Raw genomic sequence first — 144,179 nt, forward strand, 5'->3', positions numbered from 1 at the left:
TGTGTGCTAGCCATTAAGAGTGAAATCAAACCCATCAAGTAAAAAAATTAACACGCTGAATACATGTCTTTAGTACAACAGCATGCACACATATCTTTAAATTACAAAAAAAAGAGAAAAAAGAAAAGAAAAGAAAAAAGGTGTACCCATTTATCTACCATCAAAATTGTCTTAAAATATAGTGTTCAAACTAAAAATAGCTATTGTGTGAAATAACATTTTTTGACCAAAAATAACTTTTGACGTACAAACATATCTTAAAATAAGACACCTGCCTTCCTCCAATCGTCCAAAATATGAAATACATTAAAGTCAGTAAATTGTGTACCAGGACAAGAACTTATTTTTCCCTGAGAGTCAATTAAAGGGCTCAGTGACCAAACACTCGTGCTCCATCTTGACCCGTTGAAGCTTTATTTGAGGTGCAAATTTGAAGGAGAGCCCAATAATCCAGCACGGAGAGAGGGAAGATATTTGGCTTTGCGATAGAAATGGATTAAACGGCTTACATTAAATGCCACTTTAATTGAAGCAATCAATCGTGATTCTGCCTCAATACGATAACTGATGAAGGGGGCAGATAGCAAAAGTAGGTCACAGATTGGGGGGAATTGCTGGGCTTCCACGGTGGACATTCGGATTCAATATATATATATATATATATAAATGTATGTATAACCACAGCGTTTTGCCGTTACACCATTGCACTAAATCACATATCGATTAGATTTCGGTTAATCACGCAGCCCTAATTCCTAACTTTAATTCTAACCGTGACCCTGAATTGAGTTAGAATGAAATACAATTAAAAAAATACACTTACTGTAAATAGATTTTTTGGCCAATAGGGTCAGATTTTATTTAGTTGTTGTGTATCTTCATTTGTAAATATGTGCTGTGGACATTAAAATCGACTAAAAGCTAAGTAATTCAACTAACAAAAATGGCGACGCTTGGTGGTTTAGTTGCCTCTAATTGGCTTGTAATTTAACTGTGAGCCTCTGAAAAGTACCTCAGCATGCTTCTTATACCATTCATTTACTAGTCTGGCGCCCAAGAGAATGTTTTTCTACCATGTGGTCCACAAGCTAAAATTAGTTTGACACCCCCGACTTAAGACGTCCAAAACTTAAAAAGCCCAAAATTGGACACAATATGTATTAACGTTTAAAACAGTGCTAAAATTTGACACCAAGGCAAACCAAAATCTACAACCTTGGCCAGCAGTAAAAATCTATCCTGGGTGAATATTGGCATCAAGTTTTGAGGTTCAGAATCAAAATATTGTGCAAGGTCCAAGGTCAAAAAGACTGCAGGTTTTTTCTTCCGATCTTTGAGCGCACTCGACTTCCTCGCCGTGCTCGTTGTCGATAGAGCGCTAGCAAACAAGCGCGGTAGCGGTGACCTTTCCATTCAACCTGTTAGCGACGTGAGCTCGTTAAGCGTTCCTGTTTGATTAGCAAGGGGGTCGCAATCAAGGAGGAGTCCGGGACCTCTGCGGGCGGGGACATGGATCAATGGCCATCGGGGAGCTTTTAGCTGCTGCCAGGCATGACTTCTGCGTGCTCCGAATGCAAAAACAGAAAATGTCCCCTCCTGAAACGGGAGTCTGAACAGACGCACATCATAGACAGGGGAGATATACTGTATTTATACGGCAAAGTATACATTCTTACTCCGTGGACAAACAAGATGTCTGATATAAGATGCTATATTTTATTTGGTAATTTATATCTCATTCAATGACAGATTTCTTCAAATGGGAAGAGCCGATGCCAGACATATTTTGCCATTTTGACTCAGGCCGACAGAAAATGTAGTTCTGTAGCTATATAGGTATACCGGACGTCAAATGAAAGCTTGAACCGTCAACTTCAATTAGAAAAAAAGTAAGGTTCTAGCTTTTACCAGTGTTTAGTAAACATGAGTTGAATATTGGAAGGTCTCTTGAAAATACACGTTTCCCCAAAAACATTTGGTAAATGAAGCATTTCAAGCAGAACTTTCACTTTGGCGCTTTTTATTTTCCTTGCATTTTTGATACCTCCAATATCTAAACGATGTTTTTCATAAACTCAAGGGCTCTTTGCTTGCAAAAGACAACCACATTTTATTCCAAAATCACTGAACTTATGCAGGAACTATCCACAAACTTTGCAAGAACCTTTCAGCGCCTGATGTTTCCTGCCATCTAATCATCTCAAGAGGCTTGATACTGTTAGATTTTAGATATGTGTCACTAAGTATATCATAAAAGATAAAAGATTTGTCACGGACAAGAAACGGAGACGGGACCCAATTGCGTTCGTTTACTCAGCTTTATTTAGAAGGAGGAAAGGGCTTGCACCCACGATCCGGTGATTGTCGGTCACGGGTAGCAGATCGCTTGGAATGCGGAAGTGGTACTTCCGTGTGGAGCGAAGGCAATGTCGGGAGCAAGGAAAAAACAGGTCAATGGCCGGGACGGAGGAGCAAAAACGTAAATGGGTTTAGAAAAGAGGTGGATGACGGGAATCAGACGGGAAACAGGGCAGGGTTGAGTCAGGAGTCAAAAAAGGGCTTGCCTAGCGTGTAGCTGAGGTTTGCAGACAAACTGACAATTGTTGACAAGAAGACGGGAGTTTAAAAAGAGGTCAGCAGCCAATCAGCGGGCGTGGTTGTGGGCGCCATGGAGCCGACCCAGGAGCCCCGCATCAGTAATCGTGACAAGATTAGGCATCAATGTTTACAAAGTAGTGCTTGGAGACTGGCCAAGATTACTGAATGGGCTGTTCTTAAATTAAAACGATGTGCATTATTAAACAATTTTAGGTGTACACATAGTTTTTTGACTTTCTTTTCAGGTTACAACATAAAATATTTTAAACATTTCTGCTGATTTGGTGACTTGTTTTTATTGTTTGTTTGTAGTGCACAGCAAAAAAAAAATCTTACCCATTGGCTGTACATATTTCTTATTTTAAATCTAACTTTTCTCGTTTGAAACTTTCAATTTATTTTCAAAACACCACATACAATATCATAAAACAAGCAAAAACTTGTATTGTAATGTATATTACCTAGTGCGTCCTAATGGTAAAAAACTCATTTTGTTCGTTTAAAATTTGAAGATTTGAATAATCATCAAAATACATATAAACAAGTATTTATTTACTTTATTATATTTGAATGTCAAGTACTTCTTTTACATAGCATGAGCCTTACATAGAGGGAACCAACATTATTGTCCAACCTCTTGCTGCTAAGGGTTACCGAAAAAACAAAGCCTTATGTATGCTGGAAAATTCAGACAAGGCTGGGCATGTAAACGAAAAGTAAACTGGTGCTCTTTGGTCACTTTGAGTCTCCCTAGTATTCTTATGTTCGCTTGGTAGCACTCGTTTTTGGTAAAAGTACACAATACAGTGACATTTAATGGTCATATATTACACATTGTTCCTTGAAATCTAGCAACATTTCATGCCAATAGGGTAAGATTTCAATGTCTTGGGTAAAATCTTACTCCATCGGTGGAAAAGGTTGTTTATCCATCCATCCATCCATTATCTGCACCGCTTATTCTCAGTAGTGTAGCAGGGTTGCTGGGGCCCATTCCAGCTATCCTCAGGCAGTGGGCAGGGGACACCCTGAACTGGTTGCCAGCCAGTCGGAGGGCACACTGAGACAGACAACTTGCTCACTCATTCACACCGAGGGACGATTTGAACCGGCCAATTAACCTGATTTAACCCGACTGTCTTTGGAATTCGGGAGGAAACCGGAGTGCCGGGAGGAAAACCACGCAAGCATGAGGAGAACATGGAAACTCTACACAGAAGGATCGATCACATGACCTCAGGACAGTGTTGCACACGTGTTAATATTCAAATAAATGTGACGTGACTACTTAATTTTGATAAAAAAGTAAGAACATTTATACTTGAAATAAGTCAATTGCTTTAACTTGACAAATGGTTCATAATTTTGATTGAAGTGAAAGACAAAAATATTGTTTTGCTTTTATATCTTTTTTGGAGGAGGCAAAATAAAATATTACAAGGAAACATTCTGCCAATGGGGTCAATTTTTTTTTTTTTTAACTTCAGCAAGCAGAAGTGTTGAAGCTGGTTGTAAATGCGCACATTTCAACTTGCCCACAAGCAATCATGCAGAGAAACAAAAGCAAGCAAGAAGCCAACACCCGCTGAGCTCCAAGAGGGAGAAAAAAGCAAGCAAAATAGAGAAAAAAAAATCAGAATGCTCAAGTCTGTTGGTCTATTTTTACAGCAGGAAAGCAAAAGAGCTGCATAATGCATGACGGCTCTGTGGAGCATCCGAGATTTAGTTGGTCTACCACATGCCCAGGCTAAGTAGTTGGACTATCGCGTAACAAAGGAACACATTCCTGGAACACAATTACTTTTCTCTGTAACAACTACTCTAACGCGTAATTAATACGATCTTGTAACTCTACAGACATTTGCACATGATGCGTCAAAACCCTATTTTAGCTGCCTATTTAATTTCATCACAAATTGTTCTCACTGCATTGTTTTTCTACTCCTGAATACTTCTTCATCACTCACCTTCTGCCATACAACCCCTGATCCACTAGCCACGTAATCTGTGGGCGTGTTTACGTTTACCAACAATATAGAACTGAAACAGTTATGGCGGCACCAGCTCAAGCAGTACACGAGTACACGCATGCTGAGCTTCTCCATGTGAGGATATTCTCACTACCAAATACAGTGACCCCTCAATTATCGTGGATAAGTGGAAATACACAAAGTACCGTCTAGTAGCACCTTCTCGAAAGCCACCAAGGGTCAAACTTACAGAGAGTAGACATTCTTACGAAGAATATACAACTGTAAGAAAATAACAACTATAGATCTACAAATAATCAACACATGATTGCAGTTTAAAAATGGTAGTTATTGTCATCTCATTAAAGTACAATGAAATTGAGGGTTTCTTCTTTCAAAGTAAGAAAGCAGTTGGGAGATTGGCTTACTTGCTGCATGCTAGCATCCGGTATCCTCGGATCTGGCCAGGTCCCTGTGATGGTTAAACTACAACTTTCCCAAATGCAATAGTTTCTCACAAGTTGTGTACTTTGGTCATCATTACATGGGTAATGGATCCGGTGCTGATAAGATTCAGGCTCTGCAGCAGTGGCTTAAGTGTTTTTAGCTTAGCTGTAGCAGTAAGACCTACCTGCAGCCCCTCCTGATGCTACCTCAGTTGATTCCCGGGCTTGATAACAAACCACGGAACACCCGCTGGTGTTCACTATCCTCAGAGTTCGACTTCAAAGTAACGATCCGCCAAAACTACGAGCTGTCGCCATGCTCTTTGTTGCGGAGGCCTCATTGACTTGTGCACCTACCCAGCTGTTTGACTGACAGCAGACACCAACCTATCACAGTCGTGCACACAGCAAGTCACGCCCACACAACACACAAAGCCCTCCCCTAACTGCCACCACAATAGCATTTGTTGTGTGTTGTCTTCTCCAAACAAAGTTTACGATAAGTGTTTGTTCTGTCACTGAATATAAAAACCGAGAGACACGTGTTTTACTTAAACAAGTCACCAATTGTTGCTGTGGCTTATAGACTGTTAAGGGTGTGCTACTGTAAAACCACTTATGGTTACTTAATTTAAAAAGTAATACCCCTTGCATTACTGACACCCAGAAATATAGCATTGCTCTGAAAAAAAGTCAAAAACTGTTTAAAATAGCTATACAGTAAAAGAAACAGAAGAAAATGTGTACACCAACCTGTGAAATCAGTGAAGATTTCATCTATCCATCCATCCATTATCTGCACCGCTTATCCTCAGTAGGGTGGTGGGGGTGCTGGAGCCCATCTCAGGTGTCTTCGGGCAGTGGGCTGGACACCCTGAACTGGTTGCCAGCCAGTCGCAGGACACACCGGGACAGGCAACTCGCTCGCTCAGTCACAATATGAATCGGCCAATTAACCATGACATGCACTTTTCTGGAATGTGGGAGGAAACAGGAGTGCCCGGAGAAAACCCACGCAAGCACAGGGAGAACATGCAAACTCCACAAAGGAGATTCCATCTCATGACCTCAGAACTGTGCCGCACACGCGCGAACCACAGCGCCGCCGTGCTGCCCTGAAGACCGGTACCAGTCCGCGATGCAGCAGTTCCCGACCACTGGATCAAGGCATAGCGCTATTTTATTTGGTTTTACGAGCACCTTGACAGTAGTTTGTATACTATTATTTGTAACTACAAACTGCTTTTGGTTGTCAGTATTTTTTCAGTAACATGTCCAACACTGCCCAGGTGGTCTTATTACATTCTACATACACTTTAGCCAAGGGTTGCTCAAACCTTTGACTTTACAAAATAACAGTCAAAATGATCTACCCCACCACAAAAAAAATGGAGAGTCAAGATCAGTCTAACCTTCCAAATAATGCACTCCTATTAGAGAAATCGAATGCTCACAATATTATGCAATATATGCAATCTACTAGTACTACAACAGTGATCTACCAGTAGATCGCAATCCACGTATTGAGCAGCCCTGCTTTAGTCAGTTTGTCCCATTGTTTGAATCAAACCAACTATTCATTTATTCCTCCCACTGCTGCCAGAATTCAGGCCAATTACACCCCAATAAAATTCCAAATTGCATTCAAGGATACTAAATGACATGAAAAGAATCTCGCTCACAACAAATTGCGATTTAGGGTGGCAACATCCCCGAGTGGCGCTCAAAGGCGGATGAGGATGCTTCCCCGCAACCACTAGCGTGATTAGGTTTTAATTACAGAGGGCCACGGTGACACTTTCCCTATAATTGTAACTATCGGATCGCTCGGCTGCTGCTTGCACTAAATCAAAGCGGCATCCCCTAAAACCCCCACCCTGCTAAAACCTCCCAATTGCTGCTTGATGAAATGGCATGTCAGATGTTTCTCTAAAAATACTGCATGCATGCTAATGAAGTAGAAGTTGCATGTGGCGCTCTCACATATATTTGCATTATCGATTTTTGTGATGAAAAATGACCACCAATTTCTGCTCTGTTGTTAGGACATGAACTACATGGATAATCGAAATGATCTCAAGTAAGCAAAATAGCCCGGTAAAACCTGGCCGATGCAATACTGGATTGAGCTGCTTGGAGTGGTCGGTGATCGGGGTTTGCGATACCTAATTTGGCCACTAGAAGAAAGCATACCCCACGAAAGCAGGTGAGGATCGATTTTGGTGGTATATATTGGGGGAACCAAGGTCGCCTGTGTGGGTTAAAGTACAACAATGCATATTTTCAGAGCCAGAAATTTAGGTTTCAGAGCCTATAAGTCACATAAACACACACCAACACAAATCGCGATTTATTAAGTAGTTTAGAAGATATAATATAAAACAATATGGGAGCAGGTAATTAGCCAAGAAATACTTTGGAAGGCCGTACTTAAGAGAACACAGAATACATCTTCAAGATGCGCGCGACGCAACCTCATCCAGACCATAGTTATTCACAGGGCTCATTGGACTAGACAAAGAATATTCAAAATTTTCGAGAATGTTAATTCAAACTGGACACACTGTCATCAATCCCCCAGCCAATCTCACCTACATGTCCTGGTTATGTTCTTCTCTGCATAAGATTTTTCAAACCATTTAAAAACGTGAGAATTTTCAATCAAACCAGATCATATAATAGCTTTATTTGGAACTTCTTCAATCACATTAAAATTACCTAAAGCCGCAAAGGACATCATCGCCTTCATCACGTTACTAGCACGGTGCTTGATCCGAATAAGATGGAACTCATCAGTCCCTTCATCTCACACCATGTGGATCCCTTACCTTACTTCCGTTGAGAAAGAAAATAGATGTACACCATAGGGCTCTGTGAATATGTTCTACTCAAGATTGTCTGTCTTCCCTAACTACAATAGGTCAATAAACTTCGCCGACATCCTAGAATGATTAACCTACCTGATGTAACCACATGTAGCCTGTTCCACCCACACCATCAAACTTGTAACCCTGTCTCGTGTATAATTTACTGCGCAAGGTTATTTATTTATGTATTTATATTTATTTTTCTTTGATGCCAGCAGACCAGCATCTTGACCTGAAGCATTTCAAAGGCTGCACCGACCAGCTGACAGAGATGCGAAGCTGCTTTGTTGTTGTCATGGACTTTTTGGACAATTTTTTACATCTTAGGTTTGTTTTTCTTTTTAACGTTCACTATGTTTTGTATATTGTTACCCAATGCTAAATTTATTGCACACTGGTCATGCTATAAGGGGGATTACCACTTGTGAGGCCCCTTCTCAAGGTTGCTTTTTTTCCTTGTGCTGAGGTTTTTGTCACAAGCCAGAAACAGAGACAGGACCCAGTAGCGTTTGTTTACTCAGTTTTATTGATAAAGAGGGAGAGCAGTGCTTGCTTCCACGATCCGATGATCGCCGGACACGGTTCGCAGGTGGCTGGAACGCAGAAGTGGCGCTTCCGTGTCGAGCGAGGATAATCATAGGTAGCAGGGATACTGGTCACTAGCCGGGACGGGAGAGCAAGGGCGGTATCGAGTTCAGAAAAGAGGTCGGCGACAGGTATCAGGCAGGAAACAGGGCAAAACAGGTCGGTGGCCGGGATGGCAGATTAGGGCAGAAACGGTTCCAGAAACAGGTCGGCAACAGGTATCAGGCAGGAGAAAACAGTGCAGGAAAATGTCGGAAGGTATGAGCGTGCCTTGCTGTGAGCATAGGTTTGTAAACCGTCTGACGGCTTCCTCTTGGAAGCCGGGAGTTTAAAAAGAGTCTCTGAACCAATCAGCGCTCAGGGCTGTTGGCGCCAATTGGGCAGTCACAGGTGCCCTGGATCAGCAATCATGAAAGTTTTGAGTTTTTCCTTGCCCGCATGTTGGCTTAAGATCAGGGGAAGGTGTAATTGTAACATGGGCAGTCCTTTGCGACATCTTCAGAATAAGAGCTATACAAATAAATATGACTTGACTTAATGTGTAGTTGTCTCATGTGTGGGGAGCCACCCACTGCAGTAGACCGATTTACTTTATTCATTCCTTTTGAGTATGCCAAGTTACTTTTTATGTTCTTTTGTTTTGGCCTTGTTGTCTTCGTTCTTTTTTTGTTATTTTATGTTGGTGTGCATATATTAGGTATATTTGTTTTATGTTATACTGTCACTTTGGATGCCGTAACGTTATCGTGTGAACAGAGAAAGTGTTAAATTTGTATCCTAGAATGAAAATTTGAAACTTAAAAAATAAATTAGAATATAGATTTAAATAGATTTAATTCGTCATATTCAAGTATTTTATTTTATTTTAATTTTTGGCTGGGGGGGGCATTTCATTTGTTTCAAAAATAAAAAATTATACCCCCTGTTATTGGGACTTCAACTAAAAAAATATTTGTATCTTGTGTAATGTTGCTCATTTTAAGTATTATTTTTCATTTATAACGATATACAGTTTTTGTCTATAATCATTGTTTATATCCCATTTTCCTTTTTTCGGATAATTATGATATTTTCAGGTAATGTTATCATTATTTATTTATGGGAACTAAATTTTTAATTTTAATTGAAAAATGTGTGCTATGTTATTACCCTAACCCCTTAACCCTAACCCTAACCCCAACCATTACCTGAACCCTAACCCTCACCCTTACTGAATAAAAATACAATTTTATTTTATAATGTTGCTCATTTGAAGCATGTAACAATAATCTATTGTTAAATAATATATTCTATTCTAAATGTCTGATATGGAAAGTAATTTTGATTACTTGAGGATTTATTTCTTTCCTCAACGTAAAAAAATCAAATAAATAAATGATAAGAATATGCCCTGTTTTTAGGCCTCTAATAGAAAACAATATGTTATAAAATGTTGCTCATTTTAACGACTATTTTTCATATTGAACAATTTTTATGAAGGTTTTTTTGTAAAATAATTGCTTTTATTCTTTGCTGAATTTTCAGATACAAAACATTTTTTAATAATTTCTGGTACACTATAGTTATATATAGTTGTTACAATAAAAATAATCATTAACTAAAATAAACTGTTTGGACTGTTATTAGGACTTGAACTCTGTAAAATGAAATTATGCTCAATCCAAGTATTCTTTTTAATATTCAGTAATATTTAATTTTGGATAAAATCCTTTATTTTATTCCTGTCATAAGAATTCTTACATAAACTATAAGTGTGACAATTTTACATAATAGTAGTTACATTTTATTAATCTATTTACTATTTTTTGTACGTACTTTTACTATTGTTTTCTGTTTTATCTTCTCTTCAAGTCAGATTATTTGCAAATATGTAACATGGGACATGGGAACATATACAGGCCAGTTGTAGGTATGGTCCGGTCCGTCACTTTCTATTAAATTTATGAGACGCTTCTTGATGAGGGGCAAAGTTTTAATTACAGATTATTAAATAAAACAAGAGAGGAGGGGCAAAAAGCTCTTCTTTGCCAGACCCAAAGAGAATTAATACACTGCGCAGGACCATTTAGCAGGGAGTAATTACTCCCTAATTAGCCATTACTTATTCGATTAGCCTTTTATCAGCCGGTCATGGTCAAAAAGCAAGAATAGCGCATCCCAGATCCCTTCTTACCTTGTTTGCTAGCACAAGTGATTACTCACAAGCAGGTTTTTTTCTTTGCCTTCCTGGGGATAAAGGAATCACATATCCCCAGACAGTGTCGGAAGTGTTACTGAAAAAGTGAAGTAATTAGTAACATTTACATGTTACGTAGTTTAAAAGGACTAATAAAAAGTATTCGATACAGTTACTTTATACTTTATTTAAAAAAATACCTGACATTCCCCGGATTACTGACACCAAAAAGTACAATTACTCTAAAAGTAACTATCTAGTTAAAAAACGACCATGTATACTCCCTTATAATTTGGCCACATACTGATAGAAATCGAAAAAAATGTGTACAACAACCTGTGGAAGCTGTGAACCCTTCATTTTTCTTGGCTTGTGCAATCTTGAGAATACTTAGAAGAAACACTCCGTACCAATATTGTCTCTGGGCCTCAAACCACGGAAGAGCCCCTTCTTCGTTTTTCGGTAGCATCCAAGTTGTTTTCTTTTTTTCTCCAGCGATGGCAAGTTTACCCAAAAAAATGTGTCATTAAAAAGACCAGTTCATTTTTACCGTAATTTATTTGCTCAAGTTTTCCCCATTGATTTCCAGTTGGAGTGTTGTTCCTGGATAAGCAACTAAATATGGGCATCAAAGCCGTCTGCCTGATTTCGGTATTTTTTATTTTAAATTTGGCTTAGATGCGAGTAACACATTTTCTTCACTGTTATTACCAAGTTGTTACTATGTTATTGCCAGGTTAATTATTGCACATAGGGTTCAATTCACTAACTAAAAAATACTTTTACTTAAAAAAATCACAATGATCAAGCAGTATTTTAACAACAGGTCCGCAGGCACCTAAGCTGTCCTTTGGGCCATCCTGGTACCCGCAATAACCAGCTTGGAGCCCCCTTATAGAATGTAAATTATAATTAGGACATCTGGTTTCAACACAAAACAAACACTTAATATAGTAACCGCAAGAGGGAACCCAAAGACTATTCTATATGTTTCTCAAGGCAGAACAGTTACCGTATGCAGTACAAATTAACGACACTTCTTACAAGAGTACGTCATTTTGGTAATAAAATGTTTGTTAAAGAAAAGTCGTCATTCAAGTAACTTACAATATGTTTAATAATAACAATTATTGTCAAAAAGCTCCAACCACAGATGATAAGCGTTCAAAAATTTGCTCCTGAACTGCATACTGCGCTTCTCTTTTGTGTCTTTTTAGCAGAAAACTATTCATATTTTAACCACACAACGTCACTCGAAGACAGCTCTATATGCTTGTCAAAGGCAGAAGAGTTACCGTGCGCAGTAATATGTAGTTGTAACAATGCATTTCTAATTGTATTTACTGTGTTTTCACTGAATGAAAGCCACTTTCAAATTTCTGGCCAATTTTGGTTTTTGTGCACCAGGAAAGTGCTGTGTATATACAGTAGGGGGAATATCTACATGAGAAGAAATTCACAACCTCCTACTCGGGGCTAGAGATGGTGCTGCCGTAACTGAACTCAGTTGGATTTTTGAGGTAAATATAAAAACTTTTTAGAGTTTGCTACTTGGACAACATAAGTGAAGAGTTTACAATCATAGGATAGTATCATTAATTATCTGCATCTAAAAGTAGACGAATAATGTAGTATTGGACGAGATACAGCGAGTTAAAAAATGTTATTAACAATACGTTACAGTCTGTACCCTACCAAAATAAGTAACTGCATTAAGCCATTATTTTCAACATTTTCACCAGGCATGGAGAGCAAATTTCAATTCGATCACGGTCCTATACAGAGATACCTCCAGAAAACGTGACGGGCATCGAGTGCGTTTTTTCCCTCCAATGCTCAGACCAGCCAAGAAGCAGAACTACTCCATGCCAAACTGCGTCTACCATTTATTACACATAATTACATTCTTAAATTAAAAAAAACAAAAACAGTTCCTTGCATAGAGATATTACAATACCAATTTAAAAAAATGAATTATGAAACAAACCGGTAACAAAAATAAATCTTTCTCATTTGTCCATAATAAAGAACATTATCATACTCGTACGTTGTCATATACAAATGATAAATTTCAAAGACTTTATACAGTGGAAAGAAAGGGAGAAAGACAACTCAGGAAAACGGAAAAGGACGGGTGAGGCGGCGGGTGCGCGGGAGGATGAGTTGAAAGGGTTGATATATTTTAGGGGGAGGGGAGGCAACGAGGGGGAATGCTGGTATAAAAAAGGGGTCTGATTTAAAATTCAGGACATCAGCGATGTTGAGCTGCAGCCTGCACCTCAGACCCACTCAGTATTTGTATTTGTGTGTGTTTTTGTGCGTCTGTGTGTCGGGGTGGACGTGCACGAGTTTGCTTAAATGGATGTGCAAGAATCTGTGTATAAAACAGTCACTGTACAGAGTTTAAGCGGTTGCAATTATATGGAGGAGCCATCCTACCTTAAGTAGAAATAAATGTATAGATACCTACAGATATACGACACAAAAATAAATCAAAGAAAAACCTAAATCAGAGGACTCCAACTTGGTAGCCCCCTCTAAGAACACTGCCTGCGGATATGTTCTTGAAACATCTGACCTGTTTTGGGTCATGGCCATTTTCTAGTAAACTTGATTTTGAACAGACATGATGTTTTAGTGGTTGACTTAACTTCTAATAACTACAACCTGGTAATACAATATTAATAATCTGGTAATGACAAATTGTTACTTCAGAAATGTATATTACAATGGTAGCTCTGCGCCAATCAGGAACAAAATGTTGCTTTCAGCTTCAAAAAGGATGGTGACTGTTGATTTAGATATATTACATACATGCAATTTATTTTAATATTTGTCGTTTTATAATTTATTTTGTCCTTTATTAATTTTGGGATTTATTTTGACATGTATGTTGATGTGTATTTTTTCATTGATTTAATCGTGTATTTTGTCATATTTTTTGTCGTCTATTCTAACGGCATTTGTCATTAATTTTTTTTCGAGTATTTTACGCCGTATTTTGTCATTCATTTAATTTTGTTATGCGTTTTGTTGTGTATTATATCAGGTATTTTGTCATTTATTTATTTCAGTTTTTACTTTTTGGAAAATGTTGTCATTTTAATGTAAGTTGTTGTGTATTTTGTAGTGTATTTTGTGATTTTTTAAATTTTATATGTTGCTATCCATTTGCTCCAGTATTTTGTTTTTTATTTTGTCTTTTGTCGTGTATTTTATTTTGCCGAGTATTTTTGTGTATTTTGTCACAATAAAATGTTATTCAAAGGAGAGGGCGGGTAAAACTGTGCACCTTTCGTTCAGCACTGATCAACCAAAAGGTGAAAAGCAGCAACTGGGCCAGCCCCTAATTTGAAAAACATTTTATGATGACAATAAATAGATTGAATAAAGAACAAAATAAATGAAAATCTACAGGAAACAATACATAAAAAAAGACAAAATGCAAAAATACATGAATACATTGAATTTATGTCACGCAGCAAAGCATGAGTGGTTAGCACGTCCATGGCATCGTTCTGAGGTCATGGGTTCAAAACCAGCTACCAGCTATTTATGCGGAGTTTGCATGTTCTCCCCGTGGTTGCGTGGGTTTCCTCCCACATTCTAAAGACACGCATGTCGGGGTAATTGGCCGGTCCAAATTGTCCCTAGGTGTGAATGAGCGAGCGAGTTGTCTGTCCCTGTGTGCCCTGCGACTGGCTGGCAACCAGTTCAGGGTATTCCCTGCCCACTGCCCGAAGATGGCTGGGATAGGCTCCAGCACCCCTGCGACCCTAGTGAGGATAAGCGATGCAGATACTAGGTGGATGGATGAATTTATATCATATATATTTTTGAGTTATGTGATTTATTAACATGCTCATTTATTTATACGGTATATATTATTTATCCATAGATGTATTTCTACATATGGCAAGATCGGTCCTCCGTAGCTGGGCAGTGTGCACAAGCGGACAAAAAACATCAGATGTGTCAATTTTTTTTTTTCAAACAGAGTGCAAATACAGACCAAAAAAAAAAGAAGAAAAAAACATACATACACAGGCACAGCATAATTGACAATCGTTCAGTAAAAGGACACAGAAGTGAAACACGGAAAAAAGGTATAAAAAAGTAAACATTCACATTTGAACCTTCAAGAGCTCGCTTGGGGAGTGGAGACGTTTCCTGACCAGTTTTGGACTCGGGATTTTTTTTTTGCTCCAGTTAGGCAAAAAAAGAAAATACATTTCAAATAAAAAACAACCTTCATGGAGATTCGAGATTAAGCTGCCATTGGCGGTGCAAACCTTTATTATCGAGATACAGTCTGACAAAACGAAAAAATGAAATATTACCCAACTGGCAGAATATTTGCTAATATTATGAGGCGTCGTTTTTTGAGATGTATTATCTTGTTTCTGAAAAATCTCAAAATAAGCAACATTCTCATACTCAGCAGATGGTAGATAATTTAGGAAATTTGAGGAAATAGTTACAAAAAGTATTTTAAGGGACAGTGTGTATTATTAAACCACAATATGTCACTTTAGTATGTAGTGCAACTAAAAGCTAGTGCTAAAATGGAAAAGAATACAAACTACGGAGAGTCAGAGTGACCAAACCGCACAATTTTTTTCTCCATTCTTTTGTTAAGTTTTTAGCTTTTGAGGATACTTGTAGCAACAGGATGGCGGATTACAGCTACATTTAGATGAGGACCATGTTATGTAAATAAGATAATAGATTATATCAGTGATTTTCAACCACTGTGCCGCGACACACTATCGTCAGGTGTGCCGTGAGAAATTTAATGTCACTTTTTAAAATCTAAAATTTTATAAAATATTTATGAATTATTTTCTGCAAATAATATGTCACTGTCAAGCGTTTGTGCTGTACAAACTGGGGGTATTATAAATTGTATTGTAATTAAACATAATGTTCAGTGTCATTTTTGGTTAGTGGTGTGCTGCAAAGTTTTTCCAATGTAAAAAACATGCCCTGGCTCAAAAAAGGTTGAAAAACACTGGATTACATAACTGAAAATGTGCAAAATAACTCACCCTCAAGTACATAGGACAATTTTGGTAATTTTATGCATAAATTATTTTCGCAAACATTTTCTTAAAATGAGCAAAGTGGTGTGCCAGGTTCAAATTAAGACTTGTTTTGATTATTTTAATATACATATTTTTTTTCACTTTTACAACAAAGAATAAAATCTTATTCCAGTGTGAAAATAAATGCTCATTTCAAGTTTAATTTTTCCGATGTCGAGATATTTTATTGTTTTTATGTCAAAACAATTATTAAAAAAATAAAAAAAAATGAAATAAGCAACATTGTCTTATCTAGCAGTACATCGTTTTGCTTATTTATTTTTCTAAACTCGGTAGAACATTTTATATAAATTGAGTAAAATGTTAAAATGCTAAATAATACCGTTGTATAAAATACGCACAAATATTCATAAAACAAGCTCTATTTTCAGGGGCAAGAATGTTTTTTTGTTTCCTTGTTACTTGAAACAAGGACAGGGCAAAAACTCTAACCCGATTGCCAGACGCAAAAGTGGAAAACATTTTATTTTGAAGTATTTTTATAATTTTGGAATAGTGAAAAAAAAAACATACTTGAACAGGCACAGGGTTGATTTGTTTTTGTCCCTAGGTGAGAATGAGTGAGCGAATTGTCTGTCTCTGTGTGCCACGCGACTGGCTGGCAACCAGTTCAGGGCGTCCCCTGCTCACTGCCCGAAGATAGTTGGGATGGGCTCCAGCAACACCGCAACCCTACTGAGGATAAGAGGTGCAGATAATGGGTATATATATATATATATATATGTACAGTACATATACCAACTAGATAAGATCTGTTCGCTTGTTTTTAATGAACGTTTGAGCATAGCCAAACGAAGATACTCAAAACGGGAGAGAACAATTTTAAAAGGAGCAACATTTTCTGCTTAACGAGGTAACAATGTATTTATTTTTAATTTTTTTTGTAATATTAGGGATATTCTTTTCTTATTTTAAGATATTTTATCTTTTTTCCCCCGAAATAAAATTAGAAATATTTAGCAATAATCTCATAATCTTGCACATTATAAGAAAACTTTTTTTTCAACCAATACTTGTAATGAACTCAACTATTCACAGCTGGAAAATTGAGGTGTGCTTGAGTCAAGAAGACCGTGTGTATTGTTTAACACATCCTAGTGGTAAAAAAAAAATATGCATCGGAAAAGCAAGCATATTTATTCAAATAAGAAGCGAAGATACTTGAACTATTTTATAAACATACTCCTAGGTCGAAAAATGTGTATTTTTTTACACAATGTGAGCCTCACCTAGACGGAGCTGATATTAATACCAGCCATCTTGCAGCTACGGGAAGCCAAAACCTATTGAAAAATTGAGAAAAATATGGTACAAATTGGTCACGTTTAGACTCCGTAGTTTGTATTCTTCCTGGTGCTTTTTACACGACATCTAGTGGTCAAACATTATACAGTGTGTATTTAATTTTTCTATAAATTAATGACATTTTTTTACAATGACGCGGTGGGAAATAATACACACGTACCCTTTAGGTATCACAATTCTTATTTATACTGGAAAAATAAAGTGTCTTAAAATAAGATAAAGGCAAATAAAATAATCAAAATTTTCTGCCAATGGGTTAAACATTTTTTTCCATTGTACTATGTTCATTTGAACCCAAGCCCCCCCCCCCCCCCAAAGATTAAAAGAGACCGGAGTTTGTGTCAAGCTGCGTCAGCAGAAAAGTCTATGCCTCCTGGATCAAAAGGCAGATCTGAAGTCCGAGATTCAGGAGTCAGCACCAAGAAGAACTACCGAACTTGGACTAGGAGTCACGTTGAGGACTCGCTAGGCATTCGGAGCCGAGAGAGCAGTTGACTTTTTACCATTCTCCTCGAAGAAAGCAGAAACCAGTTTAGCGAAGGTGCGGTTTGAAGATGCCATTCACATTTTCAGACATATTCGGGATACATTCGCGTCGATCCGCCAGCGCAATGATTGAAAGAGTTCGTTCCGTCCCGGGAGATGCATAGGGTCCAAGCCATGAACTGAACGTGGTGCCTATCGCTCTCGAGAACCTGGAGATATCACTTCAGGCGTCTGCAGTTTTTAGGATTTCTCTCTTTAAGAGTCTTTCAGATTTCCCGGCCAACATACAAGATCACCTTTCCATATAGAATGTCTGATGTGTGCTGCTTGGACTTGTGCAAGGGGCTCAAGTTCTTCTGGTTTTAAAATTGGGGCTTTTCCTTTGCAAGGAATCAATTGTGCAAAAGTTTCCATGCCGGCCATCAGAAAATCCAGCTCAATGGACATTTTTTCCTTTAAATTGGTACTCTTCATTCAAACTAGATTTGTGTACAGGTCTAGTTTGTAAGCATGACTGTTGAAATGGAAAAACCTTTCGTTAAACTACCGTATTCATTCATGCATAATGTGCACCCCTAATTTGTGAATAAAAATCGCTACAAAAATGTGTTTCAGGGCTAACTTGGCGGTTGGATAAAACAGGAATTAAACCCATGTCGCCGTGGTGAGAGCAAATAACATGGAAAACCGGGGGTTTAGATAACATACAGAAAGGCAGTAGATTTTCCCTAATTATCACACTATTCTTAGTCACTGTACCAGAATTGTGTTGATGTCGTCGTGCGTTTCACATTTTATAATAAATGACCATAAATTTGTCACAATGCTTAAGCATTGTACATTTAGATAACATACAAAAAGGCAGTTTTATATCATTATTACACTATTTTTTAGTCACGGTACCAGATACGAATGTTAATTTTGTTGCGAGTTTCACATGTTACAAGGACAATACATTTGTCATTTACAATGCTTAAGCATTGTACGTTTATATAACATACAAAAAGACAGAAGATTTCATTATTACACTATTTAAAGTCACGGTACTACGTATAAATTATAATTTCCTTTCGCGTCCCACATGTTACAATGACAATAAATTTGACACTTACAATGCTTAAGCATTGTATATTAACATACCAAACGAAAAGGCAGTAGCTTATAGCTCATTATCACACTATTTTAAGTAATGATACCGGAGATGAATGTTAATTTGGTTGTACATTTCACTTGTTATTTACAAAATACAATAACAATAAATGTGTCAATACAATGCTAAGGCATTGTTTGTTCATGCAAATGAGTGACCTGGGTTCAAATCCCATTACAACCGACCAATGTGTGCGCACCCAAACTGAAACTAAAAAATGCACATTATACAAAAATTAATACGGTAACTACACATGTGGGCCATAACCCAAAAAGTATCCCATTCAAGTTTTGGACAGAATCCATTTCAGATCCGTGGTGGTGATATTTTTTTTTGCTGTGGCCCTCTTGGCTCCCTGGCGGCCCCCAGCCCCTTCCGACGTGTCTGGTGCTCCTCAGATGTGCCTCTTCATGTGCAACGCCAAATGATCTGACCGTGAGAAACACCTGCAAAAACAGGGGGGGGGGGGGGTCGCTCTGTTAGTCCTCAAACTCAAGCATCGGCAGGAAAAAGAATTGTTCTGTCGAAGCGGTTAGCTGGCGAGCGCTGAGCCGTGGGTGTTGTCGTAATTAGTACCTTGTAACTAATTCATAATCAGCATTTTCGCCTTGCAGCTTCTAATGATTCATGCCGTGAGTGAACCAAGAAACAATTAGTTACGAAGGCAAAAGGCTCCATGCAATCAGGGTTTAAATCGTTTGAGGCAGTGTTTCTCAACTAGGGGTCGGGATCCAAAAGTAAGTCACGGACCCCTTTTTAGTTGGTCTCGGGACTTTGCCTTGGCAAAATAAAGCTAAGCAAAAACTAAAATAACTGAGGATAAAAATCTTTAACAGTAAATATCGATAATTCCCTGCTAATGCGGGTTCACACTGCAGAAAAAGACAAACAAAGTTTATGTCCTCAGGTTGAGCATAGCCGAATGCACACACAGCAGAGGAATACAGAAAATGTAACCAATAAAGTTGGTTTTGTATAATCGGAATCGACAAAGGGTGTTTCGCCATTTTACGGAAAATGGGACTTTTTAATAGAATTTAGAGAGTGGAACCCAGGCAAATATTTGTAAAGAACGGGGGCGGTAATGCACTAAAGTAATGGGTACCAACCTCCATTAAATTTGAACAACGTAACTTGAATTCAAACTTTTAGACAAAATCTCTAAAACACAGATGACCATAGAACAATCTAAAAAGAATTCAGAGGAAATTAGAAAAGTGATTGAAATCCATCAGTCTGGAAACGGTTATAAAACCATTGTCAAGGCTGTATGCTTCCAGCGAACCTGTCACGAAGCGGAACGGGAAACAGGAAAAAAGGACCCATTCGCGTAGACGTACTCAGAATTTATTGGGGGAAGGATGAGGAGGGTGCGCACACCCGATCCGGGGATCGATGGTTGCGGAGTGGATTAGAAATCCAAACATAAGACAAGTTGTCAAATACAAAAAAACGGATCAGACCAAAAACAAAACATGATCAAATACGGGCAGATTCACAGAATTTGGCATTTAACAGGTTTTAACAGAAGTCTCACGGAGTTTAACCAGGTTTAACAAACGTTCCAGCAACGCACAGTACAAAGGAGCGCGCTTAAGTACTCCAAGAGCAATCAGTCCAATGCGTCTCAGCCGGTGTCAAGGGGCGGGGCCAGCTGGGCGCCATGACAACCGTGCAGGACATGACAGAACCACAAGAGCCATTATCCATACATGGAGACAACTTGGAACAGTGGCAAACCTTCCTGGGAGTGATCAATCAACTAAGATTCATCCAAGAGTGTGACATCTGCTTATAGATAAGGGTTAAAAAATAATCTAGAAAAAAATTCAAAGAACTGCAAGCCTCGCTGGCATCAGTGTTCGTGACTGCAGTAAAAGAATGACACCAGCCAAAAATGGCATCCATGGGATAGTTCCCAGGGCGAAAACCACTGTTGTCACAAAAGAACTTAAAGAGTTGTGTTACATCTACCAGAAAGCATTTTGATTATCCCTGCTAAGACTGTTGGAGAAACATCCTATAGACTGACAAGTGAAAAAAAAGACGTTTTTGAACGTTGAACAGCCTGTCTTTTGGCGTAAAAATGGCACAGCATTTGACAAAAAGAACTTGATGCCAACAGAAAAGCATGACTGTGGCAGTGTGATAGTCTGGGGACAACTTGCTGTTGTTGACGGGCTCCTGAATTCTGGTGTTAGGGTTACCCAAAGATGGTGAAGGAGAACGTCTGTTGGTGCCCTTAAACTCAAGCGCTCTTGGATCATGCAGCAGAACAAGGATCCAAAACACACTAACAAGTCCACCTCTGAATGGCTTGAAAAAAAAAGAAGAAGGAAAAAAAATAAGGTTCTGCAGTGGCCAAGTCAAACTCCGGATTCAAATCCAATTGCAATTTAGTGGTGTGACTTTAAACGGGCAGTTCATGCTAGAAAACGCTCCGATATGAATTTTCAGAGGGGCCAAAATTCTTCCGCAGTGAAAGACTCATTACCAATTATCATAAACGTTTGATTTCTGTTATCGCTGCCGAAGTCGGCCCAACTTACTATTATGTTCAGGGGGCAGTTACTTTAGTGGCCAGTTAGGTTATTATTATTTTTTTGTGCCTTTATAAATAATAAAATAAAATAATAAACATTTCAAAACTGCATTTTTTATTTCATTGTGTTGTCTCAGTTTGATATTAAAATTGGTTTATGATCTGAAACCTTTGTGAGTGATAAATATACAAAAAACACAGAAATCAGGGAGGAGGAAAATACTTTTTCACAATACTGTATACGCGTGTGTGTACTAAACTACTAATTAAAATGAGCAAAAGAACAAAAAAAGATATTCTATTGAGTTTACCTGGAAAACAATAGAAAACATCAGTAACATAAGCAAAATAAATATGATTTGCATTTTTTTTTGCATTTGGTCTGCATTTATATAGCACTTTAAAGTCAATGAAGACCTCCCAAAGCGCTTTACAATGTGCTTCACACTTCTCCCTTTTACAGACTAACTAACCGATAGCAGCATCAGCCATGCAAGGCAACTACCTGCTATCGGGGGCATTAGGGATTCATTGTCTCGCCCAAGGACACTCTGACATATAACACGGAGGGAATTGAACTTGCAACCTCTTGTTCCCGAGACGAGCGCTGTGCCAACTGAGCTAATGAATGAAAAGAAAATGCTCCAGTGGATTTTTATTATTTTATTTTTTTGCAGTGTGACGTGTCTTGTCAACAAGAAATCTACACAATAACAAAGTCAAACATATTTTACATAATAATATTGTGAATTACACTCTAGGTAAGAACATGTATGCATGTTTAACAGTTCACCAGGTAGATTCATTGATGATTCAGTTCTCTCTCTCTATCTTAAAATTTAGTATCATTTATTTCTACACTATTACCTTAACCTTGTTTTAAACTGTGTTTTTTTTTTAGTTTGCAAATTTTGTTGCGACATCAGGACGGCATTTTTTAATGCACGTTTTTCATAATCGAATGACATTAATTTTATTCAACCCTAAATATAATGTAGATATTTGAACGCTATTTATAAAACAAAGCTTTCCATAAACCTCAAGTCGAGTTTAAAAATACAAAAATCTTCAATATCCTTTGAGAAATATTGCATATCATTTTAATTCATAGTTAATTACTGAATGAATAGCTCAATGTAGGCCTAAAAAAAAGTACAGGAAAATAACGGACAAGCGGAAACAAATCCAAATTCAAAATGTCGACGAGACAATGGTGTTTCTTTTCCATTTCCCTTCCCACCGCAATGGCCTTACTTTCAATTTTAATTATGCATGCTCATGTGCATTTGCAGCCATTAGACAAGACTATATGTGTGTACTCAAGTGATGCTACATTCTTTAAAGAGGGGGGAGCTTTTATATAATTGCAAACTGTACGATCTTGGGATTACCGCATTAGGAAATCAGATCAGGAGGCGGAATGTTACACATGCTGAAGACATGATTCTATACACAACATAAACAAAAAAAAAACCTGATAATTATAATTGTAGGAGCAAAGCATTCTCTCGTGGACCAATTTTGTAGAATCAGCTTTTTTAAGTTGTATGATGACACAGTCAAATTTAAAAGACTAAAGAGAATCGAAACATACTAATCTTAAAATGAAGTCTATCTTTAGAATTGTACCAAACAGCATTGGCCCCAATGTCCGTCTTGTTTTCTCGTTTAATTGGATTGCTTAATTTAGCTGTATTCTCCTGATTTTGCAAGGTTTAAAAATATCACATTCCTGTAGAACGGCCAACATTGAAATGAGCCTAGAACATGTCTCCAATTCACAACCACTTCTAAAGTCCCGAAATGCTGTAGGGCGATCTGGATTGGACATATCTGATGATGCATTGTGCTGGCTTGGAATTTTTGCATTGAGGGCACAAATCAAATGGGGAAATCAGAGCAGAAAAGAAAGCAAAAATAGTTAAGTGCTTCAAAAACTGAGGGTTTTGGTAAATGTCCGTTTCTAAAACAATTGTAACTTATTTTGTCAATTGATTTAAGTATTTATTAGGCAATGAAACAAACGTTGGATGGTTAAGGGGGCCGTCCGCAATTTGAAACGTCTCTGCCCCCATCTCTTGCTTTTCAAACAGGCTGTTTTTTATTATTTTTACCATTTTCCTTCTACACAAACAAAAACCCCGGAGACGAGCACGAAATCTTTCATCATTGTTAAAACATGCTTAAGAAAAAGTATTCTACTTTGAACTTTTTAAGTACACCTCAAACAAGTGACTCCAGCTTTTACTACTAATTAATCATGTAGCTAAAAAGTTCCCAGAAAAGAAAAAAAAAACAAATCCATCTGTTCACCCCCCGTTTTTTTTTATTGAACTTTGAGACAGGCATGTCAAACATATGACCCAAGGATCAGGCCGATGAATGAATAAATCCGGCCAGCCATTAATATTTTACTATGTCAAAAAAGAAGCAACTCTATAGGTAATTTCCTTCAATGCTAATCAAATGCTCTCTCCGGCCGCTAGTGGGCAGTAAATGTGTAAAAGTGCTGACATTCAGCAAGTTAGTACCAAGAAAAATACATTAGCACCGTGATGCCACCATCTAAAATTATGCCCATGCAATGCTAAAAGTTTATTTTGTATTTATTTTCTATCTCCTTCAAACTAGAATGACAATTACACAAAAATTATATATTTCATAGCTCCCACTTCAGTCTGTATAGTATTGTGAATCGGTTCAGGGGTAAAACTGTTTATTCAACCGTAAAATAAATGTTTAATGCCAAACATGAAAATATTTTTCCCTTTGTTTGTGGATAAATATCTTGTGTTTAGAAAATATCCCTTGTCATTCGTGATTATAGCATGTGGGGTCGGTTACTAATGTAGGTTGAATGATAAAGAATAATACCTTAGCTCGGCGGAAAATCATGTCAGCTCCCATTTGGTGAGCCTCCTCTTATGGTAAATAAATACACATTTCTCGACCATTCAAACAAATGCATGTGCATATGATAGTTCATATATTTTTGCTTATTCAAATCAATATTCTTTTTTTACAAGAGGAATGCACTTAATAACAAATCAATGTCCCTTTAAAGACAGTCACATTTGTTTGGACGATTTTGCTATATGTCTGTAAACCTGTATAATTTTATATGAATTTTTGCTAAAATGATTTAAATTGAATCTTATACTGAAATGAATATGTTTTTCATTTAACGTTTTTTCCCCCCACCTTAAGTGAAAGTCTTTTTTTTTTTCATTAAATGTCATTGTCTTTGGTGTACGAAACATTGGGATATGTAAGTTCTTGCATCTACCAGAGCATTGGTTTATTTTGTTTTTGTTTCCGATGAACCCTGGAGCTAAATTTGGAGATTGTGATATAAAGTCAGGAATACATCTTGCAAAAGCAGAAAATATATTTAGAAAATGAGCAATGAGTACAAAGACGTAATCTATCAAGGAAAAGACAAGACGTTACTTTTCTGATTTTTGCTTTGAAAATCTGGTAGAAAAAATATAGAAAGAAAATTATAGCATAATAATAATATAATAATACTTACTCTGCCCCTGAGCAAGTTCTAATTAGTGTGACTGTCCAAGGGACGGCGCAAAGATAATCTCTGGCTTTTGCCTTCAAGTTATTTTTCTTTTGGTGTTGTCGATCTTGAATCAATTGAAGCCTTGTATTTGATGAAGGGAGGGACATAAGAAATGTCAATCAATATTCTACATAAATAATGAAAAATATTTTTGAACACCCTTATTGCTGTTCCTATAATAAGTTTTTTTCTCCTTATTTCAAGGAGCAGGATGGAATTTTAAAGTATTTTTTCATCTCCTGGCTTCAGTCAGCTTGTTCATGAAGTCCAAGTATGTGCATTTCTTCTGCGCTCTCAAAATAGGGTCTTCTTATTTCTTCTTTCTAAGGATTTGGGTTAGCTTTTGGAATCTACTTAAAGCAAGCCTTTTTTTGCTTTCACTATTTTCAAACTTATTGCTAATCAATAAGTATCGGCCTTTGGGAATTACTTCTGTATGATAAGTCATCATTAGATGGCGGGAGTAGTTTTGATCTGATATTTGTCAACACATCGAGGCAGGCCCTCGCTTCCTTTTTCTGGCAAATACGTGTGTGTGTCGGCGGCCCCATGCGGCGAGCAGGCGTACTGAAGCAGTGGGGTGAGACTCGCAAGGCGTAGACAAATGAGCAACAGAGCTTTAAGAGAGCTCTCGCTTGTCAAAGAAAGATGACAAAGTTCAATTGTCATCGTCTGGTCAGAGAGAGATTATGTTTTCACCAGGTCAAAAGGAATGTGATCGCCATGGTGACTGAAAACATGTGATTACTTCACCGGAAAAATCGGCCGCTAAAAAGTTTGTGCAAGGTCATGCATATTTCATGCACAAGTTTAATGTTCTTGCAATAAAACGTTATTTTGCAAGCAAAGTGACTGTGTATTTATGAAAAGCATTGTCTATATAGTAGAGGTATAGAAAACGCTAAACAAATTCCCAATTCAATTCTGCTCAAAATGCATCCTTTTAAAAAAAAAGTCATTTTTCTGTTTTCTTGGAAACGAGTATTGTCAAAATGAAATATCCTCATCTTTCACTCATTTTAGCTTTCTTTGATATTACCTCTACGTCTGTATGATCGCAGAAATACATCTTCCGTAGGCCTTAAAAAATCAGTCAAAATGGCAAGATGGCTCTTCCCATTTGGCATTGAATGAGTTAATGAATACCTACAGGATAAAACTATCCCAATTTTTAGGGACATTTCTTTTTAGCTTGACCTGTACACACTAGTCACTCAGGGTTGACAGGTATGTTTTTATCGTCACAGGCCAACAGACAGCATGACAAACTCACGGGGTGCACCAAAAACCCCGGAGACCCTTTTTTATCCGCTGAGGTTCATCAAAACAGATGGTAACGCATGAGTCACAACTCGGGGGCACAGCACCATCTGGCATAGCGCAGATCCCTTACCCCGAACTCCTCCCCAGTCTCTATCCCCAACCTCCTTCATCTCAGCTTGATCTGTGCTAGGCCTGAGGGGTTGGGGCGCCGTGTGACACATGACAGATACAGTCCGGAATTATGAAGCGCGACTGCAGAGTAGGGGGGTAAGGGAGATAGGGAATTGGTTGGGAGGGTTACTGTATTTACAGTGGTCCAGCTGAGGGCCCGACAGATGCTCTGATGGCCTTGAGACTCTCATCAAGCTATCAGGTATCTGGCAAGTAGCCTGCATGGCTCGCTACATGCTGACGCTCATTATGTAGAAGGGCCAATTTTAGCGTCATATTTACAGCATATGCACATCATTCTGTTGACTAGTCACACCTAACAACACATTTACGTTTCAATATAGTTGCTGACGCTGATATACGGGTCGATACGGCTCCATAAAACTATCTTTACGACGCTGCGGATGCTTTACAGCGCTCTCAGATTTATACCATCGGATGCAACAAGATCGCAAAAATGACCTTTTTCATTCCTAGCGAGCGATTTTCTTGGAAGACAAAATTGCTGCGAGATCCCCGAGGTGTCAGCAAGGGTCAGATTGCAGACAGAAGCTTGTAATTAAAACTAAAGATTTTCGTGTCACAGTCAAGCTTGATCTTTATATAGCAAATAACGGCCTCGGAATGCTTGATGGTAGCGCCAGCCGGACTGCAAATTAACATTTTCATTTTTTTTTTTTCATTATTAAACAGGGCCAGCGGTGACTAATTAAGTTAGGGAGCCAAATGGAGGTGACGTCACTTCAATCCAGCTAAGGGTTGTGGGATAGAGCAAGAATACCATTTTAAATTTTGAAAGATAATGAACAAAATCTCGATATTCTATTTTTAATTACTTTAATGATGTCCTTAGGCACATTTGCTCATTGTTGATTGTGTTCGTTAGTATCAAAAACAAATAACATTTTCAACTTTGCTTTTGATAAGTGTATTTTGCTTTAAATATTAGACACCTGCAAAAGAGATTGCATAGGATACAAGTTTGCCGTTATTGTTTTTTATTTTGACTATCATGCTCTGTTTACATCATCGTCCCTATCGGCCAATGATTTTGCTGTTTTTCTGCTTTTTGTACCCGAAGATATTTAACAAAAAGAAGAGCCTCAGGAGAGGGCTTTTAGAACTGGTTGGAATTTCTTATCTGAAGGTTGGGTTCTCACCTGTTTGTTATCCTTGCAAGTTCAAAATCTCCTTACTTTTTGTGTCTAGTGAACTATAAACCTTTAGGCTTTCTAAACTGTTTTGATTTAAATACTATAAAAAAATGATTTTTTAATATTGTCAACATTTAAATAAAACAGAGAATTTGTTATGACTTTTTTTACCAAAATAAAATATCTTAAAATAAGAAAAATATATAATTAAAAGTGGTGTATCCAACTAATATTCTACTTACTGACGCCATATTCTGGCTGAAGTCATCATTGTGAAATTATTGGATGCGCACAAATAAACGCTTCCTTTTTCATCTTTTTGGGGGGTTTGGGTTGTATTTGAAACAGTTCTTTTCTTACTTTCACCATTTTCTTTCGACAATTAAAGAAAACCCCGATCATGCACATTTTATCAATACAGTATGTTTCTCCCCCCAATATAATTTATATTACCACGAGTTTTTACAGCACAGACACTTGACAATGACATAATATTTTTCATTACTGGGTATTATTTTTACCATTTTGCAGTTTGTTGTCCAAGAGGATTTCTTCTTCCATATACATACATATATATATGTTTTTGAAATTTGTTTGTTGTATTTGTTTAACCAATTTTCTGACCTGGAAAATGTTTGTTTTTCAGTTTTAATGTATAATAAAGTGTTTAATTGTAACATAATCTTAGAAACCACTTATTACCAATAAATACAGTATTTAGTTTTCAACGTTTTAAGGACATCTTAAAAATCATTAAGTTTCCAGCTAGTGGTGTTAATACATATTTGTTTGCAGTGTAGCATCTGTAAAACAACTGTGTGCAGCCCCACTAATGCTAGAATGCTACTAGTGCCGAATGCAGGTTAGCAACTCCCTAAGACTCTAAACAAAACAGCCCCTATCTAACTACTTTTTTACCTTAAAGAGAACCCCTCAATATCTTATATCGTCATTTACTCATTCTTAGAAGAACGTATTATGTGTATACAAATACGCATGGATGCAAGAATATAGCTGAGCACTCAATCCATCTGCCAAAAGATTAAATATTTAAACCCTGAAACATCGTGCGGAGCAAACTGCTTAGCTGGTCATTTTTGCTGCGCTGGAAGTCACCTGGGATCAGGGCAGCCGTCACAAAATGTTCTAGGAAGTAAGTGGGTCAGCTAGAATCTTCCCAAACGGATCATGCAAAGTAGCAAGAGTCAAAAGACAAGAAAAAAGTGTAGGTGACGGGCAGGGGGTCAACAGACCTGTCGCAGTGGTTGCACTTGAAAGGTTTGGCGCCGGTGTGTTTGCGGTAATGCCTCGTCAGCTCGTCGCTCCTCGCGAAGCGCCATTCGCAGCCCTCCCATGAGCACTTGTATGGCTTCTCACCTGTATGGGGGGTGGGATATAAACACCTGTTTTGTCAATCATTATACATGGAGAGAAAACAATTCACTGATTGAGTCCCAATGGTGTGCGATCGCAGCTGAAAGCCGAGTCAAACATGCTGAAGAAGGCAAAAAATGCGCTTTAGCACGTGTTTTGGGCGGGGAATAAATAGGATGAATATACGTAACCAGTGTTGAAACAAAAACGTAACATATTCCTGGCATGCAAATACATTTCTCCGTATGTAGTATTTTAACGCGTTATTAATAAGAGATACTACAAAGCAATACTATGGAAATGATACAAAAACACAAAATACTTCTATGGAAATATTTCTAAAACACTTCTATGTAAATACTACAAATGTAAGTGGTCTGCATTTATATAGTGCTTTTCAAGTCAATGAAGACCTCCCAAAACCTTTGAAAACTTCATTTTGAACATGGCAAAAAAAAAAAACACCACTGCAGTAATAGACACAAAAATACTACTACAGATATATTATGATCCCATTACAGAAATATAATACAAAAATACAACCACAGTTATACTAAAAAATATATTCCCCAAAAATATCTTTTGGAAATAATACAAGCATACTGCTGCAGAAATACTACAAATATACCGCAAAAATAAAACCACAGTAATACTACAAAAATAATCTAGAAATACTACAGACATTTCACAAAAATACTACTAAATAAATATATACATATACAAATGATTACCCCATTTTCTTATAGAATAATACAATTCATAGTTAATGGCATACTTACATATTTAAGATAGAAAAAATATTTCTCAAAAAGAGCAAAAAAAACCCTGAACGTAAACAAACAGGCTATCGCTTAAAGCATGCTCTTCGTGTCACAGTTCAGAAGAGGAGTCCCAGTATGTAAGTCTCTGAATTTGTGGAAAGGGGCCGGTCACACAGCCGATTGCGGCTGAATCACGGCCAGAAATTTCTGCCTGTGAGGCGGACGCTATTGGACGCTTTGAGATTGCCATGCAGACGAGATACAGCAGTGCTTAACACGCGGTCGGAAATTCGCGCGCGGGTGGCAGCGCGAAAAAATTTTGAGCTGATCAAAACTTTGAGCACGTTTAACCGCGGGCGGCACACCAGGTAATGACGCGGAAATGACGCGGAACGACGTGCTCTGGCCGCGGCCAGGGCGTGGTTACACATGGGTAGGACGGGAAATTTCTGCGGGTAATCGTGGGTGGAGCATGGTAATAGCATGTTCTGCGCCTGTATCGCGGTGTTATTACGTGAAATTAGCGTGTTACGCGTGTGATGGTCAAACCCCTTTCTCCGCGTATATACAGCGCGATTTGCCGAGCACACGTCAGTTGTGCTCGAGACGTCAAGCGGTGGACACGGATCCCCGTCACCGTAGTGACCTCGTCTTAATCCATTTTTATTTCTTGACATTTGTTTTCATTTCATAACAAGATAATAAAATCAAAATGAAAAACTATTACAATAATAACATATTGGCTTCTTCGGTGCCATAGCTTGAAATCTTGATCTTCACGGGACTGTGTCTTGAGCGGTTATGATTTCTACAGCCCGGTCTTATGCCGAGAAATACATCCCCGCCGATATTTGCATCCCCTCGCTACTACAACCACTTTTACCTCGTTTTATCTCACTTTTATATCACTTTTAGGGAATGTAATGGCGAACATATAACCAAAACCACTTTGTCTTGCATTTGTTGGGAATGTAATACAACTTAAACCATTACGTCTTTGTTTTTGTTGTGAACGTAATCGAACGGTAATGCACACCGTATATAAAATCCTCCCCCCCTCGCGTGAACGCGCATTCTGCTGCGCTTCCAACAACAGCGATCGTATTCTATATAAAACGCTTATTAAAACAATAAAGCGAGCTAATTATAACAATTGGGAGATCCTAGTCTATATTACGCGTTTATTTAAACAATAAAGTGCGATCGTATTCTACAAAATGCGTTTGTTAACGCGGATGAAAAAGTCACCAACGTCAATGCACGCTTCCAACAAAAGCGATCGCAGCAGAATGCGCGTTCACGCGAGGGGGGGTGGGGGGTGTGGGCGGGGGGTGTTGCTTAGGAGTCGGATTTGGGCACAACACCGGCTTGGGAGCTTTTATACCCGTGGTCCACACGAGAAAATGACGCGGAAATGACGCAATGAGGAAGCGGAACAGTCGCCGGCGTCTGTTTTGCGGGCATACCACCGATGAACAGCGGGTTGGCCAATTTTGCGCATTTTCCATCATGGGCAACCACGGGCAAAAAAAACCCGCAAAATTATAGCCGTGATTCAGCCGCAAACGGCTGTGTGACCGGCCCCAAAGGAATCACCCGGGAAAAGGTGTTGAAAAATCAGGCTATGTCTGCTTTGCACTTTTCAGACGGATTGTCAAAAGCAGGCATCATAGCGCATTTACATTCAAAATTTGTCTCTTCTTACCATGTTTTAAGGTTACAAAGCTACTAGTAAAGTCAAGTCAAGTCATATTTGTTTGTAAAGCCCTTAATCACAAAGACTCTCAAATATGTAGAGGTTACACTGTTCTGGAAATTGTTTGACGGCATAGTGGTTAAGAATTTGGTCATCCCTAAATGTATAAAAACTAACAAAACGCATGTCCGCAGGTATTTAAAACGTCACTTTAAATGCTTACTTTGAGATGAGAGAAAGAAAAATGAAAAAAAAAAATCTTGCCAATTAATGGTTTTCAGGTGCATCGGTAAAAAGGGTAGGTTTTCTGGTTGAAAGAAGATTAAAACGTTGTTTTAAAGGCCTAAATTTCACCAACACCCGCTACATCTCACTGACACGGCCCCGCATTTCACATCTCTAACTTTCAAGACGTAGTGTACGAAGCAAGAACATTTACAACAGCAGCTCCGGATCAACCGGCTCGGGTCGATGAAGCCTCGGGAGAGAAGGATGCCAGACTGTTGCCTAGCGATGAGTCCGAAAGAGGCGGAGCGCACGTTCGATGCCGGGCGCATGCAACATGAGGAGGCAGCAGTCGGTGCAGCTGGCTGGATCTGGCAACGGCACTCTGCCGTGCCACCGGCCAATTACCGGGCATGCCGGCAGAGCAGGGAGGCAGTTGCCTAGCAACCGTAACTGTAGAGATGCACCGAGCCACGTGGGGGAGGGGTATTGAGAGGTGGTAGAAGAGGAAGGGGGGCATTAAGAGACCAGTGCCTGCAGCAATAATAACCACTCAGCTACCGAGTCCTCCGACGATATGCTGCCCCCGTTGCCTGGCAACAGAATCCTCCTCCCCCACCTTTCCTTTCTACAGATACCCTCGCAAAAACAGACGAGTCGTCCCGCGTGCTTATGCGCATGCAAATTCAATTCAGACGGACTGAGTGTGACTGTAAAACAGGGATCGGGGATCTAATCTGGAAGATTAGCCCAAACTCGTCAATTTAATCAGATTATACTCTTGTTACTTTTGAAAAACATGTCACGGCTTATGGTGAGGTTATTTTCCTTTGACCAAAATTAATATTAATGCGCCAAGTAGTTACGGGCGCAGCTTAAAAATAAGTTTATACCCCATTAGCAGAAAAGGTTGGTCAATTTAAGTATATTGTTTCTTAAAACAAAAAATTAAAAATCGAACTAAGAATAAGACAGCTAACTAGAAGATGATTTTCATTTTCAGGAATATTTTTTACTACAATTTGAAAAATACAATCTACCATGTTCTCGATTAGAATATTCTGTTTGTTTTAAGTATAAGTTATGTCAGGGGGTGTCTGACAGACCCAAATGCAGGACAACAAGGAGATGGAATGCAAGGGATAACCAAAACCCCAATAGGAGGGCAATTATTAAACAGAAACCAAGTAAACCTTACTAGGGATACAAACTGGAACCAGAGGAAGGATCGTGGATAGAAGAAAATCTTGAAGGGAAAAATGAAATGAAATGAATGAATGATCTGCTTTTATATAGCGCTTTTCAAGTCAATGACTTCCCAAAGCGCTTCACAATGTGCTCCACATTTCCCAATAGCGGCTTTGTATTGCAGCCATGTAAGACGCTAACCTGCTTATTGGGGGTATTAGGGGTTCAGTGTCTTACCCAAGGACACTTCGACATGTAACACGGACAAGCCGGGATTCGAACTGGGATCCCTTGATCCCAAGACGAGCGCTCTACCTCTTGAGCTACTGCCGCCCCGAACACAGAAATACACTTAAGACTGGCTAGAGTGAAAACACTTGGGGAGATGAAGAGAGTGAAAGGAGTTGGAGGTCAAGTAGGAGATAGATTAGAACATTTTGAGGAAAAAAATTGGGAAAACCTTTAAAAATGACTAGAGTGGATGTACTTGGGAACCTGAAGAGGGTGGAAGGAATTTCAGCTAGAAAAGGAGCTGGACGAGAACATCTTGACATGAGACTAACTTCTGGATACAAGGACAATTCAGCAAAGAGGTATGGGAGGCTTGAGTACTTATCGAGCAAGTGGCTGATTGTCTTGATCAAGAACACCTGGCGAAGCAGGAAAGTCATGGGGGTTGGGAAATTTGGCAGTGTTGCCATCTGTTAAAGAAGGACTGCTGGCACCAAACATGACACTTTTTTTCATTTCGCAATTAAAACGAGTTAAAATATTTTCTAACTAGAAAATACAATCAAAACAAACATGTTGTCTGGCAATCAGATAAGATATTTGTGTTTTCTAGGAATATAAGAGAATACTTTTTGTATTTAAAATAAGTAAAATCATTCAGATGGTACATTTTTTGTATTTTTTTCCCTTTTTTTGTCAGAAAAGATCTCTTAAAATGGAGCTCATCTGGGGATCAACAGATCGCAGGTTTGATTCCCGGCTCCTCCGTGTTATACGTTGAAGTGTTCTTGGGCAAGACACTGAATCCCTAACGCCCCCAATAAGCAGGTTGGCGCCTTGCATGGCTGCACGGCCGCTATTGGTGTGTGAGTATGTGTGAATGGGTAAGTGTGAAGCACATTGTAAAGACCTTTGGGAAGTCTTCATTGACTTGTAAAACGCTATATAAATGCAGATCATTTCATCATTTAATTTCATTTCATTTAAGATGAGCAAACTATTCTACCACCAACTTGTAAACATAATTATGTTTATTTTAAGAATGAGTATTCTCTTTTTTTTTTCAAAAAACAAGATCAATATCTTGCACTACAAACATCAAATCTTACCGCCTTTTAGTATAAAAACTGGAGAAAAACAAACAAGTAAACCAAAATGTCTTGTTTTGCAGTTGGTAAATTATTTTGCTATTTTTTAAAAAATATCCAAGACCAGGATAAGAAAATATACATTAAATGAGCAAAACAATAATCTGTTGGATGAGAGAATTGAGCTCATTTTAAGTGTATGTTTTGAGTATGATTTAAAAATGGGGATCAGGGATCTAATCCGAAAGATTAGCCCAAACGTAATCAGATTAAGCTCTTGTTACTTTTGCAAAACGTGTAACGGCTCATGTTCAAGATAATAATTGTTATAAAACCACTGGGTAGTTACAGGCTCAGCTGAAAAGCAAATTCTTACTCTATCAGCCTAACATTTTGCTCATTTGATGTACCGGTATATGCTCTCCTTTTTTGAGCATTTGGTTTCTTAATAAAAAATAAAAACGTACATAGAATAAGCACACTTATCTGATGTGTAGCTCATACAAGAATATTATTCTTATTTTTAGATTTCTTTTTCTACCGCAATTGGAAAAAAAGAGCCAAAAACCAAGAAAACCTTTTACTGTATTTCTAAACTATAAATCAGTTTTTTTCATATTTTGGTCGGGGGTGCGACTTATACTCTGGTTAAATTTCTAAGTGAAATTATTAATATATTATCATATCATGAAGTTTTACATTTTTATTACCGTTACTGTTTATTCCTTGATGCATTCTGCCCTGTTGTGCGTGGGACATATTTCAAAGTGGAGAGAGGAAGCGGCTTATTGCCGACCTCTTGAGTTGGAGGAGTTGTTTACCAGTAGAGGTAACACAGAGCATACATATATCATTGGTTTTGGTGATTTGGAGTAAAGCTGATAATTTGGTCAGCATTACTTTATTCTTTATCTGAATAACTATTAATATGTTAGGTCATTACTGACGTATTCATACGTGTTTAAGATATGCACAGATGTGTAATGGTACTATGTTGGGTTCTCTATTTTATTTTTATTTAAAATTTCTCAAGGACATGTATTTTTTTAGTGTCGGGTTTTATTAAATGCATTTCCCCTAAAAATGTAACTAATACTCCAGGTGTGACTCTTTTTTTCCTCCTTGAATGTGCATTTTTTGGCTGGTGCGACTTATATTCCGGAGCGACTTATAGTCTGGAAAATACAGTGCTTGATCAGACTACTTTGCTTGCATGATTTTATTTTATTTTATTTATTTTGCAATACTTCAAGCTAAAGTCTTTAAACTAGAAAAAATACAATTGAAATGAACATTTTGTTTTCTGGTAATTGAATGAGAATTATCTTGTATTTCTTGTGATATAAGAATAGAAACTACACTTTTTTTCCTAATTTTGACAGAAAACTCTTCTTCAAACGATAAAAATGGTTTAGCCTGTGTTTTTTTTAATGGGGCAATTCTTTTTTTTGCAGTGTAAAGAAACATTGTGTACACTGAAAAATTAAAATATTATATGCTATTTGAAGTATAATTAAGTAAGTTTATGGCCGGAAAAAGAACCCAAAAAAGGCACCTAAAAATAAACAAAATTGACCAATGTAGCAGATGGTAGATTATTTTGTTCATTTTCAGAATCCTTTTGTACGAAGATAAGAAAAAGGAATATGCTATCTCTTGGATAAGAAAATACTGCTTGCTTTAATGATAGAGTTTCTTAATTTTGTTTGTTTGTTTGTGGCTTTTTATCTAGGCACAGCACAAAAAACATCATTCACTAATTAACAAAAGGAAACAAGAAAGTATTTTCTCAAATATCAAGAAAAAACAAGTTTGAATGTATTATAGCTACAAAATATAGTCTGAAATCCATTCACACTGAATTGTGCTCATTTTTCATGTTAAGACATTTAATCTTTTTTTGATGAAGTAAGAAAAAAACATTCCTAAAATAAGCATACTTACCTATCAGATGTCACGATTCTGTCACTTGCCCACTAATTGCACTCACCTGCGCTAACTCTTTTAGCCCCAGCTGCCACTCGTTCCCTAATTAGTCATCCTCCTATTTATGCACGTCATTCTCGTTCACTCCTTGTCAGTCCGTCAGCGAACCTCAGCGCATGCAAGGCAAGCAATTTTGACTATGGCTCCCGTTTTGATTGAGACCTGTTCCAGTATCCTGCCTGATTCCGTCCCCTGTTTCCTGTATTAATTCTTGACCACCCTTCATTTTTCTGTCACGGCTACCCAACTTCTTTCGATCTCCGACCACCATCCGTTCTCCCGTCCCGGCTACCCGACTTGTTCCGATCCACGATCACGCTTCGTTCTCCTGTCCCGCTACTTGACTTGTTCCGATCTCTGACCATGCTTAGTTCTCCTGTCCCGGCTACCCGACTTGCCACCTGTCGGCGGCCGCAAGTGATTCCTGCTCCTTCTGCCCAGCGAGCACCAGATCGCTGTCTTTTTCCTCTCGCTCCGACTTTCCCGATCCCTAATAAAGCATTGTGCGAAACGTTTAACATTTGGGTCCACTGCTTGTTCTGGTCGGGACATCAAATGGAAATCATTTTGCTCCTTTTAAGAAATATTTGCTACACGTTAGTAAAAAACACAATAAGTAACATGATCTACCCAATGCCAAATAAAACCAATTTGCATTTTAAAGCAGTAATTTAGTGTTTTTTTTTTTTTTAAAAACAAGATAAAACATCTTAAATTAAAAAAAAAATATCATTGAAATGAGCAACATTTTGTGGCAATGGAGTAGTATTTGCCATTCGCCAATAAATGTATCTTTTTTTTTGCACATTGTTCTGATGCCCTTACAGAGTTGAAGTAATACCTTGTAAATAATTTATCCTGACATCCTTTTTATCTTGTTTTTCTCTTTTAGGCGGGTATAATGCTTGTACTATGTTTAATGTTGTTTTGAACAATGTGCACAACGTTATCAATGATAATAAAGATCAGTGTTGGAAATAACGTGTTTCAGGAACGCAATTACTTTTCTTTGTAAATATTACTGTTCCTCGCGATTAGAAAAAAACATAGAAACCCATCTGTCGTTATTGTTTTTCTACGTGATTGAGCTTTACATTAAATGCAGATGATGCAGATCATATGCTTTGACACTTTATCAACACTGCATCAATTCCCGTAATCATATTCAATTCTTGATCCATCAGAAACATATGCTGAAGGGTGCCTGTGATTGTATATACATGCAAAGTACAACTGAATACAGTTAAGGTGGCGCTGTCTCAAGCACAGGACAACACTGAATTTGTCCTCATGTAGGTATTCTCCCTTAAATACACATTTGCCAAAATATATATAAAATAAAATACTTAAGTTCTCTAGATTGCATAAGTCAAGATATATGAAGGGATCACTACTTTCACTGTTTGGTGTACACGCTTTCTTCTAATTGTTTGAATATGTAGCTGTTTTAAAGCAGTTTTAGGGGGTTGGCCTCTATGTGAGTATATACGTTAATTTGTAACTAGTGCTACTTTGGGAGTAACACTTTTTGGTATCAGTAATCAAGGGGGAAATTACTTTTGAAGGAAGTAATCAGTAACTGTAACTAATTTCTAATGTTCAGTAATGCACCAAACACGGATAAAGACTATTCAAATTCTAATGACTCATTTTTGGAGTGAAGATATTCATGTCGCATGAACACAAACCCCACACCCACCCATTATCCACTTAGATGATGAAAAAATCCTTCATTCATATTCGTAACCTGGTAAGTGGGTGTTTCCTGAGTTACGGTAATCATATCACATGTCATCTGTTACTTCAGAAACGTTGCCTCAAACGCAAATACAATCACGCTTGCCGCACCGGGACTGCACGGCAGCCATTCGGGTGCCAGTGTCAGCCTTAATTGCGTTTCCTCCATTAACTGGAGCCAGCGCTGGGCATCCGGATCTCTCAGGTCATTAGAGATGCTCTCCGAGAGAGCTTTACGGGCTTCGACGTGCAACCAGCATTTCGGCCTTTCATTTAAGAGCGTGTTGGGGGCTACTGGATGAAAAAGGACGGATAAGGGATATGATATTGGAAATAACCTTGGGGTCATCTCAATTATTCATTTCTATGAAAGGAAAACTTGAAGTCGCTTTGAAACTTTTGATTTGACTTTGATTTCATTTTATTGAGCAGATGAATGTATAAATACCATGATGACATTTAAATTTAAAGCCCCGGTGTGTCACTTGATGCATGTGTATTGCTCTCACCAGCTTGTCCATGTTGTCTACCCCTCATTTTTGTGGTATTGTAATCCATGAAGATCTCTGGTTTAAGATGGTACTGGTCACATATGTTTCCATCCACAGGCAAGTGTACTCATGGGTACCACATCCTTGCCTTTCTCTAGCACATATGATACCAGAGATGTGTCACCTGATATGCAAACTTTGAGGACTTGACAGTCCTGTAGTTATCCATTAGCAGTTGAGGTGGGAGCTCTGACCTGTTTTTCCTGATTGTTCCCAACATGGTCAGCTTCCTTTCAGGAACTCCTGTCCTAGTCTGTGCAAGGTAAAAAAAAATCGACACATGTTGTGTCTACTGATTCCCTGAGACATGTCAAGACAACTCTCAGGCCTGGGTTTTCTCAGGGGCTTCTCTGTCAGGTTGCCCTGTGTAAACTTGTACGTTCCAAGCTTGTCCCACACTGTCCTGGTGGCAGCTAGTTTGTCTCTCTGCCGATAAGCTGATCTGTCATCTTCGTTGTCAAGGCAGATAATCCCGGACATGTTGCGAAAGTTATCCAGATGCATTTTTGCACGGAACGTTTTTCTGCCAGTTTCTGCATCCCATAGGGATGCTGCAGATTCCCCTTTGGACTTGAAAACAACAGCAAGGATGAAAACTCCAAAGTAAGCTTGATATTGGGTTGGGTTCATTTCCTTCCACTTCTTCCCAAAAACATATCTTCCTTCTATTATTGCAATCAAGAAAAATTTCCTGGATCCAATCTGGGATAAAAATCTCAAAAGATTTGATGTCCGGTGTGTGAGTAATTGCCACCAATGTGGTGCCTGGTTCTACCCTTATTACATTGGCACCTTTGCAGGGTGGATCTTTTCTTAGGCGAGAAGACCATTTCATTTCAGAATTTGTGCACATCCATATTTGCTTACTTGTTCCATGCTGACTGTCTTGTTCTGGGCCTATGGCTGACTGTTGACAGCTTGGTCCTGGGATGGCTGCATACTGAATGGTTCTGCGGCTCGTGTCCTTTTTGGAACAGGCTGAAACTCAATCTCATCATTTTCTATAGAGATGATGTCAGAATCCGAATTTTAAAAAATGTGATCCTCAAATTCAGAAGCCTCCTCTTCTGAATCCTGAATCATTATCAGAAACGTCTCTCTCTTCCGAAATCAATTTTAGGCCCCTCTGCGTAGTGTACCATTTGGCTGTCCATCCATCCTTTTCCTGCACCGCTTATCCTCAGTAAGATTGTGGGGGTGCTGGAGCCCATTCCAGCCATCCTCGGGCAGTGGGCAGGGGACACCCTGAACTGGTTGCCAGCCAGTCGCAGGACACACAGGGACAGACTATTCGCTCGCTCATTCACACCTAGGAACAATTTGGACCGGCCAATTAACCTGACATGCATGTTTTTGGAATGTGGGAGGAAACCGGAGTGCCCGGAGGAAACCCACGCAAGCACGGGGAAAACATGCAAACTCCACGCAGGAGATTTGATCTCATGACCTCAGAACTGTGCCGCACATGCGCTAAACACTGCGCCGTCGTGCTGCCCCCTTTTGGCCAACTTGATGATAAAAGCCAGCAAAGCTATAGTTATATGGCCCCGCATCCAATGTGTTGCAAATAAAGTGTGAGAAAATAAACATTCTTGTATGACAGAGGGTCAAATGTGCAAGAACATTGTCGCAACTGGGCAACACGGCGGAACAGTGGTTAGCGCGTGTGAGGCACAGTTCTAAGGTCTTGGGAACCTCCTGTGTGGGTTCAAATCCAGCTACCGGACTTACTGTGCGGAGTTTGTATGTTCTCCCCGTGCTTGCGTGGGTTTCCTGGTTTCCTCCCACATTCCAAAGACATGCATTTCAGTTGGATTGGCTGGTCCAAATTGTGCCTAGGTGTGAATGGGCGAGCGAGTTGTCTGTCCCTGTGTGCCCTGCGATTGGCTGGCAACCAGTTCAGGGTGTCCCCTGCCCACTGCCCGATGATTGCTGGGATGGGCTCCAGCACCGCCGCGACCCTACTGAGGATAAGCGGTGCAGCTAATGAGATGAGATTGTCACAACTGCTCTTCTGTGTTTCTGCACCTGCGGTATCTACACAAGGTCACAAAGTCTTATTTTCTCACACATTTGACCCTTTGATGATCTGTGGACCTAAACTTCGTCCTTCTCCTGTCTAGGCAAGCTTTGTGTGTGTGTGTGTGTGTGTGTGTGTGCGTGTGTTTGTGGTTAATGTCTGCACTGTTATTAGCCCAGGCATCTCTTTTTTATGGTGTGTGATTATTCAATATGTATTCTTATACATGTTTCTAACAGAAAATGGGCCGAACCCAGTTTTAAAAATCAATTAATTGGATCATTTTTCTTTTGGTAGGAAATGAAAACAAGTCCAACAGACCCTCACCCATGAAAAGAGCCACCCCAACCCTATTCTGGGTTGAAAATATTATATAAAAGGAGCAGGACATTGTTCAATAATTTATGTAATTCTACACATATTTACAGTGAACCACTGCTACAAAGTGTTTTTCTTTTCAACATTCCACTACAGCACTGGTTTGCATTGTGCATTGTGTTTTGGATTCTGATTGGCTAGATATGGTATGTCAAACTCTGTTTGGCTCTGGGCCGGATCCAGACTTTCTTTTCTAAGGACATTGGCAATCTGCAACTAGTAAAAGAATGTCAACTCCAACTTTTTAGCTTTGATATTCAGTATTGTGCTTTAGCATTCAACCTACATAACCAATAACCTACTCAACATAGAGTATCATAATCACAGATGACAAGGGATTTTTTTTTAATCACAAAATATTTATTCACAAACAATGGGGGGTAAATGTTTCATGTTTGGCATTGAACAATTGGTTTATTTAAATAGTTAAGTGAATGCAGTTTTACACCTGAACAAACTCACAATGCTATAAAAACTCAATACTGCCCTTCAGCAGCCAGAGAGCATTTGGTATGCATGTATTTTGATTAAAAAAGATAAATTAAAAAAAAGAAGAAAAGAAAAATATACAACATAACCGTTAATCGAAATGACCTAGACTACTGACGACTTTTTTTGACTCAGAAATCTATGGTGGGCCGGATCGAATCCTGCAAGTTGGCCGAATGATTGACATCACTGCGATAAATAGTCTTTCCACTATCAGTTCATATCGATGATTAAAATTTTCATTTCAGTGTACAGGAGTTGGGCAGCTGAGTGGTTAGCGCGCCTGGATCACGGTTCTGAGGTCATGAGATCGAACTTTTCTGCGTTGAGTTCGCATGTTCTCACCATGCTTGCATGGGTTTACTCCGGGCACTCCGGTTTCCTTCTACAGCCCAAACACATGCATGTCAGGTTAATTGGCCATTCCGAATTATCTGTAAGTGTGAATGAGCGGGTGAGTTGTCTTGTTCTGTGTGCCCTGCGACTGGCTGGCAACCAGTTCAGGGTGTCCCCTGCCCACTGCTCGATGATAGCTGGGATGGGCTCCAGCACCCCTGCGACCCTACTGAGGAAAACCGGTGAGGACAACGGATGGATTGATGCAATAGATTATATCGATTGAAGCCATTTTTGCGTACATTCAACGGATATCAAGACGGACAGGGGGCGTCATTGGTAAGTAACGCCGGCTTAATAATTTTCGGGTATCTTGTTTCAGACTGATTGTGATGTTTCTGTGATATCTTAAAATGGTCATCATATCTTGAATTCCAGAGTTTACGCTTTCCAATGGTAAGTGGCATGAATCTTTTCAGTGACTAGTGACATTGTACAGACACATGTTTGTTTATCAAACGTTAAGGGGTTAAGGAGTGATCATTTTGCATCCAAAACCATTCCCGTGGACCCTTGTGGAGGACTTGGACGTGTAGCCCTGTTGAACAGAGTCAACTCGGGGTTTACAACATTTACTGCCTCTCCCCAACATGTTACTAATCAATAACATAGTTTATATTCTCGTTGCCTGGTTCCGGAGCAATGTTGACCTGAGTAAGCGCTCCACGTTTGGAGTTAATGCGTCCGACAGCGGTAAATTACTGCCAGGCAGCTTCCACCAAAGTCAAATAAAAACAGGAGTTCAAGCGCGGAGGCTGACGGAGGATGTAGAACGAGCGACTGAGGAAAAATAACAGTTTTTAACTCTCCCCTCGACCTGCTCCCCATCTCATTGTACCGCTCCTTATCTGTCGTAAGCCTATTCACAAAAAAAGCTCTACAGGGCACAGCTATTCCATGCCAACTCGTCTAATTCCAGATTAAATCGTCGCCTTTTCTCCGGCGGTAATTTATGGAAATAACAAGTAAGAAAAAGAGGATTTGAGTAATGACATCTTTAAACGTGTCAGGATAATAGTTCGGTGACTGAGGGAGCCTGCGGTACAGCTGTTGCTTCACAAAGAAGCTTCTCCTCTTGTATCTTCTTGTCTTGTTCTACTCTCCTCTTTAGCTCATCACTGTTTTACGTGTATGGAAGTGTTTCACCAGCTTTTTTGAGGTACAGAACATTTTTTTAGAGCAGAAAACTAGGGGTTCACTGTCTGTTGATAACCTTTCAAGCTTGCCGTACAATTTGGACTATAGAGAGCACCTGACTATAAGCCGCACCCAGTACATTTTCAAAGAGAAAAATATTTTGTACATACAAAAGCCGCATTCATCAGAGAAACATCATGATCAGACTGAAACAAGAAACCCAAAACCTATAAAGCTGGCGTAACTCACCATTACGTCCCCTGGCCGACTTTAACTTCTTTGAATGTCCGCGAAAATGGCTCAAGGACAATCCATAGAATCCAACCTTCTAAAATATTTACTCCAAAACACACGATGATGCCGACAGATGAATACAAATCCGCCTGTAACGATTTATCTCTGTTGGATGTTGCTTCTTGTAATGCGTTTGTTTTGCCACATTATTTACGTTAACAAATAAACAAATTATTGCCAAAATGGTAGTTAGCCCCTCCTTTTCGATTGACACATTTTCCATAATGGTTGTTTATGTTAGTTTAATTGTTGCACATAACACGAAGTTACATTAAACTCTCGTCTTCCTCAACACAAATATTCCACCGGTCTCAAGCTTACCTTTACTGCTCAAGTACCCCTGGCGGCCGATGAAAAACAATACATAAATTAGCTGCATCATTGCATAAGCCGCAGGGTCGAAAGCTTGGGAAAAAAGTCGCGACCAATGATCCTACGGGAATTCTTAGCACAGGTTTCAAATAAAAAAAATCATATCGTTTTGAATAATAATTAAAAATAAACATATACTATCATATATTGTTACATTTTGAAAATAATTAGCGGTTGTAGGGGTCGGCGGATCGATCCAGATATCCACATTATTGGTTAACGGTGTTGCTATAATTTGTGGTTTTGCTTAATATTCAACTTGTTTTTCCATTTTTCCTATATTTGCATCATTTTTTTTTGGGGGGGGGAAATAGAAAATAATACTTAAAATGAGCACAAATTATATGGCAGTCAACCAAAACATGTTGTTATAGGTTCTAACATTTTTCTGTTATTATTTTTCTGTTATTTTTGAAAAACAAGAACATAATCATTAAAATCACCAATATAGTTACTTATTTTTGGAATGTTATTTCTGCCAAAAACTAAACATGAGCAGAACTAAACGGCCAGTAGAACCAACAAATGTGTCATGATAACTGATGCGAGGCACCTGTGCCCGCTCCTTTAGCGCCAACTGCCTCGGACTCTGATTGGCTCCCTGTCACTATTTAAACCCACTCCTTTCTGTCACCTGTTGTCAGTCCGTCTGCGAATCTCGGTTTACTCTAGGCAAGCTTTTCGACCCTAACTAACTCCTGTTTTGGCTCCCGTCTGTTTCCGGGCTTCGACCCGTTTTTTTGATCCGACCACGTCTATTCTCCTCTCCTGGCTTTCGACTCGTTCCTGATCGCGACCACGTATTTTGCTCTCCTGTCACGGCTACTGACCTGTTTTTTCCGCTCCCGACACCGCCATCGCTTGCCAAGGAGGTGCCACTTCCGCGTTCAGAGCGACCTGCTTACCACGACCAGGGTTTTACCGGATAGTGTGTGCAATCCTTTCCCTTCTTCACAATAAAACTGTAGAGAAACGTTCGCAAGTGGGTCCTGTCTCGGTTCGGGTCCTGACAAAAAACTTTACCATCTTTTAACTTTTTATTTTATTTTATTTTTTTTTTGTAAAACGACGACATAATTAGCAACACGATATGCTAGATATTTACTTTACATAATTGTCATGTCCTGCACGGTTGTCATGGTGCCCAGCTGGCCCCGCCTCTTGACACTGGCTGACCTGCATTTCTTGATTACTCATATGGGTACTTAAACGTACCTTTTGGAACTGCCCTTTGCCAGATCATTGTTTACCCTTGTTGAAAACCTGTTCATGCCTGTTTGATATCTGTTTATTCTTGTTGTGCTTGTTGGACTTTGTTGCACTTCGGTGTAACATTCTGAGAGATTCCTGCAAGTTAGTGACAGATTGTCCACGCAAATGAGTTCCAACTTCCTGCTTCCCGACCCGCTTCATGAGAGAACGATCTGGCCATCAAATTAGAACTCAGCGAACGATCCCAACACAATTTGGGGGGAGCTGGAGACTCCCTACGCTCTCCAGCAGTTGGACCGGACAGAGGGCGCTGTCCGGCATTTGTCCAGTGGCATTGCCACCCTTTAACTGCTGTTCCAGAAAAATCTACAAAGCATGCGGCGCCAGCAGGAGCAATTAGATCAGCTGACCGAGCTCCTGTCACGTCGGCTGTCGGCAACGGCCCCGCCTCTCGGGGCTCCTTTTCCGGCCTTGTTGTCACCTTTCCTGCCCACTCTAACCACAGCCCCGCCCGTCGTGGCAATTGCTGTGCTGCAAATGGGGTTTCCGGAAAGACTTGGCGACGAGCTGTCCGAGGTCCCCATCGACTTCAACGCCAGCCTGTCTCAACGCCCGTCCGTCCGCCTGCCTTCCTACCGGTCTCGAGGTCTGTCCTTCCGCCTGTCTTGACGCCTGACTTCCCACTTGCCTTCCCACCGGTGTCGAGGTCCGTCCTTCCGCCTGTCTTGACGTCCGTCCGTCCACCTGCCTTCCCACCGGTCTCGAGGTCCGTCCTTCTGCCTGTCTCGACGCCTGCCTTCCCACCGGTCTCGAGGTCCGTCCTTCCGACTGTCCTGACGTCCGTCCGCCTGCCTTCCCACCGGTCTCGAGGTCCGTCCTTCCGAATGTCCTGACGTCCGTCCGCCTGCCTTCCCACCGGTCTCGAGGTCTGTCTTTCCGCCTGTCTTGACGCCTGCCTTCCCACCGGTCTCGAGGTGCGTCCTTCCGCCTGTCTCGACGGCCGCCGGTCAGCCTGCCTTCCCACCAGTCTCGGCTGTCCTGATGTCCACCTGCCATGCCTGCTTGTCGACCTGTCTGCCTGCCTGATTCACCTGTCCGCACGTCTGATTCTTCTGCTCGCCACTCCGACTCGCCTGCCTGCCTTTCCGAATCTTCGACTCACCCGTTCGACTCTCCTGCAACGCCCGTTCTGTCTGAGGTTCCCGCCTGCTTGCCCGATTCACCCGTCCGCCTGTCTGATTCTTCTACCCACCGGTCCGAATCGTCTGCTTGCCACCCCGATTCGTCTGCCTGCCATTCCGACTCTTCGACTCGCCCGTTCGACTCTCCTGCGACGCCCGACCGGTCGCCGCTCCTATTCGTCCGCCTGCCGCCCCTGCCTCTCCCCGTCCCTGCGTTTTCGGGGGAGGGAGTGGGGTGACCCTCTTCGGGAGCGTCGACCCATTCTGGGGGGTGTAGTATTTGTTTCTTTTTGGGACTTAAGGAGCTGTCCCTTGAAGGGGGGGTTCTGTCATGTCCTGCACGGTTGTCATGGCGCCCAGCTCACCCCGCCCCTTCACACCGGCTGACCTGCATTTCTTGATTACTCCTATGGGGAACTAAACGCGCCTTTTGGAACTGCCCTGTGCCAGATGGTTGTTTACCCTTGTTGAAAACCTGTTCATGCCTGTTTGATACCTGTTTATTCTTGTTGTGCTTGTTGGACTTTGTTGCACTTCGGTGTAACATTCTGAGAAATTCCTGCAAGTTCTGTTTAATCCCGTTAAATGCCTAGTCTGTAGTTTTGCCTGCATTTGAGCCTGCTTTATTTTGTTTTTGGTCTGTTTGTGTGTTGGATAACTTTTCTTTCTCAATTAAAGTGACAGATCGTCTACGCAAATGAGTTCCAACTTTCTGCTTCCCGACCCGCTTCGTGACAAAAAAAAATAACTGAAATGTGTTTTTGCATTATAATCTTAAACAGGTTCATCAAACAGGGAATCTTATTTCTCTATTTGATTAATTTTGCAATGATGTAAACATGTTCAGTACATTGTTATCAATGACAATAAAGACATTTTCAAGCCATTTTAAATATTTCCCTGTACTAACTCTAAAGCAGATAATTGTATTTAAAACGTTCAAAAATCAATCCCATATTTTTTTTTTTTTGCAAATTTAAATTTATTTCTGTATTTCTAGTATTGAACATATATATTTAAGGGTTAAATTAGCAATATTACTGAGTACCTTAGTACAGTGTTAGATTAACACATGACAAATACACTTTTAATACTACCTCTGTGAATATATGGTCTGTATCTACAGATTGTTGAAATAGCATAGTTTATTTTTGCCGTGATAATAAAACACTTTATTGTATGTAGTGTATTTATCCGCTAGGGGGCCTAAGGCTTGCAGTGATGCTGAAGCGATATAAACCTCTCCTAAATCTCCTTATCTAGAAATGCTAAGTCAAGTTACATGGCCGCAACTCATCAATGATTATGAATTAAGTATTGAAGCAAGCAAATATTCTTAGGCCATGAAAATCCTCAAAAGATGAAGTATCAAAATATTTTTGGGGATCCTCCAAATCCGCAACCACCCGTTACTCCACTCAACCAGTTTAAGTCACGACAAGCCAAAGGTAGATAACATTTTCCCTTTAGATTTATTTGTTTAGAATGTTATTCAATCATATTCATGTACATTACACATAAGTAGCATTTACTATTGAACCTATTTTGTAATTTAAACATTTTTTACTGTTGTACCGAAGCTTTGGAGCTACTATAATTAATATGTTCCTATACCCCACCATACGGTAAGTTCACTTTGAAATACCCACCTCAGAACGGATTACTGTTGTATGCTAAAGGCGTCCACTTTACTGCCTCCTAATGATAACGATGAATGTTTATTTTACCTGTCTGGTCACTGGAAGAAACCTAAGATACTCATCAACGGCGTGGCTTTTCTTTTTTTTTAAGATAAAATTGAGCAATTTCCAGCAGCACCCTGGAATGGGTCTCATGGCACGCTGTGTGCCTTGGTAAAATGGTTTAAAACACTGACTGAAGTATTTCATTTATGAGCTGTTTGACCTTAAAATGTAAATCCCTCTATTGTCTTGTAGTGGGTCAACATGAAGAGCTCGGAATTGCACACTCGACTGTTTTCTTTTTTCTGGGCTCACCGCTGGACGTATTTTTCACCCACTTGGCCGGAAAATGCACTTCACACTTTGTAGGTAAAATCAATGAATGTTTGTCCTTCTTTTAGTACGTCCATCACAAAAAGTTTGGTCACACGTCATGAGTTTTCTCGCCCTTTGTCAAACACAGTAGGGGGAACTGACTTTACTCATAAGTGTTAGACCACCAACACGTACTTTGACAGCTGCGAAGAGGGGTGTGAACTCGATGGCCGTGTAATTGCTCCCCCCTTCCTAAATTTTTAAATGGGTTCGCCAGGACTTCCCTGAAGTGCCTTTTTGACCCACAGTGGCGACAGACTTTTGTTAAAGGTAGGTTGTGTCGTCTGAGGTGTCCTTAAAAGGGTAAAAGTCAAATATTGTCCCTATAAATATGTGTTAAGAATGCCCACCTGAGTTCAAAGAGCTTTTATGTATTTTTTCCACCATGCCAATCTGCTTTTATTTTACTTTTACCAACGCTGTTCCAGGACTTGAAACACAATTGGTAAGAGAAATCAAGGGGAGAGGGGGCCGGTTGGAGAGGGGCTTTATGCTTGTCATTGCAGTTTTAGTGTGTAGCTTGAAAAAGGTAAAGGTAAGAAAAGGCCTTTTTCAAATACAGTCCAAACTCCAACTCAAACCCAATAAAGAGTTTTTTCGAACATGTCAAAGATACTAATGAATATCTGACTGAGGCTGGGATCACAACTTTCAGCCCATAGATAGCAGCAAAAGGGAAGATATTTTAAAATTCTGGACAGAACTTTTAAGGGACATTGTGTAATATTTGACCACTCGATGTTGATGTGTTGTGTTGTACAATAAGTGCTACAAAGCACAATAAGGAGTACAAAGTACAGACACTCAAAAGCTAGGTTAATACTGCAGGTAAATGTGATTTTTTTCTTCATGGACGCTACCTTTATCAGATCTGTTAAAGTCCATCCGGACGACATATATCCACTTTTTTCGCGCCAGTACCAGGCCACATTCATATGTGGTCCTAAATTCGATACATATCCGATCTTTTGGATTCCGACTTCTGTCACTCATGTGACCTGTACGTCATCGATTGGCATACGTCCCTATTCTCCCTTCGACCAGGCAGGAGTAAGTGGAGAAATAAACAACCACGGAGGACGAAAACACAGACTGTCATTAAATCACACAGTCATGGAAGATGAAAACTCGATTATTTTGTAACTCACACCCCATTCCAGTAGTCTATTGAATAGAAAAGTTTAATCTAAAATATGAACAATAGGTCTTAAAAAGAGCAAACGTTTCTGCCAATGGGGTAAGCTTTTAATTTGTCAATGACATATAATGGAATACAGATACAGTGATTGAGAATCACTGCTTTAGGTTCAGCTCATATTTATAAATACCGGCTAAATAATAGAAATAACTGGATAGATATCCCACAGCACAAATGTCCCAATTCTTTACCTGACTGTAGCAGACCTCTCCACCCCTGCACACAAAACTAACAGCTGAATCACAAGGCCGCTTTGATTTGGAATGATGGATTCAACCTAACACACGACATGCCGTGACCTCCATAACACTTATCTCTGCAGCATATTTGATATTTCTGGATGATTACAGTCCCTGCAAATGGTGGCCAGTCACTGACCTAGACCTGCAGGATGCTCCAGTGGGGAAAAAAGGAAGCTGTGCGGGGGTGGAAGTATTGGAAATGGAGCTAGGGAAGGCGACCGGCCTATCCAGGTCAATCCATCCATCACTGAGCAGTTACTCAGACGGAAGACAGCTCGTCGACAGAGGTCTGAGTGGTTTGAGATGCTGATGGCGGACTGAGAGAAATATGGCATTGAGATCCACCCACTTTTGCTCTCGTCAAAAACATTGTCACTGAAGACCCAGCTCGGGTGGCAAAAGTCGGACAAGAGAAGAGTGTTTTTTTTCTATTCGACGAAAGGCTTTTATTTCGAAATTGACTAACTGGAAAATTATAGAATTTTAACAAAAAAGAAAACAACTTTTGTAAATTGTAGATTACATATATGTTATGGAAAGGAGCTAAAGCTTCTTCAAACTCCAGGCGCTATTTTTTAAAATTTTGCATTTTTGGTACTGGTTCAAACATCGTGTCCGTGAGCATAGTTCTTCTAACACGTGGCTCTCGAGCTTAAATGAGTTTGACACCCATACGTTAGGTCACTATCAGCAATATTAAATTCATGATGAATCCAGAATTTATATTTTGGGTTTTTTTGCTTGCATCACAGAAAATAAAATACCTTGTCACAATATTCTTATTTACAGAGACAGTGCGCATGTTTGAAAGAGTTGGGGAACCTATGACTAGCAAGCCACATGTGGCTCTTTTCAATAATGAATATGATCCATGCAAATTTTCTCTGTGTCGTTCCAGTTTTAGTTTTGAACAGGCGAAGCAACACTGCAAATCAATACTTTCGGTGCAGACTATATATGGCACAGTCTCAACCACAGTTTACAGTCACGGTGTTACATCAACAGACCAATGGCACCACTGGGGGGGGTGGCAGTGGTGGCTACGCCCCCCCCTATACATTTGTTGGCCACTTCACTAACCACTCCGCTTGCCAGTATATCATCAGATTGTTGTAGAATCAGTTATGGCTTTTAGTTTTGGTGTGCCACCCCAAGGTTTTAAGTGGACCCACCTGGCCACCAGTATAACAAATTTCTGGAGGCGCCACAGCAACAGACCCGGTTTTGGTTGTACGTCTCTATGGAATCTGGTATACAGAAGGCTCATTAAACAATGCATATTCACCGTTCAAACACTTTATGATCGAAACATACAGAACAAACTTTAAACACCCCAGAATACAAGCCAATCACCCAGATACATTTTATTGGGTAAGCGGTAGGGGTGGGCAAATCTCTACACACACAGCTCCCCTTCACTCTCTCTCGCCCTGCACTCTACATTTTTATTCTTCTCGTTTGCAGTATTTTGTGAGATTCTACAAAAGAACTATGCTTTTCCCTTGTTTTAAAACCATTATTTACGAGATCGAAAATGTCAAAATGAGCCTCAACGATCTCAAGCAACTGCGGGAGATAGACACAGTTTAAATGATTTACTTGTTGATATGGGAGACACGTTCTGGTATTATAATTATTTCTTACATTTTATCAAATCATTAATTGTCACGCAGTAAAAAAATGCGGTGTGTCTTTCTCTCAAAAAAAAAGAATCCAAATATTATGCTCTCATGGCTCTTTGGGCCAAAAAAGGTTCTAAACCCCAGATATATGCTATGAATAGACACTGGAAATATGTCAAGTTCTCACCTGTGTGTGTCCTCTGATGGGCCTTTAGGTGAGAACTTTTGGTGTAGACCTTCCTGCAACCGTTGAACTGACACCGATGGATCCTCTTTTTGTTCTCCGGAAGCTCCCCGAGGACGAACGGTACTCCTTCATCTTCCTCCTTCACCTGAACGGAGAGCGGGTGCGACACCATCAGCCGGGCGGCGCTAAGCCCGGCCTTCCTGGCCACCAGCTTGAGGGTAAGCGTGCCGTCGGCGGACGCCGTCACGGTCTGGCTGGGTTTCACCAGGTGCCGGCCCAGTTCTGGCGAAGAAGGCGGCGTCAGGGAAGTAACGGCACTAAGTTGGGCCTGGTGAACACCTCCCATTCCTTCTGTGGGTTCTTGTAACTTTGGTTCGTTTTTTATCGAAGTGGCGTAGGGTAAGCTGTTTCGTGTGGGGCAGAGAGTCATGGCGAGTGGGCTGGAGGGTTCGTCCATGCTGGGGAGGAGGCCGTCAGTGAGATCCTCTTCGCCGTCTTCCTTCAGGTAGGCCGGGGTCAAGAGTCCGTCCAGATCGTGGTCGAAGAGCTTGGGCTCTGTCTGCAGGTAACGCTCCAGTTCCAGGCAGGTCTGGAAGAGATCACAAAACGGACAAAGTTTACGGACACCTGTCAATCTGAGCCAACTGCTCCTCTTATTAATGATTACCATTCCCCTTAATAAGTGGTGATTAAGCTTACAAAAACAACACTGCATCTATTCCCTCACAGCAAGACAGACTATATTGAATAAAAACAAAGATAATCTGTGTAAACAAGGCATGTAAACTTAGTTTGGCTCTAGGCCTGTATCCAAAGTTTCTGTTCTCAGGTGTAGTGGATTTGTTTAAAAATGTTGATACCAAATATTTAGCTTTTTTTCTTCGTAAAATACTTTATCATTCATCATTAGTAGCCTAATTTACGATTTATAATCACAGATGCTAAGGGATCTTTTCTCAGCACAACATTCACCAAAAAAAAGAAGAAAATATATTTTTATGTTTGACATTGAATGTGTTAACAATTTGTTTGTTTTAACAGTTCAGTAAATGCCACATTACATTTGAACCAACTCGCCAAAAACAAAAACTTAAGTGGGAGCTATGAATAAAACATGGTTGCCTCAGTTGTCATACTGCTTTGAAATACCATACAAAATCAAGATAAAACGAGTATCCTTGGCCTGCAGAAGCTGAGAAAATACTGCACATTATTGTTTTTAACATTGTTTTCGTCTGCTACCATTGATCACATCGACAATGATTTTAATTCCTTTAAAAACTGTTAAATGGCACACACAATTTGAAATGATCAAAAAATGTATAAAAAAAACATAGGTTGACAGATATTTTCACTCTTCAATTCAGCTAAAAAAGAAAAATCTTACCACATTAACAGAAAACCATGATTATTTTCAGTGTATTTTCTTTTATGGTTTTAACATCTTTAAACAGGATTTTCGTTTGTCAAGTCAAGTCAAATCCATTTGTATAGCCATTAATCATAGAGGGTTACAAAGGGCTTGACAAACTACCTTTATAATAATCATTTTAGAAATCTGAAAGGCTGGGCCAAAAAAATGAAAAGAAAAGTGGTGCATTTTGGTCACTTTGAGTATCCATAGTTTTTAATCTTGTGCTTTTTAGTCATCGTTTTCGGTTGCACTACACAACACAGCGAATTCTAATGGCTAATTATTACAGTATCCCTTTATGATATCTAAACTTGTTTTTTGTTTAAGAAAATAACAATATGTGTACCTATAATAAGCAAAATTATCTTATCTGATGGCTTCTGGGTTGCTTTTTCTACTTGAAGTAAATCTTTCTAGTTTTAAGATATTTTAGATTGATTTCTCATAAAATCACCAATTGTACAACTTGAAATATATTCTTATTTAGCGGCTGGTAGTTTTGCTTCTTTTAGGTCTCATAAACATTTTTTTCATTGCCCAATTCAATCACTTTTTAAAAGTGGTGTCCGTAACTTGAAAATAATCTACTTGCAGTAGCCATGTTCGGGCTCAATTCATCATTGCACTTGCTGTCAAGCTCCTTTTGTTGATGTGAAATTCTTGGACTCACTCAAATAAACTCTTCCTTTTGTATATTTTTCGGGTTTTTTTTTTGGCATTTGGGCAGTATTTTAAACAGTCCTTTTCGTACCTCCACCATTTTTTTCTAGAATAAAAGAAAAACACAAGCAATCTTTTTAAGGACACCTCAAACTACGGTCCCCACCTTTAGGGACTTTTAAAGTCAAATTCCCATTCTTTTTAGTACCAATACAATAATAAATCTGGTGTAAATCATGTATTTTGCAGAGATAAAAATACATGTGCGGCTTTTAATCTCGCGTGTTTATGAAGACATATATGATAAGATGTGAGGAACCTCTCCCCATATAAGTGTTGGGTGCAAATGGTGGCAATATGTGGTTTGCATTTGCAGTTGCAGGAAGTTCTTCCAATCACAGTTTACCGCTGAGAAACCTTACCCAATTGTTTTGCAGTGCCCATAATAAATGTCCCTAATTGATACATAATCATTGCACTATTAGACATTTCATAGTGCCCTGTGCAGTCCTCTTGGTTGTGACCCGTATGTGGACGATGCCGTTTCATACGACAAAGCCATACAAACTAATGCTAGCTGCCATTAATCATGAGGCAAGTAGAAATTCAATGGCAAAGCCAAGCAGCCAGAGAACAGTGTCGGCTTTATCTGTTGGTTTGAAAAACAAGATGAAACATCTCAGCAAAAGTTAAAATAAACACATTTTTCATGGTGTGAGATTTTTTTTTCTGCGGTGCAAGGATATAATTTATTTTCAAGTGCACGCACACATGGGCACTCCAGCTCGTCTGTCACAAAAAGCACAAATCCGCTGGTGTGATTACATACTGATTGATTGCGAGCTCAGTCAAAGATGTCCTAAACGCTTTCTATCAAGCTATTGCGCTATGACAAACTGGGTTTTAAGAGCTGATATCCAAAGATGTATTCCCGCGTATTTATGGTTCCCAATTACTCCCTACACCTAATCATAGAGGCTAAAACAAAAGATCTCTGATTTGTGCAGCACTTGACACGAGCCCAGGAAGGGAGCGTCCAATGTCCAATGATAAAGCTATTATGCTCAGGGCAGACGGCGCCAGTTTGATCCCGGGGATGGTTGTGTTTCACTTGTAGCCGCTAACCTATTTTGACAGGCGAAATGGAGGCGAGCGAGTCCAACGGCTGCGTACGACTCTCCACTTCATTTGTGTGTAAATAGGCACTGACACACAGACTCGCTGCCCCCATTATATGGAATAAGCTTTACAGACTGAGCACATCAGAGATATTTACACCCCTCGCTATACTGAATCCCCCCACCCTTGCCATCCTCCAATTCCTGTCCCATCCTTCTTTTCTTTTTTTTTTTGCCGCTTTCTAAAAATAAAATCACACATTTCTCATGCTTTTTTGTTAGGTGGAGGTTGGTTGCTAAGGGAATGTGTCTTTCAGGAACAAAAGCGGATCTTATTTTGTTTGCAGTGTTGATGCAATTTGCATACCAACATCAAATTAAATGCCAGTCAAGACCACCTACCTTGTCGCTGTGCTATAATTTCGGCATTGTTTTGTGCTCACGTGCAAAGCTGATTTGGAAAATTGCATGCATTCTGCACACTATGAATATACAAACATGTGAGATAAAAAATAATCAACATGTCGGTATGATGTTTCATACCGGTGCTCGCCTGATGATTTATACATAGAAATATAATTGTCTTTTATTGTCATTGATAACAATGTAGTGAACATTGTTTACAAAGAGATACGACACTCAAGGATACAAACGTAATAAAGTCTTAAGAGAAAAAAGAATAAGAAGAAGTAGAAAACCCTTTTTTTGCTCATTTTCGGTGTCTTTTCTCTTACTTTTAAATCAGCTCTTGAAAAAAATATCCTGAAAATAAGAATAGTTGCACAACATATTTCTATTTAATTGAGACAAATAATACATTAAATGAGCAAAACCATCCACCCAATACTCACTGAGTTTACATAATTTAAATACCAATTTTCTTATTTTACTTTAAAAACAAGAATACATCTAAAACGCACAAAAACGAGAATAAATTCTGCTAATGTTTTGCTGTAGGTACTTATTTTTCACACCTTATGGTTTGAGCAAAAGTAACTAACTATCCCTTTGCCAGCTACTAAATTTCAGGCTTTGTATTAAAGCTAAATACCTGAGAATATTTTCTACGAAACAACATGTTGGCTACAATTGTGAGGTGGAACCAAATTATTTCAACATTCTACTTTTTTTTGTAACAAATACACTGACATGGAGGTTTTGCAAAATTATTTGCTGTCTTTGAGTAAGCACTTTGTACAACCTCCTTTTGCTGCAACCACAGCCTCAAGTGTTTTGGATATGTCTCTAAAAGTTTAGCAGATCTCGAAATGAAAATATTTCCCCATTCTTCCTTACAAAGCAGCTTAAGTTCATTAATGTTTGATAGTGATTTTTTGTGCACAGCATTTTTCAGATCTTTCCACGAATGCTCTATAGGATTGGGGTCTGAGCTTCGACTTGGCTTTTCTAACACTTCAAAATTGTTGGATTTGTAACCATTCCATTGTAGATGTTCTTAATTTTTAGGGTTGTTGTCCTGTTAGAAGGTGAACCAGCACCCCATTCTCAGATGTCTTGCAGACTTCACTTGATTTTCTGCCAGAATCGCCTATATTTGGTTCAATCCACAGGTCCATCAACTCGATCAATCTTCCCAGTCCCTGCTGAAGAAATACAACCCCAGAGAATGATGCTGCCGCCACAATGCTTGGTGTTTTCAGGGTGATGTGCAGGGCCACTCTTAAGCCAAACGTGACGCTTAGCATTCAGCCCAAAAATGTTGATTTCATCTGACCAGAGCCCATTGTTCCACTGGTTATCTGTGTCTCTCATGTGGCTTCTTGCAAACTCAAAATGTTTTTTTTTCATGGTTTTCTTTCAGAGAGTACTTTCTTCTTGCCAATCTTCCATAAAGGTCAGAATTATGCAGAATACAATTAAGGGTTGTCTTCTTCACAGATTGTCACATCTCAGCTGTGTATGCCTGCAAGTCATCTGAATATTTTTTTTTTCCCTGGTTCGCAGGACTGCTAGATCTTGGTAGGCTTGCAGTGTTTTTACTTTCTCTCCATTTTGATATCATTGCTTGCACAGTGGAGTCATGTGTAAATGTTACAGGACAGTCATTTAGGCCGACGTGGTATGATTAAGAAGTCATCAGGGAACTTCTGGAGTCAGTTGGCTGAGCTTTGAAAACACAGGGCCAGTATTTTTGCATCACATGTTGGTCAGTTTTTGTTGATGTATATATATTTATATGTAATATAGAATGTTAAAATAATAATTTATTTCCACTTCACAATTGTGTCTCACATGTTGTTGATTCTTAGAATATAAAACCAGTTTTTTTTAATAAAGTTTGAAACCTGAAATGTGACAATATGACAAAAAGTGCTTATACCTACTCTCAATACTGTATCTTGCTTTACCTTCAGTCCATCCAAGGTGATTACTAATTATATGTATAACCCATCCAAACATAGAGATGATTTTTTTTTTCAGCAAATCGCTGAGAACCGCAAACCAAGGTGATCTTGTGTGTGTTTGTTTTGTCTTTGTGTGTCAGTGTTAGACAGTCCAAGCAGTCAGAAAAGAGGATGGAAACAGATAAGTGCAAAGAAGGGGCCAGAAAGTAGAGGAGCGGCAGCGACTCGGTCAAAAAGGCAAAGAGCCGGGGAAGGTCTTGACTTAATTTTCACCATAGGGGGAATAGGGAAGGGAATCCTTTTCAGAAGTGTGACATTTAATAAGAGAGGGTAGTGTCAGACACACAAAAGCCACAAAAACCCACGCTTATACAAGAATACTTCTCATGGTCATGTGGCGGCATGAATTGGTATAAGAATTTCCACTGTGTCCTCCAGATAGTGACATGAACATTGTATTAGACCCGGTCTTGTGGTATAACAGTAGTGCACGCGTGTTGCGTAGGCGGTGCTACGGCGTCTGTATACGAGAAGCATAATTATGCTTCCCTGACTGTAATTATTCAGCGCTTGTGTTTTGGTGCGAACACCCGCTGTACTCTCATGCATAAACAAATCTCTTTGCTGATATGAGGCCCTAAAATGTGTGTCTGTGTTTATGAGTGTGTGAGAGAGAGAGACTAATTGGCGGAGCGGCGGTCTGGAGTGCCGGCATTTATTGGCTTTGCACTAAGCCAAATTTCATTTTCCTAATGGTCTTTTTGGTACGATTCCTTCACACGGGCCAAAAAGAGGCGGGATGATCCTTAGGCTACTTTCAGCTGCCAGATACTCAGTGAAAGGAGGTGACGGTGCATTTAAGAACCTGCAGAGTTCCGTTTACCCATGTTTTTTTTTCACTCCAGAGCAAATTGAAGGTTGTGATAATGTTTTCGTTTGGGATCTAAGTATGGATATCTGCTTGTTTGTTGGTTTCTTTGTGTCTCTGTTCACCCAAAAAAGGAAGGAGTTTAGATATGATCACCATCTTTCACAGACACTCAGGTAGGTTACCCCAGATGTGAAAAAATACCCCAAAACCTGACTCAGTGCTTTTGGTTTTGTTGAATAAGCATTTTTGCTTAGAAAGACATTTCAACCCCCCAGGCTAAAACGACATTAAATATCAACACCAACATATTTTACAGGCAGTATGTAGGTTAAAATAACTGCCCAAAAAAGCTGAATTGGCAATTTTGGTTTTGTTGACTTAGCAGCTTACCTAGAAAGACTTTCTAATCTCCTAAACAAGAACAAGTTTGAACAGATGACAATATTTCACTAGCCATCAGGTAGGTCACTCAAGAGGTCACTTGCACGCCTGAAAAAACTGAAGCCTCTTCCAGATGAGAACATCATTCAATTTCAACCCAATGGCTTTCAGGCAGGTAGAAGGGTTATCCTTTATGTGAAAAAAAAAGCCAAAAATGTTGACTCGGTACTTTCAGTTTTGTTAAATCAACGTTTTTTTCTCCAGAAAGACATTCCATTCACCAATGCCAAACTGACATACAATAGCAACACCATCTTTTACAGGCAGTCGGGTATGTCACCTTGGATGTGAAAAGGGCACAAAAAAGCCGACTTGGCATTTTTTGCTTTAGCTGACTCTGTATTTTTGCTTTTGGAAACTCAGCAGCTTACTCAAGAAGACATTCTACTCTCACAGGTCGGAACAAGTTTCGCCTGTATCACAATCTTTCACAAGGAATCAAGTAGGTCACCTTGGGTGAATTACCCTGCCAAAAAGGTGGATGCCACCCAAATATGGTTTTGCGTCTCAACTCGGGTGATGGTCTAATGGTGCACAGCCATTCTAGTTAATCTTGTGCATAACGTGAGCCTCACCTAGAGGAAGCTCACATAATGGTCGGCTATCTTGGTGCTTTGGGTACCCGGAGAACAGCAGCCACTCGCGAAAGGCTTGGCAGAAGATTGAAAATAAAAGTATGTAGTTTGGCCACTTTTGAGTTTCCGTAATTTTCATTCTTCCTTTTTAACACTTGGTTTCTGTTGCACTACACAATGCAGCGACATCTAGTGGTCAAAAAATACACACAGTCCTTTAAGAATTTTTTTTCTGCCACTCTTAAAAAAGTGCATGAGTGCCAGGTATTGCTATTGGCACCATACCAGCTGATTGTAAGGTAGCTCTAAGATATATTTATTTTTTCCATCCTATAATCTACTGTGTGTGTTCCACTATCTAAAGTGTTCTCGGCTGTGCATCAGTTTTCCTGGAAATGATCTCGCATGAGTCGCTGGAGCTTGATTATAAAAGTATTTGCTTCACAAAGGAGAAATTAAGAAAACACTCCTCCGCCTTTATGTTCATTCATCTACTTTAATGAGTGCCGAGTGGCGAGTAATGGCGCATATTTGCGTGAGGATTACTTTACATAGATTAGCATAGTTTATAGTGTTTAATCTTCCTCTTTATAAGCCCCATTCACTCCTTTTGGGCAACGTTTCTTTTTTAGCAGTATGCCTGTGTTTTTTTAACCTTTGTGCCGTTTCAAAATAGTGAGACCGTCTGGGGTGCTGCGGGAAGTTATTTGATTTCATTTAATAGTGACAGTAAATTTAACATTGTGGTTCATGTCCGGTCCCTAGTACACTACAAAAGGCACCGTTAGAGAAATTAAGTCAAACATAGAGTAAAAAGTGTCCTTTTAAGTAATCATAATAGTAAAATAATAGCTAAAATGTTTCAATCCGTTAAGTACCATTATTATTTTTAAGGAATTTAAGTATGACTAGCAGCGGCACGGCAGCGCAGTGGTTAGCGCATGTGCGGCACAGTTCTGAGGTTATGAGATCGAACCCCTGTGTGGAGTTTGCATTTTCTCCCCGTGCTTGCGTGGGATTCTTCCGGGCATCCTGATTTCTTCCCACATTCCAATGGCAGGTTATTTGGCCGGTCTAAATTGTCCCTAGGTGTGAATGAGCGAGTCTCTGTGTGCCCTGCGATTGGCTGGCAACAGGAACAGGGATTCCCCTGCCCACTGCTCAAAAATAGCTGGGATGGGCTCTAGCACCCACGCGGCCCTAATGAGGATAAGCGGTGTAGATAATGGATTAAGTATGACTAGCTTTATTTATACTCTTTCCTTATCTCATTAATGAATTTATTTCTTGACAAATACACAAAAAAAAATAATGAGTATTTTAGTTATATTTTAAGTTGTTTGTTCTGGAAAAGGTAATATCAATGATAGTAAAAAGCTAAAAAATGTATATTTTATTTAAACCTGACTAGACATGACACTCGAGGGTAAACATGTAACAAAAACAGAAAAATAAGAGAAAAAAAAAGGTTTGAATGAATAGGCAAAACATAAATCCTACATAGTGTTTAGAAACTGGCTAAAGTTATATTAATAGTGCAATGAAATAATAGTAAATCTTAACTTTAGTTGAATGAAAATAGCACAATAACATTAGCAGCAAAAAAAATCCAAACAAGTTGCAAGATTCTTATCTTTCACAGTTTTGCTTGCTTAGGGTAGTGGTGGCCAAGGGGAAAAGACTGTTTCTGAGCCTGTTTGTGCTTGTTTTAAGGGACCTATAGCGTATACGAACGGATCAAAGAGGTGGTGGCTGGGGTGAGAAGTGTCCCTTATAAAGTTGATGCCTCTGCTATGGCAGCGCAAGAAGGCAATGTCCTCCAGACTGGGCAGAGAGCATCTAATACTATTAGGAGCTGTGTTGATTACACACTGTATGTTGAACTAATTCATAGCCTGATTTGAACATTTCAATTTTGAAAATGATAAACTGAAACTGGAAACATTAGCTTTTTTTTATCTTGGGTTATATGCAGCAGCTCAATTCCAAGTTTTTTGGGTCGTATCCAAGTTTTTTTTTTAATCGTTCTATTTCCAAGTACCGTAAATTCTGGACTATAAGCCACTACTTTTTCCCTAACTTTAAACCCTGCGGCTTGTTTGGTGATGCGGCCAATTTATGTAATTTTTCTAACGGCCACTAGCAGCGCTCGAGTGTTGCTACCATTAACTGCCCTGTCAAAGCTATATTATTATTATTAAAGCTTTGAAAACTCTCTCGGTGAACCGTCTTTCTTTGTAAATATGTGTGACCCATGTATAATATGTATTTGCAACTGTATATTTTTGTATTGTATTTATTTGTATTTATTTTAAACACTTATTCTGATATGTTTTGCACGGATGAACGAAAAATGAGGGGCGGAACAAACGCGGGGTGCCGAGTTTAAGTGGGGACCGCTAAAGGTGAGGGACAGACAAGGAAAAAAGAGGGGGTAAAAAGTTGGTTAAAGAAAAAGGAGTTGCGAGAGTAAATGTGTTCATCTGATATATTTTTTCCACCCTTACCTTTGGAAATATACACTTTTTTTTTTTTTGGATTACTTTCAACAGGACCTGGACTCTGCAGGTCTGCATCAAACCTTAAGTACCGGTATCATTTAACGTTCATTTTACCGACTGTGATTTTTGGACTGTGAACTTTTATGAAGGACACGGTTCCTAGGCTTTGTAGCGTATTATGAACTGACCGATAACGGATAATAAATAATGAATAACGAAGATAGATAAATAACCCTTTAAAACCCCAAAACCCCCCCACATTTAGTTTCAATCGCGGGACTTGAAGTCGGGTTTGGGTTTATTTTGTGTTTGTGTTACATGTTTAAATGTGGGCTCATGCGGCTTATATACAGGTGCGGCTTGTGTATGTACAAAATCGGTTTTCCTCTTAAAATGTTGTGGGTGCGGCTTATAATCAGGTGCGCTCTATAGTCCGGAATTTACGGTAAATGCATCTTGTATGCGACCTCTTTACTTCCCCTGTCAGAACGCAACAACTGTCCCAGATGCGCAGAAGAGGACACGAGAAGTCACATGCAATGCGCTCAGTTTTTACACTTGGATGCAAACGGCGTAGCGTATCGAGCAATTCGAAAGTTATTCTGCTGCCAGGAGCTGAACAGAATTGCCTCTCCAAAAATTAATTCAATCCCAAATCTCCCTCTGTTGAATATGTGTTTTCGTCCACCATGGTTGTTGATTTCTACGCTTCCTCCCGCCTGTCGATGACGAGGAAGTGGCATAATTATACCTTGAGCGTTCACACAGAGGTAAATGAGAGTGGCCTTGGTCCGGTGTGAAAAAAACTGATTTGTGCCAGTCAGACTGACTTTAACAGATCCGATACAGGTCGTGTCGGTGCAAAAAAAATAAGAAAACAATTTCCCCGCAGTGTGAACCTAGCCTATGTTTTTAAAATGAAAGACCAATTAAAAAAATATACTGTATATATGCTTCAGAAATCACTGATAGGATATAGCAATGATTTACTTGCACAAACTGCAGTTTTTAATTTAGCAAACGAGCAAAGTGCGGAAAAAAGCTTGCATTAACCTAAGCTCGCTCTCAGCCAGGCGGCTGATTCCCAAAACCCCAGGTGCCTTTCAGTCGCCTCCTTACGCCACCCTGCTACCGCCATCAAATAGTAGGCTGGCTCCCAACTGTTAGCTCCTTGCTACGCTACTAATAAAAACCTCGGGTTATAAATATGAACAGAGGAGCGTGCATAATGCCGTAAAGGAGTACCCAAAACACCACTAAACAGATAAATGTAATGGGATGGATACGGCTCATTAATTTTTGCATAGTTTTTACAGACGCTGTGATAGAGACAAGGTGTTATGATGAATAATATAAAAAAACACATTTAAATGTGGTTCGAGAAAAAGGAGGAACCCATTCGTCTGTTTTGCGCTTTTCGAGGCTGCACTACTGCTGAGTAATATGGATTTTTTCTTCACCCTGATGTAAATTCTTAGACACATCGATTCTGCATTATTTAGCATAACAAGCGACATCCTGTTAATGGCAAGTCACGGATCGATAAAATATTTAGAAAACAAACTGTGCTACGGAGTCAACAACATTCACAAATACTTCCACGAAAGGTGAATGGGGGTGGGATTGGCTGTTTTGATTTTCAAGTCCTTTCATTCCAAATCAATGGTGGACATAATACAGCCTGTGGGCCAAAAATGAAAATGGTCATAATATGACAATCTGGTTAATAACATACTATTTGGTGCCACTTCTGTCCCCATTGTCCTTTTATGTATCTAATACTGAAATATTACTGCAGAATTACAAGAACAATACCACAAAAAGCTACTGTATTTTCCGCATGATAAAGTGCACCGGAATATAAGGCGCACCCAAAAATAAATAAATAAATAGATACATAAATAGATAAATAAATAAATACATAAATACATAAATACATAAATACATAAATACATACATAAATAAATACATAAATAAATAAATACATAAATAAATAAATAAATAAATACATTCATACATAGTTGTTTGTGATATATTTTCAATATATCAAGCGCAATGGACTATAAGCCGCATGGAATTACAAATACAGTAGGTACTAAAGTTGAAGAAAAAAAAAATCAATGCATTTACAAAAATAAATAAAGAATAATACTACATAAATAACAATATGATGTTTGTTTTTAACCATTAAAATAGTTTTCACACCAAACAATTAAGGAACTCCAAGACCACTCGATATGTTTCTCAAAGGCTGAACATTATGCAGTAGCATTTAATCTATGCAGTTCCAATTCTTTCCAACATATTTTCTGTTCTAGAAGGTTTAAAAGATTATAAGGCGTACTTTGAAATTTCTGGTCAATTTGAGGATTTGAGTTGCACCTTAGAGTCCGGAAATTATGGTACATCTGGCCCTCTGGGGCAGCCAATCCTCTAATAGGGCCCTCAGCAACATGAGTTTGACACTTTATTGCATGTATAAATATATGAAAACAGTGACACCTGGTCGTTAAATATGACATGGTGTCCTTTAAGTGGCAAATACTTTACATAAAATGAGCAAAGTTGACTTAAAGTTTGGGTGCGTGTTATGCACAAAGTTTTATAGAAGTATTTGACCGTATTTGAGCAATTAACAATTACCACTGACCATAGTTGATCAGCATTGGCTGAAACGGGATTATTTTTGTTCAACGGGGCATTATAGGAAAGGTTCAGCCAAAACAACGTTGTACATCATGGAAATTTTGATAAAATAGTGTGATGATCGGATAAAATAGAATGCCTTTTTTTATGTTATCTAGTTCCCTAGTGGTTTAGTGATTACACAGTGGTTTGAGGCGCATTATTATTAGTAGTAGTAGTACTAGTAGTAGTACCTTAATTATCATCATTATTGTTAATGATACGTATGTTATTAGTAGACCAGTCAGACATTTCAGGCATTAAACCAGTCCGATTGCGGACCACTGGTACTACGCATAAAACACTAGTGTTTGTGAGTATCCATCGACTGTTTTTAGTGACGAATCGGCATTTTGAAATGGGCAAAAACTACAAAAAGTTGATTCAGCTGATTCCTTCTCCTATAGATCTCGGCAGTGGCTTTTATTTATTTACGAAGTGAACTTTGGTATTCTTTTTGATGCGGAGGGCTGCTGTGTGTGTGTCATCCCGCCTAGGTGCTACAGGCCTCCCATTGATCTTGAGCCGGGCCATCACTTTGAGGTGACAGCTAAATGACCTGCAGCCCTGGGCGCTGACCATCTCGCCATCATGTGTGTGTAATTTGTGCGACTTTGTGTGTTATCGTGCGTGTGTGTGTTTGCATTGCAGGTGACTAATCGATAGGGAATGATGCCTGCATCGAGCTCATCAGCGGTGGCAGTCACAGCCGACAGACTGAAATCTATAGCTTCAATGAGCAATACTTACCGGCGCGCTAGTGATGGGAATTTCGGCTATTTTTGGAGAACCGTTCCTTTCGGCTCAGTTCACTGAAAAGAGCCGGACTGTTCGGCTCCAAAAGGGCTCTTTAGATTTGTTTGTTTGAACTATGCTATTTTATTAGAATAGTCTTTATTGTTTCAATCTGCAGTGAACTTTTACTTAATTTAAACTTTCAAGTAGTTTACTCCAACCAAACAATACAAATAAGGCAAAACTCATATTGACCAGTCACGAGCACACTCAAAAGAAAGAGAAACAGAGAGAGTTAGGGACGTAGAGAGGGAGAAAGATATAGAATGAGAGAATGAGACAAAAACGATAGAAAAAGAGAGAAATGGATTGAGCGAGCCATTGAGATACAATTAGAGAAACATAGAAAGATTGAGAAAGAAAGAGAGAAAGATGAAGAGATAAAAAGAGAATATGAGAGAAATAAAATTAGAGAGAGAGAAAGCAAAACAGAGGAGGAAAGAGAGAAGGAGGTACAGAGAAATAAAGAGAGTGAAAAAGGGTGAGACACAAAAATAAAAAGACAGAAAAAGAAACAGAGAGAAAGCGAGGGAGAAAGATAGAAAGTGAAAGAGAGAGAATGATAAAGAGATAGCATGAAATCAAGAGAGAAAGATAAATAAGAGAAAGAGAGAAAGTAAGATGGGGAGAAAGACAGAGAGAACTAGAGACCGAGAGAAATAGTGAAAGAAAAAGAAAGACGAAATGAGAAAACAATATAAGAAAGTAAGATATAGAAAGAGTGAAAGATATAGAGAAACAGAAAGAATGAATTGAAAAGAAAATGGGAGAAACAGAGAGAGAAAGAGAAAAAGAGAAAGGACAAGCAAAAAAGAGAAGGTTAGAGAGAGAGAGAGGGAGAGAGAGAGAGAGCTCCGTACTGATGGGGAGCTGGCTCTTGTCCTTCGCTTGAAGTAGCCGGCTCAAAGAGACGATCCGTTCGCGCAGCACCTATCACTAGCGCACCCCCACCTGCAATATCCCAGGAGAACCTCCCCTTTTCCCGCTAAGCCCGCCTCCGGGTGCCCGGCTGTACACCCCCCTGAGATCAGCACAACCCCCTTAAAAGATCAGCACCCCTCCTTAGAGATCAGCACGCCGGGCTCCTGGGAGGCGACGCTTCATTTGCCTCAACCGCGACCTGAGCTTGCCCCTTGCATCACCTGCCACTCTCAACACAGGGGTGTGCCGTTTTGCCAGAAGGGATTTTGGAGGTGCAAAAAAAAATGAAAAGAAAAATGAAAGAGGTACAAAGAGAAGTGATGATAAAGGAGATAGGGGAAGCTCATTTATCCGTCATCGCAGGGTAGCGCGCACTTACATGCAGTGAGGTTCCTGTCTGGTGAGGCAGATTTTCAAAAATATGAGCCTACATCTTATTCCATCATTTGATTGGCAGAAGAAGAAAGTAATGTTTGAACTGTGATATAGAAAAAAACTGTCTTTAAAAAACTTGTCTTACCTTAACCCATTTGCTAATACCATCACTATCCTATTGTTTGGTGTTAACATGTGCACAAAACAAATAAACTTGATTCCACCATCACCCTCTGTCATGAGGGAAGAGAATTGCATGACTCTGTCTGCATCCAAAGATACTCAGCACAGTAATACATTACATCAGCGGTTGGGAACCATGGCTCATGAGCCATATATGGCTTTTTACTGAGTACGTATGGCTCTGAGACAAAATTGACACCATGCAAATTGTCTCCGTGTCGTTCCATATTTGCATGAGCAAAGCCTATTACGATGCACATGAAGCCGAGTCAACACTTAAACCCGAATGGTACTATCCAGTATACATAAGGTACACTATGGTTTACTTTGTCACATCAACAAACCCCTTTTTGACTGTACAGAACGAAGGAATCCTTCATATAGAAGATCATTAAATAATCCATGTTCACTGTTCAGACACTTTATGATGAAAATCCACACGAAAAAACTTTGATTGGGTGAGCGGTAAAGCTGGGCAGAGCATTCCTTTTTGTCTCTCACCCTGCGCCATATGCGCTGAAGGTAAATACGCAAGGATCCTTGTTTGCAGAATAATGCGACATTTTTACAAAAAAAAAATTGTGCTCGCGCCTTGAAATTATGACAACAATGACGGTAAAAAAAAACTTTAACACTCTTATGTAACAGCGAGAGGGAGACATATTTTGGGTTGTATAGTTATGTGGGACACAGGCTCTGTAATTTCTTAGATTTTTATCAAATCATCAAACGTTACACAATGCAATAAAATGCATTGAAGAATAACCTTTGGTCTGGAGAGCGGGTTTAGCGGTTTTGTTGAATTAGGTTGGGTTTTGTTTTTGCCCAAAAATCACATTGTTTGCTTTCTGGCTCTTTGAGTCAAAAAGGGTCCCAACCCGTGCGTTACATACTTGTCCTTTTGAATAAAGGCATCCTTAGATAGGTTATCCATCATTATGAAAAAAAAAATCCATGTAGCAAGAAAATCAATTACTAAGATGGCTTGACTTGCTGTTAGCTTGCTAATACTTTCACTTATTAAATTTCATGTGGCTAAGGTAAGTACCAAATCAGAATCACTGGTCTCAATATCGCCCTCTGCAAGGGGGCAAGAGAAAAGCAGGCCTCACTCTGCATTTGCAAACCCTTGGCACAGTAATACACTACATGCTAATTGTTTTTTGATATTCACATAATAATTTGACATTTTCAGCAGTTTTAAAAAAGAAATTCCAAAAACCGTAAAGCTAAATTAGAAAGAACTTCAACAATGGATAAATATAACCAATCAATGTGTTTTGGATTTTATATTTCCATGATGACAAGTGAGGCACAGCCTTCCTTGAATGCACGTTACAGTTGTTAGATCTGTTACGCTTCAGTTTAGAGTCTGAAGAAAAAACGAGACTTTTTGCTAGAGGAACGGCTTCATCTGCGCCAGCAATCGCGTCGTACCTTGATGGAGATAAGGTGGCCGAAACAGCTTAATTACACACACGGTCTTATCGGGAGACATTAGCCCACCGGCAACAATCAGTGCTAGCGTCAGGCTTTTCCATCAAAGTCCTTGCCGTGCTTTCAGATGCAGTGGCAATCAGGCTGATTATGCATTTGTTGAAACAGGAGAGCAAAGAACGGAAATAGCATAAATAAAATTAATCCATGCACCATACATTAAATTGAATCCAATTGACGAAAAACATGCCTATTTTAACTGCGTTTTTCTAGTTATAAAATATTTCACCTTGTTTTTATTCTAGTAAAATGAAAGCATTTACACTTTAATAGATAAAGATATTATCTATTATAGCACGGGGGCGCAGTGGTTAGCGCATGTGCGGCACAGTTCATGTCTTGGGAACCTCCTGCGTGGGTTCAAATCCAGCTCCAGACTTCCTGTGCGGAGTTTGTATGTTCTCCCCGTGCTTGCGTGGGTTTCCTCCTGGCACTCCGGTTTCCTCCCACATTCCAAAAACATGCATTTCAGGTGAATTGGCCGGTCTAAATTGTCCCTAGGTGTGAATGAGCGAGTGAGTTGTCTGTCCCTGTGTGCCCTGCGATTGGCTGGCAACCAGTTCAGGGTGTCCCCTGCCCACTGCCCCGATGATTGCTGGGATGGGCTCCAGCACCCCCGCGACCCTACTGATGTTAAGCGGTGCAGCTATTGAGATGAGATGAGAGGAGATTATCTATTATCTAGCCCACTGGTTCTCAGCTGGTGTGACGACAGGACCCACCATTTCACCTTAACGACAAGCTGCACCCCAAATCGAGAAAAAATCCACTTAAGAAATGTATCAAATTATTTTGAAGTTTAAGGCAAAGGTAGTTGAATACATTACTCTTTTGTTTTCAAAACAATGTGATCTGAAAAACTAAAACGACTTAAAATACTGGATATACTCGCATACAAGCCTACATAGCATAGAAGTGACCCCCTAAAACTGCTCTGAAATAGCCACATACTAAACACAAGTTTAATATCCAGTATATGAATTCAAATTTAAAAAAATCTAAAATTTTAGCATTTTTAAACCATTCACTATGATGTTTCTTTTTCTTTCTTTTATTTTTCTTCATTTTCCTCATGCTGAGGCTTTTGAGTTTTGTCCTTGCCCTCATGTAGGATTTAGATCATGGAATGGTGTAATAATAGTCTGTAGTTTGCAACAGTCTGTGGTCTGCAACCCTTTGAGACTCCTTGCGATTAAGTGCTATACAAAAAGACGTGACATGACTTTTGTAAGCACGTCAGTGGCAAACACTTGTGCACTGGATTTCTTTGTTGTTTCCTCCTTCAACTGGATTGTTTTTTTTTTTCCCTCCCTCATCTTTCTTCGGGACCTTTACTATGGGCAGAAAAAGGAAGTACAAACTGCAAAATCACAACAAAATGAGATGTGGTCCCCGCCGATTGACTGAAAAGGTAGAAGAGATCGATCAGGGCTTCATTGCCATCTACTGTTAAGGAGTGTAATTGATATTTTTTTTCTTAGCATTATTTTACCAAGGCCTGTAACCATCTGAAAATGAGTCCACGACTCACTCTGGGGTCCCGACCCAAAAGAGAAGCACATTTTTTTTTCTCATTGTCATAGAAAATATTTATTGAAAAGAGCAAAGAATAATCTACCATTTTCTAGATAAGAAATAGTGTATTACTTAAATATGTGTTTTTCAAAGTAAAAGGAGCAAAAAATACAAAAATGAGAAAGATGTTCTTCAGATTTGGTAAGATTCCATTCCTTACAGTGTAGCAGCCCATAGATCAGGGGTCGGGAACCTATGGCTCGCGAGCCATATATGGCTCTTTCTACGAGTATCTGTGGCTCAGAGACAGATTTGATTGCATGCACAATTTCTCCATCTTGTCCAAAAGTTGTTTCGTCTATCCTATTAAGTTACACGTAAAGCTAAACCGAAACCTACAAACGATCGATTACTTCGCAGTATATATATGGCACATTTTTCACTACAATTTACAGTCAAGGTGTCACACAAAAAAATGGGGAAAAAAAACTCGTTTTAGCTGTACAACGCTAAAGAATCCTTTATATAAAAGTTCACTATGTAATCTGTGTTCAGTGTTCAGATACCTTATGATGAATCCACAGAACTGTAAATACGCCAAAACACCGGAAGAGAACTTAGTCATTTGATTGGGTGAGTGGGAGGGATGGGTGGAGCTATGCAAAAAGTACAAGCACTCCTTCCCATCTCTCGCCAAAGGTAAGCACATAAGGCTCCCTATTCTCAGAATGTTGTGACGTTTTTACAAAATAAATGCTTGCATCTGGTTTTGAAACCAATATGTATTATAAAAAAGGGTCAAAAGGAGTTTAACCGATCTTGAGTCATTGCAAGAAAGAGACAAGTTTAAAGTGGTATGCTTGTTGATTTTGGGACAGGGGCTCTGGCATTATTCTCTTTTCATAATTTTTATCAAATCATCAAAAATAAATGTGCTGAAGACTAAGCTTTTGTCTGGGGCGCGGGTTTAGCAATTTAGTAAAGTTGTCTCATAATATATGGTGTGGCTCTTTCCCAAAATAAAATTAATATTTTTTGCTTTTATGGCTCTTTGAGTCAAAAAGGTTCCCGACCCCTGCCATAGATCGTTTAACTTGTTCAATATTTTTTTTCAACTTTGTTTTTTTAATTTTGGCAGAAAGTATTTGTTCTTAATTCGCAAAATAGTTCATAATGTGCTATTTTAGGGGAATTGTGCTTTTCTTATTTAGTTTTCTGCCAATGGGTATGAAAATATTTTTTAGTCCTGTTGTACTGGTAGACTTGACTAATGTTTTGGTGTCCTCCAAAAAAATCCATTCTTAACACTTTCATAAAAAAAATTCTCAAGTTTTCTTTCTCTTGTTTTAAGATATTTAATCTTCTTTCTTGAAGAAAATAAGATCAATCATACACCAAGATCCGTACAATTGTCTTAACTAGCAGGTGATGTATTATCTGTCTTGAAATTAAAATAATTAGTCTAATAAATGAATGAGCTACAATTTCTATCAGTGCAGTGTAGGGGTGTTTATCATAAAAAAAAAGAAAAAAAAAAACCTCAATACTCTTCATTTTTTGAGGGATCTGGTGTGATTCGGATCGTTGACCTGCTTATGTTTGAGGGCAAGAACTGATGGCCAGACGTTATGGTTATGGTAAAAATCAGAATTCCTTATTTTGTTAACAACAGCAAGTTGTCCTGTTCCTGAGGCAGCAACCACGGAAACCTGGACTATCTGTTTTATGATGCGAAAAAAATAAAATAAAAAAAAAAAATAAACCTGGAGAGGGCCTAGAGGACTCAGGTAGTTTAGGGATCCATGACCACTGATGAAAATGAATTCCGACATTATTTGGTACTGTTGGAGAAATTGGAGGTTCGATAATCGAGAGAAAAGTCTTCTCATAAGTGGATAAGGAAAAAAGGAGCCAGCCTCGTTCGGAGGGAGATGTCACTTTATTGATGCGTCAATGAAGATCTCACAGAGCTGGGAACATGACAATGTATTTAAAGCTGGTAGTGACGATTAGGCTTCGATTGAGTACACCCCAAAAGACGGTCCTGTATCACGTATCAAGTACAGAGCGTCCCGTCCCTTGCACGCTATCTTCAAGGAAACTTAATGTCTGCCAAGAGTATCTTCAAGGATGTCTACCCGACCTTTTCCCACAACTGTAAGCAAGTCTTTCTAAATTTCTACATGTATGCAAATCTATTCTACAAATGCAAGTGTATTTACCACAACAGTACCGAAATTGGTAGGCCAGTACTGAACTTTCTTTGTCCTTTCTGAGAGATTTAAACTGTCATTTGCATGGAATGTAAGACCATGTCAATGATTGAGTTGTGAAAGTGAACTTTGAGAAAAGCAACTCAAAGAGGGAGGACAATCCCTCTGAATAGAGCGTAACATGTCTTTTTGTTCTTGTACAAAGAAGGATGATATGACCATCAAGTGGTGTGTAAGAGGATCGAGAGCTCAAGACTGAAGAAGAACCATTAGGATGAAGGGTGAAGATGCTGCAGAAGAGACTGGAGAAGAGGATGGAGGAAGAGGGGCTGTGGGGAAAGGGGGAGTATAATCCCACCGACTTGAGCGCCGAGGAAGGAAGTCTCTTTAAATGGATTTGGTTGAGCTCTTGTTTATCGGTGTACCATTCGCCAAGTAGTCCCTCTTAGCTGTCAAGACCATCCTAATCTAATCACGAGACATTTTCGACATTTTCCACCAACATGCACATGCGTCAGACAGGAGGGGGGGTTACCATTTTGCGCTGTGATTTCGGGGGGTCTGGCCACCGGATGTGGGGGACCCCATTGTGTGAGTCCGACTGGCTAATCTTCATTATGCCACACAATTGTGGGTCCAAAGAGCGAGTCCCCGGCTGCAAAAAGTATGGCCAAACAAAAGCCGGGTCCACAATGACTGGGCGGTAGATAAAGGAAACGTCGAAGCGGAAAAAAAACGCGTGTACTGCGCCCGTCAGAAAAGGCCGCTCGGCAGCGCAATCGCGGCTGGGACTGGCGCTGCGCCACAGCTGATAAGGTTCATTCAGACATGCCGAATTAGGGGAGAATTTTAAACGCTTGCTTCCCGTGAGCAATGGAGGGTGATTTTTCACATATTATGGTGTCAGTAATCATGCGGTCGGAGTCAAATGCTGCATTAACACTCATGTAGACAAAAATTAAATAAAAAGTGGCGCATACATGTGTGTGTATATATATATATATATATATATATATATATATATATATATATATATATATATATATATATATATATATATATATATATTCAATGAATGCGCGATTGTATTGTAGTATAGAATAAATCTGGCGCAGCACAACTAAAAGATTTTTGGCCTAGTGGTGGTTGGTGAAAGTACATCCTAAAATTATGCCCAGAATGTTTTTAAAACATGTTTTAATCTAAATATGAACAAATTACATGAACTATTATGTACGGGTACCCAAAAACCTCAAAAAGGCTGGGTAAAAAGTAGAGTAAAATGGGTTGTTCTGACCACTTTGAGTCTCTGTACTTTGTGTTCTTTCTTGTCCTTTTTAGCACTCGTATTTGGTTCCACTACATCATGTTTGTCGAGAGTCCGGCCCGGGGGCCAGTGCAATTCACAAGCACATTTTTACACGCCCTCGGTCTCTGTCGTAAAATTGATTGATAAATTGATTGATAAATTGATTGTGAGTAACTGATATTGCTTTCATTTTTGATATATAATTTCTTTCTTACTAAAACACAACACAAAAAACACCATTTCTGTCATCAAGTGGTCACTGGTGGAATTACGCCTTACAGTGTTTTTTTTTGTTTTTTGTTTTTTTTGCAATATATTTTAGCATTTTGGGTGCATTTTCTCTAGGAATAAACTATAACTTTTCAGCGTATTTAAAAAAAAAAAGAATAAATACAAAAGACAGCAATGCCGATAAGTGTAAAATTGCCCATCCCTGATTCATACTTGAGTCATATGTTTATATATTAGAGAAAAATAACCATGATAATGGCTTGTGAGCAATTGCTTTTGCCTTTATTTCTTATGAATTGGGATTTCTTTGCAATATTTTCTTTGCATTTTTGTGGGATTTTTTTTAGGAATAAAGTATGATTAATCAGTTTCTATACATATATACTATATGTACATATACCGTAACTTGCTGATTAGTATGGAATTACCCAGCCATGATTCATATTCTAGTGTACATTTTCCAATATAAAAAGAGATTAAGACATAAAACAATATAGGTCTACTGGCAAATTTTACTCATTTTTAATATTTGTACCTAGTTTTACTAGATTTATCATTTGCTTTTCTAGTCAAATAAGAAGTCTTAAAATGAGCCCAATTGTCGACTTAAAACGTCTCTGCCATAAGAAAAAAAAAAAAACAGCAGTCCGCCAGCATCCAGCTGCAAATGCCATTGTAGCGTGGAGATCTAACAGTTACACAATCCCCCAAAATGTTCCCATCACACTGTCTTTACGTCCGCTTGCATGAGCAGGTAGGACGCTTTGCTTCTGCTTTTAAGACAAACCTGAGTGGCGGCGATTAGCCAGGGCTGTTTAAAATATTGAGAGGCATCTTCACGCCAGCGGGCTCCTCGCCAAGAGCGCTGAGCGAGATGATGTCGCTCGCGAATGGGACCGAGCCGGATGAACTCACTCACCCTGACGCTGCTGCAGCACAAACGGCAAAGATGCCAATTTCATCCCACAACAATAGCCGGCAGGATGAGCTGGAGCTTGACCTTTTACCTTAAGGACTAACTGTGGACTGGTACACGATCAAGGCAACCTGTGGTCAGTTTCACAAAGAAGGCTAAACAAGCACTGGATCTTTCTTATCTTACTATCTAGCTAATCTTACATTGCTGCAGTATTCCATTACCCCTGAGTACGAAAATACTGAATTGGTTCCAGGGTCCTAGATTTGAGTGAATGCAATCAAGTAAAGACAGCATTAATGGAGGCCCGATTCAATGAGTGAGGATAGCAACGGAGAAGCTCCGAGCGGCATTTTTGACAAAGCTTAGGAAAGAAAGAAAGAAAGAAAGAAAGAAAGAAAGAAAGAAAGAAAGAAAGAAAGAAAGAAAGAAAGAAAGAAAAAAAATATATATCTTTGTGAAACTGTAAGTCACCCCTCTCTCTGTGGTTTGAGTTACTTCTGCTTCGTGAAACATAAATCTCAGGAATCCCTCCATTTTAGAGGTAAACTGGATTCTCATTAACACTATGTGCTAAATGAACTCCAGTTCTTCAGTTCATTCTTATTTGTTCCATGCACAAACATAAACCCACTAAACTCATGTCGTGTAGACACAAGTGAAAATTATTGATGTGCTCTCTTATAAAACAGTGGCTGGTCCCTGAAGTATTCCTGGCAACATCACAGGCTGAAAATAGCCGGCGACCCAAATAACTTCCCCCGACGGAACAGAGACGAAGCCAGACCGCAGCCACGGGCAACTGGCTTTGCTAATTGGCGTCATTTTAAAATGAAATCATATCTGGGACGCAATAGTGGCGGACTGAAGAATAGGAGGATGCTCCGTCTTGCCATAAACACGCCCGGGAGGAGCTTTCGTCCTCTTGCTACGACTTTGGTAACCACGCCAAATGCGAGACATTCCGACCATGGTTGTGAGCAAAAACTGAGAAGCAGGAAACCCGTCGATATGAAGGCTTGCAAACTCTGTGGACTATCTGGATGTCATCGGCCCAAAAAGCAAACTGAAAAATGTCATTGAGTCCTTTGGAAATGTTGAGTAATTCGTAAATCAAGGCAACATTTCCCATTGAAATAAAAGAGAAGTAAATTAATCTGTTCCAAATTCAAGCTAAGCAAGAGGTACTATCCATCCATGCATCCACAACCATCTATCTTTCATCCATGTTTTTGTCCGTCCGTCCATACCTCCTTCTATGCACCCATGCATGCATCCATCCTTTGAACCATCCATTGACCCATCCACCAACCCCTCTATCCATTCATCTTTCATTTCTTCTTTCCTTCCTTATTTCCTTTCGTCCTTCCTTCCTTCCTTCCTTCCTTCCTTCCTTCCTTCCTTCCTTCCTTCCTTCCTTCCTTCCTTCCTTCCTTCCTCCCTCCCTCCCTTCCTTCCTTCCTTCCTTTCTTCCTGCCTTCCTTCCTTCCTTCTTTCCTTCCTTCCTTCTTTCCTTTGTGATTAAAAAGCCTAATGAGGGATGATTTTTTTCTTTAAACTTGAGACCATTTTGTTTCATCCATCTATCAATTTTCTGGCCGCTTAACCTCAGTAAGCTGCAGCCCCTTGCAGCCATATTTGGGCAGTGGGCAGAGGACACCCTTAACTGGTGGGCAGCCAGTCGTAGGGCAAACAGAGATATACAACATATTTGCTCATTCACACCTAGGGACAATTTGGACCGGCCAATTAACCTGACATGCATGTTTTTGGAATATAAAAGGAAACCGGAGTGCCCAGGAGGACACCCACGCATGCAAAAGGAGAACATGCAAACTCCACAAAGACACTAATAACCTACCCGTTGTGCCGCCATTTTTTTTACTTAGTACGTATTCTGACTGTCTTGGATCCATCCAGGAGATTAAAGTAAACCTTTCTTTTCTAAACATGAATATTCAATTGCACTAAGCGAAAAAAAAAAAAAGATGCAAAATCATGTGGCTGTCTTGGATGTTTTGTTTTGGAACTAAACATCTGTAAACAGATATTAATGTTTTAAAGTGAACTTTTCCCAAGCTATTCCTAAGCTTATTGTTGAGTGGATTTTTTTCAGACCCCCACAAAAGAGTGTTCATTGGCTTAGCTGGCTCGCTCACATTATGCGAGAACAATAAGGCAACATGTTCAATGTCATCCTGATGAACGACTCTTCCCACAGGTCTCATTAAATCATTGCAGGCCACTTACTTGCCGGGCCCAGTTGCAAAGCAAGCGTCATTCTGATTTGACACTTATACGACCCTTTTTTCCCCTCACACCAAGGCTAAACGTCAGAATAAAATAACACCACATCTCAAGTGCTGACATGTAGACCAATCCCGGTTTCAGGTTAGATTCACAGCTTTTCTCATTTTATTTTAAGGAGATCTCTCATTCAAGTTCTGCCCTAGAGAAAAGCATATTGTTCTGTTGGCAGACAATCAAACTCATTTTAATTCCTCTACAACATTTTTTTACAGGAAAAAAGGTTTAGGATATATATATATATATATATATATATATATATATATATATATATATATATATATATATATATATATATATATATATATATATATATATATATATATATATATATATAAAACAATACCAAAATTGTTTATCTTCATTCTTTTGTGCCATGCTCAAAAACATCTTAATTTTAGAGGATTTTTCCCATTTATAAGTCAGACTTTTTTATGAAGAAAATAAACCTTAAAACTATAATAAAACATGGAAAAATAAGTGAAAGCTAAAAGATAACGGTCAATTTTCATAGTTAAAACATTCTACTTCCTGTTTTGCCAGACAAATAAGGTTTTGAATATGTTTAAAAATATCTGGAAATAGGAACATTCATTTTGCCATGCCATGCTCAAAAAACTGTTATGTTATAAAAATGTCAAAATATGTCTTGGCGATTAATAAAGTTTGTACTGCCAGGGTTGTTCTATTTCTAGTCACTGTTAGCATCATTGTGGTTGGTCTCCACCCAGGGTCAAGCAGAGGGGCCAATCATGTTGCTGTTCCTTCATTTGCAAACCCTTTCGAGTAGCTCTCATTTAAGTAACCTTAGAGATTCTTAACAAATGGGGGAGGGAGTAGTCTTTACAACAGAACGAATATTTGTACATCTTGAAGGTTTGTGAGGACTTCTTCCATTTTCGTCCAAAAAAAAAAAAAATACATGCCTGGTGTCATTCTCCTTAATTTAGGTGCCTGTTAAGCTATGAACCTAACAGTAGGCTAGAGAAAACATACCCTAAAAAATAATAAGGTCGGGAAAAAAAACATTAAAATGTAATCTAAAAAATGCAGGCACTTGCATTATGAAAAAGCGGAATAACGCTGCCATCATAACTTTAGGCCAGAAAATGGCATCAGCGGGTAGAAAAGATCCAAATTCTGTACAGCACCTTTAAAATTGAGCCAGATGTAAGGTTTATTTTCAAAGCTTAAACATGATGGTAATGATCCATGTTCGCATCTCCAAACAGATGAGCAGCTTCAGCGACAGACTGCTGTAACAGTCTTGTTTCACGAACAGATTGAGGAGATCATTTCTTCCTCATGCCATGAGGCTCTTTAACTCCACCCTGGGGAGTAAACGCCCACATTAAACCACACCCCCACATTGCATATTACCCTATTTTTATTACAGTGTGTATTTTATGTAGCACTATTTAAATACATTGGGTATTTATGTATTATATTCCTTTTACTTAATTATTGTTTTATTTTCAACACAAGGATACTGCTGGAAGTGTGAATTTCCCTAAGGGGATGAATAAAGTGTCTATCCATCTATCTATAGATTTGAAATGTTAGATGTTCCCTGTATTTAGTTTTATTTGTATTGGAATTAATATTGATTTATCATATTTCATCATTTTAGTCATTTAAGTCATTTTTTGTTACTTTTGATCAGAAATGTTTGAAAAATAATAAGTAAAACATGGGAACACATTTGAAATGGAGTATACAAATAAAATAATCATAAAAAAACAGGATTGATTCTGTTTTAAAAGTAAATGTAAATGGTCTGCGTTTATATAGCGTTTTTCAAGTCACTGAAAGCCTCCCAAAGCGCTTTACAATGTGCTTCACACATACCCTTTCATACACACTCACACACCGACAGCAGAGTCAGCCATGCAAGGCAACTACCTGCTTATCGGGCCTATTAGGGATTTAGTATCTTGCCCAAGGATACTTCGACATATAACACGGATCCCAAGACAAGTGCTTTACCTCCTGAGCACCCCCAAAATAAATTGTATTTATTCTTCTAAAAGTTTAATGTATTATTTATTTCAGCTTTTATTAAATAGTATATTATTAGCTTTAGTTTTTAGCTTTCAAAAAGGATTTGACTATGTCTACTATGTTTTGTATATTGTGGCCCAAGCAACATCCTGGAAGGGGGAATACCTCTTCTTTGTATAGCCCACATGCAGGTTTCATATCAGTGGATGTTGTAATTGTGGCCCGTGCAATGTTTTGAGATTTTTTTGTGATTATTGAAAATAACAATCTATCCTGTGACAGTATGACATCTGATGACAAATAACCACGCTGTCCAAACGAGCAAAACGCAGCCAAAGTGTCTTCCGTTTCGTTTTAACAGCTTCTTCCCCACTGCCGTCACCTTGAGCCAGGTTGAGATCTCATCTAAAGAGAATTTCCAAAATATATGCAAGCCCAAAGAGTGGAGATGCCTCGCCCTGCTTTATAAACAAGTGGCTTTACGGCGTGTCCTTGTCGCCGTCAGCCGCCCAGGCGGACTAAAGTCTGTGATTGATGGCCGGCTTTAGATGACAACAAGCCGTGGTGTTTACTCCGTCAAATTGCCCTTGTCTCTCTTTGCCCTGCATCTCTTACTTCGTCTGAGCTCCTAGGGAGAAGGTCCTGGTGGCTGAAAGTCTGTTTTAAGGGCGTCTCGTGCTCCCTCTGGGCGGGATTAGTCTCCCAAATGGAAACAAGCAAACAGGCTAAGTCCTTTCTACTGGCACTGCTCACAGAGGCTGCCTAGCAACAGGTATGCAGTTAAACGGCTGGTATGGCCATAAAATATGAAACATTTGTATCCGTGTAGGTAAGGACAAAATAAGGGGTGTGTTTGAATCAGAGATGAAAATTTGGGGTCAGAACAGAAAACCGTAACCCTTTCTGTCGAAAGACAAAAACAGTAACAAATGAAATTGCAAAAAACATAAGTATTAAAACACTCAAGTGTTTTGATAAGTTCATCATTTAGTGAAAAGAGAAGACATCAATAGTTGCTAGGAGAAAAGGAGACGACCCAAACCTCAAATAAGTAACTTTAACCCTCCCCTGAGAACTTTTTCTTTGTATCAAATTTCCCATGTTACGAAAGCAGGTCCGATTGTAAGTAGATCAGTTTCTTTTTTTTATGTGATTATTTTTAATCGGATGGTGTGATGAGAAATTACAATTTATGAACTTATTTCTGATTGTATATTAGGCTACACGTTGATATTTTCTCTCCTAAATATACGAATTAAAGTGATTCACTTATGAGTTTATTTCTCCATAAATCGTATTATGATGTGATTGTTATTGTTTGCCCGCGTATCAAAATGCTGCTTCTTGAATATACTAACGAAACAAGTGTCAAGACATTTGAGGGAATGGGACCACGATATTAAAACGGCTGAACTGTAGATTGTTATCTGTGTATTTTAGCTAAAGTCAACCTAGCATCTAAACTAAACAGAAACACATGAACATTTGACAAAATGTCTTGTTGGTAAAAAGGTTGCGTATTTCCACTCTTGACCCCGTCTCCTTTTTATCATTTATGATATGAAAAATAACCAACAACATGCACAAACTACCCCCTGAGTTAAAAGCAGTTTGACATGGCTCCCCTCAACGTCGATGTAGCATCGACATTGCATCATTATTTCGGAAGCCTTATTTTGTTTTTTATCTTTTCTTTTGGCGGAAACCGAAAACACGCGTTTGGTCATTTTCAGCATAAGAAATTCTGGTGCTGAAAATCCGGTCCCACCCTAGTTTAAGTACAGTGATTGCATTGAGTAATTTGTTTCAAATTTTATGAATCTGCTGCAGCACAAACACCAACAAATAATCACGTTAAAGGCACATTCCCATTAATCATGCACAACTACTCATGTACAAAGCTCCTGCAGTTCCTCCCTGGTTTGTTTTGTTGACATCTGCAAAGCTCCAAACGACTAGAATATCCAGATGGCAATTTCATTCCTAAGTTAACGGCACAATCAAAATGATTTTCTCTATGGCTTCGTTTTGTGTTCACACACTTATCGCCCGCACACTTATCTTGAGTTGAACTATTGATTTACAAGTGGTTAAGAAAATGCTCTCTTAGATTTTTCAATACTAAGATTTTGGTGCTCAATTTTAAGTGGAAATGACACGCTTTCGATTTTTCTTTTTTGACATGCATCTCTACTCATACAAACCGATAAATAAATGGGTTCAATACCGTAATTGCAGAATGTAAGTTAAGCAGAAGAAAATTTCACGTGTATTCCCGATTTCAGCCAGTAGCCACGTTGCCCCTAAAAGTGATGCTACTAGCCTCATTAGTCATGAACCAATTTCTTAATTTGGACAATTTAACATTTTAATCAAAAGTAAATGTCAAGATGGACAATTTTCATACATAAAAATGTTTTTTAGCTAATTCCTAAAACACCAACAAAAAAATAAATAATCTATGTGTAAAATGTGAATAAAGTTTGAATAACTATCTATATTCGATGCCTAATTATGTGTATATATATATATATATATATATATATATATATATATATATATATATATATATTTGTAATTGTTTTTTTATGGACCCGCCCTTAGGACTGTACGAATGCTAAAAGTGACTATTGAGAAAACTAACTTAACTGTATATACATACATATACAATTGCTAGGTGAATAATTCATATGGCCTAGTGAGAGCTTTGAATTAGTCAAAAATTGTGACAAAATATTTTCAATAAATGGCAATTTTTTTCCCAGAAAACCTCACCAGTCAGTGGTTTGCGGGAAAATTATTATTTGGGCTTTGGCGCCACCAGCTGGTGTAGTGCTGTGACCAATCAAAAGAATGTTAACGTCACATACAATTCAAGAGAAAAATACCCCAAATCCCGGGAAATGCATTGAAATACAATAGGTTTATGATACATCCAAGAGTATGAAATATGATGGATGTCTATACGTCCAACTAATGTACAAAGCATGTTTCGTGTATAGCATGTGTTTGGCTTCGAAATGTGCCAAAATATAAATCACAACACAATGGCATTTTTAACATTTACATGTTTTCACAACCCGGGGGAAATTTGAGCTCCCAAGTGTTTACTTTTCAATACTCTTTCTTTGATTAAAAATACAAAGAATATGAAAATGTTAAGCGCTACATAAATAATGAATGAATAATGATATCATGACAAACCCTGTTTATTTTTCAGTGCTGTTAAGTATAAAAACCCATTATTTTTCACCATTTTTGTAACAATATCACAAAATTATAAATATTTTTTAGATATTGCTTACAAGGTCATATCATGAAAAGCACTGTATTGTCATATTTGGATATCGTACGTCATTACATCACATCAAGTGAAGCCGCTGAAATCCCATTTGCTTTTTTAATTGCTTGGCCTGTTCCGCACTCAAATTGCTTTTAGTAAAAAAATAAAAAAATAAAAATAAAAAAATCTAACGTTCTTAATATGAAAACAAACAGGAGAGGGAGGCGTTGATTATGCGTGACTGTGAGTTATTTTCTTTTGTGAGCTCATTTAAATCATTCTCAAGCGTAATATCCTGAAGTCACAACATTTACCACTTTCCCTTTATTTGCTGTGCTGGTGATTGTAGTTTTTTATAGGATTTTGATCAACTTAAATGGTTTGAAAGTGTTCTGGCTTATCGGAGCTCCCCTGTGAGATCAATTTAGTCACAATTGCGATCAAAGTTACTGAATGTGTTGATGAAAAGAGATACAGACAGACAGACAGACAGACAAGACTAAATCCTATTCTGTGCAATCAATTTGTCCCTAGGTGTGAATGAGCGAGTGAATGACCTGTGTGCCCTGTGATTGGCTGGCAACCAGTTCAGGGTGTCCTCGCCCACTGCCCGATGATTGCTGGGATGGGCTCAAGCACCCCTGCGACCCTACTGAGGATAAGCGGTGCAGCTAATGAGATGAGATGAGATGATAACAATGCCCAATTGAGTTCAAAGAGCCTTGATATTTAATCATCTAGCACGCCTATCTGCTTTTATCTTAGTTGTTCAGAGATGTTTGGTACTCACAACTCATTAAAAAGCAGGAAAGGGAAAGAGGGTGGAGATTGACGTCATGCTCGTTTATCCCGGGTTTATGTTACTATAGCATCAAAATGGTCACAGTGAGATAAGGACTGTTTTAAATATAGTCCAAATACCAATCCAAAGCCATTTTAAATTATGGACAACACTATTAACTTTTTATGTAATCGAGAAATGTAAAAGTCAAAAACACAAAATCCATGAAAAAAAGGAAAATTAACCAAAACATATATACTGTAGGTAGACAATGACATATAGGGGCTGTTTGTTGCATTTTAGTCTCTGGAATCAATCTTAAATATTTCTTTGGGAAGAATTTCCGCTATGTTGTCATCAAAGACAATAATGCCAGTCTTAATGCTAATTCAACTCATGATAGCCTTTGAAATTATTTTCACGTGGGCAGAAATCCTCCTGAACACGAGCCTTTTTTTCACGTCTCCGTGACAAGTCGAGTCACAATTGACTCCTCTGCCGGTTGTTAATCCAACCCAGGGCAGTAGAGCTGTATTAAAGTGATACATAAATATATGCTTGTCTACGGCTTATACGATGCTATGGAAGCGCACAATACAGTTAATGAAAATGCTCTTTTGAAATGAAAAAAAAAAAAAAACATGTTTAATAAATAGTATCATTATTCTACCACTAGGTGCCGCTCTATTGTCTCGCATTGCCAGAAGCTAGTGTTAAAAACTAAAAGAAAAAACACAAACAATGGCGACTCAAATCGACCAAAATGCACTTTTTTACAATTATTTTCCCCCCCAGCATGTTTGGGGTGGTTGGGTACCTGTAGCAGCAAGATAGCAGACATTTTGTGTGACTCATTTTTATTTCTCAATCCATGCGTATTTCATTAATTGCAATTTTATATAATAGTTTGTGAGTTTTTGCTTATTATGTGGTATTGTATTGTATTGTATTTTTTCAACGAAATGCGTTTTTTAAGCTATAGGAGGCACTAGATAATACACAATGTCCCTCTGAAAAAAAACATTAATACATTATCCCAAATAAAAAAAAATCATGACTCTTATACAGCGGTACCTCGACTTCCGAACGTCTCAACATACGAAAGTTTTAGGTTATGAAGAACCTGAACGGAAAAATATTGCTCCTAGTTATGAAGATTGCCTCTAGTTACAAAGTCAACAATACAGTAGTGCATGCACTCCTATTCGCCGCTCTCAGTTTCCAAAAGAATGGACATCGTAGGCGCCCCCCCCTCGTGACGCTTTTTACTAAATCTACATCCACAAAATGGCTGTAGTTTCAAATCTGTTGAGCAACCAGTGCGCATGCCTGCTGCCGGCATACTCTTTGTGTCACCGTAACAGTTCAGAGTTCACAGAGGAGGAGGAGAGTTTCCGACAACACCCAGCCATCATTCTGTCAGCCCAATATAACTATATTTTAGCAGAATTCTCTGAAGTTACGGAATTTATGGAAATTAGTCATCCTGAAAAAGTGTCAGGCTATCGCTCCCTCTGCACCACACATTTCTGATGAATTGTCAAAAGCTGGCAAAAGCAGACGTCATTGGATCAGTGTTTTTAATAAACACAAAGGAGAAAAGTAAACTAAAATTTCCTTTGTTCTTTTTACACAATGTGCCTCTCGTTTTATATTTATTTAGTGGTAATCTAATGTTAACACGTATTTGATTAATCTTCTGATGCTTTTTTATGATTTATTAAAACATATCATATTGTACTTTCGCCTTCGATCAAACTACAGGAGGGCTACAGAGCAGACACGACCAATGATCTTATGGATCAAATACAAGCCCACTTACTATCTTGTTACTATGTTGTTACTAGGTTGTAGAAAATAGGTCAACCGCCAAAATATCGTTAACAGTTAGAAATCGGAATGACCTATCACTGGGGAGCTATTTTCAGAACCTGTGTGTAGGCTACCTGGATGATCTTAGAGGCTATTTAGTGCCTTGTGGGCACCTCATTGGAGATTCATGATTTTAAACAATGTTGTTTTTTTAATGAATAAGAGTTTTTTTTCTAACACTAGGAGGAGCTATTTAAACCACAATGCCCCTTTTAAAAATCTCTCTCTGCCGCCATCTTCTGGCTTAAAGTTACTACAGGAGCTTTAGTCAGCGTAGTCACGATACTCATGGTAATATGTGCTTTTCTTAGGTGCGCTTAAAAAACTCTACTTTTTCATCTTTTATGGGGTTTGTGTCGGTGTTTAGACTCTACTGGAGGGAAGGTCTTTTTTACAGTGACAAATACAGATTAAAAAAAAAGGAAACCTGTGGGGATGAACATGATGTCCCTCTCCAGCACTTCCCCCAGCCCCCGTTTCTTCAAGCTAAAGCGTTCTGCCCCAAACAGCCCTGATAAAAGTAAGATAAAAGCAGATAAGTGCGGTGGAAAAGAAAGCATAAGGGCTATTTAAACTCAGTTGGTGTGTTGTTAACACATATTTAATAAAGAAAATATTTTACTTTCAAAATTTGGGGACAACTCAAACGACACAACTTACTCCCAACCACTTAGCCGAGACACTGAAGCCATCTTAGCGGCTACAGAAATTTTGATGAAAAAATATATTTTAGATAACATGCAATTATGTTGTTTGCCTAATTATTTTTTAAACGACACAACTTACTTTAAAAAAATAATTGGGCAAACAACATAATTGCGTGTTATTTAAAATATATTTTTTATCAACATTTCTGTAGCAGCTAAGATGGCGGTGCGCATGGATGCAGTGGATCACAGTTTTTTTTAGCTGATTTTTTCCTGTAATCCTTTTTATTATATTTTATTTTATTTTATCTTATTTCATCTCATATAATAATTTAGTTATTGTATCCTTAATTTTAATATTATTGATTGTTTATGCAACACCCATTGCAGTCTGGTCATCCTGGAAGGGCAATTACCTCGTTCTTAATGTTTTTTCATTTTCCTCATGATGAGGTTTTTGAGTTTTTCCTTGCCCTCATGTAAGTTTCAGATCAGGGGATGGTGTAATAATAGTCTGTAGTTTGCAATAGTCTGGGTCTGCGCAGCCCTTTGAGACTCCTTGTGATTAAGTGTTACGCAAATAAAGATGACTTAACATTTTGGCACTCTTAGGCTTCCATTCAACTTGGCCCCTCCCCCGACCTCAATGTCATGCCAGGCAGTAGCATGTCAGGAAAATGAATACATCTGGCGCCGCCGTCTCTTTCATTAACGCTTGCCGACGCTTCGTCGGTGGCCATAAAGCAATAGCAGGCCGCTATTCCCTCAGCTCTTTGAATGATGAGGCCGACATGGCGGAGTTCACGAGTGCTCTCGTACTGCGACGGACGTTAATGGGTCAGGGGGTCACCGCCGCATCTTATTAGGCGTTCATTCGTCGGCGAGCGATAAAGCCTGTGAACAAAGAGTCAGCGCCGAGTCTTGTAAATAGAGTCCGAGCAGTTATGCTTCATTTATCAGCTCATTTGAATTGGATGAACTCCAGGATGGTATTTTTCCCAACGGCTGTTTTTCACCCTTATGAACAGATGTGGCCCCTCGCTCCCCATAAATGTGTTGTGTCCGATAGGTTTGACGTGTCTGCTTTTTGACTACAGTAGACCCTGGGATATAGAGACCCCACCTAAGGACCATTGTTGGAAGATAACAAGTCACAAAAGAACAAGTCCCTGGAGTTACTCTTCCCAGTAACAAGTTAATAACAACATTTTCAAATTCTACTGCTGTTACGAAATGGTGCGTTACAGTTATTTTGGCTCAGGGGTCTCGAACTTGCAGCCCCCTGGATGACGTTTGATATGAAGGGAGAGAGTGAATTATTTGGCCACTAGACGTGTTTGTATTATGTCGTGCCACTGAAAATGACGAAAATGCAAAATTACTTTTAAAAAGAGGACAAACAAGAAAATAAAAACGAAAAGGGAAATAACTGGAAAAGAAAAGAAAAAGCCAAAAATAAAAGAAAAACAAAAGAAGAAATAAAACAAAAAGTACGCTCAGAAAAAAATATGAAGACATATTTCAAAAAATAAAGAAGAGAAAAATAATAAGTGAGAAGAAAAAAGAGAAAATTTGTTTTTTTTTCATGTTTGTTGTTTTTTCTTTTCAATTCCTTTCTTTTTTTTTCATTTTTTCTTTATTTTTCTCATTTTCCTTTTTTGCACCCTTTCCATTGCTTTTCTTTTTATTCCATTTTTCCAATTTTGCTTTTTTTTCTTGTTTCTTCTTCCCTATTTATTTTAACATGCCTCCTTAGCTTCAGCGGCACCCAACTTAATTGAGTTTAAGACCCCTGTTTCAGTGACTTATTTTATGCAGATCATGAATTCCAAAGTCCTCTGACTGCTGGATCCTGCATCACTCATGTTTCCTCATACTGTATAAAACTACATCTGCCAGCAACTTCCAGTCAAGGGTGGACATGTTTATTCACAACTATAAAAAAGAAACACTGAAATCCGGGGTCAGTCAATATGCGCATATTTGGTTGTGTGTCACCTCACCAGTAGTGAAGGGTAAGCAGTGCATGAGGAAACCAACAGAAGTTCAATGGAGTCAACATTAACACAGAATTTATGGTAAAAGTGTGCTGAATGTTGGCCTTTTTTGTAGAAATGATTTGCAATGCACCATATCTGGAAAATAACAAAACGTCCTGCACAGTATTCAGAAATGAAAATAGGAGATCTTTGGGTGGATTGAAGTCCAGATACAAAATGTGTATGTAGTGTCTTGGCTAAGGGTTTGTTTACAAGCTTTCATCAAAGACATATAAATGATTCACTGATTCAACAGGTTAGTGTACACGTTTTCTTCTATTTATGCTATTAAATGGCTATTTTAAGCAGTTTCTGGGGGCGGCTTCAATGAGAATATACACGGATATCTGTAATTTGATAGTTACTTTATATCTGTGTCAGTAATATGGGGGTAAAGTAATTAAATATATCTGTGTCAGTAATATGGGGGTAAATTAATTACTTTTTAAATGAAGTAACTAGTAACTGTAACTTAATTTTGCGCCCGAATGCATGAGGGCGCCCACTGCAGACAGGTGTGCTGCCCACGGACGTGTTCTAAAAATAGCTCACCAGAGCTGGGTCACTGTGATTTTCAAGTAGAAGTAAAAATATTTTAGTTGTTAACACAGTTTAAAAAACTCTACTTCCAATAATTAATCTGGTAATAACAAAGTACCAACACAGTAATAACTTAATAAATTATTTTTGGAATTGCATATCAAACTGATTGCCGTTTGCACTAATTAGTAAAAGAAAAGTAGCTCTCAGTTTGAAAAGGGTTGGAGACCTCTGGTTGGTTGGCTGGTTGTATCCCTTAACCACTCGAGTTGTAGGGGCACCATTTCCAGTGGTGTGTACTGGGCAAGTACAGCCTGGTGGTGTCCATTCCTCTCCAGGCCAACAAATGTTTCCACCTCGTCAGAGACCCGCCCAACACTACTTACAATATTTTCACTTTACAGTTTAAAATAAGATGTTTTTAGCCCCTCATTACGCCATTTGCCTCACTACTGTATACACATAAACAACATTTCCTTTTGTAAAAAAAAAAAAAATATACAAAATTCAAACTTTACGGTATTCGTACGTATAGCTCTGTGAGTCAAGTGGCTCATACCTGTCTGCTATTGGTAAAGTGATATAAGTTGCTAGTCTGTTATCGGCTGAAGTCTATCATGAAGATTTTGAAATTGGCTGAACCCCCTACCGTATTGCTCCCTTTCTTTCCTCTTTTTCAGATCAGAATCTCAAGTATCAAACTTTAATTTGCCTAGCTATGGGTCCCAAGACTTGTGTAATGCTAAAGGGATAAACACAATCATGATAACTATGGAAACAAAGGTAAAAGTTCAAACTTTGCGGCATTTGTGCAAGTGATAAGTTATGTCTGTAAGATGCTTGAATACTATTGCAAGTTCAGGGTGTTTCCTGCCCACTGCCTGAAGACAGCTAGGATGGACTTCATCACCCCTGCGACTCTAGTGAGGATAAGTTATGCAGAAAATAGATAGATGGATGGATTGATGGATAGAAGGATGGATGGAGGGATGGATTGAAGGATGGATGGATGGATGGATGGATGGATGGATGGATGGATGGATGGATGGATGGATGGATGGATGGATGGATGGATGGATGGATGGATGGATGGATGGATGGATGGATGGATGGATGGATGGAAGGATTGATGGAAGGATTGATGGATGGATGGATTAAAGGATGGATGGGTGGATGGATGGTATGATGGAAGGATGGATGGATGGATGGATGGATGAATGGATGGATGGATTGAAGGATGGATGGGTGGATGGATGATATGATAAATAGATGGATGGATGGACCTGCTTATTTCCATTAAAGAGATGTTTTTTTTTCCAGGACGAAGAACATGATGAGCATCCGAATCTGCTGTATAAGTTCATTCTGTTCATCGTTACGATTCATTTTAGGTTTATTGGTGATATAGTTTTTAAAATACCAAAATTGCAATTTTGTTTTTGTCATTGATAGCAACGTATGGATTATTGGGTACAACTACATTAGACATGGAACTCCAGAATAAACATGTTATCTGTTCCGCTGTACTATAACATTAATGATCATGATTTGCATGTTGTTACTGAACATAAGGATCTGGGTGTCACTCTTACTTCAAACCTTAAGTTTATCACGCATATCGCCAAAATTACCAACAAAGCCAATAACAGCATCAAACATTTACAGACACTTTTACAACAAGAACTCAGCATTCTTAGTTCGAATGTTTTGCGTTTATGTTAGAATATAATAGCGTTGTGTGGAACCCTTACTTACTCAAGGACATTAACCTACTGGAAGGAGTTCAACGTCGGTATACGAAGCGGATACCTGGGATGCACAACTTGTCATATCCGGAAAGACTACAAAGACTGAACTTGGACTTTTTGGAGCTCCGCAGAATTCGATTTGATTTAATTTTTGTGTTCAAAGTACTGCATGGAATGATCGATGTGCCTTTTGATCAATTTTTTGAGTTCTGTCGTGTTGATGGTTTACGTGGTCACAGATATAAGTTACGGGTGCCTAGACCTACCAGCAACTTGCATGGAAACTTTATTTCTTTCAGGATACCAAAAATTTGGAATTTTTTGCCTGACCGGGTTATTAGTGCAAATACGGTGCAAACCTTTAAGCAAAGGTTGGCAGAAATAGATTTGTCAAATTTTCTTAGGGGAGGGGGCGTAAGGTGACCATATTTGGCCATGCTCACTCTCAGCATTAGTTTTTTTTTTGTGTGTGTCATGTTTTGATTAATGTATCCAACAATACCTGCAATAAACATTTAATTTCAGTAAATCAGGATGAATAGGCAAAAATATTGACAAGGTGGTGCTTGGAGACTGGCCTGAGGGGTAAGTGAAGACGAAAGTAAGAAAAATAAAGTAACTAAAACATATGTACAACATATATATAATAAAATGTATTAAAGGAGCATATAGAGGCATTTTATTGCAATAAATAAGACAATGAGACATATAGATGGGATGGAAATTGGATCTGAAAAGCAAGCCGGAGAAAAATGTCTGATATTGCATCTGCCTTCCACAAAAAAACAGCAGTGTCCCATTGAGGATTATATAACATTGAGACACACACAGTGAGCTATATGCCTGCACATCTTTGTCTTAATAATGAATCATTTTCATTATCTCGTTGCCATTTTCTGCCCTGCAACCTGGACGTTGTGCCATCATACACACCGAATTTTTTTTCACACTTTGCAGACCGTCATCTTCATCATCTTCTGCGCTAGCTCATGGTTCCTTCGGGGTTGGAGCTCGTCCGACTGTGAAATGCGAAACCCTGCAGAGGTGGAGAATGTGCGTGTTCGGCAACTTTGCGCTCCGCCTCCACCTTGCCTGCTGAAATGTGCGTGCTGGACAGCACATGTATGTAACATCTACAGTGGGCTGCAGCAACAAGCTGCTACAGCTTTTGCTGCAAAAAGTGTGACACCATCAGTGTTGAGACTAACGCGTTACAGTGGAACTCGCCCCAAAACGCCATTACTTTTCACTGTAACGAGAACGCGTTATTAATAACATTGTGTAACTCTAATGGGGTCACTACACGTGTATCACTGTGTTTTCTGCTAGTCATTACAAATGCAGATCTTGTTTTACCATGTCCTTTAACTGCTAAATTCACGTTGTGAATTACAACCCAGCAACATCAATTGTAGGATGGGCGTTTTTACTTTGACAAAGAAAGTACAACTTAATTGTTATAGTGTTACCGTCTCGGCATAGAATGTGAGGGGCTGAATTTCTTCTCATAAGGATATATTCCCTAGCGTATATACTCACATCCAAGGCCATTTTACAACTATAAAATAAAATACTCAAAACAGGGAATCAGCTTATACAGACATATTTTCTTTTGTACCACCAGTAGAGAATGGCAGGCAGAATGTTGAAAAGTGGGCTTGGCTTGTACTGGAACAACAAACCAAACGGTAATCAATTGGGCAACGTGCACACTGTTTATACGGTAAACATATGCGATATTTTGGTGTTTTTATTTTTGCAATACACAATGAGTGTAGAAAAAAATCCTTAAACAGTAATTAGAAATGGAGAAGGAAATCCCTGAGTGGTAAGAAGCTGAGAGACATGATCTGAAGTGTTAAGTGTTTGTTTGCAAGGGCTTAAGACTGCCATAGCCAAGAGACATAAAGGCTTCATTATTTTGGTGGGAGGGACGCGAAGGGACCCATGCCGCGCAGATGCGCGACACATAAAGCCTGTCTTAAGTAACAAAATCTAACTTAAAAAGACTGTATGAACAGAGACAGAAAACAATGATAAGTGGAAAATTAAAAAAAAAAAGCAGTGAGAGGGGCTCGGGACGGGCTTGCGCTCTGGGTTAAGATCTTACCTCCAGCCTGAAAGTGGTGGACAAAACCTTTTCCTGCTTGCGAAAGGTTTGCTTGCTTTGTAGTTTTTAAACCATTTGCTATTAAATCATTTTTTGTGAAGGCCTCCAGGTATATTTTTGAGCCTAGCAACAACTAATGGCTGACATGTGGTTGGTTAAATGCTTAATCATGAAAGCACACATCTGGAAGTAGCGCAACCGGGAACACGCCATAAGAGGTACCTGACAGACAATTTTGAATTATTGATGGACAAAAATGTAAATCACAGCACATGATTTTTATTTTTAGGCCAGCAGAGAGGGCCTGCAAGGCTCACCACTGCTGTTACTATTTTTTGGTGTCAGTAATTCGGGGGGTAACTAGGTCAAAGAAAGCAACTAGCGACTTTGGCAAATTACTATTTTTTAGTGACGCATCGGAAACTGCAGAATAGCTCACGTATGTGACATCCACAGTGGGATGCAGCCACATGTAGCTAAGGCTGCAAAATGTGTGACGCAATCAGGGAAGAAATATTGTAATGGAGGACATGGAGGGCATCCTGGGGTCAATGACGCACAGTCGTTCACGCCATCCTGTTCGCCGTCGGGGTCAAGCGATATAGAAATAAGCTGCATCGTTCAGCTGAGTCTGAAGGGCGCTGAAAAATCACTTGAGGTGCTGGTAAATGTCAAAGCAGGTCAAGACTCGCACACACCTGACGCTAATTTCGTTTCCTTTGTTTTCCTTTGAAAAAAAATGTCTCCTTGAGGTAAAAAAAGTTTCATTAATAAAAAAAAACATATTGATTTAAATAATAAGCAACAATACATGAACTATAAACATACCAATTTTTGAAAAATACTCGAAAGTCGAAAAATTAGCATTTATTTAACAGAACGTGAGTGTCATCCAAAAAAGAGCTAACATAACTGTCAGTTGCTATGTCTAAACCTCAAAAACCTCAGAAAGGCTTGCCAAAAAATAAATGGAATGGTGCATTTTGGTCATTTTCAATCTTTGTAGTTTGTAGTCTTCCTTGTGCTTTTTACTATCCTCTTATCAAAGATTTGTTTCACCTCTAGCGCACGTTCCCGTTGCGGCAAGTGGATTGCCATTTACGAAACCCCGCAACACAAGCTGGTAAAACTGCTGCTAGGATAATTCCTTGTTGGTGTTGATTTGTTTTTCTCTGAGGGGAAATCTCAACTAAGTCCAGCTTATTAGCAGCCATTTGTTTCCCTGCTCTGAGTGACGCAGCGATCTGGGACTCGATTGTGAGACGTTTCAATGAGACAACCAATAGCGGTCTCAAACGTACCATCTGCAGATACCCTCAAAACACTTTTTTGTCCTATTACGGCCTGAAATACTCCCCACGGATGCCCGTCAGCCCGCCGGAAACAATGGCAGCCTATCTTTCCATGCTGGACCATGAAGGCATCCATTTCGAAATTGAGGCTGGCATAGCTGGAACCGTTCCAGTGTGAAATGTTCAATTGGCAATAGAGTTCTTGACCAGTGCAGAACGGCTTGATTTTCGCTTCCTCGGATAAATCCGTGCTTCCCGGAATCATGGCACCACGTTACAAATGCCATTATATTCAAACCAACTGCTTTCTTCTTCCTGGGCACTGATTGGTTGTTAGAAGGCAGCATTCCTCTTTGTTAGATGTTTTTCATTGATGGAGTTTAGAGGCAGAGAATACTCTGACTGGGTTCAGAATTCAGAATCATTCGAATTAGTGATATGCGACATCATCGGGCAAATAGGTGTAGTTTTTACATTTGTAACATTTTTGTTGACTTTAACATTAAAAAAAGATGATTTCATTCTTATCGATCGCCAAAATCAACAAAGTAGTAAGCTTTTTTTTTTTTTCACAAAAGTGGGCTCCGATGCTGCCTTACGTCTGTTTCCAAGTTGTGCTCCTACATGACATACAATATACCTGTATATGAATGGATACAACAGTAGTATTTCCGCCATGAGGGCAGGGAATAAAATAGAAATGTCCCAAAATCAACCGATACACATGAGGCTTCTTAAGAGAGTAAACCGAAGTATGCATGCATCATTCATCTCTGTGCTCATCCACAAGGACCACAGTGGCATCAAAATATCCCGGATCAGGGGAAACAAAAAGGTGCACAAGTAACAAAAAAATTGCATCACGCTATGGTATATTGATATCAATAAATAATTTCTTATTTTTTATTCAAAAAAAATGGATAACACTAACACTAACTACCTACCCAACAAGTACACTACCACATTTCTACCACCAATGGCTTGAGTGCTACAGCACTTTTCTAACTTAAAGCAATTTTGATTTATTTGCCCTGATTTTGTGTTCCATAGCCAATTTGATGCATCATGACACTCATGTGAGTGTGACGTACGATTTTTAGCATTTTTTGGATATGTTACAAACAAAATGACAAGTGATCAAAGACTTTCAAGATAAAAAAAAATGTTAATTATTCACAGCTAATAAATGGAATGGAGGACAATTCCTAAGCTTTAAACTCTAAACACGTACCAAAACTGAAGATATGTACACCTGTACGGTACTCAGTTGGAGTATTTAGTCCCATTATTATTAGATTACTCTGTCTAAACCAAGGGAGTATGTATGGCATAGACGGAGGGCACCTGTCCCCACCAATATCGAGCAATCATTGTTTTGTTCCCACCAATATTTTGTGATCACATTACCCTTGGATGCATAATCTACCAGCCCATACAATCTTCCATGAGTGCGGTCAAAAATTAGTGGGGAAAAAAATTAAAATACTAATGGCATCATGTCATAAACAAGTTTAATAAGGGATACCTTGAAAAGGAAAATATTACAACATTTTTATTGGTAAAGATTTTGAAGAACATCAACACATGGGGTCATTTTTGACCTCACATGCGTCCAAGGGTTGAAAATATACGCTATTTCGTCGCCAAAGCCAAACCTAAGCGCTTGAAACTAGTATTCATGATAGGAATAATGGTAAAATGAACCCAAGGAGGAGACAAACTTTAACTGGAATATTTATTAATATGAGGCAGGATTTCAGATATCATGTTATGTATTTTACTAAATTATCAAATGTCTGCCAGGGAAACAAAATGGACCAAAGAATTAACTTGTGTGTGGAAAGCAGGTTCGACAGTTCAGTTGAATTTAGCCTTCAAATGTATAAAATGGCTCCCATGGATAACATTCCAAATATTTTGCTTTAATGTCTCCCTGAGTCAAAATATTTCCAACCCTTGAGGTAGACCAATACTGTATAATGTAATTTGGTCCACATCATCAACTCGAAGTATCAACAAGACTCAAACAGCACCAACTGCAAAATCCAAGCCAGATGAACTCCATTTCCCGGCATGAAAACGAGTCTACGTCTTCCGAGTTCAAGCAAACTGACATTTCCAGCTCCTACAAGATAAGAGCTCTCCCTCCATTTGCATTCGCTATCGATCTGGAGATGCTGGCTGGTGGGTGAGGTGCAGTGAGTGCCATTTAAAAATCCACTGACAGCGGAGGCAGAGTGTTGTTGTGAAAAGATGCGTTGGTGGGTAACAGTAGGATGCCAATTAGGCGGCTTGGCCGCAACAAATGGATCCACCGCCATGCACCATTCCACCTCTTTTTCTCTCTTTCTCTTCCCCGCAAAGACTGAAGGAAGCCTTGATACATAAACCCACATTTTTTTCCTTCCCTGCAGCAGCACCATCACCAAAAGCAACTATAAAGATAAAAAAGTAAATCAATACAATAATCCCTCGTTAATCGCGCAGGGTATATTCTGAAGAGAACGCGTGATAGATGAAATCTGTGAAGGAAAATCCTTAATTTGTTTCCAATTATTTTCCAATTAAATTATATACTAAAAACTCATAAAAATATTTTCTACAGGTTGAAACGAATAAAAGTACTACATGAAAGTGTCTTCTTCTTTTTTATATACATAATTACAACCATCAAATATAAAATTCAGACTTTTTAGCCATTCAAAATGAAGAACACGATGCACGATGGAAATCAGTTAAGTAGCGAAACTATCAAAAGGCAACCACATTACAGCGAGGGACTACTGTACATTAGAAATTTCGCCTAAAAAACAAACTTCATAGAAGTAAAAATATGTCCGGTTCTGTACAGTTTCCGTCTGTGTTTTGTACTATTACAAATATGATATCGCTCACTGTATTTGTGAAGTTCTCTTTTCTGTTTGCTTGCTCACCTTCAGCAGGGCAATTCGATATTTTCAGATTTTGTTGTCATGGCACTCTGGTTATTGTTTATTCCATGTGTGAGGATATAATTTGCAACACTTTGCTTTCTCGTTTTAATCGTATAGTGATTAGCGATAGTTTGTAGCAGGAATAGGTAGCGGAGTTTAATTTTGTTTAATGTTGCTTTGATTACTTTCATGAGTGAAGACTTTGGGATTTTTTTGTGAAGGGGATGGTGCTTTTATTCCCCCAAAATGTCATTTTTGTTATCTATTAGCTATTATTATCTCACAACTTGACAAAATAAACGTGCTTGTAGCAGGGATGGCTCGCAGAGCCTAATTTAACGTTGTTATCATTTATTTGATGATCTTTTTACGTAACAGGAAAAATGTAGGTGTAATGCAAAAGTATGATGGACCAAGAGATCGCAGCCATCCATTGAACTTGAATTGTATTTAACAAAAATGAGAAGTAGTTTGGAAATGTTGTTGTTGCTGAATATTATTACATTTTTTTCATTGCACCACTTTGAAAATGCACTTACACTTCTGGCCAGGCTCCAAGCACTGCCTTGAAAATATTAATTACCACCCTGATAATCTTTTTATATGTATTATTATTGTAATTATATTTTTAAGTGTCTAATCTCGTCATAAACAATGTTTTCTATGTTGCTATTAATAACAATAAAGACTTTCTTCCAAAATTGAGGGATTAGGTCTTTCTTGGATATGTATTTAAGCATTATGACTAAAAGATGCAAAGGCAGACATGTCAGGGTATGTATTATGGATAAAGTAGGAGGAGAAAGAGGGGTCGTCGGGGGAATTTGGACGCATCTCTTCGTGTGGGGGCTCCACAACTTGGTAATGCGGATGTATAATTCACGACCAATTCTGTCTCGGTGATGGCCTGCATGCGCATCTTCATCTTCCCAAATCGCGCTTGACAGCTTTATTACACGTCGACGTGCGTCCGCATCCAAAAGTCTCACATATACTGTATGAGTTATTGAGGCAACAAAATAGAATTTATCTCTTGGCTTTACAGGAAAAAAGGAGAAAGAAGTTGGCATTTCTGTTCCCATGAAAGTGGGCGTCTTTAGCGTCATAGACTCCACCAGTTTTCGGAGTCATGTAGTGCAAAGGACAGCGTTCCTGGAACACTCTTACTTTTTTAGAACTGTAACGCGTTATTATTACAAGTTTGTAACTCAACTGCTGTTATTCTGATTCTTTTTTAAAAGCAGATTATAATGTTTTCTGATATTTACCCATTCTTTTTTCGCTCTTGAAGTAAAATACGACACTCAATGCACAGCTGCAAAACGCAGATCACAACATTTTAAAAGGCTGAGTGTGTTTATATGTATGTACAAAATACAACTAAGTAGTAAAGGGGGTGCTGTATCAAGCACAGAGTACAAGGAAACGTAATTTCTTCCTACTCAGATTATGATATTCTCTCTACTGTATGTTTGCATCCAAGCCATATTTACCACTATAAAATGAAATACTGAGGGATTAATTTTGTTGTGTCATCAGTAGCAAATGCTAGGCAGCGAGTGAGGAGGTGTCGATATAGATGGGGCAAAAGTAAGCGCATAATTTACGATGAAAGTGGCATGAATTTTGGTCTTTTCATTTGTAAAATGAATTTTGCGATACACCGTGGTTGGAGAAAAAAACAAGAACACATCTTGAACAGTACCCAGAAATGGAGAACTAAATCATGGTTTGAAGACAAATTAGATATGGAGTGTCTTAGCTGTGTTAGTTTGCAAGCTCACATGAATGCACAAGCCAAGACATAAATGGTTCTCTGATTCAATTTAATTTTCTTTCTTCTATCAATCTTATAGTGTGTGTATTTTTAAGCTGTTTGGGAGGTAGGCTTCAATGTGAGTGTATCCGTTAATTTGCAACCAGTTACTTCCATAATAATGCGCTACTTGTACTTAAGTAACTGGTAACAGTGACAGTTTTTTTTTCTTTTTCTCATTTTTCAGTAGGGCTGCCCACCACGCCTCCCGCGTCGTTTTCCGACTCTTACCTGCTGCCAGTTCTCTTCCAGGGAAGGCATGGCTGAGAAATAGCCGGTGTCGTGCACGAGCTGAAGTTCCTGGAAAATACTGTGGTTCGCCAGGACGTCCATGCTGACAAGCGGCGTGTGCAGCAAAAGATAAGACTGATCCACGGGAAAACACGCGTCCTTTATTTCTTTTTTTTTCTCTTTCACGGCTTTAAACACGCACGTTTGTCATATTAGTCCAGGAGAGAATCAATTGGTTAGTAGGGAATGGCGGAAACTCAGTGCGCATTAGCGTGCGTAAAAGCAAGTGGAGGATGCGATTGAGGCTCCATGTGTATCCCTATTGCCAAAATACACACTGATGGGGAGCGGAGTGAGGGGAGGGGCGAGGATAAACGAGGAGGCGTGGTTTGGAGTGTCAATCAACACCCCTTGTTTGCCCATTTAAGGTAAAAGGGCGGGTAAAGCTCTTGCGGAGTGTGGTGAGGAGGGACTATGTGCGCAGGCAAAGTGGATTGGCTCAAGCTGATTGTCAATCAGGGTCTATACGGGTTGGATAGGCGCGCTATTTAGAGATGGCTATATTAGATTTGGATGATGCTCCGGAAGGATAGTTAGTAAGAAAAAGCCAGGTTGTAAACATGTGCAGTACTGACTGTCCAGTATTGTTTCACAGAGTGAAAAAGTAATTAGTGTGACATGCGGGATGTCAAATAACATAGTTTAGGTTTACATTACACCTAATATTTAACAGTAGTATATCAGCATATTTGTGCAATGTTTGATCAGTCGACGAATACCATTGACCACATTGGCTCAGCATTGAATGCAATGGGAATAGAATCTGGGTTGCAGTGGTGAAAACACAGATTCCTAACCACTAGGAATGTAGATGGCAGAGAAAAATGCATTAGATTTAATGTAATCATCACACTATTGTTAAGGCGTACAATGTTATAAAAGCGTGTCTTGGGAAAGTGTTCAGCCATAGCCTCTAACCATAACCAATCCTATTACAGTATATATATATATATATATATATATATATATATATATATATATATATATATATATATATATATATATATATATATATATATATATATATATATATATATATATATATATATATATATATATACATATCAAAAAATATTTTTTGTATTTTACCAGTGAAACAAATCAAACATGTTGCACAATAAAATAAGAAACATGTACTTATTATTTTCTATTTTCTATTCTATTTTCCTTGCACATGTTTTCAGGGTTTTTTCATTATTCATTTTCATTAGGGCGTGCAACTCGTGCTCTAAGTTCTGTACTAGATGTGCTCGGAATGACAATGACGCATTTTAGTCGTAATTGATTACGATTCTTCGCTCTGTCCGTGGATGAGCGCATAAGAATTCTTATGGTCTGTAATCACATTACTGTGTGCAAAGAGAATGGGGGGGGGGGGGGGGGATTTTCATGTGATTTGTGCATGGCATTTTGGGAGGGAACATTTGCTTCAGATGGACGACAGAGCTCCGGCTGACATTTATCCATCTGACACAACTCACTCCATCTCTCCTTCCTCTTCCTCTGGTCGTTTGAGCTGATATGCTGCTTTTATTCCTCCCCGTTGCTCTTTAAAACTACTTTTATTCCTCATCCGTCTCTCACTGCCATGACCATCCCAAACCTAATCTAGCAAACAGTTTCACTGTCAATCCTTTGCCTCTATATCTCAGTCGTCGTGTTTGTTGGAGAGGAAGACAAAACAAGCTCCTAGGACGGGGGCAGTGTTGGGCGCATTCTTGAAAATAGTATTTAAATAGTTACACTTACTAGTTCTTTCATTTAACAAGAAACTCAGTTGCCCCCCCCCCTGAATGCAAACCCCAAAGAAGTAGTGCGACATGTACACCAACCTGTGGAAGCAGTTAAACCTACATATTTGTTGTCTTGTGCAATATTGAGAGCATACAAACATAAAGTTAGCAGAGGCACTCCTTATCCATTTTGTTTCTGGGCTTCAAACCTCTCAAAGATCTCATTCTCCATTTGTGGACACTGTCCAAGACAATCTCCCATTTCCCCCCAGTCATGGTGTATTGCAAAAATCTTTTACAAAAAAAGGACAGAATTCAGAACACACTTATCGTAAATTCGGTGCTACTATATGCCCCATTGATTGCCAAACAGTTTGTTGGTCCTGTAATAGTCATGCCTCTTTCCTCTTGCGATAGATAGATAGATAGATAGATAGATAGATAGATAGATAGATAGATAGATAGATAGATAGATAGATAGATAGATAGATAGATAGATAGATAGATAGATAGATAGATAGATAGATAGATAGATAGATAGATAGATAGATAGATAGATAGATAGATAGATAGATAGATAGATAGATAGATAGATAGATAGATAGATAGATAGATAGATAGATAGATAGATAGATAGATAGATAGATAGATAGATAGATAGATAGATAGATAGATAGATAGATAGATAGATAGATAGATAGATTGATAGATCGATAGATACATAGAACAATTTCATGTGTTGTTATGTTGTGCACCAGACCTACAAGGTAAGGAAAGCTTACGCAAACTGGTTCTAACATTTTGTTGAAACAATCACTGTTACCAAACAATTTATGTAACTCTAAATGAGACTCAAATGCACGTCAACAGATTTATTTTATTTATTTATTTTCCACAGGAACCTGCCCCCACGAAACAGAAACTGCTCCTGCTGTAACAGCTTTGAAGGACATCTTTTCCAGAGATATTTAGCTCCTCCATCAAAAGTTGTATCTGTCTCGTATTTTCCGTGAGTCTTGACTTTAAAATATAATAAACATTTTTCTGGGGAGTCGTTTTCCCATCGTGGGACAAATCGGGGGATGAAATAAGTGAGGGCTATTATCCACAGGGCACAGAGCATTATATTGTGGATGCTGACATTGCTTTTACCTGGCAGTGCCTGCTTTTACTATATTAATAATGGAGCAGGCGCCATCCGTCATGGGGCTACGATGCTGCTAATCACTTCTGCCTTGCATATTCAGTACGGCCGGAGCTGGTCGGGAAAGACGGGGAGAAATATGAGCGATAAACATTGACAATCGCGGCCAGTGTTGGGAGTAAACCGGTATAAAGGAACATATCTTTGGAACACAATTACTTTTCTCGGTAACGAGTAGTCTAAGGCCTTATAAATAATATTTCTTAATTAAATGTCGTTCCAACATGGTGAGCTAATTTGTGAAAGCAGATTGTGTATTCTAATCATTGACTTATCATACTTTGTTTACAAAGCAATACAGTAAGACCTCGGTTATCGCGGTTAATGGGGACCAAAACCACCCGCGATAAGTGAAAATCCGCGAAGTAGCGGCGCAACTTAAAAAAAAAAAAAAAAAAAAAAAAAAAAAAATCTCACTCATCTCATTATCTGCACCGCTTATCCTTGTTAGGGTCGCGAGCGAGCCCCTAACCCGCGGCGAGGGTACTTTCGGGCGCGATACGCACGACACCGCGACAAGCCGAGCGGGTCGGGCGCTCCGCGCGGAGGCCGGCCTGTCGGAAGCGCAGCAGAATGCGCGTTCACGCGAGGGGGGGAGGTTTTGGACGGGAGTCGGATTTGGGCACAACACCGGCGCCCGGCGTCTCCCGCTCGGGCCGCGATGGCTCTACATGGCGCTACATGGCCCTCGATGGCTCCGGCCGACGGACGGGCGGCCGCGGGGGAAAGGGGTAGGGGGGACCTGTTGGGTTAGGGGGCGGTGAAGCAGAAGTCGCATCAAAACCGCGCGCCGGGAAACGAGAACGGCGCGCCGTGCTAGCGTTGTCGGCCGAGGGGGATTCCCGCAAAAAGTGAAAATCTGCAAAGTAGCGACGCCACGGCCCTTAAAAAAAAAAAAAAAAATTACCATTACAGACGGCGAAGCTCTGAATCCGCGAGCGTCGAACAGCAAAGTAGCAAGGTCCCACTGTACACCACTCAATCCCTCACCGCCACCTCTCATCTAATGACATGATATTCCTGAAGAGAGAAGTATAATCCCAACTCACAACGTTGCACTGCACTAGCCAAAGCTCAAATCAATTGAGAAGTATATTCCAGAGTCAGACCATAAATCAGAGATACTCCTGCTGCTCGGATGAGATGTTTTGTTTGCACACAAAGTCAAAGAACAAGTCAATGGCCGTCACCATGCATCCTTTGCCCAACGCCTAGATGAAGGGTTTAGCAACTGAACATGTTGAAATGAGCCGTAACCAACTGAAAGAACAAAAAACGAGGATGTCCCGTGCCGCAAAAATAGTAAAAAAAAAAAAAAAACTGATTCAAATTCAGATATACCGGGGAGGCATGAAAGCAAGCATGAAAAGGTAAAAGTGGGACAGGTGGAATATATGTTTCAAGGAAAACACAAGTTTAATGTAACTTCGGCCTTTGTGCATGAATAGACGCTCACCATGGAAAAGGTGTCAATTCAAAGGGGAGGGCTTAATACCATGATGGGAATTATTTTACGAGTCTATTTATATCCATCCATTATCTGCACCGCTTATCCTCAATAGGGTTGCAGGGGTGCTGGAGCCCATCCCAGCAATCTTCGGGCAGAGGGCAGGGGAGACCCTGAACTGGTTGCCAGTTAGTCGCAGGACACATAGAGACATACAACTCACTTGCTCATTCACACTGAGGGACAATTTGGACCAGCCAATTAACCTGAAACGCATGTTTTTGGATTGTGGGAGGAAACCAGAGTGCCTGGAGGAAACCCACACAAGCACGGGGAGAACATGCAAACTCCACACAGGAAGGTTTGATCACACGACCTCAGAACTGTGCCGCACACACGCTAACCACTGCGCTGCCGTGCTGCCTAGTCTGTTCATATTTAAACGTAAATAATGTGGGCAAACAAATGGATCATAGAAAGCAATGTCCAACAAAGCAGAAATGTTTAAGGCAGATTTCCATTCATCTGTCTGCATTATTGTGTGTTTTGCAGTAAATATGTTGAAGATGGCCAGGGTACGTAATGTTGATTTACGCCAGCCCAGCCTTATAGCCTTTGGGTATCTTGTTTCAGATGGTCATCGTATCTTGAATCCCAAACACATATTATTTAATTAAAAGCCTGGCGGCCTACCCCCGACTGTCGGTACAATAAAGGGTTAAGTTTCTGTATATCATTCAAACGCTTCTTGTGTACCGCCTTTTTTTGTAAATATTTCATGTTTCAATGTGGGCACATACGGCTTATAGTCAAGTGTGGCTTATGTATTTATAAAATGTTTTTCCCTTTAAAAATGTACTGGGATGCGACTTATAATCAGGTCCACTCCATCTATAGTATAGATAGATGCTTTTAGAGTAACGTTCTACTTTTGGGTGTCAGTAGACTGGGTGTTAATGGTATTACATTTTAGACAAAGTAACTAGTAACTACTTTTTTTTCCACTGTGAGTAATAAACAGTGACGGTAGCGGCTAGCCACGGAGAAAAGAGCAAGACGTTGGACGGAGGACAATATCAATGTGCTAAAACACATGACAGATGCCCTTGGCCTTTTGCTGAATGGCTTTCCTGTTGGCAGGAGTTAACCAGTGTATTTAAACAGGACAAGACGAATGGGACCTCGACTCCCCCTGTTCACTGAACCAGCCCATTTTTATTCCGACTCACAGCCTTTCCCCGTGTGGGAATGCTAATGCGACTAGCTGACATTGGCAGGCTTATGGGACAAAGCGGTGCTTGAACTTTTTCAACATCATTTGTCAAAATGTAAAAGGTTCCCCCCCCATTGGAGAGCTTCTGAAAGGATGCTCAACTTGACTGCTGTGTTGTTAAAGTGAATCAATCAGAAAAACAGCTTTAGCACTTTTTTAACATTTTCTCTACAATTATCGTAGAGCAGAGGTCTCAAAGCATACCTCACAGCCAACTGCTCCCCTTATTAATGATTGCAAATTTCCTTATTAAGTTGAAATAAACCATATAAACTTAAGTTTACACTATTTACTAGATGAACAACAAAAACAATTGTTTCAATACCTCTCTTAGTTCTTTGGATATCATACTTAGCAGTCTTTATTAGCAATCTACAATGACAATGTTGTCTGATAAGGCTACAGTTTCCAAAATGATCCGAATAATGGCTGAAATGGAAATACCAGATAGGTGTAACCAAAATAAGTATTTTTTCCCCATACAAAAATTGATTTATGACATAAACAATTTTAAATGAGAGATATAGGGAAAACATAAAAGTAAAAGGCCAGATAGGTTTAGATTTTTTTTGTCCCTTAGTGCACGGAATGATAATTTACAAACTTATTTTTGTATTTCTTTTCGTTGTCTATGTGCAGTGTTCTCGTTTGCCCGCGTCCCTGCGTCCTAGACGCATCATTTTTGCTGGGGACGCATAGTGTCGAATCAACGTGCGTCCCCGGGACGCAACTTTTTTGACCCAAAATTGTCATTACTTCCCGATACTTTTTTTAACAAAGATTTACCGCTCTCAACCTTGAGAAGGCATTACAACTGTGGCGGGATAGCAAACCACGAAGACTATACGAAGTGAAAAATCTGAAGTGATAACTGCCTCGTATCACCAATTAACTGTGTTAATTAAAACTGCATGAATATATAGACAATTATTTCAGCAATATTATTTTGTATAATGTACAATATTTTTGTGAACTGAAAAATCTGAAGTGATAACTGCTTTGTATAACAAATTAACTGTGATAATTAAAACTGCATGAATATATAGACAAATATTTCAGCACTATTCTTTTGTATAATGTACAATATTTTTGTGAACTGAACAATCTTGAAGTGATAACTGATTTGTATTACCAATAAACTGTGATTATTAAAACTTAATGAATATATAGATTTATATCAAATATTTGTCGCCGATTTACAATTTCAACCTCGATAACACTAAATTTTGGGGACCCATAGATCTCTGTTGGGACCCATAGATTTTTGAGCATGCGAGTCCCCGGGACCCATCACTTTTCATAGGTAAAATGAACACTGTATGTGTGATGTTAAAATTGCTTTGATGAGCTGAAACTTTTGTGTGTGATAAATATGCAAAAAAACACAGAAATCAGTAAGGGAACAATTACTTTTTAACGGCGCTTTATATCTCCGCCATAATCTGCTACCTTACCGCGGTGGAGGAGTTTGTGTGTCCCAATGATTCTAAGAGCTTTGTTGTCTGGGGGCTTCAAGTCCCTGGTATGGTCACCCATGACAAACAGGTTTTAGGTAAGGGGACAGACAAAGTGCAAATAACAGACCCCTTATGACGATAAAAAACTTTGGTCCATGATTTCTTTTGCCAGTACGCGCGGTACTGGGACCTCGTTCAGATGCCAGGCCTGGAGGTTGGGTCCACTGGCAAGCAGCTGGTGGCCGGGCCTTTGCTCAAGAGGTACAGCCGGGCACAGGACATGGAACGTTACTTCTCTGGCGGGTAAGGAGCCCAAATTGGTGTGTGAAGTGGTGAAGTTCGGACCTGATATAGTCAGATTCGCCTCCACACACAGCTCGGGCTCTGGTACCATTCCCCTCGAGAGGGGTTGGACTCCCTTCCACTCTGGAGTTTCCCGTAGTGAGAGGTACAGAGACGGTGTGGGCATGTGAGTTGTGCCACAGCTCAATGGCTGTACCTTGTGGTTCACCCCCGTGGGTAGCCTCTCTCCGCTTTCGAATGTGGGGACCGGTCCTGACTGTTGTTTGTGCTAATGCACTAAATAGTAGTTCAGAGTACCAACCCTTAATGGAGTTCTAGGAGGGTGTGCTTGATAGCGCGTCCCCCGTGGACTCCCTCGCACTACTGAGGGACTTCAACGCTCATGTGGGCAATGACAGTTAAACCTGGAAGGGCGTGATCTGGAAGAACGGCCCCCTTGACCTAAACCCACTTGGCATGTTATGATTGGACTTCTGTTTCTGTCATAGCTTGTTTATAATGAACACCATGTTCAAACATAAGGGTGTCCATATGTGCACTTAGCACCAGGACACCCTAGGCAGTAGTTCGATGATTGACTTTGTAGTCGTTTCATTGGACCTGCAACAGTACATTTTGGATGCTCGGGTAAGAAGAGGGGTGGAGCAGAAACTGATACCCACCTGGTGGTGAGTTGGTTCAGAGGGCGGGGGAAGATCCCGGTCTAAACAGGCCGACCCAAGTGTGTCGGGAGTATGGGGCTCAGCAAAGTCTTATCCGGGCTGTGCGGTCCCTGTATGCCTGGTGCCAGAGTTTGGTCCGCATTGCCGGCAGACCGTTGGAATCCTTTCCAGTGGTGGTTGGACTCCGCCAGGGCTGCGCTTCATCACCGATTCTGTTCATAACTTTTATGGGCAGAATTTCGAGGCGCAGCGTTGGTGGGGGAGGGATTCGCTTTTGGGGCATCAGCATTGTATGTCTGCTTTTTGCAGATGATGTGGTGCTGTTGTCTTTCTCAAGCCGTGATCTTCTGCTCCGACTGAGCGATATCGCAAAGCGGCCTCGAAGTCCAAGACTTTCCAGGTTGGGGATGAGATCCTGTCTCAAGGGATGGAGTTCAAGTATCTAGGTTTTTTTTTCATGAGTAGGATAGGATAGAACGGGAGATCAAAACACAGACCAGTGCAGCGTCTGCTGTCATACGAACCCTGTACCAGTCCGTCGTGGTGAAGAGGGAGCTAAGCCGAAAGAAGAAACTCTCGATTTACCAGTAGATCCATGTTACTACACGCACCTACGGTCATGAACTGTGGGTCATGACCCAAAAAAATATACCTGTTACAAGTTTCTGATATTAGTTTCCTCTGCAGGGTAGCTAGATTCTCTCTTTGAGATAAGGTCAGAAGTGCAGTCAGGGACTCGGTGTGGATCTGCTTCTCCGCTGTTTTCCTGTATTAAAGGAACCAGTTGAGGTGTCTTGGGCTTCTGATAAGAATGCCTCCTGGACACTTTCCTCGGGAGATGTTCCGGGCGTGTCCCACCGGCGGGTTGCCCCTGGGACGACCCAAGACACGCTGGAGAGACTACGTCACAAAGCTGGCTTGGGAATGCCTTGGGATCCCCTCATATGAGCCGGGTGATGTGGCTGGGTATAGGGAGGTAAGGGCTTTGCTCCTGAGGCTGCTGCCCCTGTGATCCGACCCTGGATAAGCGTAAGAAAATAGATGGGTGGATGGCACCTTATATAAATACTGGAAACGATATTTAGGTATTGTGATTATAGATTACATTATCAATAAATGATTCTTAGCATGGCCACACATTCAACAACGTTTGTCACTTACAATGTTTAGTTTGAGCTGAGAAAAAGTGAAAAAAACTAATTTTTCATCAAAAATTAGGGTTGCGCGTTATTCTAGACTTTGCCATATTCAAAAAGAAAGGCAAATTTGTCTTGTTGATGTAAAAAGAAATGGTGCTCGAACTCTAGCAGCAAGAAAAAAGCAAGAAAAGCAATGTTCATGTTCATGGTCACTATTTCTTTAATGCTTAGAAAGTTAAAATAACTGTTTATAGAGGCAATGAATCCGAACAAAAGTAATTCAACGCCTTTTAGTCAGCAACTATATGTGTTTTTTTTCAGTCGTTTATAGATTCTGTATTATTATTCTCAATATATTTGTATCCATTTTTTTCTTACTGATTGATTTTATTAAAACTTTTCTTTATTTTTATTTATTGCCGTATCTTATTGTGTGCTAAAAATAAATAGATGTGAGATCATGGCCTAGATCTGGCCCAGCCTCATCCATACTATTTCCAGCTGCCCATAGGTAAATTGACTGTTACATGCCAGTCCTAGTATGGAAAAATAAACCATGTATTAATCTGTGTTTGATCATGTTTTTTAAAAGATTACCCCACAGTATTTTGAGTCAAAAGGATTGAACTGCTGTGATACCTTTTTTGTCACTCAGATGAATACAATCTGGTAAAATGTCACTACTTCGTTTATATTCATAGACCTACCACGTTTTTGATAAGTATGTCTTACAAAAACACATTACGTAACCCATCAAAAGGATGCCTGATTATGCACTCCATTTTCTGTGCAGCAACCCAAAAACGCAGAAAAATGTTTCTTTATTTGTCTTTATTGAAAAGATTATAATGCATTTCTACCCACGTGCGCAGTGCTCTACCTCTTCATGGTGACCTTTACGTTTCGACAAAATCATCCGTCCACAATCACGTCGCTCGCCGCTGGCACCGAGAAGCACATTTGCTCAAGACGAGCGTGGCTCGTGAAATAAAGATAAAGTGTGGCACGCCATATGTCAGGGTGGCTTCTGGCGGGGAGCCGGGATATAGAGTACTGTAAATTCTGGACTACAGAGGACCCCTGATTAAAAGTGGAGTGGGCAAATTTAAGAAAGAAACTCGACTTTGTTTTTTACAAGCCGCACTGGATTTCAAGCCAGAGGAGTAAACCGTCATGTAAATGAATTAATTCACGTCTATTTCTGATGTTTGAAAAAACAGTGGGGAAGTGTTTAGTACAGAAAAGAAACACAGTGCCACGATCAAGACATTAATTTGCAGACTGTCATTCCAAATCAACTAGTGCAACTGTCAATATAAATTAACTTGTCATTAACATATATGCAGGTGTGCATCAAAAATCATTCATTATACATAAATGTTTTGAATTATTCCAACAATTAGTGTCAGCAATATTTTAGTGTGGAAGCAGGTGACTAATTATGGGGAATATTTTTCTTATCGGGCCGAAAACTGTGACGTCATTTTAGGCAGATATCAGAGTGACAACTGGCAGCCCGATAATTATCATGTACACTCCTAGTAAGTAACACGTGTCTCACTCTATAATGATTTTAAATGTAATATAGCAAACTGTGGTATGGTAAATGGTCTGCATTTATATAACGCTTTACAAAGCGCTTTACAATGTGCTTCACACTTACCCGTTCACACACACACTCATACACCAATAGCGGCCATGCAGCCATGTAAGGCGCCGGCCTGCTTATTGGGGGCATTAGGTATTCAGTGTCTTGCCCAAAGACACTTCGACATATAACACGGAGGAGCCGGGAATCAAACCTGCGGGGGGGAGCTTAAGATCAGTCGCATGGCACAGCAAGTGTAGAGACTGGGATTGTACAGCTTCTGAATATAAGTTAATGCAGTAAATTGAGTTTGTCCTAATTGCAAGAGTCCTAATTGTAGCGCAACGTGTTACTTTTCTGTACTAGTTGATGGTCTTTGCTCCAGACTCTGTCAAAAGGTAGGAACTTTGAAAGACTCAGCATTTGTCCCCAGGGTGTTGTAGAGCAACCAATGTGTGTGCTTGTTTTAATTTATTTCATCAATGAACTGCGAGTTGATAATACTTAAGATGAAAAATGATGTGCAGTGTGGTTTCCTTCAAAAGGTAATGAGACTCGTTTTATTTTATTTGGGTAGACTAATGATGTCCTCTTTCTGGTTATCTGGATAACTATTAGTTGACCCCTTAAACTATTATAAAACCTACTCAAAAACCCTATAACACATTTACCGCTGAGTCTGCCAAGATCACGATCTTATTCCATAGAGACAGTTGGAATCTCGTTCATCCATTCATGTGTGTGTAGATGACAAGGCATTTGGCTAATGAAGGGAGCCATGGTTACTCCTGTCATGTATATGTGCTTCATAAAATATATTCACTTTGACATTCAAAGCACTTGGCAGGAATCAAATTGCGTCAATACCCGCCATGGTCCTATTTTCCCGCTGATTCTCCCAAGATAGCGATCTGACTCCGCAAGGACAGTGGGAAATCTTGTACATCCATTCATGCACATCACTAATTAGTTGACAAGACATTTGGCTACCAAAGGGAGATATAGTTTCTGTCGCCGTTTCATCGCGTCATTGAATTTCTTCACTTTGACATTCAGAGCACTTAGCAGAAATCACATACCATTATTACTTGCCTTGTGCCGACCGACATGATATTTGTTTCACTTTAACAGTCAGATTTCCCTGGCCCGCACCAGTTGTAAGCACCAGGTGCTGGCCGAGGTGAAATGGTGGGGATGTGCCACCTTATCAGAGTAAACCACATGGTATTGTAATCCGCATAGATTCACATGCAGAAAAGGTAACTGCTTGTAGTCCGTAATTTACGGTAACTATTGACGTCTTCTTGGAGCTGTGGGAAAATGTAAAAGATGGGGGAGGAAGACCACAGGATAGGAAGGAAGAGTGACAGGCTGACTCTGGAAAGTGATCATGAGCGCTTTGGGCTGTCTGTGATTGCAAACTTCTTTCCAAGCGAGGAGTGCAAAAGTGGGGGAAACAAAAAGAAGGTGCACCCTCAGCTGCTTTGATTCGAAGCTCCGCCGTTTTCTACGCCGGGGCCAACCGGCAGCGGCGCAGCCATCAAGGCGGCCATTAGAGGCGGCTGTTAAGTGCCAATTAGACTAAGAGTGGGAGACGGAAAATACCCATTTGCGCTTTTGCAAGCAAGCAGGAAGTCAACACAAAGGGGCTCAAAACCCTCTCAGGTTTCACAATCACTCACTTGCTAACGTCGTATTATCTTTCGCCCGAGCCTAATGTCCTCTTTAAATGTTGTCACATTGTGGAAAAGGGGAAATAGCTGCCACAGGAAAATGCACTCACTGTTTGACGATATCACCTAAAATCATTAAATGAATGAATTAATTGCTTTCATAGTCATTGATAACCACGTAGTGAACATTGTTTGCAACAAGATTAGACACTGGCGGGTAAACATGATATAAAGAATGTCAGGATGAATAGGAAAAAATACTAAGTCAATAAAATAGATATACTTGTACTTTATTTTATTTTGCTTTACTTACTTTTATTGTCATTCTTTGTAACCATGCACAATGAACGAAATGTCGATACACCTGACCCGTACAGTTAAACTGTAGCGAGCCGATGCAGCCAAACAGGGCGCCGCCATTTTAGACCCAACTGCTGTGTTGGGAGTCATTAGGTGACCAAACCCCCCAATTCCAACCCCAATAAGTACACAATTTTCAATGCAAGTGGCAAGATATGTATTTTTCATAGTTTTGTTTTCACAGTTTAATGGCCCTGGGGAAGAAATTGTCTCGGACCTTGTTTCAGGGGATCCTATGGCGCCTACCAGAGGCCAACAGGTAACCGAATCAGTGGCCAGGTTGAGAAGAGTACTGTAGAGGCATTAGCTGCTAAACCCGTGCTAGCCACCATCTTGAACATGAAAACACCAATTTAGCATGATTGAGGTAAATTATTTCCTAAAACAATTGTATTTTTCAAGTACAGTACCCTGATTTCTAATTTTGATAGTCATATTTCGTAGTCTGTAGCGCGAAGCCCCACGTTGCAGAGGTCCAGGGTCCAATACCAGCTACCCTGGCCTCTCGGTGTGGAGTTTGCATTTTCTCCCATGCTGGTGTCTGTTTCCTCCTAGACTTCCAGTTTCCTCCCACATTCAAAAGACAACCATATCAGGTTAATTGGCCGGTCCAAATTGTTCCTAGGTGTGATTGAGCGAGTAAGATGTCTGTCTCTATGTGCCCTGCGACTGGTTGGCAACCCGTTCAGGGTGTCCCCTGCCCACCGCCCGAAGACAGCTTGGTTGGGCTCCAGTACCCCCTGCTACCCTACTGAGGATAAGCAGCTTTGAAAATGGATGGATAGATATTTTGTATTCTAAGACATTAAACCATATGTAAACAGTCTTTAAACCATAATAAAAATCTTTAAAAATGATCAGCATGTTAGCCCATCATAGAGAAGCACCTAAAAACACTGTTTATGTCAATGAAAAAAATGAATCTTCATTTTTAAACAATTTTTGATTTGGCAATTTTTACTAGTTTTTAAACAAGTGAAAAAACTGTATTTTTTTACTTTTTTTTTTACATTAAAAAATACATCTTTTTTGTGTGGTTTGTTTTTCATATTACTTTATTTTTTGGCATTTTTTAAAAATACAAATGAGAAACCATCCGTATTCATTTCCATCTGCTTTTTACATTACAACCGAATAAAGTAAGACCAGAAAAAGTAAAAACAAGATAAAATAAATTAATATAATTGAAAGAAGTTAGCACTAACATAGTTCTTTTCCCGTCATTTTTATTGAGTTCAACAAGCCTGTAGTGCATTGAAGATTACGGAAAAAAAAAGGACAGCTAGAAGGTCAAAAAACAGCTGACCTTATTAGTGTAAACCATTTACGTCAAGTATCTCAAATTCGTGGCCCTGGGGCTATATGTGGCCTTTAGGATGATAGTTTGACCAGAAAGTTAAAGGTACAATGCATATATTTTGACTACTACATATTGTAATGTTCTGCCTTGCGTTTCATGTACTATTTTGTGTAGTGACTTTAAAAAAAAATTATATTCGAAAACAGTTGAATGTTTTTATTCAAACTTTTTGAGGGAAAACCAATTTAGCCCAACCTCACTGAGACCTTAGCTCGAGAAGGCCCAAGTTAAATTGGGTTTGAGATTCCCAATTTACCTCATGCAAATCCAATGCTCCACACACAAGCAGCCTTTCGTCCTTTTCATCAAATCATAGAAGAATGCAAATTGCCCTAATACGTTTACAATTGCTTCAAACAGAAAGGCGTCAGTCGTCATTCTGGCAGCCCCCCTGTGAACGGCTAATGTTCCAAGCGCTCAGCGCCCCCGCTAATTTCCCAAGGCTGCCCCTCGCCACGGCACTGTGTTGTATATTCATGTGTGTACCTTCCGATCTTAATCCTAGCTATTACACGCATGGCTGGCCATGTCAAGGGGAGATTTGCTCGCTAGCGGTGAATGGGCCAATATTGAAGGCGGGCCCGCCGCTCCAGCGATCGGTGTAAAGGCTTAGCGCATTCACGCCGCGGACGCCGAATGCAATCAGGAGGCGAGTCGTCCTCGCAGCAAATCCATGCAAATGGCCATAATGACGGTTCAAAGGTGCCGCGGTGAGGCACGTGTTCTTCGGGTCTCGGAAAAAGTCGATGGAGTCTAATGTGCCGTGACCTGGCTAGCATCGACCTCCGTCCCACCGAGGAACTGGAGACTGAAGTGCTGTGATAGAGGGAGAAAAAAGGGAATTATTGGCGACCTGCAGCATTTTCTTGATCAGTTTTACTTATTCAGGATTTTTTTCCTCTCTCATTAGCGCTTCTGTTGGAGTGAGCTTTGATTTGAATCACTAAATCGACGGTTCTCAACTGTTTTTTACTTCAAGACCAGGCATAGCTTATTAATTAAAATCCACAAATTAATTGAATAAAAAGATTGTGTAGTTCAAACTAGAAATCGTCATAATATTTCTTTCAAAAGGCATAGATTATATTATATATTTAACCCTAGTGGTAATCCCTCCATTTTTGTGGTATTTGTGTTTCGAAAATGTCCCGCGATAGACAAAGGTAGATACATTGATGTATTTTTTCATTTATAAAATAGTGTATTATACAATACAACCAAAGAAAAAACCCTATTCACAAGCTTAAGGATTTGTTTAGCGGATATAAGTACTGTACTTTACTTTTCTTGAATATGCACGTAAAACTGGCCCCCATATTTCACTATTTAATAGTTTTAAATTCAGCTGCTACTGGTAACCATTGAACACCTTACTGTTTTCCTTCCCCCCAAAAATACCTGGAGACGGATGAGTGCCACAGCCTGTACTACTTGCCCAAAACTCACCACAGGAAGTGGTGCCCAGACGACCCTGGTGGTAAAACGATCCATGAACCTTGAAAATCAGTTTAGATGTGAGTATATAAGATAGGGAGATTATCTCCATGAAGAAAAATACAGCATTCTCATAGTCTGTGCTTGAGACTATGCCACCATAAATCAATTGTAATTTGAAGTTAATGCCCCATTTGATCGAGATATGTGTACTCATTATTCAGAGGACACTATAATTGATGATGTACGTCTATAAGGTAGAGGAGTAGTGCTGTAACACACGAAGAAGTATGACAGTATGAGTTATAAAATGTTACTAATATTGTGTTACAGTACTTGTTACCGGGAAAAGTAATTAAATTCCAGGAAGGTGTCAGTCCCAACATCGATCATATTTTATCGACTCCAATATCCAATCAAATAACAATATTTTGCTTCTTCTCTTCTATTCAACCGAATATGGGTGTGGCATGCATCGATTATGTGATCAAAACAAATGTTCTACAGACACAATTGATTCTGACAGATTCCATCGCTTAAAATTCACTCGGTTATGCTCCATCTTTCAGATCCACCATGTCCAAAAATGAGTCAGATGTCTGATGATGTTCTTAGGCCACACAACAGAAATCATCTCCTGGTGGTAAAACAACTCAAAAGCCCCAAAAAGACTTTGCACTGCCCTTTGAAACTCCAGGACACAAGGCATAATTCAATCTGATTTGCGTGGCACCCTTTAAGATTCCTGCATCAATAGGCCATAAAAATCCCACGTAGTTTGCATGTCTCCTTGACTTCATATGCTGCGGCTGGCCTTGCAGACTAGTGATTCAACGCAAACTAACCTCGGGCCAGTTGAGGCGGCGTGGCCCAATCGGACCGTGAAACCCACTCAATAGCTGCATTCAATACGTCTTCTCGTCGGGGTAATCGGATTGGATGCACAAACAACATGAGACGCCGAGAGAGGGTGAGACCATGTGCTGGTCAGATGATTGTGTCCTTGGATGGCGCTGTAGCGAATGCCAGCTAATCCTTCTTTTTGTCATCATGGAAATAAGACTATTTCAAATGGTTGTATTGATTCAGCGTTACAGTTATTTTTCATTTAACTTTATTAGTTTTTCCTTTCCAAATCACAAAATTTTCAAATTTTATTAAAATTCATAATAATACAGTCAGTTAGAATGTAATGCAGCACAACGGAGCAGTGGTTAGCGCGCAGTTATGAAGTCATGAGATCGAACCTTACTGTGTGGCGTTTGCGTGTTCTCCCCGTGCTTGTGTTGGTTTCCTTCGGGCACTCCGGTTTCCTCCCACATTCCAAAAACATGCATTTCTGGTGAATTGGCCGGTCCAAATTGCCCCTAGGTGTGAATAAGCGAGCGAATTGTCTGTCCCTGTGTGCCCTGCGACTGGTTGGCAACCAGTTCAGGGTGTCCCCTGCCCACTGCCCGGAGATGGCTGGGATGGGCTCCAGCACCCCTGCGACCCTACTGGGGATAAGCGGTGCAGATAATGAATGGATGGATAGTATATAATGTATTACTGCTGAGCATCAGCAGATGCAAAGTGAGGCACGCAATTCCTTTGTATCATGGCAGAGGGCGATGGTAAACTAAGGATTCTGATTGGGCGCACACGGCAGCCCCAAATAGTAGAATTAGTGATAATTTTAGCGAGCTAACCGCAGGTCAACGATCCAGTATACAATTTTCTCTTGGTGCCGTCTGTTTTCATTATGGAGAATAAGCTATCTGTTGACGCTTTTATTTAAAAGGAGCAGTGTATAGACCTATTTCATTAGTTAAGGTTAGACAATAAAAGAGGGGTGTGCAAACTACAATAGTCAAGTCAAGTCATTTTTATTTGTATAGAGTCTCAAAGGGCTGCACCAATTATTATTATTTTTCAGACTATTATTACATCATCCCCTGATCTGGAACCAACATGACGGCAAGGAAAAAAACAAGAGGAAAATGAAGAAATCTTGAGAAGGGACCGCACATGTGGCATCCCCCTTTCAGGATTACCAGACAGCAAAGGATGCTGCAATCACAAATAATACAGAGATATTGTCCAGGAAAAGTATAGGTTATTCATATGCTATAGAGTAGAAGTGTGTTTTAAGCAAAGATTTAAACATTTCCACTGAGGTTGCAGATCGGATCTCAGGGGGAAGAGCATTCCACTGCACCGGTGCCCGGATGGAGAACGCTCTCGAACCAGCGGAACACTTCTCGGCTCTTGGGATCACTAGAAGACCGGCGCTCTCAGAACCAAGGCTTCGGACCAGAACGTAGGGGGAAATCAGATTTGAAAGATATTAGGGAGCAAGTCCATGTATGATTTTGTATAATACTAAGGGCCCGGTCACACAGACATTTGCGGCTGAATGACGGCCAGAAATTTCTGCCCTAGAGGCGGACGCTGTTGGACGTATGGAGCTCGACATTGACTCGATACAGAGCTGTGCTTAACTCGAGTTCGGGAATTTGCGCACGGGTAGCGTCGTGAGTCACTTTTGCCCTGATTAATTCCTCAGAGCACGGGTCAATTCCTCTAACGAGCGTAGAGAGGCTTGATCACGGCCAGAATTAACCAGTCGGCTACCAGAAATCGTTAGGACACTACAAAACGTTTGGAGCCCGCAATATAGACGAGATAGAGCTGTGCTTTACTCGCGGTCGCAAATTTTCACGTGGTTGGGCGCGTTCAAAACTTTTGAGCAGCTCAAAAGTTTGAGCACGTGTTTAAAACGCGTGCCGCACACGTGGTCAACACGAGTTAATGACGCAGAAATGACGTTCTATGGTCGCGGCCAGGGCGCAGTTACACTTGGGTAGGACGGGGAATTTCAGCGGGTAATCGTGGGTGGAGCATGGTAATAGCATGTTCTGTGCCTGTATCGCGGTGTTATTACGTGAAATTAGCGTGTTACGCGTGTGACAGTCAAACGCCTTTCTCTGCGTATAAACAGCGCGAATGCCGAGCGTGCTCGTGACGTCAAAGGGGTGAACATCCCCGTCAGCGTAGTTTCTCTTCATTTCGAATAAATCATTTGGTGCATCCATTGTGGTCGCAGCAAGGCTGTAAAGCTAGGACCTTGTGCACCTTAGCTTTGACTTTGATGCTAAGTCCTTAGCTTGGCCTTAGTTACTAGGTCCTTAGCTTGGCCTTTTGATTTTTGCATTCCGGAGATGGAATAAGAACTTACTCTGTCCACTCCACGTATCGGCCCGGTATTGCAGTACCTCCGGGAACGGTGCATTCGCAATGATCGCAATAAGGCATAAGGGCTAGGACCTTAGCTTAGCCTTTTGGCTGAGAGTAAGGCTGCGTCCCATTCTTCGCACTTTCACTCGCTATGTGCCCTAGTCACTCGGTTTGCGCGTTCACGTGAAAATGGAGTGTGTCCCGATACTCTCAAGTCCGAGGCAGAAGTGACCTCAAACCATGTCGTAACCACTTCAAGACCGAGGGGGCTCCCTACCACACTTGGCGGCGAAGTGACTACCCAGAAGGCTTTGCGAATTCTCAATATCAACAAACATGCCCGGAAAGGAACCGCACAAATGTAAGTAGTTTTCCACAACCACGCATGTATTTGCAACAAAATGTATTGAGATATCTTAGTTGGACGTAAATGCAATAGAAAATCGTATTTTCGCGTTAAAACATGAACATTGCAAAATCGCTACTTTACGAAGTGCACAAATCTACCAAGGGAGCTGCCAAAAAATAATCTTCACGCTACAAACTCTAAAGTAGGATAACTGCAGAAAATCACGGTTCAGCCCATCCCTGTTTGTATCTTAAACGAGTCGTGCTTTTACATGTACATGGCCAGTCGCTAAAGGAGCATAGTCAGAATAACGTTCTGGACATACGCGCTTGTTTACTGCACACAATTTCGGGTGTCGTGTTTTATTTACAATATGATTATTTCATGTGAGATCAGAATGCATTAGTTTTCATCATGCATTATGAGTAATGTCTCCGAATTTCACGTGGAAATACAGTTGAAACAAATTACTATCACACAGTCCACTGCCTTCTCTGTAAACACATATTAAGTAAACTAATTACCTTTTCAAAATGTTGTCCAAATGTGGAGACAATTCTAAAGCATATGTGATGCTGGCCAATAGAAGGCTCTTACAGCCATAAGAATAACATGTCAATTTTGTGTATCTATTCACTATCAAATAATTATCCAGAACACATCCTATAATTTCTCACATCAACTTGTTGAGCATCCTATACACAGTTGTTTTTGTGCAATACACAAGCATTAAGTAATTCTTGTTTTTTCCACCCAACCTAAAGGCCAATGTAGAACGTCCCGTGAAAGAGCTGGCCACCATCACAGCTACCACGCCATCCACACCGACGGGCACGTCGTTGGCATCTTCTAATCCGGCGCCAAACCCCAAATCACCCAGAAAAAAAAGGAAGCACGATACACTCCTTGACTTTTTGAAAGCGGAGTCTGCCGGAGTGAGGAAAAGGCTCGAGGAAACTGTGGCCAAAACTGAGCGGTTCCCGTCCTTTTTGGGAAGCTCGTGGACAAATTTCCAGAACAGTGACATCCCTGCAATGTTTCCCTTTGTTTTATAAAAGGAAAATATTTTATTTTATTAAGAACTCAATGAAGTTCCAGTTTGTGTTTTCCAGCTTTATGGAAGTATTGGTATATTTTTGTTACAATTTGTGACATATTATTTATTTACTATTATGTATTTCGGCCCAATGTGATTTTGTTTTTCTGAAAGTAAACTATTATTTAAACTGGAGTGATTTGTAGTTGTTTTCTGTCCAACAGTCACATAGTTCACACACAGTATCTCACATCATTATGAAATAAACCACCAAGGTGTTACTCAAAATAAAGATGTTTATTGAATAGTAATGCAGAAAAGCACGGAATGCAAATGTGGGTCTGACTTCCAAAGCCTAAAACATGGCTTTTGGGCAATTTATTCCATATTAACTGTGGACAATTCTGTGTATCGTGGACCTGGGAACCCTGAAGACCCGTGACACCACACGGTAGGACAGACCGTGGGCCAGCCAGTATAGGCCCTCCAGCCATGGCCCTGTTCCCTCTTTAGCAGCTCCTGCAGGGCCCACATGACCTTCTTGCTCAACCTTAAGTCCTGAATGAGTTTTGACTTCACATCGAACCATAAGCACAGGATGGGAACATTCCTGTCCCACCTGTCCACGCTTATGGGACAGCCACTCTGGAACACAATAGATAACAGACAATTTAGACATAAATGTGGGCATAGATGATGTAAGCATCATGAAAACATGTTGAAATGAGCTTTTTTATATCCAATGACAACTCTTTTGAATTAAATTCCTTATGAACCAAGGTTTTTGGGTCGTACAGGGAAGTTTGGTGACGATATTATGTCAGCTTAAGGGTCAGGTGGACTGTTCTTGTGTTTGTTTACTTTTCATCATGTCACACACTAAAGACCCCTACTATATGTCATAAAATGGCATTAAGATACTAATAAGTAGATTGCCATTTATGTCTACACAAACATAAGGTATTATGTGAACGTGCATTGTATGTTAACTTTTACTGTATTTGACCGAACGGGTCATTTTTTTAATGAGTGTACGTACCTTGTAAAGATGAATCAGCACTACATAGCGCCGAAGCTGTCTTCAGTATAGCACATTTCTCCTCCGTTTATTGGAGACACGGAAAAGATGATGAGCTTTCAGGCAATCGGTAATAACACAGCAGTAGCGGGCATTTTTAACATTGCACGAACTCTCCAACTGACACACTAGAAGTTGAGACTCGAGTTGTTTACATGTGACGTAGGCCTTCACGTCACTAAGGTCTACAGCCAATTAATATTACCGCCATCTCCTGGACAGGGGTGGAACCTTGCAAGTCTTGTCCAAACCATCTCTACTTTGCACTCCGCTCGCGGAGGGCACTCCTCTTCGAGGGACCTCACTGGAGGGTCCTCAGGGCCGAGTGAGAGAAATGGGATTGGGCCTAAGTGTCCCGGCTTCTTGGCTTTGTAGCATATAATGAACTGATCGATAACGGATAATGGATAATGAATAACGAAGATAGATCAATAACCCTTAAAAACCCCTTTTGGCTGAAATTAAGAATCCCAGCTATTATGCCTTAATCCTCACTAAATCCTTCAGTCCCACGCCCCTCTCCATCATTGTAACAACTTGGTCTCAATCTATTTATATATCTTGACATTTCTTAACTCGATAGTAAAATAAGAATGATGCCATAGCTTGTAAAGTTGTTCCTCACGAGACTGTGATCTGTACCATCATGTTCTTCTACAGCCCGGTACCAAAATTAGCGTTCCCCCGCTACTTCAACTATGTATACATAATCCTATCTCACAATGAAGTAAGGAATGCAATGACGAATATACAATCAAAACCTCCTCATTATTCATTTGTTGGAAATGTAGTACAGATCAAACCGTTCCAACATTGTTATTATTGTGAACGTAAATTGACGGTAGACACCCTCCCCCCCTCGCGTGAACGCGCATTCTCCTGCGCTCCCAACGAATGCGAACGTATTCTATATAAAACGCTTATTAAAACTATGAAGCGAGCTAATTATAATAATTGGGAGATCCTAGTCTATATAACGCGTTTATTTAAACCAAAAATTGCGATCTTATTTTACAAAATGCGTTTGTTAACATGGAAGGAAAAGTCACGTGAGGGGGTGGGGCGGTTTGGTTGGTTGTTGTTGGTCTAAACACGGAAATGACGCGCAAATGACGCGATGAGAGGAAGGGGAACAGTCGCCGACGTCTTTTTTCCGGCCACACCACAGGTCAAAAGCGGGTTGGCCATTTTTGCGCATTTTCCATTGCGGGTAAACACGGGCGAAAAAAAATCCCCAAATTTTAGCCGTCATTCAGCCGCAAATGTCTGTGTGACCGGGCCCTAAGAGAACCTTGAAATCACATCTTAGGCTAACAGGGAGCCAATGCAGGTTAGCCAAAGCCGGCGTGATGTGATCGGACTTTTTTGTCCTAGTTAAAAGCCTTGCTGCAGCAATTTGTACCAGCTGTACCAATACAATACTAACTTATGCTACAAAAGTACTACTTATAAAAGTGTGTGGTTGTTTTGGCGATTTATTCTTGATTTATTCCTACACATTTCCCCATACAAACTATATTATCAATTGCACTTTAGGTTATTATTTAGCTACTTGTTTATGTACTAGCAATTCCTATTCGTATTTACTATTTTTATTTATCAATGTAAACATTAAATTATACGCAATAAAACAATTCAGAACTAGTCTTATCGCGTTTTGAGTTATTCTACCCAAACAATAAAATCTAGTGCTCAAAATGGTAAATATTATATCACTTGACTTCAATTACCTTTCGTCAAAGTTTTTATTAATAAATAGATAAATAACTTAGAAATGGGTTTCAGATGTAATGGTCCCTTTATAAACAAATATAGAAAAAAATGTTGTCCCCGAGTTTGAGCTGTATTCAAGTCAATTTAATATAGAAAAATAGGCAGGTAGTTGTGTTATAGAACCTTGTAATAAAGTGCAACCACAAATAAACAGTAAACAATACAATAACATAACAATCAGCTTGTACATAAACACGCACAAAAACGTACGTAAACACGCACAAAAACATACACAATGTAAAAACGCACAACACGGGACGTTATATATAATGCTTTTTCCCAGCACCGCTCACCAGACACCAACCTAACCGGTTCTGCCGTTTAAATGCGAGAAGAAACATAAACAAACTACTTGTTCTGTTTGTTTTGCACAAGAACATTGGCCATTATCGGGCAAATTGCCTCTGGACACGGTGTCGGCAACATTAGCCAGCTCATCATTGCATCTACATGGCCAATATGCCAAACCCTCTTTATTCCATCATACCCTTTCCGCCCACTTCTCCAAACCACAATGAGGATCGCACTTCAAACCGCTTGGAAATGGGCTCGCTCTGCCAGGCCGGCGCCTCGCCAGGCCAATCTTCCATCTGCAATAATAGAAATGGTTTGGTTGATGACAGACTGAGGCAATCACTGGACAGGCTGAGTGGGCTCTTCCACGTGGCCCCTAAACCCGGGTTGATAGTGGAGGGGGAGGCTGGCACAGATGTCTACCGTAAATTCGGGACTACCAGGAGTTACTTTTTTCCTACATTTTAAATTCTGCAGCTTACCATTACATGTGGCCACCTCTTTTCTCTGATTTTTGTTTTTTAGCAAGGCACATTGTCTCGAAGGTGTTGGTGGCAACTTCGGACACGCAGTGCGCCCTTCCCCCGGATCTCCTTGGCTGCAGTTCCTGACAGGGCCCCACATCCAGCGGCCCTTCTCCACCGTTTCATCTCGGCTCTCACCTAGAAGTTAGTGCGGACCACAAACAAATTCCTCCCCTGCAATATTGTCATATTTAAAAACAGTAATTCCTTGGTTACTGAGGTTAACAGGGACCCAACGTCCCCTCAGTCCCTTCCTAGACCCAGGAACATCTACGGAGCACCCGATGGTGGTCATCATTTATTTGTGTTCCTTATACTTTCCTTTAGAATCCGATTTGATTGATGAATTCCTTTTCAAAAGAATGTTCTGCTTAAATACTAGCAGTAGCCAAACTCTACAGTCTGTTCTAGTGGCTCTTTTGACTTGTATGCATCTCTGTTTGAATGACAGCATGCACCCACATGCATCAGCCTTTCACAGTCATTGGCATTGGCTGTCGGCTGAAAACCACAATACAAGATGTGTTGACATCAATGACAATAAAGACAAATCAATTCAAATACATTAAAATATGTCATAATCAGTATCATTGTAAAGCTTCAACTCTTGGGATTCAAGATATACTTGAAAATATACTTATTGGAGACACATCACGATAAGTCTAAAACAAAATACACAAAAACCATAAAGCCGGCGTAACTCACCATTACATCCCCTTGCCGTCTTCAACTTATTTGAATGTCCACCGAAATGGCTCAAGGACAATACATAGAATCCAACTGTGTAAAATATTTACTCCAAAACACACGATAATGCCGATGGATAAATAATTATCCAACTTAAAAATGTATGCTTTGTTGGACGTTGCTTCTTGTAATCCATTCGTTTCATGACATAATTTCCATTTACAATTAAACAGACTCGTAAAATTATTCCCAATATCGTCGTTAGCGATCCCCTTTCGATTGACACTTTTTCTATGATGAGGTTCTGTTCATTCTAGTTTAATTCATGCACGAGGCGCAAATTTACATAACCTTGCACCTTCCTCGACACGTACAGTATATTCCACGTGTCTCACGCTTACTTTTACTGCTCGGGCACCACTGGCATAATAAAATAACGTTAAATTAGCCTCACCATCGCATAAGCCGCAGGTTTGAAAGCTTGGGGAATAATGTCGTGGCTTATAGTCCGAATTTTACAGTATGTGTAAATGCCAATTTAATCAATATTAACTGCGCGCAAAGTTGATTAAGATTGACATTTGTGGAAACAGTCCACAAACGTGTTACTCTTCTGTTGTAGACATTTCCCCACTGATTTAAAAAATATATATAAAATAAATGGACGTCAATGTACACATTTTCATGGCTATTTAAGCCTGCAGCCTAAAATCTGTTGCGGCTTGTAGAAAAAAAATAAAGTTATGTTTTTTCCTTTAATTTGTGCATGCGGCTTTTGATCAGGTGCGCTCGGTAGTCCAGAACTCACGGTATTAGGTAGGCCTTCGAGCTTTGGCAGCTATTGTGGATACACATTCAGGGTAGAAGCAGCAGGAATAAAAATAGATTGCATTTGCATGTTGAGCATTCCCCTCATACCTTTGCTGGGGCACAACTTGTTTGTGCACTGGTTGTTATATTACAGCGAACCCATCTCGTTCCAGAAGATCCTTCTGGCCACTTCAAGCCCTCGATGTTCCTCCATCGCGTTCATCTCCACTAAGAGCGACTTGCTCCACTCGGACTAATTGGCTATAATTGGAGTCATTCAACTGGGGTTAATCAAGGATGACTTCGGAACATTATGGCTGCTGTGCCGAGTGGGAAGGGGTGCAGCAGCATTGGAACGTGCCAAATATGGAAGACCGATCCTGCCATATGTAGAAATAAATGTAGAAATAAGTAAATACTTATAATATGGCAAATGGCAGACAGGTTTGCTCACTTTATTTTAACAGTGATGATTTCATCAGGGGCAGCACGGCAGCGCAGTAGTTAGCACGTGTGCGGCACAGTTCTGAGATCATGAGATTGAACCTTCCTGTCTGGAGTTTGCATGTTCTCCCTTTGCTGGCATGGGTTTCCTCCGGGCACTCCGGTTTCCTCCCACATTCCAAAAACATTCATGTCAGGTGAATTGGCCGGTCCAAATTGTCTCTAGGTGTGGGTGAGCGAGTGAGTTGTCTATCTCTGTGTGCCCTGCGACTGGCTGGCAACCAGTGCAGCGTGTCCCCTGCCCACTGCCTGAAGATAGCTGGGATGGGCTCCAGCACCCCCGCGACCCTACTAAGGATAAGCGGTGCAGTTAATGGATGGATGGATGTTTTCATCAGTATCTAGATTAATATAATTTTCATTGTAATATTTAGATTATTATGTTTCTTTATAATAATAATTATAATTTATGAAGATTTTTTTTACAGATTTTTATTACATTGATCCACATTTTATATTCACTTACATATAACTCTTGCATTTGTAATTTTTTTTTTTAGTTTTTTGTACTTTAACAAATAAATATATATATATATATTTTGTCATTTTATAAGCAAACACTTAGAGATTAACAATTTTTTTTCATGTCCTATTTCATTCCTATTTTGCTCATTTTATACATTTCTATTTTTATTAACTGTATAGATTCTTTTGTATTTATAGTTTTGCAATATTTAGGAATGAAAAATCTTTAAATCCAATATGTATTGTAGTTTGATTTTTCCTTTTCTTTTCTATCAAACAATCCAGTAGAATAAAAAAAATAATGCTTGATGTTCATGGAAGACCAAGAGGGCGGTAATTCTGTTAATGAAATCAATTAAAAAAAAACAAAAGCTTCGTTATATCGAGAATTTAATCCATATAAATGTCCTTAAATCAAACATTCAATTTAAAATGGGTATTTTAAATTGAAACAAAGTAAACAGCAAAATATTTTCACTAAAATTTGTTTATAACTGAATGTTACACAATTGCCATGGATCTATTGTTTTTAAAAAAGGACATCTTTATTTCAAACTGTCCTTTTCCTAATGCCTTTTTGTATTTCCAAATGCTGTTGTTCTGAATGTTAATGGGACAATGTAGAGGGCATATGTAGGTACAAGGGAAGGGATCAAGTGCTATGATTTTGCATTGATAATCATAAGAATAAGAATAATTGTAATAATAATAATAGTTCTAAATGCATTGAAATGATATGTAACTTTTTGTACCAACAATAAATTAATCCAACTTCAGTTCAAATCCATTTTTAAGCTTCCTATGCCAGAACTATATTCCAACAAAGTTACCATTTGCAGAAAAAAAGACACGATGACCAATTGCACAATTAGAAAGCAGAAGGTTTTTTGAGTGGTCTGATTCAGCTAATGCGCATAAATTGATGACACCGTGTACGTTTCATTTGCAGACTGGAGACCCTTGACATCATTAACCTAATGACCACCACCTTGCACACCTGCTGCTAATTAGCGTCTTTATGAAAGCAGCTGCGTTAAGGGCGTTGCCCTCATATCTCACGCCCGATTACTTCATCCGTGCCCGTCGATAATTGTCACGAAAGGGGCAAGGCAATTTTTGTGTAAGGCTCTTCAGGCCGAGTTATATGCAGTGTAAAGCACTTTAAAGACAGGAAACAAATAATTGCCATAATTTCACAACTATTGGGCGCACTTAAAAGTTATAGATTTCCTTCAAAATGTGTGCCGAGCCTAATAGAGCGGTGTGCCTATTGTGTGTGTATATAAGGCAGACATAGTAGAAGGCACCTGTGGCGGTTTGTGCAGTTTACACCTGCGCCTTTACTAGAAATTAGATTGGGTCTGGAGAAGCTTGAGCTCGGGTGTAGGATCTTACTTCTAGGCCGAAAGTGGCGGACAAAACATTTTCCCACTTGGGGAAAGCTTGCTCACTTCGGTGTTATCCAACCTTCCTTTCCTTGTTGAACACCAACTCCAAATCTGATTGGCTAAACCAACAGCTTTTTAGAAGACTGATCTTACAGGGCCAGGACCTTTAGAATTTATTGTGTAGACCTCCAGGTATTCTGAGCCTAGCAACAACTGATGACTGAAATGAGATTGGTTAAATACTTTAAAATGAAAGCACACGTCTGGAAGTAGCGCCGCCAGAGATAAGCAATGAAAGGAAGCTGACAGAAAAGTTTAAATTATTTATGTATTGATGGGCAAAATATATCGAAGATCACTTGAATCAGAGATGGTGGTTAGACCACAACCCCATGGTGCTGAGGTCAAGCTGGCAACGATTTCAGGGTGTCCCACGGCCACTGCCCAAAGATGGCTGGGATGGGCTCCAGCACTCTCTAGTGAAAATAAGCACCGCATATGATGGATGGATGACTCAGATGTTTTTTAGGAGAGCACAAAAGGCATTGGTGGTCCTTACTGGAGGGCACTATAAAAACGTTAAAGGGTAAAGTATGGGTGTTGATTGGACATGAAAGAATTTGTGTAACATTGTGCTGTACTCTGTGCTTGAGATGACGCCAGCATAACTGTAATTAGTTTTATTTTCTTCGTAAATACTCTTCATGGTTAGCCTTTCTTTAGTCATTCTATAATCGTGATCTGCATTGATGAGGTGGTGGAAAAGCATTGTGACTCACCAAGTAGTAAAGGCAGTATTACAAAGTTGTATTGATAACACATTAGTGTACCCCAGTGGTTCCCAAAAGTGAGGTGCGCCCCCTCAGGAGAAGGGGCCATATTTTTTGTATCAAATGCAATTACACTTCCACTACACTAGGAGAGCAGTAGCGCTCTTTTGGAAGAGTGGTTTATTCACAACTAGCCTGCATATAGCATATAGTGGGGTGTAAGGCAATGAGTTTGAGGGTTTGACACAAAGTAGAGGGGACCCTCAATTGACCACATGAAAAAATATTTAACACGGACAAAGAGACAGGCAGAAAGACACAGGGTGAAGAGACAGATAAAACGTTTTCTCCCGACCCTGCAATCTAAAATGAAGAAAATTTGGGACCACAGAGGGAGACAAGCAAATATTAGCATGCCTGCTATGGTAAAAATGTTGGCAGCAGACAGCACAAAGCCAAATAAAACAAGCTGTCATTTCAAGACATTACACATCAATCACGCTTGGTTTTTCTTAAGCAAAACGTGCCAAAAGGCAGAGATTTGCCATGGACGGTAGGTAGTTTTCCCACAAATATCGAGCAATCTGTTTTCTCCTTACAAATACTATGTGATCACTTTAAAGAATAGATTGATAGATCAAAGCAGCTTAGAAAGGGTAAATCACAATCTCTTTTGAAATGCTGAGACATAGGGCAAATGTATTGGCGGCGCCTCTGCTCTATTCCACGTGAGACTTATATTTTGTTTTGATTTGGTCCTCACTAAGGCCAAGACCAAACCTATGCCATTGGTGCCGATTGTGACTCCAAGTCAGTAAACCACCGAGTTCCAACACTGGTTTTAATGATATAAGACACGATGCTGAATTAAAATTGGAATAGGTCTCCAATAAGTTTTTGGCTTCAACCTGTCTTCATTCTTTCTTTTTCAGGTAATTTCTTCACTTTGTCTTCTTCAAAACATGGTCTGAAAACATTAATTTGAGTAGATAAAAAAGAAAGCGAGGGTCTCCTATTAATGCAAACATGCAACCTCATGCTTGTTGGGGCACATCCCGATATTGCTGCCGGTCTTTTTATGGCCTACCATGACATTCCTGTGGAGATTTTTCTTTTCCACAGTCGCACACACATAATACACAAACTTACACGCACACTCAGACATAGAAGCCATTATCAGTAAGGGTTGGCCCATTACTCTGTGTCCAGTGTGTATGTGCATGAAGTCATCCAAGCATGCTCCTATCAACACTATTTGATATGACTAGTCCATTAGACTTTCAATGGGCTCCTACGATTTAATCCTGAATACACTATGTTTTTTTTATTATATTATTCTCTTGAAATCCCCCATCCCTCCACCGGCCTCTTCAATGGAACAGCGCCACAGATTGCTCCTGTCACCATTTAAGCAGACAAATCTGCCCCTCGTATACTCTGCATATGGGACGGCATTGTCTCGTTATGGCCCCGTTACGTCCCCCTGTGGCAACATTAGCTGACAGCTGTAAAAAGACCATTAGGATCCAAATCATCGCCGAGGTGGAATGGCGAAAACGAGACGGGCGAGTACTGATGGGGAAATTGAAGACGCGGAAAGCGTTACAGAAGGATTAGATGATCGTGCACGTAGAAGAGGCAAGATTTCTATATCTAGACATTCAAACGTTTATTTACCTTCCTCTAGGGGAGATTGTTTATTGCTTTGTTAGGAAGAGCGCACATAAATCACAAAAACATATTCTTTTATGGTGCAGATGCATGAAGATGGAGAACCATTAAATTTTGTTGCAGATCTGAAACAGACACTGACACTTTATTTCTATGGTGCAGAGGTTGTACAATAATCCCTCGATTTTCACAATTAATCCAATCCATAATTCCCCACATTGAGTGAATATAAATCATATATATATTCATATATATATATATATATATATATATATATATATATATATATATATATATATACAGTGGGACCTCGCTACTTCTAGGTTCCACGTTCGCGGGTTCAGAGCTCCGCGGGTCTAAAAGATAATAATAATTAAATAAAACGTTTTATTTATTTTTTTTAAGCATTTTTGAAGGGGCGTCGCTACTTCGCGGATTTTCACTTTTCGCGGGTGCTTTTGGTCCCATTAACCGTGATAACCGAGGGATTGCTATATATATTTATATATATATATATATATATATATATATATATATATATATGTGTGTACCTTTCTGTGTGGAGCTTGCATGTTCTGCCCGTGCTTGCGTGGGTTTCCTCCGGGCACTCCTGTTTCCCCCCCACATTCCAAAAACATGCATGTCAGGTTAATTGGTCGATCGAAATTGCCTAGGTGTGAATGAGCGCGTGAGCTGCCTGTGTCTGTGTGCCCTGCAATTGGCCGGCAACCAATTCAGGGTGTCCCCGGCCAACTGCCCGAAGATAGTTGGGATGGGCTCCAGTATCCCCACGACCCTACTGAGGATAAGCGGTGCAGATAATGGATAGATATATGTAAAATAAGGAGAGGTCTTCTCCCCCTATCAATGGATTTTGAACCTGCAAGGATAACTGGGAGGGCCCAAACCATGGACAAGGAATTCCAACTTGAGCCCATTGTTTGCATTAAATCTCTTAGGGTATAAGGGCATATCCGCCAGTCAAGGTGTGGAATCATAGAACAGGATCATGATTTGCCTAATTTACTCTTCTTTTCTCCTTGCTAGACTAAAATCCATAAATGTCTTCTCTTCTCACTCTTTTTTGGGTGTCTATTAAACTTAAAACTTATCAATTATCATTGTTTAGTTAGAGGGTTTTTTAATATGTTGGGTATTTATGGTTGGTTGGATACATGTTTCATGAATATTTGTGTAACTTATAAAAATAAATACCATTATTTGGTTTGGGAAAAATGTTTCATTCCTCAAACAATTTGATGTTTGACTATGGATATTTTTTTTCATTTTTAGAGTCAGTCAGCATTTTGACATGACATTTGTATTTTCCCATTTTATTCTAATTCTGTAAACATTAAGGATAGGACCACATACGTTCTACTCCCTTTTGTTAACTTAACATTGTTTCTGTTCAATTTACAATTTTTTTTTCTTTCTCTATTCTCTTTTTTAAAATTATTTTTTCCTTTTATAGTCTAAAATAAAAAAAGTCATCCCTACAATAATCGAGAATGATCTTATTTAAAATGGTAGATATTTTTGCCGGTTTCAGAAAAAATATGTTCTTTCTAATTTGGAAAAAAGTTCTTAAAATGAAGAAAATGTAATCTTTATCATCCTTTTTTATCCAGTTATTTTGAAAAAAATGATTATTTTAGTGTATTTGTAGAAACATCAATGATGGGGCAAGATGAGTTGTCATACTTTTTTTCTACTCCTTTTTAAGAACTTCACAATCCTTGCATTTCATTTGCATTTTTTTTCTCTTTGTAAATCTGTAATTTTATGTTTGTATTATCAATAATTCAATGTAGCGAATATGGGTGGTAAATATATTTGATTCTAACAAACAATTTATTGACCAATTAAACTAAAGAGAAGAGTTTATCCTTTTCAAAACTCTTCTCGCCTTTTTGTAGCACCAAATATGTTTTTAGATAATTTTGTCAAGATTACGGGTGAAAAACCTTGTTTATCCTGAAGGGTGGCTACACACACTTGAGGTGGATTCTTTTTTATGTTTTGATAGTTCAATATTCTTTAATCAAAACACACACACTCTTGGATTTATGGACTTTTCTTTTGATAATCATCAAGAAGCTTGAATTGAACCCAAAACAATAAAGAGAAAATAAAACAAGGACAACTAGAAGTTGAGAACTTTAACTGGTTCTATTTGGATAAACAACGTTTGCTTGATTATTGTGTTATTGTATTTTGATAGAATTCCCCCTTTTACCTCACACCAATACCGATACCTAGCAACAACGACATGTTCTGCGAAGTTCTGCGTCGATAGAGATGACGGCCCAGTCTTTGTGTCCTTGGCCGTAGAGCGATAAGGAATCCTGGTAGGCTTGAGACCCTGTTGGGACGAGGACCCCAGGGTGTAGAGTGTTGAAGCAGATGTTGACTGCTGGTGGCATGAGGCTTCTCTGAGCTCCCTGGCTTTGTCACATTGGTTTGGCCGCTAGCCTGATCAAGCTTGGTTGCTGACTTGGCAAGGTTCCCTGGCTGCTTGTTGAGCTGAGACTTGGTCAGGACCAGCTAGGGTTTTGGTCCAGTTCTTCTTGTTTGTTTCTAATTTGACTTGTTCTTAAAGGTGGGGTGTGTCATTTGATGTGTCCTTAAAATCATTATAGTGAATATTCTTAGTATTAGGTTTGTGTCAACAATGCTCAATTGATTTCAAAGAGTTTTTTTTTTTTTTTTTTTTTTTTTTTTTTTTTGATACTGCTTTTATCTTACTTTTAACAAGGCAATTCCGGAAATTGCAACACACTCGGATGTAGGAAAGGGGGGGAGACAGTTGGACCTAACACTTGTAATCATAGTTTTTTTTTTTTGGTAGAGTAGCAAAAAATTGGTAAAAGTAAGAAAAAGCCTTTTTCAAATAGAATCCAATCCTCAACCCAAACCCCCAAAAGAAGAGTTTATTGGAGTACTACAAAGATATACATGTAATCATGACTTTAAGCTAGGAGATGGTGGAAAACCCTCACAAATGTTCCAGCTCCCGACAGCGCCTTTTGTATTTTTAATACAGGGGTCACCAACCTTTTTGAAGCTGAGAGCTACATTTTGGTGTTATCTGGCGCGTAGGGCTACCATTTTGATATTTCTTAAGTAAGAATTTTTATTATTACTATGTTATTTCAATGTTATTCCAAGGATATAATCATGAGAAGTTAAGTCAACCACTAAAACATCATGTCAGTTAGACAGCAAATTTACTAGAAAATCAGAATAACCCATCACTGGTGAGATATTCATAGAACTTGTCCGCAGATCACTCAGGTGTTATTGAGGAGCTACCTGGTGCCCCAAATTGGAAATCAATGTTCTAATATAAAAGGAGATGTGAACGTTTTTATTCAAGAAGAACCCTCAAGAAAAAAAAAATCATTCACCTCTCACTCGTTTTTCACCGCTTAATGTGTCACAAGAAGCTGGATATGGAAAAAACCCCACCAACGTGTCTGGGAAGCTTCCAAAAAAGTCAAATGTCAGTGCCATTACCCTGACGGGCAAATCACAGAGCCATCCTTGAAAAATCTGTGCCGTCCTCCCTAGTGCTCAATGATTGTCTCATCAGCGGGAGTAATTTGGGTTCCTGGTTATCGCGTCATTTCTGATGCAGACGAGGGAAAGAAAATGGGGAGAGAAGTAATTACTTCTGTTGGCAGGCGGAGAACAGATGAGGTATCGTGGAGTAATTAATAACTGGCCGCCGAAGTCGGCGGAGACTCCCATGTTGGACCGGCAACAGGCACCTTAAAAAAGACACAGACGGTGAGGGAAAGAAATGAGAAAGCACGGCCCAGGGGAAGGAGGTGGGGGAGCAAGATGGAGGAGTGATAGAAGAGAATGCTGAAGATAGCAAATGAAGAGGATGGTTGGCAGGGGGACGGATTGGTCTCGGCTTTAATACACGTGAAGAGATTGGAGAGCGAAAAAGATCGTACGCTGGTCGAGAAGGCATTGACAAAAAAAGCTACGATAAGAGGCTATCAAATCTGGCACTTGTCTGTAAGCAGGGAGGAAATATTGCAAACGCTCATCTGCTTTTACTTTTCATTTCCTGTGATGGGTTTACATAGCACCTTTCTGATCGCACACTTATTGCCGTATCACTCTTATTTACACTTCGCAGAGGTACAAATAACAAAATTATCGCTGGATAGCGACACTGTGAGTGCCCACTTCATTAATTAAGTCTTAGTTCTGTTGTTTTTTTCTTGTCTACACAGCGAAAGAGGAATGATAGCCCGTTTGGAGAAAAAAATAGTTACATTTTATAATAGGTTTTACGATTTTTAAATATTTTTCTTTTTTTCCTCAGAAAAAAAAATAATCCTTAAAGTAAGCACAATAATTGTACCTGCCATATGGTTTTGTTCATTTAAAAAAAAAGGTTTTATGTATTTTGGGGAAGAAATACTTAAATGGACAATGTGTGTTATTTGGCGCATCCTTGTGGTAAAATGAACCTTAATTCATTACAAAAATATATGTATTTAAAAAAATCAGTATAACGACATGAACTGTTACACAAAAATGCATAATTTAAAATGCTCGAGATATTTGCTTTTATGTTAAATAAAATTATGCCCACTTGGAGCTCATGTGGTTGTCCGCCATCTTGCTGCTTAAATGAGCTGAAAAAAACAAAAATCTCATTAAAGGTAGAAAAAAATTCCAGAAGAAAATGGTGTGGTTTGGTCACTCTGAGTCTGCGTAATTTATATTTTTTCTTGTGGTGACATCTAGTGATTAAATAATACACACTGTCCCAAATGATAGATACGACCACTTTAACTTACTTTAGATGTAATTGGATTTATTTTCCTAGAAAATCAAGTTAATATGTCTTAGAATTATACATTTAATTTCTAATTTTCTTCTGCCAAAGGAAGAACATTTTCCATTCATGCAAAACATAAAAAAGACAAAAAGATGGAGATAAGTCTTTGAATAGCAGCATTAAAATACCTACAGAAAACTATATTTAAACTAACTATATTAGCTAACTATAACTATACTTCTATAAAGAGGCTTTTTAATCTAATTGGATTTGAAACTCTCAGACACTGAATCCCTTATGCCCTCAATAAGCAGGGAGGCGCCTTGCATGGCTGCATGGCTGCTATTGGTGTGTGAGTGTGTGTGTGTGTGTGTGTGAATGGTTAAGTGTGAAGCACATTGTAAAGCGCTTTGGGAGGTCTTTATTGACTTGAAAAGCGCTATATAAATGCAGACCATTTAACATTTGGCTGGCCGGTTCAAAAAGCTGTAGGCTGTAGTTTGCCCACCCTTAGTTTGGATTGTAGAAGCAGAAATTGACTCGCTGTATTTTAAATAAAAGTGGTGTACATTGAGCTGTGATCCCAACGCTAATGTTAGACCACTGGTAGAGTTTTATCAGAAGCACTGAGTGTTAAATTAGTTGAGACAGTTTTATTTCAGCAAGCGATATTTTGCAGTTTTCAACAAGTCGAAATTTAGCCGCATGATTGTTGTGTGCAAATGAACTCAGTCAGAAAATCAGTAAACCTTTCAGCTCTCCACATAAAACACTTTGCTTTGTGAGACCGCGACAATATGTTGAGGCCGTAAAAGTCGAGTGAAAAAAAGCAACAAGCAGATGTTGGCTTGGCAGCGCTTTGTGGTACTAAAATGTGAGAGTATATTGGAACTCGTCTTTCTGATTAATGGAGATAGAAATTGTCAATATAAATATGGTAAAACCCGTGAGATGCTCGAACTTAAGATGAAAAGGCATTGTATTACCTAAAATGATGACTTTATTTGTCATCATGCAGAACTAAAATATTGTGAGTGAAGTGTTTAGTAAAGTTGGTAACCATCTTCCGAATTCAAAAGCAAGACAAATCAGTATGGCTCTGCGCATTTTAACCATCACCAGCTTTGAGACGTGAAACCGTTTTTAAGTAGCATTTCTCTTTTTAGCAGGGTCATTCACCTCCAGAGTGACCTACCTGATTGCTTGTAAAAGATATTCACCCTGGCCACACTTGTTTTGGCCTGGGAGAGTAGAATGTCTTTCTGGGGAATCTGCAGAATCAGCAAAACCCAAAATGCCAAATCAGCTTTTTAGGGAAGTTTTCACATCTGTGGTACCCTACCTGACTGCCTGTAGAATATAATATTGATATTAAATGCCGTTCCGGCCTGGAACAGTGAATAGTCTTTCTGGAAAAAAATGCTGAGTCAAAAAAAAAAAAAAACCCAACAACAACAAAAAACACAACAATGTTTTGATTCACCCTTTTGGCATTGTTTCAAATATAGATCAACCTTTCTGCTAGACATTGCTGTGGAATTGAGTGCTATTCTGTCCTGGAATAGGGTAATGCCTTATTAGAAAGCTGCTGAGTCAACAAAATAAAAAGCGTTGAGTCACTTTTTTGGACCTTTTTCACACCTGGGGTAACCCACTTGACTGTCTGGCAGAGATGGTGTTGATATTCAGTGTCTCTGGGAGAATGGGTTTTCTTTCTAGGAATAGTGCAGAAACAAAAAAACAAAATCTGCTGAGTCAGCTTTTTGGCATTTGTCACATCTTTTGGCAACCTGCTTGACTGCATGTGAAATAAATTGCTCATATATAAACTCCTTCCTTTTCTTCTGTCTGGACAGACACACACAAAACAAAAATGCTAAAACAACAAATCCAACAAATCAAAAAGTGCTGAGTCAGTTTTTGGGCCTTTTTCACATCTAGGGTAACCTACCTGACTGCCTGTAAAAGATAGTGGTCATTTATTATCTTCTTCTCCCTCTTTTGTGTGTACGGACACACACACAAAACAATGTTAACCCAACAAAACCAAAAGTGCTGAGTCAGTTTTTGGCCTTTCTTGACATCTAGGGTAACTTATCTGACAGGCTGTGAAAGATAATGGTCATGAATTAACTCCTTTTTGGCCAACAGACAGACAGACAGACAGACAGACAGACAGAGGGAACTACAGACTTAGGGGCCGGTCACACAGCCGTTTGCGTCTGTATCGCGGGTAAAATTTAGCGGTTTTTTTTTGCCCGTGGTTGCCCGCGATGGAAAACGCGCAAAATTGGCCAACCCGCTGTTCATCGGTGGTATGCCCGCAAAACAGACGCCGGCGACTGTTCCGCTTCCTCATCGCGTCATTTTCGCGTCATTTTCTCGTGTGGACCACGGGTATAAAAGCTGCCGAGCCGGCGTTATGCAGAGATTTGCATCCCCGGCAGGGATGCATTTCTCGGCATAACACCGGGCTGTAGAAATCATAACCGCTCAAGACACAGTCCCGTGAAGATCAAGATTTCAAGCTATGGCACCGAAGAAGCCAATATGTTATTATTGTAATAGTTTTTCATTTTTATTTTATTATCTTGTTATGAAATGAAAAGAAATGTCAAGAAATAAAAATGGATTAAGACGAGGTCACTACGGTGACGGGGATCCGTGTCCACCCCTTGACGTCTCGAGCACAACTGACGTGTGCTCGGCAAATCGCGCTGTATATACGCGGAGAAAGGCGTTTGACCGTCACACGCGTAACACGCTAATTTCACGTAATATCACCGCGATACAGGCGCAGAACATGCTATGACCGTGCTCCACCCACGATTACTCGCTGAAATTTCGCGCCCTACCCATGTGTAACCACGCCCTGGCCACGGCCAGAGCACGTCGTTCCGCGTCATTTCCGCGTAATTACCTCGTGTGCCGCCCGCGGTTACACGTGGTCTAAAGTTTTGAGCAGCGCAAAACTTTTTCGTGCGGCCAACCGCGTGTGAATTTCCGACCGCGTGTAAAGCATTGCTGTATCTCGTCTATATGGCGATCTCAAAGCGTCCAACATCGTCTGCTTAACGGGCAGAAATTTCTGGCCGTGATTCAGCCTCGATACGCCCGTGAAAGGCTTGATGGCCGAGCCCTAAAGTTTTGAACAGCGCAAAACTTTTTCGCGCTGCCCATCGCGTGTGAATTTCCGACCGCGTGTAAAGCACTGCTGTATCTCGTCTGTATGGCGATCTCAAAGCGTCCAACAGCGTCTGCTTCACAGGCAGAAATTTCTGGCCGTGATTCAGACGCATACGGCTGTGTGACCGGGCCCTTAGATCCCAAACAAAAACATGATCATAACCTTCACTTTTCTCGTGGGTGATAAATGTGACGTTCTCATATGACTGCAACAAAAGAGTATCCCTCTAATCGTACATGAATCAGTCTTTTTTTTTTCCTTTATTTTGTATCCAGTCTTATGATGATTGGGAAATGGCTTTGTTGTTAATTTATATTTTGTAAATAACGGCAGGGATTTCCCCTATCATTATAATGTCAATTTTGAAAGAAATGCCCTTCCCATTCTCTGAGGATTAGGAACCAGTGTCTTCAGGTCGATTTACTGGGGTAATTTTTGATATTTTAGTACTCTGTAATAACACTTTTAAATACCGTGCAATCATTTTTTACTGTCTTGCTGTGATATCATAGACTTAGTTGTAATATGAGTTTTAAGGATTTTTCTGTAAAATAACAGTTAAATGCTGTCAAATCATAGGCAATAAATAACACAGGAGAACTCAATTACAACAAATTACTGTCCAATAATAGTGTTTTTTATTGTGATATATTGCACTGGTCCCCAGCCTTTTCTGTAGCAGAGACTGGGTTGATGTGTGATTGTTTTTATGGCCCAGGCCAAGGTCAGTATTAGTCAAGTAAAGTCAAGTTGCATTTATTTATATAGCCCAGGGGTCAGCAAGCCGCAGCTCGGGGGCTGCATGCGGCTCTTTTGTGCTGCTTAGTGGCTCGCTGGCCCTTTTCCAAAAATATTTACAAATTGAAAAAGATGGGTGTGGAAAACATTTTTTTTTAATATGGATTCTGTAGCAGCAAAAGATATGACACAAGACATAATATATATTTCAACGAAAAGCTGGTAGAAGTTTACAAGGAGCGATGCACCTCCGCTTTGCTCTTTCTGTGCGCCCTAAGCTTCGCTCCTTTTAAAGGCCCAGCATCACAAGCCAGGCAGGTGGCTGTTTTCAACAAATGTTTGTGCACATAGCATGCATCAGGTCCAGGTGTACATCGGATCATAAGGCATTTCAAATTGAAACTATTGTAATTTCTGGAGTATAAGCCACAACTTTTGTCACACAATTTTAACCCACAGGGAGATGCAGCAAATGTAGGCATTCCTTTTAATGGCCTCCAGGGGTGCTCCATCAGAAAAAGTAAGAGTGAAACAGTTGGTGTCACAACCACACATAAAGACCAGAGAATAAGAAAATGAACATACTTTAATACACTTTGCACATAAATAAAATTATATGAATGAACAAACTTTATTGTCAATCATACAAGTATATAAAAACTAGAAGGGCTTCTCCTTCCAGTGCAAGCGGGACACATTAAAAAAGTAAGATTGATGAAAATGTTAAAAATAATGTTAAAAAACTATTTCTGCATACGTCTTATTTCAACGTGGGCAGGTTCGGCTTATAGTCAGTGTGGGCTATAGTCCAGATATAACAGTACTATTGATAAACAAATCAAACGAAAAAAAATTATATGGATCATAAACTAGCATTCGGGGCGGCCCAGCAGATGAGTGGTTGGCGCGTTTACGGCGCTGTTTTAAGGTCTTGGGATCAAATCCAGGCACCAGCTTTCCTGTGCGAGGTTTGCATGTTCTCCCGGTGCTAGCGTGGGTTTCCTCCGTGCACTCCGGTTTCCTCCCACATTACAAAAACATGCATGCCACATTAATTGGCCGGTCCAAATTGTCCCTGGGCGGAAATGAGCGAGTCAGTTATCTGTCTTTGTGTGCCCTGTGACTAGCTGGCAACCAGTTCAGGGTGTCCCCTGCCCACTCCCCGAAGATTACTGGCGTGGGCTCCAGCACCCCTGCGGCCCTACTGAGGATAGGCGGTGCAGATAATGGATGGATGGAAACTAACATCAATGAAATGTGGTTTCACCACGAAATTGCATTGATTTATTATTAAATGGTGACTGTAAGTAGTAGAATATTATTGTCGTGATTATTATCCAATTTTACTGACCTTATATTCTGGTCCATAAACCACACTGGATTATTAGCCAAATTTTGTAATTTCTGGTAAATGTTTGTTTTTTAGTCTGGAAAATGTGGTACGTGTGTCAACCCAGTCTCGCTTTTTTCCATCAGTCGTCAACAAAATGCGATCTTTGGATTAATTTTAATGCATTTTTCTGTATTTGTGCAAAATTACATTTTGTTTTTGCATAATAAAAGAGTTTTTGGATAGCAGTGGTGTAAAATCGTATGATTCTGGAATTTGCACAGGAATCTTACCTGTCAACTAGAGGTAAAATCAGACCTAAAAAAAACAATTCAGCCAGATCCAGCCCGTCCCGCGGGTTTTAAAGCTCAGCCCAGCCCAAAAAATGAAATTGATTCGAGAGACCGAGTCTGGAGCAAAACCTGAACTTTTACACTTTGTTTGTGAGGAAAAAGGGTGCTTGTGACCAACTCTGCCACTTGCGCAGGAGGAGAACGGAATCCATTGCGTGTATCCTCCGCAAAGAAAAAGAAACATTTAACAATGACGGGTGTGTCATCAATTCACAGATTCATAGAAGATGGCAACTCACGGAACAACCAACATGGCATTGCATTACAACTGGATTTCCAAGACCTCTCGCAAAACATCATCACATCCATAAACAAGAAGTTGTGCTTATTCTCAAAACGATCGCCACATCCAGTGGTAGTCAACAATACTTACATTCTGGAAAAAAAAGGCAGAGATGGAGAAGCCCGATGCGAACCAAAATGTAATTTTGTAATTTTAGACATTTTAGTCCCGACCTGACCCGCATTTCGGACGCAAGGCCAAGATCTTACCTCTATTTTCAGCAAATGGAAAAAATAACAAAACAAATTCATTGAGTTGGATACATACTGCCAGGTGGCTTCAGTTTCATTCAATTAAACAGTCAATTCTAGATAATGCTATAAGAAGAGTGAACAAGGAACTGTGTGCATTTGGCGCCTATGTACAGTGCTATGTATGCAAAGAATTCCTCAGAACGAATTAGAGAAGATTTCAGGCAAATAAGGACAGTGAAGTAAAGATTGCTCGTTTGATTTCAGGTGGTGGCATAGAAGCCCAGCCCGAACCCAAACGTAATGATTGACATTTCAGCCCGACCTGACAAAAATTTGTGACCCTCTGGCCCAAGATGTTACCTCTAATTTCAGTGGATACATTTTCTCCATCTTGTTTACGTTTGTTGATTAATACAAATTGTGTATGCCAAATAACAATTTTTGTATGGGGATTTCTTTTTTATTTTTATTTTTTTAAAAGCTCGTATTTTGTGAGACTGATGTTGTCTTGCTCAGTTCAGCTCTAATCAGGATGTCGTCTCTGTCTCTGGTAGCAGGGGATAACATCATTTCGGATTGCAAATAGTGTCGTGGTATTCTACAAAATCTGTCATGCTGTGAAAAAACAGATGCTGCGTTGTGTTTGTAAGGTTCGTTATTGCTTAATAAGGGGAATTGGGTGAGGCTGACAGGTAGGAGTTATTTGTGTGAAATTATAGTTATTTACTGTATTCAACTGTTATAGAACTCTTTGGGGGTTAGAGTTCAAGATTATCTTCAAATGGTATATGGCATGCTTTTCAAGTCACTGAATATCTCCCTAAGCGCTTTACAATTTGCTTCACACTAACTCGTTCACACATACACTTACACACCGATAGCAGCGTGAACCATGCAAGGAGACTACCAGCAAATCTATCCGGTCATTCCACCACCTTCCCCACGTCTATATGTAACACAGGTTTGTTGTCGGCAGGCATAAATATAAGCTTTAACCAACTTTTTATTTCCCATTCGTTTCTCCATCTCATTTCCTTTTTGTACTCGTAGCGACCTTGCATATTACAACACATCATTTACAGCTCCGGTATTAAAACTTACCCTTGCCCACGTCTGTTCATCTCCCCATTTCTATTCCACACCACTTCTCTCCCCTTGCTTAATAATATCTCGAAGGTGGCGAGCCGCCGCTGAGTGCTGTCTGCAAGAGGGATGATCGGCGCTGGTCAAAATACAATCTTGAGTCTCAGGTGAAGTCTACAAGATGTTATCTTGACAGCGGAGATGAAGGGGGGTAGGGCGGGGGATTCTGTCTCCCTGCCTGTTTAGAGTGCGAAGCACACTAAGACCAACACGGCATGATCATTATCTTCGGAGGCCGCCCAAATCGCATGCGAGAACATCCGCACGTGTCTATCCATTCATCACTCGACACGAGAACGGAGATGCTATCTTTCACGCCGGCCGCGCAAAAACAAGCCGATAGCCGAGCCAGGTAGCGGGCCGTCACGACCATCTTTGTGAGTTATGGTGCAGAATGCTGCACTCTAATATGCAAAGACAATAAAGGCAGATAAAGGCACAGACCGAGAGGAACCGAAAGGTAAATGAGTGCACTGAGGGGCTGCGTATTGTTACAAGCCAGTGCGAATCAATCACGCTCATCTCTCAGGGTTTATTAACAATTCAGGAAGCTCCCGGCAAACTGTTGAGATTAATTGATTCTTGCACAATTGCATCAAGACAATACGCCTCGGTAAATTTTGGTCCGTCTTCAGTCGACGGAGTAAAAGTGCAAAATAGTCAAGGCTTCACTGATCAAAAGTACTTTTACTGTTTGTGTTTAGCCATGAATGCAGCAATCGTTGCAGTTAATGTGTCGATGGCATTTTCCATTTCAGTATTTCATAAGACGACTACTCGTCCCCTGGGTCACAAAGATGATGCCAGCCGGTTGCTCAGCAACGTGTGAATTGTTGCAGCGTACAATGCAAGGGCTGTTGGATCCATCAGGTATTACATGTTGGTATCTGCTGCCAACACCTGCTGAGGGCATCTGGCTGGGTTGCAGGGTGCTTCGCATTCTACATGGGCCGGTGGCAGGGGGAGGTTGATGAAAAGCAAAGGGTGTTACAGGAATGTTTCACACTGTGACAACATCCACATAACCTACTGATGCAATTGCTGCCATGGGACACACACGCACACACACTTTCTTGTATTTCTGACTTAGTGTGGGCATTCATCGACATAATGCGAAATCTCACCCCTGACTCCAACTTTCACGATTCAAATTTGGTTGTTGAAAATAAGCCTTAACCTTGTTGAATCAAAATGCCAAAATAGTTATGCTTGATAGTTAAAACAAATGCAGAGTACTAAAAACAAGCACACGTGCGCGTGTGCGCACACTCAAGCACGCACACACACCTATTCTCTTACTTCTGACTTAGTGAAGGCATTCATTGGCCTGATACATTATGGCCGAATCGGGCCCCCAAGAAGGTTTCTTCAACTCCTTAGATGATCTTGATTCATAATTGTAACCATGAGTGTAAGCAGCCTGTTTTGGGGCTGCCCAAGCACCCCCACATTCTACCCAAGAAACCCCCAAAAATTCCTTAATAAAGAATGGGATAGGCTTAAATATGAACAATTGATATAAAATAAAACAAAACAACACAGCTTCAGAAATAAAGAGACCCCTTGCTATTTTGCACTAGTTGCTGGTTCACTCCTTCGCAGATTTTTAAATGAATTGATATTGTCTTTGTTGTCGGTAATGTAATTGTATCGTGTATTGTGTTCGCCGGTCTCTGTTGGGCAGGTGTGACTGGTTGTCGTACTCTGATAGACAGCTGTCAGTCAAACCATAGCAGTCAATGAAAAGAAACGAAGCATCAACATTTTGATCACCATGGGAATATTATCAGGTTCCATAAGCAGAAAAAGGCCTTGACAGAGCTTTACGGAATTCAGATCATTGTCATTCTCTGTGTCATCATTTCAGCCGCAGTCAGCTCATTCATGATGTGCGTGCAATTGCGTGCATTTCTCGAATAAACTATTCTTTTTTTCATCTTTCATGGGATTTGAGTTGGCGTTTGGGCTCTACTTAAAGGAATCATTTTCTTAATTTCACCATTTTTATGCTACACTGACGAAAACTAATGGAAAAAAACCTGCAGGGACGAACGGGAAAGACATCACTCTCCAGCACTCTCTACACATACCATTCTTTGAACCTAATGTATACCGCCCAAACAGCTGTGTCAAATGTAAAATAAAAACCGGTAGGCATAGTGGAAAATGTAGTATAAGAGCTCTTTGAACTCAGTTGGATATTCTTAACACATATTTATTGGGGAAAGTATTTAACTTTCAACTTTCCAAGGAGACTTCAAACGACGCACCCAACCTTTAACTTAGTCTTAACAAAACACAATTCAAATGTAACTTGGTCGTAATGATCATGAGCAAGTACAAGTAAACAAGTACGCATGTACCTAATACTTTTTTGTATGTTAATCAAGCACCTGTATACATTTATAGTGAAGCTAACTGTGAAATCAGTGTGTTTACCTAAAGCCAAATCTCAAGTTTGCATGTTCACCCGGAAGCTTTTGTTGTTTTTTTCACTATTTACATCTGTGGATTTTTGTAAGGCGTGATCGTTATGAGAGAAGGTGTTACCCCACGCACACACTTAATGCCATTAGCAAGTAGTATTTGTCGTTAACACCATTGGCTGCAAAACACCAACGGCATCATCCCTCAAATAACTGACGCCGTTTCCAGCTGCGCTGTTTTCAGCTCTACTTAAGGGCGTAGGTTTAATCTTGGCATTGGTGGTAGATATAGTGCAATTTAAATGTGATCACGTGTGACGTCCATGCCAAAACTATGCCATTGGTGTTACTCCAAGTGTTCTAAGCCGTGTGTTTTTGGATCAAAATGGTGACTACCAAAAATTCAGATAGAGTCTATGTCATGATTACTCATTGCACTCACCTGTGCCCGCTCGTTTGGTGCCAGCTGCTGCTGGTTACCTGATTGGTTCCCCCTCCTATTTAAGCTCAGTGCTCTCGCCCTTTGTCAGTCCGTCAGCGAACCTCTGCTTACGCAAGGCAAGCACTTTGACTCTGGCTCCCGTCGGTCCCGTTTTTTCATCTGTATACCACCCGTCTGTTCCTGATTCCCCGTTTGTCGCCAGCTACGACCCGTTTTTGACCACCGACCACGTTCTGATCTCCCGTCCCAGCTAACGACACGTTTTTGACCACCGACCATGCTACGGTCTTCAGTTCCAGGAAATCCACTTCCGCATTCTTCCCTCGTCCAGCGAGCACCGGATCGCTGTCGTTTGCTTTTCCTCTATATCTTAATGAACTTGTAAGTAAACGTTACGCATCTGGGTCCTCTTCCTGTTCTGGTCCTGACAGTCTACAAAGACTAGCATTTACTGTATATACACATTTGACAGGCCCGTCATGTATCTAGTGTGGGGAATAGGGTTCGATTGAAACACAAATGTGAGAAGTTGTCATTTTCTGTTGTTGACCTGTGTGGTAATGGACTAAAACTGCATTTATCATTTTTCCTCGTGGATTGAAGGTAACTAGGCGACTGGACAATGACTGAATAGTACTGGAAGTGAACTGTAGTGTGTTTGATAGATAACTATTTATAAAATTCAATTGGGTCATAAAAATCGAGGACTTTGCATTATTTTGGGATGAAAATGAAATGTTAAGAGTACATTAAAAATATTGTATAAATTGAAAAAAGTACTGTCAAAACTCTTGTTTTACTCCTATTATCTCATTTTAAGCTAATCTATTCATGGAGATAAACTAGTTTACAAGTCCCGATTTCTCTGTGTGTGATTGTATGTGACTAATAGGCTCCGAACTGGCTTAACCTATTTTCATAAAATTGTACACAGTTGTACTCTAGGCCTCCAAGATTGTCTTAAGCTACATTTTGTGTCAAGTCATCCGCAATAAATACCTACAAAATTGACAAACATCTGATTTGTTGCTGTCTGCTTTTGTTAGGAATTCCAGCTCCTGACCACTCCTAGCAGACGAATCCAGTCTACTATTAGCCCCGCAATGCTGGGACATTTTGCATTTAATTATCTGAACATTGGTGGAAAAACCATCAACTAGTTTACTGTCCCAGAACCGCATCTAAAAAGTTTTCATACATAACAGTGGTGTTTTGTATTTAGAGCGCTTGCGTTGTGGAAAAGACCAGCCTGCTGTTTTCTTCCGTGCCCAGCACACGTGAGGAATTTGGCGACCATGCGCCAAAATTATCTCACATATTTGATATTCGACGTATGTGGCACTGCACCATTTCACCCCAAAAAGTGCCTCTGAACACCTGACGACAAAATCAAAATTAATATCGCCAGTGCCGTGCGTACGGAGCTTTATAAGTGATTTTTACAAAGATAATTGTCAACCCTTCAAACTAAATCTAAAAGGAAAGTGTTTGCATTAAACTGGTGTCCATTAACAGACTCAGGTAGCAATGCTTGATGTACACCATTATGTCATATTGCCCACAAATGACTGACTTATATCCGAATAAAACTACTATAGAGTGTACAGTGACAAATTTTATGATACTGACAAAATTTGAATTAGTCTTTTTAGAGTGCACTTAAATTTGTACGGATATCTTGCGACACACGGGAATTGTTTGCATAATGTGTTAAAAAATGCACAATACATCCTTATTTGAAGTATTACAAATGAAATCAATACAATTTCATTAAAATATTTGATGTATCGTACCTCGTTATTAAACTGCCATTGATTTCAGAGC

At 39.6% G+C, this 144,179-nt stretch overlaps 1 protein-coding gene and 1 pseudogene across 1 annotated transcript; both read right to left on the minus strand.

Annotated features, from left to right (window-relative positions):
• Positions 1-17,387: 17,387 nt before the first annotated feature.
• Positions 17,388-97,511, minus strand: LOC148370169 (Krueppel-like factor 7). Its single transcript, XM_088330075.1, has 4 exons — positions 97,198-97,511; positions 51,012-51,600; positions 28,643-28,766; positions 17,388-19,134 (listed from the first exon to the last, which is right to left on the minus strand). The coding sequence occupies exons 1-4, from the start codon at positions 97,297-97,299 to the stop codon at positions 19,083-19,085; spliced, it is 867 nt and encodes a 288-aa protein (XP_088186201.1). The 5' UTR covers positions 97,300-97,511; the 3' UTR covers positions 17,388-19,082.
• On the minus strand, positions 36,324-39,309 carry LOC148370170 (uncharacterized; annotated as a pseudogene).
• Positions 97,512-144,179: the final 46,668 nt, after the last annotated feature.

Source organism: Urocampus carinirostris, chromosome 3 (genome assembly GCF_059441175.1).
Source record: "Urocampus carinirostris isolate Australia breed hairy pipefish chromosome 3, RoL_Ucar_1.0, whole genome shotgun sequence".
NCBI lineage: Eukaryota > Metazoa > Chordata > Actinopteri > Syngnathiformes > Syngnathidae > Urocampus > Urocampus carinirostris.

Coding starts and splice junctions, on each gene's coding strand:
- LOC148370169 (XM_088330075.1), bottom strand. CDS start 97,299: ATGGACGTCCTGGCGAACCACAGTATTTTCCAGGAACTTCAGCTCGTG. Junction 51,601..97,197: donor TGGAAGAGAACTGGCAGCAG/GTAAGAGTCGGA, acceptor GATCTCTTCCAG/ACCTGCCTGGAACTGGAGCG. Junction 28,767..51,011: donor CCATCAGAGGACACACACAG/GTGAGAACTTGA, acceptor CCCCCCATACAG/GTGAGAAGCCATACAAGTGC.